Source organism: Ruditapes philippinarum, unplaced genomic scaffold, assembly GCF_026571515.1.
Source record: "Ruditapes philippinarum isolate M1 unplaced genomic scaffold, ASM2657151v2 ctg414_1_1_1_1, whole genome shotgun sequence".
Classification (NCBI taxonomy): Eukaryota; Metazoa; Mollusca; class Bivalvia; order Venerida; family Veneridae; genus Ruditapes; species Ruditapes philippinarum.
Genome location: NW_026853241.1, coordinates 26,075 through 157,500, shown reverse-complemented (window position 1 = coordinate 157,500; position 131,426 = coordinate 26,075). Strand labels below are relative to the sequence as shown.

The window sequence follows — 131,426 nt, the reverse complement described above, 5'->3', positions numbered from 1 at the left end:
AATAGGCCTATATTTACAAATCAGCCTATCTACTCTTCTACAAGTAATCATATTGCGTTGTTTTTATTTACCAGCGAATGTCCTTGTTTTTGGGAGAAAGTTAAGATATTGTCAATAAACTTCATGACCAGACTGGTGTACAGCTTCTAAAGGAAGTCATATACTGAGTCAGGTCGTTAAACAAGGGGCGAGTAACCCGACTCTTTGACATGCATGTGCCACGAAGTTTGCAAAATGCTGTCTGATTTTACACATATTGTCCGAAAATTATATAGCGGCTATGAATCGCCCTTTAATACAGAGTCTTTAGTTTATACTGTCAACAAAACTAGAATTTAACACAAAAAATTGACGAAAATGATACTATTCACTCAACTTCGATCACATAATAAAAGACTCGTCGCAAATTTAAACCAACAATGATAATGTAGTAAAATTCAAGTTCATTTTTATTGCCAATTTTCACAATCGTTTCTCTGATTTCACACAGAAATTCCGTCTACGCTTAAATACGGTTTCCTTTCAGAATTCCACCAAAATCGAACATAAAACACCAATAAAAATGTTTCTCTTGTCAGAGGAAAACATTAAAAGTTTTAGAGTACAGGCATATTTAATGGCCGCCAATTAGGGCGAAACTGGCGTATTAACAAGTTAATGAATACATGACAATGCCATAAGTGATATCTTAATACCCGGTTAAAACTCTGTCCCGGGCGTTTATGGGTAATAAATGTTACCCTCAAAGCACCGTATGTCTTGTAAGAAGACGCGCTCTTTTGTTAAGTTATTGTGTAGTAACAAGGTGGCAACCCTTCCAGGTTGGTGCAACATTTCTCTCCTATTGAGCAGAATGAGCGCCAGGGTATGATTTCTGAACAATAGGCAGACGTTCGGCTGCTCGGGTATGCACGCACTTTGAAAGCGAGACGCAAAGGTCTTGTGTTTCCGTGTTCTGTATTTAAAATACAAAATTTTAAAAATTGAACGGACTGTGTATATTTTTAAAACAAAATTGCGACTTAGTTTTGAAATGACTCTCAAGATTAAATGACCTCAGATATTCAAATATTCACCACTTCCAGTAAGCAATAACAGCGGGAAAAGGTCACGTAATTTTTCAGCTACTATAATAACTATTGTATAATACATGTTACAAGGCGACTTTTAGAACTCTGTTCTTGTAACTAGTTTAGCGTTGTTTTGTGTTCGAGCTCATCTATAACTACTTAAGACTAATCGTTTCTTCACACTAAATTTGTAATAAAATGGCGAAACATATAACCATATGGTAGAAGTATTAATATTTCAACCCATAACGCCCCAATAATATGCTGGTCATTACGCCATTTTGAATATCACGTGACACTGCTTTCTGGTCCCCAGCGTAAAATCAACGATTTCATTATACCCGCATAAATGGACGGAAAGTGGCAAAATATTGACATTCACAAGTTTGAAACAATATGGCTAATAAAAATTCATATTTTATACGAACCAAGATAATGCGTTTATCATTAAGTGACTTAAAATGTAGAAATGATTCCCCGTGGAAAGGGAAACTTTGGCTTTCTCTCACAACCTCCGGGGTAATAATCGAACACCTGTTCGTGCCATCCGACCAGAAGAATCACGTGACTAATTCGAAACTAACAAACAGTATATAAGATGCTCTAAGATCCTCAATTTTTATGTTCTATGTGAAAAAGAATCACCCTGAAAAACACATCTTTAGAGCAAAGCACCCGAGTATCTGATAATATACCACCTAACATTTACACGTTAAGCATGAAAACTGAAATTTCCTTCTATAGTGTTATACCCTTCTCAATGGAGGAGGATTTACGATTGATTAAATTTAGGTATCTTTTCCATCTCTGTTGATAATTTATAGGGAATTAACTCGCCATAAATACACCCATAAAACGACCGAGCGTAAGAATATAAAAATAAGACATATAGTAAAAATGCCAATTTAAAAAATACAATATACCGATGAAAAGAATTTACGAAAAATATCATTGATAAGTCCGCAGTTTCGTTACGAAATCCGACCTATAAACTTAAGGGAAATAGAAGTTTGCTTTTAAAAAACGAAGACATGGAAGCATACCGTGATAAAATGGGGGATGAGCGGGTACTGATGTCGGGTGTTTGTTTCCAGCCCGCGTGATAAGTATACATTTTGTAAAGGATTCCTCACACTACACCTGTTAGAATTAGCCTACAGGTGTCGCTTTATGCAATACAATCAGTCTGATGCTGGGAAACAGAGATGGAAAGCGAAGACTTAAATATACATATCTAATTGACCACCGTGCACGTAATTGTTGTTCTCTGTATATCTACACCTTTGCAATCAAGCAGTCCAAATGCAAATTTTAAGAATTTAATCGAGCAAAAGCACTTAACTCTTGATGGATGGCATCTTGACTGCAGTTTTTTTACGCAGACGACACTATTTTATGTGGGTGATGCACACGACTGCATTGTCATCATGTCGAATTACAGAATTTACTTGAGTTTGCAAAAAAAAATGTTTACAATGGTCTCAAGGTTAAAGTGAAATGGTTAAACGCGCGAAAATACCGTCCACCCAAATGTTTCTTGAAACTTCTTAACGCAAAGATATAATGAAGTTTTTAACTTCATTTCAATCACTTCTCTGCATTTGTAACAGTGGTATGAATAAAGACATTATGTAACAAGTTCCAATGATTGTCCTTGATAAATATGCTTTGTTAAATCGTTTCGTCTTCTATTTAAGCATCTAAAGCAATATTCATATCATATCATATCATATCATCATCTCATCATATCATCATATCATTTCATATATCATGTCGTATCGTGTCGTATCGTATCGTATCCTATCATAGTGACCAAGAATAAATCGGTTTTGCCTTGAAAAAAAGTATAATAAACTTATCAAATCTATATATAGTTTGATTGGTATAAAATTAGAAATAATTAAGCGGAAATATACCGGTTCTGTTTACTTTTTCTCCCCTTTTTTAATCATGCACGTTCCTTCTTCAACAAAACACTTAAACTTAATTCTTTTATTACAATACGAGCTTAATCCCAACATCACTCCCTCTTAAAATGTCAAACAAATTTAATAGTACCCCCTCACAGAATTACCATATCTTAAAATATTAATAATGCCAAATCCAAGTGCCTTTCATTTTTACCGAGATTAATCATATTCGTAATAAATTTGTTACAAAATATGATGAGATTGGAGTGAATTTCTAATGTCGTCTGCTCCATATGCTAGCTCACATGATTAATAACCGATTTGGACTCCCTTCTCTTTGAAATAACGCTGTATCTGTTTACAGGGGTAAATCTTAGGAAAACATTCATAAAATCCGTATCATTATTTGCTTTTTTGCCGCGAAGCCGGCTCAGACTTTAAGACACAAGTTTGTCATATGAAATAAAAGATCTCGGAACGAATTGATGAATTACTCCGTGTTATAAATGTATAACTCACGACGGACATGTTTTGATTTTTGTTGGTCAAAATATCGCACTTACTGATCAAATGTCGACAAATTTCACTCCTGGCGATTAAATATGAGATTTTGAAATACTTATATACGTATTTTACAGACGGGTTCGCAGATTTGTTGCGTTCGTGTTCATGCTGCAGAAGTCGTCGCAAAAAGTAATGAAATGTCTTTAATATATTTAAAGATATACTAAGCTCATCCTTGAGTAAAATATTTTAACCACATTCATTTATTGATATCTATGAAATTCTTAGTGAATATGTCTAATTTGAATATTAGAATCTGCATTTCCTATTACGGGACAAGTAAAGTTTCTTAAAAAAAAACTGCCAATTTTTGTATGACACTATACAATGTATATTCATAGTGTGACCACCAATAGTGTGTGGAAATTTAAACATAACATATGTACTTTATGTGAAGTCAAAATATGTCTATTTTACATTAACAAAGAGACTGTGTAGCAATTTCTAATATTTTCTAATACCAAATTTAAGCATAGTATATATTTAAAGGCCTCTAAACTGATTCTCTAAGTCAGAAATTCTTGAATCATTTCGAATGCCTTCATTATTATCAAACTGCTCCGAGTTATTTAAAAAAACAAACAAAAAACAGGCAGTTTTCATCAAAATAAAGAAATGGATCACTCTGTTCAACCTCCAATCTATTTTATTTTCCATTTTGTAACATAAATGTAAATAAGTGATGTTGATATTTTAATGACCTATAATTTACATTCTCCTCTACTAGTCTTCTATATCGTAAAAATATATATCCTTACTTTATCAATAAAGCTTACATCAAGTAAAATCAGAAAATATTGCTGTGTGTCAAAAATGAAGATGTTTTGTTTACGACATCGATTTTTCACTTATTTTACGACATACGATAATTCTTTCCAAGTATCACATGCATACTGAGTAATGGGAATTTTGGGTGAGAAAACAACCTAAACAGCCAAATATCTCTAGAAGAAAATATTTGCTATGGTTCCATAGGGATAAACAATTACTTAAGAACAAGCTTTTATCACTTTTGGTAGCATCTTTTAAATGAATAATATGGAATGGTTTAGTCATGAAAATGTCCGGAAGATTCTCTCAAGAAACGCTGGATGTTTTTTTTTCTTGCCAAAGAATCTAAGACGTCTAGTTGAAACAGTCGTTCTTTCGAGATTTATTTTATTTGCATTCATCTTACGCTGTGGTGTATTAACCTTAATTATTAGTGTGATATTTTAACTTTATTTTTGTATAAAGATATGTGCACTGGTCTCGTAATTTTACTTCATTTACCGCTACAAACAAAACAAAGTACATGTATATATTCTTTTACAGTAATTTTGAGCAATTTTATTTTTTTCAATATGAATATTTTTATTCATAGTTCATAGCATTTTCTTCACACTTTTCAAATGTACCTAGTTGTAAAGGTGCGCACTTCTACAAGACTTGTAGAATTAGTGCAGTGCCATGTTGCCAAACGCTTGCATTATGTAGGCTTTTTACTAACGAGGTCGTTTCCTTGATATCTCATTTTGTAGAATACTTGTTATAGTTTTAAACATATATCATTTATCCCAATCTCGTATTCCCTGCGTGCCCTGTCTAAATAATTACAGGAAGATTCCGTATCCTGGCACGGAGACGACGGAATTTAGCGAGATTATCATTCATACAACAATTGTTCCTCGGCGTCAAATCTGCACAAATTTGTAATTCATATATTTATCAATATAAATCAGGGTATTACAAACATGCCATTAAATGTTTCGCGTATCACCAGTGATTAATCGTGCGTCTTTTATCTTTGGGAAAAGGGAGTATGAAAGCATGTGCCCGGCATCAAGGAGATTTCAAAAAGTATCTTTATTTTGCCACTTGAAAATGATATATCAAAAGTGATTGGTAGCATTGGTAAAGTCGCCAGTGACATTAAGTGCCTTGTTTGATCACAACAATCGCATCAAATATAAGCCCAAAAGATAAAAGTTCGTGAAAGAAACATACTTTTTTATTTTGTTTACTTTACAACTATCCAAATGTGACCGGTTTGACCCGGAATTGTTGCAAAAAAATGAAATTTATTTTTGTTGGAGACTTTATTCTAAAATAGCATTATAGAGGTTTAGCCTTTGTTGCAATATTTCACAAGTTTTTCAAAAATATTCTAATCGGTTTTATTTTTTTTTTATTTTTTTTTTTAATATATAATTTATACTATTAGTTTAAAATTTTGTTTCTTATTATTTAATCGATTTTACTAATAAGAGAGGACTGACTCCGCTGCAACGGAAATATGTCTTGAAACAAATGAAATACATTGATTTTCAAATTTTTCTTGCCAAAGAACTTCTGCTTGGTCAGCACATTTGCTGCGACCATTTTCAATGCGGACTACTTTTAGTTTGTTTTCAGTTGCATAAAAGATGTCGTCTGTTTCGAAAATGTTATCTTTTTGTTACAAGAGCCGTGTTTGTGCTAAAGCCTTTTCGTCATTTTTTATATTCTTATCGTCAACTGACATATCAACAAGACCGTCTAAAAACTAAATTCTGCAAAAATAAACTGCAACAGTTCGATACTATGTCGCCATTTTGAAAGCGTATGGCTGGAATGGTGTGAAATTGACAAGGAATTCAGTCTTTCCGGCGGTGAACAAAATCCGAGGACTTAGTTGTTACCTTCCGACAAGAAAATAGTGCAGTGAATTTGCTATTTCTTAAAGCCTTCTTTGCGGAGAATAAATCCTCCCTTAAGAGCATAGGGTCGGAGGTCAAATAATTTGAGATTATATTTTACTAGAGAAATGTTTGATTTGATTTAAAGGCGCCAGTAAATGTTATCTAAGGATTTGCGGTCAATCAAGAGAAAATATAACAAAATCTCGTCTGATATACACGACAATCGTGTAAAACTGTGTTCATCAAAAAATGATAAATGAAGAAATTATGTTACCGATTTAATGAAGTTAAGCACAGTCATTAGCAAAGTTGGTTTAAAGCATCTACCATACTGTACAGAGAGTACCTGCTAATAGTCTGTCTCAGACAGATGCTTGAGACGTCTTGCAAGCGTCTTTTTGAAAATGATTATCAAACGCCTTTAAGATCCTTCTTTCATTTTCGATACGTATCTAGAAAAGAAAAATAAGTCTAAAGAGATGGAAATGAATACAAATTTCACAGTGGGGTTTTCTAATTTTTGCACGTTTTTTTTCTATGTAACGTCAATTTTAGATATGAATAGGAATGCTCAGAGTTACGCGGACGAATGGTTATCTAAACACGGTTCGAACTAATGCCATGGCTGACTTTTTATATTTTATGTCAATGCAGTGTACTAGTTTTTCGTATTTTAAATCAATACATCTTTTCGTATTTAAAGTAAATTGTTACATTTGCTTTTCGTGTTGTATGTCAACGCCTTGTATTAGATTTTCGTATTTTAAGACAATGCTCTAAATGAGCTTTTCCTTTTTTAGGTCAAAGCCGAGTATTGCATTTTTTCTGTTTACAGTCCATGCCTTATATGGGCTTTTTGTGTTTGAAGTCAATGCCTTGTATTGTATTTTCCCCATATTAATACACGTTTTTCCCTGTTTTAAACCAATGGTTTGTAATGGACGTTTCCAGTTCGAAATCAATACTTTTTATTGGCTTTTCATGTTTTGTTTAAAAACCGAATCCCTAAAGAAAGTTTCATCTGAAGATTACCTTTTATCATTTCCATTTTAACAAAAACACCATTTATCGACCAATTTCATTCATAGCATCAGGAAAAATTTGGTACAAATTAAACAAGTCTAAAATAGTTCAATAAATCAAATTAATACACACTGTACATTTTGAATGTATTTTATACTTTTACCTATTTCATCCAAATTAAAAATTCATTTAAAACACCAATGTCATTTTTTTGTCATTTCTTTTGTCGCTGTTGCAAAATTAAACATGATCATTGAGTTATTTCACAGAGACTTATTGTATCTTTATTTTAAAACATTTCAGCGATTTATTTTCGACCGTTACACATTAAAACAGTCATTTCGGGTCTACTTTTGAAACGATTTGTTTATTTAAGCAAAATAATCTTAATAAAATGGCGAATAAATTACTGCTTAACCATTTGAATTAGTTTCTTATCACAATTGTGTGTTTTACAGCAATTTAAATTGACAGTAAATGGGACTACTTGAACTGCTGACATCGCGGAGTAATATTTTCTACATCCGGTGCCAGACAAAATAAATCTTAATATTTGAACATGCGTTGATTTGTGTGAAGTTTGGGTACAATCTTACTTACACTAACTAATCTAACTGGCAGAGTTTCCGGGTACTTCATCTCAAATTTCAACATTTGAACAACTTTAAAGAAAATAAAAAGCATATTTGAACTTGTCCTAGACATTTGCAATTACTTTCGGAATTCAATTATATATACATACTTACTCTCAAGCACTTTGAAGTATCGATAAATTACTTTAAAATAAGACATAAGAAAACAATATTTTAATCACTTAGCCTCTACTCTTTAAGCATTCTTGAATTTGAATAGCGTCCTTATGTAAGAATAGCACACTTAAAATATAAAAAAAAAGAAAAAAGCTTCAAATTTCCCGAAACAACAACAACAATTACTTCTACAACAAAAACAGCTAGTAAAATTAAAACACTTTGGAAAGATATTATTTTTTGATAAAAATTCTAAAATAAAAAAGTAGAAAAAAAAACCCTCAGCAATGCTATGTGGCACTGATTTATTTCGCTGTTATAACACTTGAAAACATGTATAACCATAATCAGTTATAAAATATCTCATTGTGAATGTTATGTTTTATACACATATCTATACCCGTTGATACAATAAGAATAGCAACAGAAATAGCAACAACTGTTACAGCAACAACAACAATGACAATAACAACAACAAAACATTACATTTTATACAAACGTCTATTCCCGTTGCTACAATAAGAATAGCAACAACAAAAAATAGCAACAAGAACAAAAACAATAACAACAACAAAAACGATAACACCAATAACAACAAAAATAATAAGATTTAAAAACAACGCTAATTTTATAATAGATGAAGGCGGTATGCAGGAGATCACAAGTAGTGTCACACTTTAATAAGACATCAACATCGTGGTACATTATCATTATGTCGGGCACCGTAAGACAGAATTCTTTTGATAGTAACAACTAACACTCGAGTCATCTCGTCCATAGTGATAAATTAACAAAAAATACACCACCGTACCGAATATACCAACGAGAATTTACGAGATTTCGTCAATGAAAGACATCCGGCGCGTGAATGTCTGATTTAGTAAATTGGAAAGCGCATTTATTTATATTTGTTAAACTTTCACTGATTTGTCATTCAGTTTAGCCAATTCCTTTCAATTAAGCATTCATTAAGTCAATTCTACCTTGTAAATGTTCTTGCTTGAACTAAGTATTGCCTGACTTGTTCAGATAATAAGCAATTTGATAATTTTAGGGGCCAGTCCATGTTGACCCCTTGACCTTTTCCTGAGTTCACGGTAAAACAGAATTTGCTTTAAATATACAACTTTCTTATGGCTTTATTAAATTATTTCATAGTATAACTCAATAACAAGACGCATTTGCACATCAAGGTTACTAAAAAACACCTCAAAGAATATTGGTAAGCAAGAAAATTTTCATATTATCATTTTAATTTCGAATTTATCCTTATATTCATTTAACGTCTAATATGTTACGATTTTTTCCGCGGCGTCGTTAGGAGAAGATGTATGTATATTCTACATTGCCTGATAAGCCTTGCCAAATGTTTGTTAGTATATTTATATAAAGTTATTTCCAGTTGCTAGAAGTTCTTTGCCATATATGTCAGAAGTTCATTACAGATACATTAAAACTTTTCATTTTTTAATCTGATGCTTCAGAAACTTCACAGATGTATCAGAAATTTAATACATATACTTTGAAATTGTCAAAATCAGAATTTTATTTCATATTTTATATACACCAGAATTTTTTTTATTACAGATACGTTTAAAATTTTCATAGTCAAAATTTCACGCCAGATGCCACCGAATCTCATTCAGATATGTCAAAAATTATAAAGAAATACATCATCTTAATGCCATTCTTAGTAGTCAATTTTTGGATGTACTAAGAATGGTTCTAATAACAATGATTTCATATCAAGTTATTGATCATTCTAAGTAAACAATTGTCGGGTTTGGGCCTTCAGTCTTACACATAAAATATCATTTTCTCTTAGAATTCTTGTTTATCCTATTACAAAAAAAATACGAACGAACAACCATGCTTTTCAGAATTCTCATTTCCAATTTAAACATTAAAACAAAGTGGAATAATGTATCCGAACGTGACTGTACTTCATTTTTCCCCCAGTAAAATCACAGTTCTTTCCCTTTGATTTAAAAGAAGATACATTCTATCTTATAGCTTGTTTAGTAATCAAATTTGCATATATTTCAACTGGTGAACAATTTTTAATTGTAAGAATTGTATAAAAGAACGATTTAAATACAATATTTACGGTGATATATATATGGATTGGACAGCAGAATTGGTCGCTCACCTGAGAGCTATGCAGTTTTTCAGGTAAGTCGAACAATCATTTTTATTTATTATCACATGTGTTTGATCATAGAACATCTAAAGAAAATACATGTTTTGAGTATGTAACCTGCGATTTCTTCTTTTTTGAGTACATTTCAATTTCTATTTTATAAAGTACCCACCGACCTCTCAAATTAATAAATTTTCATCAAATCAATCTATTATCTATATATTTTATGTTTAATAATAACATACATTCTGTTGATATATTGTGTCTAAGATTTATTTCCTCTTTATTTATTTTTTATTTATTTATTTACTTATTCATTTCATAAATATATTCATTCATTCATTCATTCATTCATTCATTCATTCATTCATTCATTCATTCATTCTTTCATTCATTCACTCACTCATTCACTCACTCACTCATTCATTTATTCATTCATTCATTCATTCATTCATTCATTCATTCGTTCATTCATTTATTCATTCATTCATTCATTCATTTATTCTATTCATTTAATTATTTATTTACATTTTGGTTAGCAGTAAATAATGTTTTTAATTTTTTTATTATTATTATTATTATTATTATTATTATTATTATTATTATTATTAATTTCTGTGTTTTTGTTTTCATATATTATTTATGATTTAAGTTTTCCTATTATATTATCAAATTTGTATTTTTGTTTATCGTTATTTTAAACTACAACCTTTGAAAATAACATATTCTTAATTAATAAATGATATTTCAACTTAAAATGCAGCATTAAAAATTAGTAAAACTCAGTTTCATAAATAAGTCCAACACTTTATATATTTCTTAATAATTTTCTTTTTTTTGTCATTACAACATATGATAAAAATAATAAATAACTTGTCAATAAACTGTGTAAAAATGTAAATAATAAAGATACATAAATATTGAAATACAATTTCAAGACAATTGAATTTTAAAACACAATTTCAAAACAATTTCAATTTTTGATTATATAAAAGGAAAATAGGTTGTGAAAAAGTGGGAAATCAGCTTAAAAAATATATATAGAATTACCTCAGTACATTTTAGTCTAGTTAAATTTATTTTATATTAGGCCCATTATTCCTCACAAATGTTTTGTTTTTCTATTTCTCAAATATTTTTTATTTCTGGTGCCTGTTATAGTTTCCAAAAAGTAACTCGTTGGCCAATAACCTGAACCATATGTATGTAAATAAATGTATGTATGTATGTATGTAACGATGAACTGTAAATGTTCAAGTTCGACAAATAAATTTTCTGTTCTGTTCTGTTCTGTTCATATTTTGCATCCAATTAGTACAGTTACAGTAATTTGGTATTTTGTATGATAGTCAAAATATTATTTTGTTTACATTTTACTATTTTTAGGACAAATAAATTAACCTTCATCGCTGCTTTCTTCAGGTGATAAGTATTTAACATGCTCTAAAAAACCATTATATAAATATTACCAAACACATAATTGTCCTTTAATAAATAAGAAATTATATTCATAAATAATGTGCCTTTATTTTTTTTCCTGCATAGAATTACAAATTCAAATGTATTTCAATACACTGAATATAATTCAAAGTGCATTTGTCCCGTCTTAAGCATTCAGTAAAATATTTAGTTTAGTTAAAATAGTTTAGTTTTAACATCATAATATTTTATCTCCTATATATACATGTAACGATACATAGAAACAAAGGGATTACGATTAAGCAAATAATGTGTGCCTAAATACTTACACCATTAGCAAAAGTTGTAATTGAACAATTACATTTAGTCTAATTTAGTTTGGTTTTTCCCTTCCTTTACCCTCAATGAAGAAAGAAGTTTTTTACAATTTTTTTTAATTTTATATCAATCAATTTTTAAGCCCGCTGCCTGATTTTTTAACAAGTACTGTCACCCCCAAGTTACAGATACATATGTTAGGGGAGTCAACAGCTAAAACAATTAAAGATCTTCCTAACAATACAGAAAACAGACTTAAGTTTGTAATTGTTTCCCACATTTATTTGCAATAGCGCAGTAATAAACTTATAGTTCCGTTATAATTTTTCTTCTGCTTTTGATCCTGTTTACGGTTTGTAATTTGTTTGCCATGAAAAAGGAGTTGAAAGAATGAAAAGCTTTTTTTTTTATTTCTATGGTGATTTTATGATATTTTATCAACATGAAATGTGAATCAATACGCAGTGAATATTCCCAACTTTATGACATTCACTGTTTCATTTTCATGGAAATTCTATAATTTCAAACGCTATACAATTAGGAGTTACGGGCGGTAGTGGCTTATTTATCTCCCATTTGTTATTACTAATTGGTATATATAATGCCTTATTATTTATCGAATTTATCCAATAAATGTAAATAAGTACTCATAAATAATTGGTAATCACTATGTATGCGAGTATAACTTACAAATTAGTGAGCGGACTTTCCTGTAAAGATGCGAAACGTTAACAGCACGCATCTAGGTGAGGTTGATCAGTTAGACGCTATAATTCAACTTACAGTCTATATAATAATTGAACCATTTATTAAGATTTATTAATTTTTGTCTTTTCTTTCAGTCTTTTTTTTCCGCAAAATTTGAAACAAAATTCTTTCCCGATGAAATGTATCTAATGGTAAAAAAGTAGTAAACATTTGAAATGATTTTCATATAATAAGTTCAAATATGAATTAGAAAGGCATGTTCATTAAGCTGTATCAGCAATCCGTGCGGAGCAGCGATTGACCCGGTAACTGACTTCAAATCGACTTCCCCCTCACCGCCGTGAGTTGGAATCAAGCCAGGGACTTTTTGAATCTTTCCATATAGGTCAAGGACGGTAAATAGTTCTACTCAAATGACCACTCAAGCTTCAACAGTATCACATTACTGCAGCCCATTGAAACACCTTCAGATATTTGTTATTTTTACAATGCTAGTCCTTATATGCTGCAGGTTTTATTTCATAAAATTATGCTTCGCTCAGTTAATAAATAATAAGGATAAAATAATAATTAAATTTAGTTGTGAATGCTGAATGTTTAGTGTTGTAACTTTGTAAACGGATAATGTTAAAATTAATTGGCTAATGTTTGTTTGCTGTGAACCTAGAGTTTACGTCTTTATAAGTTCAGTTTTGAGTTGTACTGTTACAAGAATGACAAGAAATCATCGGTGAATTAGTTTTGTTGTTGTTGTTTGTTTATTTTTCTTCTAAAATAGGTCCTTATTGCTGAATATTCTTTATTATAATCGAGTATTGGCCATGTGCTTGTTTAAGTCTAAAACACTCAAAGTATAAAAACATACCATACACAATAATGTATCCATTACTATCTTTAACAAATGTCATAAAAAAACATGATGGCTTTTTGTGAGGGGACTGGACCAAATTTCGCTTAAAATTGGGACACAAAAAACCAAGATGTGCAATATTATTTGAGAGGAGCTTTTAAACGTCTGCCACGTAAAATATCTCTAGCCAGTCCCGGGGGTGTCAGAAAAATCCTGCAAACAGCTTTATATGTCCTCCCCACATCGTAAAGTTAAAAGAAAATTCCATCTTGTAATGTTTGTCTGGGTCGATCTTCTTTATTTTGTGCGAAAAGCTAACATTAAATGTTGAAAATAACTCCTTAATGTTTGGCCGGGCTATCCCCTATGGACAGTGTAGCGCCAAAAGCTATTTGCACCTAAACAGATGATGGCCGTAACGAGAGCTTGAATATTCTTGCTTTATGAATTGTAAGAAGCTTTCACTCCTGACAATGTGAAACTGCATGCGAGATAACAATTATGATTCGACAACATTAGAATTTTCCGAGAGTATATAGTCCCAGGGCGGCCTTGCGAGTTTTAGCAAATATAATAGCCGTGATTTTTAGCATATTGGCGTATTTTAACATGTCATGGAGCAAATACGAAACTAATAATGAATTCGACAGCGAATAAACCATCAAAAGGAAAAGTGAAATAAGATATTCACTGAGGATAGGGTTACAATTTGTCTTTGAATATCGCGTGTTTACTATAAACTCATGATTAACACTACAGTTGAGACGGGCCCGTATCTAGTATCATTTACAAAGTCCGTGACGTGTTCACTTAACGCTCGATATGTAAAATATTTTGTTAAAAAGTTTGTAATTAACACTTTCATATTTCTGATCGCCATAACTGATACCAGGGTATGGGGAAAGAGTAGCATTTCTGATAAAATAGAAATAAATCATAGCGACAATAGTGCACGCTTGTATTTTGTCGTGGAAGATTGAACTTTTTGAAATTGTTGCTGCTGCTGTTGTTGTTGTTGTTGTTGCAGTTATTGCGGTTTGTTCTTGTCGTAGCATTTCGGGAGGGGGTGGTGAATGTTGTTTTGGTGTTTTTGTTGTTGTTGTTGATGATTTGTAAATATTTTCAAAACATTAAGTATGTCATGCTAACTTTGTATATCCTTGTTGTTGATGATTATGAATTTCATTTTATATAACTCTGCAAATGCATTATTTATTAAACAGCGCCACTAAGTGATTATATTTGATCTTATCTTTATTAAATTATGATGTTAATAATTCTGTTAAATTCCTTTATCATTTGAAAGTCTGGCTGTGCAACCAGTTTTTGTGTGTAAAAAATGCCTCTTTAATGGATATGTAAATACTTATATTTTTTCTTTCTTCTCTATCGGAGAATGTATGTAACAATAATGCGATAAATTCATAATTAAAATGAAATGATGGATGGAAGATACCACCTGTACAAGTGAAAATTTAATTTTATAAATGGCAATTGCCTAGTACCCATTAAAATTCTAGTTAGAAGGTCTTTCGTTTTTTTTCTCCATGTCTGTAAGGCATATTTTAATTTTAAAGCATTAGAATTTCATAATTGTTGAGCTTTGATCATTTCAACCTGTGATTACAAAATAAAGAAGGTGACTATAAAAAAATAAGAATTTAACAAAATAAATTTTATTATCTTGCTTGAACAATTATCATGTTTAAAGCATTAATATAAATATGCAAGACTCAATTTGACCGGGTATGCTCATAAGAGATGAGGAAAAATGGTTTCGACATATCTAACACTCCCTAGCACCGCCTTAAACAGTATCCAGTGTCTTCAACACGAAAAGCGTAGACATCAATGATTCTGAAGGACCTGAGAAAAAGTCAGAATACATATTAGTTTTATGTCCTGACGTGTTTCGTAAAATAAAAAGATACGCCCCAATTCACGTATAATTCAACTTAAACATCTGTTTTTATATCAACAAATTCGGGTACTGAACTTTTCTTGATTGAAATAGAGGTTTTATCAGTAAAAAGCAATATTTAAATACTAGTATTTATAAACCTTATTCGAAAATTCTTGGACAGTCAATATATGTACAGAAGAATGATAGTAAATCAAACACCAAATATTAAAAAGTTTTCCGATTTGTTGTTGGTCCAATATTTTTTCCATAACACTGATTTTTCAAGTATTTAGTTCTTTAATTTGTAGCTCTGCGTTGCACAGAATTGCTAGAAAATTCTCCAATTCGTAGTATTAATCAGTGTAATGACTCTATAGAAAGTATTTAATATTAAAGTTCTAAATCTTTATAGTTCAGATATAGTTCAATATCCAGCAATTATACTGATTTACTAGAAAGATCTCTAATTAATGTTAATATCCTTTGCGGACGGACGTTTATATTAGCAACGTATGACGTCATGACATAATCAAAATACAAACTAGCGTTCATGGCGTTCTAAAATCGTTTTACTTATCTGACCAGACAAAATTTCATTTAGGTTCGAAATAGATATTCATTTAAAAAAAACTACATATAGATATAAAACATTAAAAATACACACTAACTTAACAGTAAATAGTGCGACACCATGCGTATATAGGGGCAAGGATACAAACATCAAATCATATATCATGTTTACAAGATTTACACAAATATGTTGCATAAAATCAGTTGATTTCCATGTAGAATATAATGTGATTTAAGGTTTGTTTTTGGAGAGGAAATGTTAATTGTCCGTCATTTACAGTAGAATGTGAATAATTCTCTACAGAAGACCAATTCAATTTTCACAACGAAATTATCCTAGGTGAAAACATGTGAACTTGTTAAATTATAGATGATGCTTTGTAAAACAATCTGATATAAATTGTTATCGTATAACTGCAACAATAAGTTACACCGTCGGTTTTATTACATTTTATTACATTTTAATACCTGGCCTGTGGTTAACGATATAAATCGACAACTGTCGTGCCATTCGGGTAATTTCGGTCCTTTTCGGTATCTGTGAAATGTGGCCACGTGACCATGCAAGGTGCGCGATAAGTATTTTTATGAGGAGCGGCTTTTGTGAAGTGCGTAAGTTTATTATAGTCGTAAAGTAGTTCCTACTTTAGGGTATAGTGACATGTACATGCCAAATATTGGGTAATTGGCTGATGATTTATGGCCATATGTTTGCAAATATTTATTTTTTATCTAAAACAAAAATGAAACAAAAGTTCAGCACCTTTCATTTAGAATTGCCTCTGATCTCCGGTCGGTAATTATTTCATTGTAACCGACTCGTTAAAAGTAACGCGGTATCTTAAATATAATACAACCACATTAAATATTCATAGGAACATATTTACGTGTTTGGGCTTATTCATTATACATAAATATTACTGGAAACTACTATAGCTTCTGTGTCAAAGATATAGTAAAAACAACAACAAAAACAAGAGCATAATATACTATCAAAATGCACTCTTATCTGTTGTACATGTGTATATGTTTGATTATAAAAAAGATCATTTATGTTTTGTTTAAATAAAACGACAAAAAATAATGTATAAATACAGGTTATTCCATACGTTATTGCTGACTGCATCCCTTTTACTTATAAGTATCCAAAAGTACCAAATTAACACCTTTTCAAATAATCATTCATACTATTTTTAACATTACATATATTGTATACAATTTGTATTACATAAAGATTAATTGCATGTATAATAGGGCAGTGAAAGACAATGATCTGAACTGTAAGAAAACACCACTCAAATATCTCGAATTTCTTTAAAATGCGAACATACCGTTGAAAATTTAAATTATGCGCATAAGAATTTTACACATTTCTAGAATTTATTCGTATTAAATAAGCATAATAATATAACTTATTGTTTTGTAACAATGCTGAATTTTTTACTATCAGTTGCTCTGTCACATTCATTCTTGTTTACAAGAGTACGAAGCGTGAAAGTGTTATACTCTGCCCTAAAATGCATGTTATAACAGGGACGACGATATGCAGAGTGGCGCCGTCTTGGAGATGTGGCCCATGTTCGTTTGTAATGAAACTGTCAAAAGACTAGGTGTATACTAGGTGTTTTTTGTAACTCTACAAGATTGTAGAAAACAACCATGGCGGTCGTCGAGTAAACTGTTCAAGTAACCATAGATATACGCAAAACTATTTTAGGCCAGTTCATAATCTATTTCAAGGTTTGAGTAAAGCGGTGCTCCTCTGTAGCATATTATACTGGAAAGAAAAGAAAACTTGTAAATTGCGGACACCAACCAGTTTACTCATCAAGTACAGTCCAATTATTGTCATGTAATTGAAGGTAAATGATGTTTGCTAACAACAGACGTAGTAAAAACCGAAAAATCTAATTACTTTTTTATTAAATAAACGGTTTTAAAAGAAACACCACCATGCCCTTGTTTGTCTTACAATGACAAAAACATGAACACGTATTTTTCTGTTTGTTGATATACTTTATTTGGTCACAAACATTCACAATTAACTCGCTGTTACAACTCCAGACGTATTTTTATTGACCCAAACTAAGTTACTGCATTGTGTTTATTTTGATTTGTCGGTGTAGCAAGTAACTCTTACGGACAACACAATAAAATATTATTATTACACATAAACTTACTGCTGGCTTACTATTGAAGATGTTACTCATCGGGCCTTTATTATAGTTGTTGTAAATATGTAAACAAAAGATATACATTACATACAAAGGGCAATAAAATATCATCAAATTAAGAAAGATTCTACTTTACAAGAAGTCAGTTTCTGAAATAAAACTATTTTATAGCACACCTGAAGTGAATAGAAGAATGTTTTTCAAAGATGGCGGTGAGGATTTGAAAATTCAAAATATATGCAATATTAGCTGGCCAAATCAAGCATATACTTTTAACCAAGTTGGGGAACGGCACGCTTATATTGCGGGCTCTGTTATTTATGTATTTAGTGTTTTGATACGGCTATTTTTCTTAATAATTGACCGTTGACACATTGCTGTCAACTTTGTCATAATAATCTAATCTACGCGTCTTCTTGATGATAAACGAGCACATTTCCTGTCAAAATCTGCAACCTACATGTTTTATTGGTAATTGACCAGCATTATGATAGTTTTTACTAATAATACTTCCCATACTAAACTAGATTTATCATCCTTCCATTTGAAACAGTTACGTCCCTTTATCATCCAACGTTTCCTTATTATAGCCAATTATGATTATTTAATCTTAGAGTCTCAGGACATGATGAAGCAAAAAACTTAAAGTTTTAATAGAAATAATGAATTGTTTGGCCATTGTCTAATTGTTATACTTCAATATTTATCATCAAAGATTTATTTTCATAAACATATTAATTTCTGTCGTGAAGTTTGCTTTTCAAAATACATTTTGTATATTATATTTGATAATTGTAAACACATTTAAAATCATTGACAATAATACAGCACTGTACATGTTTACGGCTTTTAACCTGGTAAAGTTTTTTGTGCCGTTCCACTACGCTTAAAGTTTGCCGAAACTTTTAATGTTCCGCTGAGACCCTGGCATTTTAATCGGACGAAACAGAAAAACGATTTCTAAGGATACCGTTAAAGCTAATACCTTTCATCGCTGTTCGTCTACCCAACATGTCTTTCGACGCATTGCAAAATCAGTTCTTTTAATTATATAATTATTTTCATATTTAATAAGCAGGAATTTGTATGAACTATTTATTTATCAAAGTCACAAAATGTATTTTAAATAATAGTATTGCAATATGAAAATGTAATAAAACGACATTTTGCAAGGTGTGAGATGGGAACAGTTTCTATGGCAATACACGTAATAATATATTACCTTATGAAATCTTAATAATGCATTCATTTTGTTTAACATAATAATTTATACCCTTAATATTTGTTGAAAACTTGAATGTATTGGAATTGAAGTCTTTTAAACTTAATATGCAACCCATTGGTTAATACCTTACAGAAATTACAAAGGATGATTCTAACAACTATGTGGTTAAAATTAGCTTTTAAAGATATTCAGGTGAAATTCCCGGACTGTAATTAGCTAGAATGTTATGTAGCTGGAGAGTGGATGTACCTTCATTTTAATATGAATAACATACAAACATATCTAGACTCAAATAATGCTCATATGTCATTTGGTTGTTGACCTTACCATTGCCTCTTTTATGAACTGATACATCTAAAATCTAGTAAGACCTTCCAATTATCAAACTTTGTCATAACACTGTCAACTTTCCAGTCCTTTTGAATGTCCACTATCATTTCTGTTGACCTTTTTACATAAGTATAAACGACAACAATGTTTGAAATGTGGTCATGTTTAGATATGTGACACGCGCTCGGTATATTGGTACGATACAGCGAAGTGCTTGTTGAAATTGACCATACAAAAGGCAAGGTTCTTATTTCGTACTCTGGCCTTTTGACACGGACATTGAGCTAGGGTATTCACACATTTCTGAGACACGAGAAACAACATTACATCGAATACTCACAACAATAATGTGCAGGAAGTTGATGACTGTCATCCACCCCGTCCAAACCCGTACCGTAATTCTGACACTGGCATTTCAACCAATCCCAAAACGTGTTGACACTGACGTTTAAATGAGACCTTTCTTACTTTACATACACTGTTAAGAAAACACAATTCATTATCAGTAATCGTGATTCTGAACTGGGGGTTTCAGATTCTTTCCCTAAAAAACAAACAGAATATTGCGCACAAGGTATCGCTTAATCATGGCTGGGCGTCCCTGTCAATGACAATGTCTGCAGGAAAGCTTTTAGGTTTTGGTTTTAGGACAATGCACAAAGTGTGTGATGAGTAGAATCAGGAACTACTTCTTTAATCAACATCGTCCAAGTGCTGTGATAAGTAAGCACCCGTGTGACACTGACGTTTAAATGGCCTCTTGCGTAATATAAGGACATTTTAGTGGAGCCAAGCTGCACTTTGAAGTGCAATTATCTAAACAAGAAGCACGTTATATTTATACATTTTAAGTGTATTTGCACACAAACCATGATAAAAACTTAATGAAATAGAGAAATTAGTAAGACATTTATCATTTAGAACAGACAATGTGACTGATACAAAAACATGGGCTTATAAATTACTACGACAACAGCATAAAGAACATACTGATTACTACGCTTACCAAGAAAATAGACCCACTAAACAGCGTTTAATATGCATTTATATAATCATTTAAGATACTTAAAGTGAAAATGATTATGATTATTAGAGTTTTAAGTAGAATATAACAAACTTGAACATCTTGGAAATTCTTTTCCAAAATTTCAAGATTTATATCTCAAAATTGTCTAATGGCTGCAAAAACATTTGATTGCAAAAAAATGGCATATAGAATAAACTATTACAATGATTTATTAAGACCGAAGTAGCGTAGCATAACGTTTTGAGTCCAAGTCTGTTATTAATTGTATTGAAATACATATATGTGAATTGATAACTGATATATATCAGTTGCTTTTTACTTTATTATATTTTTTTATATTTTATTTTATAATATTTTCACTTGTGTCCATTTAGTATTTACTTATGTATTTAATTACGATATTCGATTTTATAACATTGTTTTAAATTCTAATAGAATTTGATTGTAGCATGTAATCTGCATTTTTCATTATCTATATTTATCATTATCTATATGATTACAATTTTGTCATCCAAAAATGTCAAAGGCTTCTTTCGTGAAATGTTATAGAACTTATCGATACAATATGTATGTTATGATTTTCAAGGATAGAACTTTTATAATGTATAACATTTCTTGGCAAAGTTCATGATGACTATGTCGACAGCCATACATATATTTGCATTGCTTTTTTGTATCTAAAAACAAATTTTGACCTTTCATGTCCAATAATTTTGTTACTTTGCGCATTGTTCTTAACTTGCGGGAGGTGGACTCCTCATATACATGTACTTACAATATCAATTAATTTTGCTCGTGTTTTTGCGGTATAAAATACGTGTTATTGACGTCTTATCCGTGCGGTCGTAAATTTATTGAAATTGCCCGAAAGTACATTAATTGACAGTTTCATGGTCAAGTCATTTGCTTGACATGGGTTTGTTTTCTTTATATAAGTTTTTAATAATATCGCACTGTCATGCGTACATCAAAGTCTGGATGTTTTGACAAGGGGGCAAGTTAGAACCCCTTTTATTAGAGTTATCCCCCTTTGATAGCTATACAAGGACCAAATATAAACATTAAAGGATAATTTTGAAATCCCAATTATTGAAATTTATTACTGATTTGTTACCTATGAAAATAAGCTTTTATGTTGTTGACATAATAAGCGTTTCATCAAAATGTTACAACTGAAATAACTTGAGCAAACATTATATATAATTTATATTTATTTATGGCTATAAAGCTATATCTAATGAAATAATTTTATAAAATGTAAACGGTAAAATTGTATTGTTTCAATGATTTTATGGTTGATTCTCGCAAAACTTTGGCGGAGTTTTTTTTCAGAATTCGACAATGATTTATGTTAACTATAGGCAGAAAATATATAGCCTTATACACTTAAAAGTTGTCTTATGTAATGTACAAGATGAAATGATCAAACAAAAGTTTACAAAATGATTGCATATATTTTTTTGACAAAGAATAATTCTAAAAAACCTGCTTGAAAGAAATAGGTTTGAAAATTTCCACAAGAGTGAATGGCACATGCACGAAATCAAAGCTAAACGGTAAAAAAAACTTGATATAGCAGCAGAAAACGTGCATTTTGTACCGCAACATTTTATTCTGTTTGTGTATACATGTAATATTTATGTGAGTTAAATAACAGAGACATTCTATGCTACAGCTCTTTCGAGAATCTAACATAAGATTATGGAATCAACCTAATTTTTTAGTTTATGAATTTATATTTCATGAGATATATATTTATACCCTTTAAGATTAATACAATTGCAAGTGTGCTAATACACTTAAAACAATTATATTATTATTAATGTTCATATTGATGTTTCGATGCATTTTGATAATATATAAAAAAAAACATAGACGCTATTCATTATCAAACATTTACTGGTTTCTGGAAAACATCGCTGAAGTGTTTTATTTCCTTGAACTAATACGAGGATGCATTCACCCCCCAAAAAACATATTCCATATATTTTACAAAATTGATACTTGAGATGTTTAAGAAATAATTAACAAACCATTGGTTGTTGTCGGGAACATTACTTAACAGTGTTTATTTCCTTGAGCGAAATCAAGGAAATTCATCATTTTGTACGAAACACGATTATAATTAACTTTATCATTTTAACGCTTTAAAGTAAATTGTTCAATGGCGCCATAGAATGCATGTTACGTTTACCAACCCGTCAGATATATCAACCATTTGACAGCTTCTCCCATTCCGTAAAAAGGTTATTAGCGAATATATCAATTATCAAAACGGTCAATTATACGGGACGTGACAGGTTTTAACTGTGGTCCGGCAGTTGCTTTGATAAATTGGTCACCTAGATGGACCAGAAGGGCCAAAAAAGGGCGCCGGTGGTCGCCGGAAAGTGTCGGGAGAGATTTGTATTGTGTCAGAGCAAGACAGCATCCTTGTTTTTCTGTCTCTATTAATAAATATTTGTCTAGTTTACAGTAATTTAAATGGCCATTACAATGATCGTACTTACAAGGGATCTAATATTTTATAGGACCCGATATTTTATAGGACATATTTGATAGATCAGACGCCATTGAAACATTTATATGTTTAGAGTCGGTGCCTAATTATACAGTTTAATAAGTCTGAACCAATTTGCACTTCACGTTATGTTCATTTGTAAATTATGTTTTATAAGTGTTTCGTATCATTAATTAATAGCTTTTTCTGGTAGTTTTGTATAATTAATATCCGAAAAGGCAGTAAAAATGATAAAATCAAAATCACGTCGAGTATGATAGATATATAAAGGAAAACAATAAAGTCTAAATATCTAATAAGTAATTGTATAATTGAGCAATTAAACAAAAGATGACTAATACAGGTTCATGTTAAACTTCATGGTAGCAATATTTAACTGTACTAAATGATTAAATAAACACCATGGCAATTAAAATTACCTGGCTATCTTTATTTAAAAAAAACACAAATTTTACTAAACAGCTTTATAGAAAAAAATATACCTTAAGGCTTACTCAACACGGCAAAATCGACAATGTTATATGTTTGAGCCTGTAGATACTAGTTACATTCAACGCACCCTAGCACCGGCCTAAGTAGAACTTAACATTTAAATATTCAAGAAACATCCGCTGCTGTGAAGAAAGCGTAGTGCTTTCTTTGCTTTCAGTAAAATATAACATATACCCTTTTAAAAGAGGTTAAGAAACTATGCTGATATGTAAAAAAAAATATTTTTGTAATTGCATGCTGGATTATTTATATAACATGAAGTCGAGATTGATACTTTTCATGGACTTTGATGGTGTTTCTAAATTTAAAATTCACCAGGTTTATGTTTGAATTTTGAACTTTGTTTAAGTCGGTGCCACTGGCGTTGACGTTGCAATTACCACTGCCCTCCATGCACTGGCTCGATCAAACCGATCCTGGGACAATTTCAATTTTGCCGTTAGGCCGTTCTTTGGGGATTCTCTATTTTTCTATTTTTGTTATTTATTTATTTCTCTATTTTTGTTATTTATTTATTTCCCGATTTTTGTTATTAATATTATATGAGTGCTATCCTTCATGCAGTGTTAGTAAGTTGCATGGATATAATCTAGGGGATAAGATGTTTATCTTGTTACTTTAATGACAAGTCGTAAGTTATGACGGCATTTTTCCTTTTAATAAGCATGTAATTGTCTAAATATCATGCATATATTAACCAAAGTAAGTGAACAAGGATGTCATAACATATATAAGCAATTTAAAAATATCGTAAGAACCAAAATTAGGCATTTCATTTCTCCGTACCGTCTGAATATGTCAAGTATTTCAACTCTAAGTGAAGACTAAACAAGCTTGTTTTTTTTACATTTGTTGAATGTTATGAAATTTATAATCTTAAGGACAGCTCACAATTAAAACTTATGCATCGTATTTGCCCCAATGAACCTCGGTGACCTTATGAAGAAGGTCTAATTTAAATATCATATGACATATAATGCAGTTTTTAATACTCAACATAGATGTGAAGCATTATGCAAATGAATAAAAACACTTAAAAGGTACAGTTATTTGAGCGAATCTTGTGAAACTTAGGATAACTCTTTCTCCATATGTGTCATCTTCAATATGTGTATAAATTGATCACTCCTACTTGTGGATGAAAAGAAATAGACAATAATTTGTAGCAACTGGCAAATAGTCTTGCCTTCGTCGCCAAAGTTGACAACCTCGACATTGAAACAAGGAGAAACACTTGGACATATTGGAACAAACACCCTAAACAGAGGCGCCGAGAGTGAACCGCCTTGTCGTAGGCCATAGATCATCCTTAAGTGGATGTACGACAGATAGATATCAGTATTGGTGATGCAAAAAATTCATTTACCTGACATCTCTCCTTTCAAGTTGTGAAATAGCCAGGTTAGAAAATAAGATTTAAAACATATGCCATGCATTCTTTCTTTTTATAACTTCGAGCATGACGAACATTTTGGTCTTCTCCTAAGATAGATTGGCTTACCTACTATGTTTATCATATTAAAACATTTTCAATTTTGCGGTGTTGGGTTTTCTTTAGGGACTCCGTTCCTTTAATTATGTTGGACTGAATGAATATGTTCAATATATACTTTACTGATGTGTAAAAGATAAATACTTAAATCATTCTATTATCTGAATAATATTCATGTTTAAACATTTTTATCCTATCAAGAATTGAAATTTGAAATATTATATTACTGTGCAAAAATTCTTGAAGCATTGTCTTATTTACTTATTTAGCAAGACATAATAATTCAAAAAGCAGAGTTTGAACAATTGAAACAGAGTAAAATTGGAACCTTATAAGGCCGCTTTACACTTCAAAACTGGACAGTATCAGGCTCGACATAGATGGCGGCTGTAAATGTAAGAAATGCAAGCCACCGTTCAGGCCCCTCCTCAAGTACCGACCGACTTAAGCAGAATTTAACATTTAAATATGAAAACGGAAAAAAAAGAATTTGGTATTATCACTAGATGTTTTCATACGGCGGTGATTCTTTCTTACATTTCCAAAATGTAAGCTATCATACCATGTGGCGTGTTTTCACTTGCTATTCGCCCCTGTCGTCAATGAACAGGCTCAATTATCCGAGCTTGAAACATTTTCAATATTTTACCATTTTTGTGATAAAATTTTGAATTTTGCTTAACCGGTGCTAGGGGGGGGGCGGACTGTAGCCTACAAATACCACTACAATTTATTAACAGTTTCAATCAAACCGAGGCTGCAACATTTTCAATTTTGTCGTTTTCAGCGTTCTTAAGGGATTCTGTTTTTCTCTATTTGGTTGATAAATTCCTTTTGGCTTTTCTTTTAATACATTTCCTTAAGACGGGCGATTATTTTAGTGTATGTTTGATGAACATTATGATTTGTTACGTGACATGTTTGCAAATTTGACAAACGTCGAAAAGGCAGACATAATTTTCACGGATGATACTGGGTATAGACTTACATTACTGACAGGCGGAGACACGGATTCTACCCTGGTGTTAGGGGGTAGCGTATGGACAGCGTTGTGATGACAGCTACATTAAGTTAGAACAAATTAAGTCATGTAATAGGCGCCGACTAGAAATGGGTATGAAACACATCTCATAGCCGCCTCACATTGTTTTTCTATATGCATGTATTCATATTTTTGTTTTGTTTTAATCATAGATGATTTAAGGTTTAATGATATTAACTTCGTAAAATCGAAAGGATTTGAGTAGTATTTGTATGAAATCTTTGCAGTCAATCATCATTTAAAACAAAAGTGACTATGGAAAACTAATTTTAAAGCATATCTGAAACAGAAATAAGACCATGTGGCGCCATCTAGCTTCGTTATCATATCATTGCAACGTGCGAAGAAAGCCGTTTAGATTGTCAAATCTACATGTACTTTCCATGTGTAAATAGTTTGGAACGTCTGTTTCTAAGTTAATTACGTCATAAATTTGTAATATCACACAATTACAGATTTACTTTATAGTCCTAGAATGATAATGGCAATTTAAACAATGAATCAATAATCATGAAAGTCAAAAAAGGCTAAGAATCTTATGATGTGTCTTAATTACATGCAGTAATTACCTTTGTCAATCATATCTGTTTCCAAATAAATGCACATCAGCATGTGATTATGTCTAATTTCAAATGCAGTCGGCGAAATTAATTTGAACAAATCGAGTCTGATTAGAAAAAAAATAAGGAAAAACGCACTGAAATAGAGCCTATAGCTTAAACACACAATGGCGAATAGTTTGATAATATAAGAAAAGAAACAAAATGCACGTCAGACAAGGGTCTGTTTTTAATCCAATTTGATTTAATGTTAATTACTCCAGGTTTTAAAGTGTTACGACTTTTAATGCGACGCGAAGAGTATCTAATAAAAACATTTCCCTTAAAACGTCTATTTTTGATGAATATTGTTTGTTTAAAATGTGAAATATTACAAATTTGCCCTTACATTAAAACAAATATTGATAATTTATTTCTTTCCTCGAGACATTACGCTGTAAATAATAACACATTACATTTAAAGTTTCTCATATTAAAGCAAATAAAATTTGACACATTTGGCCTTATAACTTTTGATGAATGTTCCATATATGTAAAAATAAAAATGATATGTTGAGGAACAGAAGGTCGTTGCACGAGAAAGGGACAAATATTGCAAAGGCATCTTATTTCAAATACACAAACTTCTTTTTTCCTCATTACAAAGAGAAAACCGGGATACACTTTTTTATTTCTTAGTTTTAATAACATCTTACCAAATTTACTGAGTCTTTAGTTCAACTATTTTCTGTATTTTTTGTTACAACTTTTTTTAAATTAAACAACGCGTTGAAGTGTTTATGGACGACTTTATTTAATTAACAACAATAACTTTTTAACAGATCAGAACATGGATAAAAATCGATTAAAGGTCGTTGACTTCAAACCATTTGCTTATCACCGCTACAGGTTCGAGCCGCGCCAAGCGTCTTCGGATTCTGCATGTTCTACTCTAGTGGCTGAAATTATGTAGGGGAACTTGAGGTATTCAACCATAAAGCTTGATAGACGCCATATTACCTTTCCTCCCGTCGGTGCGACGTAAAACCCAAACAAAATATTTTAAAAGATACATATTAAACGGCGTGGCCATTGTTTTAAAATAACTATACATTTACACATGCATTTATTCCTCCTAATGTTCAATGATGACTGATTCTGGAATTAGCAAGATTATTTTTTATGGCCTCCTTCTCAAAAGATAAACAAATTTGTTTGAGGCATAAACTGTAGAACAGAAATTAGAAAGCGATGACAGAAAAGTTATAAAAAGTTCGGACAGAAATAAAGATTATTGGTTTAATGACCAATTAGACATCAGATAATTTTATATGAGACTTATCAACAATATCAATACATGTATACCATATTCCCTTGAAGCGTTTTTCACTGAATAAAAGTCTTTCAATCAATCAACAGGCGCTCGCGGTCATTAAAATAAATAAACATCAGCAAATATTATAAAAACAAAGTCATGTCATCTGTGAATAAAACCACTATCAATATCTTTGTTTTGATAATTTTGAAGCCTGGTTATATGTAAAATAATGACTTCGGGAGTGAACTATGATGGCAATTTTATGTTTTCATGTCAATAAGCAGTAAATATGTCTTCAAAGGTCAATGAATGTGTAAAATATGAAAAAACAATGTCATGCCAATATATGGCATTGATTTTTTTCTCTTACAGTAAAACAATAGAAAAAAACATGATAATTTGAACGTTTTATCTCTATTTTACATAGAAAAGTACATGTTTTCAATTAAAACACTTCGGAACAAAAACATATGTGAGTGTTCACTTCTGTGTCGTATAATATACTGTGTCGTATGGATAGACCTGAAAAACTTTCTGCAGGTCTCAAAAGCGCGGTATTGTGATACGACATTGCATTAATTTTGAAGTGTCGAGCAGTGTGTTCGCGTTGCCTTTTCACAATTTTGCATCGTTTTCATTTATTTACGCCCTTTTTTAGTGACCGGCCCAACACAAAAAATGATGACCGTAATGTTGCACCGTAATTTAAAGTTATCAATATTGTACACTCGCACTTATATGGCCTCTCATATATGAACCTGTATTAATTCTATTGCTCTTTGTACAAATCCGAAAAATAAAAGTTTTGTTATGTTCCTTTCTGTACAGAGGTAATGGCTACATTAATACATTTTATTGTTTTGCAGAAGAATTATTGTTTATAGATGACTGTAGGTTTTTTTTTTGGTTTTAATGCGCACGTTATATGGCGATGATTTTGGCTAACCTCGGGTGTTACAGACTTAAGGCAACACCAGGGGTCAAAACCATCCGACCCGCTGGAGCAGTGCTTACACATATTATGATTCTTTTTAGTTGGCAAGTGGTGCGCTGTGAACTAACCAATATTTTACCAATTGTCTCATTTAGTTTGTATGTTTTGTGTTTCCACTCTTAGTGTGTTATAATGTATAGAATACCAGTAAGCTGTTTGAATGTCGAACATGTGTTAAATGTAATCATTAAACTGTATCAGGCGTTTTGAATTTTCGCGTTTAAAGTAAATACGAACAACAGCCCTTCTTATACAAAAGCCCATATGTCCCAATATTTACAATGTCGATAATCCATTGCCATTCTGTTAAACGATACTTTATAATTATATTAAGCTTAACAAAAATATGGCGTGTATGTGTGTATATATAATTTAATGAATCTTACCTCCCATTTTTATATGAAGCTTTCCTATTACAATATATATATTTTTAAGTTCGTTTGCAGCACGTTACGTGTTGAAAATAGAGTACCGCTCAAACCGGTGCTAGGGGGTTTGAGGGATATTGCATTTTTAAACAGACTCAATCAAACTGAGTCTTCAAATTTCATGTAATCTTGTTGTTTTCAATGCTTCTGAGAGATCACCCTTTTTACCAGCAGAAAATCATTATCTCAACCCCTATGAGTTAAGTATGTTCACAATAGTGATAGTGGAATCATAATCTAAAATATATGACTTATCGAGTCATTATTATTATTTATTTATTTATTAATTAATTTATTATTATTATTATAATTATTATTATTATTATTATCATCATCATCATCATTATTATTGTTATTATTTTTATTATTCCATCTGTACTGAATATTGCTTCCTTAAATGTAAATAACATTTTAACCTATTAGTAAATAAACGATTTTGGCTGATACAAATATTACATGAAGCCAAGACTCCATCAGGAAATTATACTTGAATGGAGAGGTTATTCACCACAAATACCATATTCTTATAAGAATTATACAAGTAACTGGATATATTTTAATTATATATATATTCTAATATAATTTTAATGCCTTGGGCTAGTTAATTAGGTTGTTGTTGTTGATAATGTTGTTGTTTTTCTTGTAATATTAATTCGATGTAAACCTTACCGTTAATTAATGTGAAATAAAAACTGAAGACTTTGTAAATCTAATGGAGACAACTGACCAAACCCTAATTTAAAAAAAAAATTCTCATGTATTTTAAAATGTTTTAACAAATTTATTCAGACATGGAAAGTTTGATATTATATATTTAAAAAAATAATAAATGGAAATAGGCACACGACAAAGTATGAATCGAAATTCCAAATTGTATAACATAATTTGTGTTTGTCATAAAACAGCATGAGCATATACGAGAATATAACCAATATACATTTATTTACATATGAAAAGGGATAAACGTGTTATAATAAAGTACAGATTGTTTATATAATTTACCTTCTACAAAATAACATTTGATTAATTAACATTTTAAGATGCATCGTATTTTTGTACATGAAACAGGTGTAAACTACATGCATGCTAATGACCCGCGTTCCTACACTGTTGATGTCAGTATCAATTATTATTTCATTATAAATCTATTTCATTATTTCATTTATTACATGATAAACTATATAGATATATCAATAAATCTGCTAAATGACTTTGAAACAAAGATAGTAACAGACGAATTTATTACTACTATGACGTAATCAATTACTTAATTGATAATCACCATGTCGCGTCCATTAAGTCAGGTTACCTATTTTTATTTCAGTATACATTCCGTAATTGACAACAATAAAACAATTATTGTTTTAATGATAATTAGATGTCAGTCATTTATGTTCTAAGGACGAGTTAATATAGTGAAAATTTAACAGAAATGTCAAAATAGTTTTACGACATGGCTAAAATGGCAGACGACATTTGACGCAAATTTGGAAACATCATTATTATTGAGTAATTTTATTCTCGTTAATAGAATAATCATCATATGCACACAGAATTAAGTAATATCAAATAGTTCTAAGTTTTATAAGCATTGTGTACAAAATCATTATATCTATAAACAATGTTTTTTAATTACAGCCCTGATATAAATATACAAATAAACAAAATAAACAAAAACAGCACCTTTCTTCTTAAAAAAATGTTAAAACTAAACAAGGGATAATTTACTCAAGTACTAAAAATTCAGGACATAAGATGAGCAGAATAAAAATAAGAATGCCGTTACGGTAATATTTGGCGTAACCTAAAAATGAAATTGTCTTCTTTGTTGCGTCGACGTTACGTCCCCCTTTTTATCATCAATACAAGGGCTTTAATTTTTGAAAGCATATTTTTGCTATTTTCCAATACATATCTCTTGAAGAAAATGGCAAAATAACAAAATCTACATGTAAGTTAAAAGATTTTTCACATCGTCACTTTCGCATTACACTCCTGTAAAAGGCTTGAAATGGCTAATTTTGATAAAGGAGAAGTAAATTATGGAAGTGATGTTAAAATCATATCGTCACCTAATTTAGCACACATTGACACTTATCCTTTGATCAGAAATTGTGAAATTTTAAGTTTTGACACTTTCTCCTTCAATAGAAGCAGAAGATCACAGGATGGTTTAACACCCTGCAGCGGAAATAGGCGGCCCCATATTGTTTCCGGTGACGAAAATCGTGTACCAGTCATCTATTACATTTTAAATAGGTGGTCAAATATATAGAAGCGATAGAACGATCATGTTATTTACCCCAATATTGCTATTTACCCGTCTAATGATAATTTGTGTTGACAGCGTTCTTTCAAAATGGCCGCAAGGTTCTCGCGAGATCGCGAGACTGCAGACTAGACGAAAAATACAAATGGCGCCAAAGACTGAAAACAATTTTGATAAAAGTTGTGGTCAAATACGGCCAATGTGCGTGAAATGTCCAATAATCTGCGATATTGAAAGTTTTCAATTGGCTTTCATCGCTTACTGTGTGATAAGGCTTTAGCAAGATCTAGCAGACGATATTATAGATGGAGTCAAAACTCTAAATCTCGTCTGACAGAGATTTCAATGAAATCTGAATTAATGAAAGCTAAAACATGGACAATTTCAATCAGATAAAGTTTTGACAATAGAAAATAATCTGGCCTAATCAGCGTTATCAGTAAAAAGAATCTTGTGGAAACAATAGAGCTGGGATTATTGGTCAAAATGTTCCGACATTAAGCTTTAAATACTCTGTCCATACAACACGGTGTTTTCTGGTTGCTAATTATTTTAATTGTTTTATATTTTTATCAATTTCATTTGATCATCATCTGTAAAAAAATGAATGACAAGTGATCTAGTCCTTTTTTTAAAAACTTAACCAAACAGCATTAGTGTAACAGTTCATAATAATGCCAATAGCTTATGTAATATGTTTGCTCTTTTTTTGCATTGACGGGCTTAAAAAATGATAAATTAAGCAATTAATAACACCTTTTACTTTGCTTACTTTTCACTATGTTATGTGTTTGCAATGCGTGTTATATTTGAAATGTTTGAATAATTATATATTGTATGATGATGTATTTTGTACAAGTCTGAAATGAAGTTTCTGTTCTGTTCTGTTCTAAAATGAATAGGTTTGAAATGAAGAATTGTTAACCATTGTAGCAATAAAGATATTAGTAAACAACAAGAGTGATGTAGTAAAGGGGAAAGCGGAACAAAGCCAAAACTTTACAATGATTGCTTTCGTAATTTTTTATTGACCCAGCTAATTAACGAAGAAACAAAGTAAATGCTACTATTTTCATAAAGATTTCACCTTTTTTGAAGTTAACTAATCCGTACGAATGGAGAAAATGATGACGTTAAGAAAAAAATATATTTTAACTGACCAAAACAAGACATTGCATTGACTGTCTGAGATCGTAATCTGCAAGCCCTTGTAAAAATATAGAAACATCATTTTATATAAAAAATTAGGATACATTTTTAGGAAGATGTCATTTTCCCTACTTAATACTTGAGTTCTTTCCACTATGACATTTTCAAATATTTTTGAAGTGTTTCAGATACGTCGTAACGGGAAAGAAATGTCGCCAAATTATTAAAAGGACACCATCTTTTTTATAATAGAAAACGCCAAGATCAAAACGCGCCGCACCTTATTACTGTCAATCATTTTTTTCTTAAAAGGAAAACATGGACAAAACAGCAGTTTTTTGTAATAAAAACTTCAAGATTATTAAATAAAAAGCAAGAAATATTTTCAACCAAATTTTTAGATAAAATCAAAAAATAGCTCTGCGTGTAATAACAATTGTTGATATGTTATCAGTGAACATTTATTTGACATTTAATGAACTGAATCTTTCTAATTAAGCACGCGCTGGTTTCATCAAACAACGAATTTCTGTCAAAAAGGTGAAATTTTAATCGTGTTTTACAGCGAATGATAACGTTTGATTTTCCTCCGAAACTGCGGCTTGCGGCATTCTGGAAAATGGAGTTCGTCCTCGGGATAGTTTCTTTTACAGAGCTGACAAATTGATGAAAACATGTTGACAGGTTCTTTCAATTCTTTCATAGATAACAAATCTAAATGTTACACTAATTCTAAGATACCATATATTGTTACGTTCAGGATAATTTTAAGATGCATTTACTCGAACTTTAATTATCATGAATATCTAGCATTTTTTTAACAAAAAGAAAAATGCATCGAAAGTTAAAATGATAATGTGCGTTGTAATAATAATTCTATTCTCTGAGAGTTTTACTAAAACAGAAAAATTACTTTATCTTAGACTAGCAATAATAAATAGTTACTAAAACATTTTGAAATGAAATTACAAAGACGTCAGCATTTCTTGCCATCGAAAAAAGGAATGCATTTGAGGTCTAAAATATTACTTTATTATCTAGACAAAGTACTTAATGGTAGGGGTTAGTTAACGAAATTAAGCCTTTAACCATAACCTTTTTGTCCTTAAGTTAGTCTTAAACAATCTTGAAACGTAATAACATCTAAAACATGTATGTACAACTTTAAGGGTTTTGATCTAAAAAGGGTACTGATTTCATTTTCTACAATGGCAATGCTTTTTTTTTCAATAAAAAAATATAATAAAAAATAAAAAAGAACGGCAACCCATGCAAACTTGAGAAGATTTCACAAACTTCATCATCTAAATGATATCAGGGATAAGTTATATAAGCTCCGCCTTATCTGGCAATTTTTCTTTCTTACAAGCTATCTTCTTTTTTAATGTTTGACTGCGACCAAAGCCATATTTCATAGAATCTCCCAATTTTAAACACATAACTCCTATCTCCGGTGAATTGTGTAATAGTTTGTAACTTTAAATGAATTTAAATGGACACATAAAAGGGTAACGTCACTTCAATAACGTAATTTGACAGACGCTATCTAAATAAGCAGACGACACACTGTCGGCTGATAATAGAAACATCTTCACCGTCACTAGATTCTCTGCGACCCGAGCTTCAATAAAAGTTTCACTTAAAGTAAAAGTGTAAATTTAACAAACAAGTACATGCTGTATTTTATAATTTAACAAGCCGTCTTTCATGTTAGTTGACATGTTGAAGTGTCGCGTGCAATTTGAAAAATGCATGCTACTTAACATGGTATGGAGGAGTTGCACTTTGCAAAAAAATGAAAATCTTACAATGTAACAAGATTTGAATGTTTCTTACAAGTTTAATACAAGTTTTTAATATGCTGAAAACATTACAAAAACATGTTGTTTAAATGATAACTACGAGACGCTGAGAGAAGGGTCAAGGTCAAGGCTTATTATTTGAAATAAATTTGAAATACAAAATCAAAGTATAAAGTTATTTGGAATCTATAGAAAGTAATTTTACTGTAAAACAGATGCCATTTAATAACATATCTTTGTAAAAACTGCGGCTTGATGGTCATCTCGTTTCCATCATCGTAATATTTGTTTATGAAACTATTCAAACTGAAAAAGTTTACAAATTATGTTTTGGGATATGTTCATCACCTTGTGTTGTGCTTCTTAATGCTGTTGTTGTTGTTGTTGTTGTTTCCAGTGAGGAGAACAATACTTGAAAGAATCTTTATTTCTTATTTAAATATTACAGTTTACTTGTTACAGAACACATGAAAAATAAAGCTTCGCTGCCACTATCAATTTTATTTCTTAACGAAGAGACAAGATTGTATTAGATATTCTTTTCTTATGAGAGGCGATACGCATACTATATGCATAAATGTGATCTTTGTCGAATCGACGTAAAGTTCATTCAGGTACATTGATTTCATAGAATAATTACAAAACAAAACAGAAACTTTATTTCTGATTTAGATGTTTGAAATTAAGAGAAAATCTGAACATGTTGAATATGTAATGAATGCACTGCGTATATGTATGCACATGGCATGTTATAACTATTATAAATAAATCAAAATGGTTCTGAGCAGTGGTTTTAGTAACCCTATATTTTCTAATGTACATAACTTGGCAAACAGCAACAACTCTCCAAGTTGCATCAAGGAGTACCAAGACTGGTTTAAGAACGAGAATTGGTCATTTCGCGGATAAGACTTGATCTTTAAGTTTTATTAAAGCTATAACATAACAATTTCAAATATGTTTTACATAATTGTAACTGATATTTTCATTATATCATGTTTTTTTTTTCAATTTTATTTCAAATTTGAAGTATATTTATTGACGATGGAATTCAGATATTCTTCAGTTTTGTCTCCAAATATTTCAGAAGCATTCCGAGTTTGAATATGGAGACAATTGATAAAAGATGTGCTTGCATACGAAATTGCAAAAACGAAGAAGAAAAAAAGAAGTAAAGCAGATTATCAAATGATATGCGTAATAAAATTAAAGTATTTTGTGTTACTTAGTTGCATCCTGAGCAAATATCAATTTAGTAAAAACATACGTTTCTATTTTGATATTTTAGACTAATTAACTGTTAATAAGCAGTACCATTTTTTTTATCTTGACCACTTGATGCTATTAAGATAAAAACATATTAAGTATAATTTATAGAATATTTCCAGTCCTTTATGTCACGCTTTCAAGGTTATTCTTTTTTGTGGTTCAAGGACACACACATAACTTCAAATAATCACCACAAAGTATGATCGTGAGTGTTACCATTTCACCACAAATAATACCGTAAATGCCAAATTTCAGACCAGTTCCACTTGGCCTGTAATTAACGCTGGCTTCAACTTAACGTTAGAACGCTACTTAAACAATGTCAAGAGTATTGCCCGTAACGGTGTCTATTTTCCGGTCTCTGGAAGAAGCCGGGAGCCATGATTTCCGTACAGTAATTAGACCGGGAATTCCACCAAAAGGATGCAATAGAAACACTAGTTCTTATATTTGCTGCATTCAAACGTGAAAAACATCCTTATCCACTTGAAATCTGCCAAGTATCTTAGTTTGTGGGAGGAAAAAGCGTTGTGATTTTTGTTCACAAAATATTTCCGTAATACGAGATCGAGAGTTTATTGCTAGCTGACTTTAACGTTATATGTGCCAGTAGGGTCTCGCTGTGGCCATTGAAATATGAGCATGATAATAAAAAATGATTATGACTCATAAGTTGACTTCCGTTGAAAGCGCCAAATAAATATTGAGGGAAGGCATTAAACGACTAAATTATATTGCGTAAACAAACGTCAATACAACGTATAACTTGGACTTTATGCAAAGCATGTCTATGCCAAGTTCTTGTACATTATCTTGAAAACTTTTTTTCATTTTAAGCCATATATAGCTTTAGAAAATTAAAAAAAAGATAATGGTTTACAGAATAATATAGTTTTAATGAATTGAAAGATAATCATTTTATGATTTAAAAATGTATATATGTACCTGAAAATTTGAAAGGTCTTAACAGTAACAATTTAGCTGACTATCTTACACGAATGATTAACGTGAAAAAAAAGATATTTCACTTTGATACTGGGATAAGGATAAAATTCTTTCGAATCCTTTTCACCTTTTACTACTCGTATCGTTGTGATCTCTTCTGATTTGGTGAGTTATCAAAGGAGGGCGCTGAAAAAGTAAATCTCCGACGGCGCAACGCGGATTACATAATAAGCCCTGGTAGAACTATTGGGCGCCTATCTGTGCTCATTCAATATTGATATGAATAGATAAGATGATAACTTACTTCAATCACTACGCTATAAACATCTCCACTCGAAACTTAAATCTTTTTGGAATTTAATGGGACAATGTCTTGTTCACGTGAATAGATGGAAAGAGAAAAAATAACAAAAAGAGACAATGAAATATAGTCTAATATTTGTTTTCTCAAGAAATAAATTTTATTGTATTATGCTCTCAGTGAACTGTTTGAAAGTAGTTCCTCAGTGATTTTCAACAATGGCTGCTCAGTGACAACCTTAACACTTACCTTGCTGAAACCGGAAGTAATTAGGCCTTGGCGTCAGTATAGGGTCAAGCCAGCCTGCACATCCAGGCAGTCTGACCAGATTCGATACTGTTGGAACCTCAATTTTAATATTTTGAATATTTTGATAATGAAATCCCTTACACTTTGAAATGACTGTTATAAATGCAAAACAAGGAAAATCCACTACACAAATTTAGCAAGTTAAGGTTTAAAGTACATATGTATTTTGATATATGTGTAGTTAATCAGGGAGACATATGAATACGTGTACTTTTATTTTATATCCGTACTTTCTTTTTTAATTTATGATTTTGTTCAACAAAACTTTTTCATTGTGTCGTATAGTTATGTGCAAAAAGTGATTTTATTTGTCTTTGCGAAACGCGAATTATTTATACCAATAGCTTTTCTTGTAATGTTGAAAGTTGTGGTTATAGTGAGAATGTCTCTCTTCAATCTGTGCACTATACCATCAAGTTAGACCATTTGTTGTCTGTTTGGCTTACTAGTATTTTTGGATAATATCAGGAAAAGTTATTGAATAAGATTACAAAGTTTGACAAAGAAAAGCGTCGGCCGTATATAATTGAATCACTACATTGTTTCTTTTCATTTATCAATATTGACGTGGTCATAACTGCTCACCATACATTTTCAGTTTTCATACATTTCTAATTTCAATTGATTAAGATAAACGATTTTAAAACAAATTTTTAGTGTTTTGCAGGGAAGTATTTATCATTAAACACATGGAAACGTGAAAATAATTGTCATCAAAACGTTGTTGTTTTTTTTTGTTTCCGACGTAGTCCCATTTGGATTCCGTACATTTATATTCATTAGCGGCGTGGTCCTAACTTGTTATCATATATTGTATTATTGTTGGTATATCAAAAATGACAAGTATTTATTCAAAATTGAGTGAACCAATATGAAGTTCGTTTGATGTAGGAAACTTGCAATTTATATATAAGTGTAAACTTTAAAATAAAGATATAGCGTCACTTGGTATGGTAATAATTTAACACGTTCCCCCCACGACGTTCTTTAAATCATATTTATGAAAGCCCTTAAGAGTGTAAGTGTTACATTTATAAATCGTATGATAACTCTACAATTGTCTTTGTTAAGTTATAAATTTAACACCCATTTTATATTTTAGTTGATTTTAAATTTACCTGATAAAATAATAAATTGACAGAGTGAGAATTTTGAATTTCATTATCTATATAGAACAGTGAATATATACATATCTTGTTGTCATGTTAAATTTTAAAGATACTGTTAAAATATAATTTTATATTATTAAATTTCAAAGCCAAAAAAATGTTTATAATTTTCGTAATTTTGTATAAACCCACACAGTGTCCTTTTTCCGATTGGGTTTAGTGCAAACAACGCGCAAGAATTGTTTTGTCTGACATTTTAAATGAAAAAGTTTAACTTGTGAAACTGAAAACAGTTTAGAACAGTCCTTGCTTTTTAAGGACTTTGCCTAGATCTTCAACTCTTTCGCGGATGAGCCACTAGAAAACGACGCTATGCTCCACGCCCCCGTTCCGTTCCGTACTGAACAAACATAGCGTCTCTGCGCTCTGACATTGATGTATTTAAAATAAAAACTCTTTTAATTTTTAAGTCTTTTGAAGAACATGACTTTTCGGGAATTTATGACATTTCACTAATTAACACTGTAAAGATATATAAAGAATGAAGGCATATCACGGGCAAAATTGATACTCGGCTGCGTTTTTTGATATTTTTTGCGACATAAATTTACCTTTGTCATTAAAAACTATTTGAATTTAATTGCAATTGTTTGTCTTTTTAGAAGGAATTAACAAATAAAGATGAAGTTAAATAGTTGTCGCTTTTATCCTTATCTGTTAGATGAAGTCGTATGTCAAATAATAACAAGATGAACTGACAGGTTGGGCTAACTAAAGAAGGACATTTTTGCCATTTTAAGTGTATAACATGGAACTTGGTATGGTTGCGAATATCAATTATATGCTAATGTAGCCTAGTTTCTCCTTTGGTTAAAGAAAAAACAACAGAATATGCACTTAAGATGAAAGATAATTTCTACTGCGCATTACGAAAGTTCTGTGATTTATTGCTATAATTGGTATGTACTTGATTACGCAATACCATTCTTTCAAATATTTTTTTTCAATCTTCGTTTTTTTTTTCTTCATTTACGGGGAATTTGACATTCAGTTAGATTTATCTGAAAGTGTTACTTTCAATTCTCGTATCGTATCCCTGTTCGGTTATTCGGTATTTTAATATTTCAATATTGACGTACTCCATACGGGAAATCAGTGGGTTCTACTCACGTGCAAGCCCGTGCCCAAAATAATGCACTGAATGGTATGCAACTGATGTCTCCCTTCACCGGGGTAATGCTTGGTTCTTATGGCGGTGTTGTCTGTGTTGGCTTTGCTGGCTGTGTTGGCAGTTTTTACGGTGTTGTATGTGTTTGCTGTGTTGGCTTTGTTGCCTGTGTTGGCTGTTTTGGCTGTGTGGTTTGTGTTTGCTGTGTTGTGTTGGCCATTTTGCCTATGTTGGCTATGTGACCTGTGTTGCCTGTGTTGGCTTAGTGTCCTGCGTTGCCTGTGTTGGCTTAGTGGCCTGTATTGGCTGTGTTGCCATTGATTGGCTGTGTTGCCTTGTACAATTAGCACATATTTCCCTAGAAACGTTTCGCGTGTATTATTTTTAGAAATGTATTCATGATTGTGATTGTGCAAGAATGTTTCAAAGACTCCATATGTATACTTTGGGGGAGAAATTTGTTGATTCTCAATATCTGTTCAACATCATTCTTTAAACTTTACTTTGAACGATGTCTTCCAACATTTTACTAAAGATTTAAATTTTCAAAAACACTTTTAAATGCTTTTTATTTTAAAACAATGACTTATTCCAATAAAGATACACTAGTATGTGTATATTGCATTGTATTAATGTATTGTCTGTATCAAGTATAACCTCACATGTTAAACTGTTTTTCTTTTACTTACTTGCAATGAGCAGTGTCGCTTTTATTATTTGAATTAAAGAAATAGTATTTTTACACAAAGTTTAAGCCTTGCTTTACTTTCGTTTTAAAACTGGGACAATAAAATGTATATTTTGGCCCCACTTTAAAACTATTTCGTGTAGCATGAGGATTGACAACACAATGTTTTTTTTTATCTGCAGCGGTGAAATATACCCATTGGTCCCGGATGCAGTGTCTCATTTTATTATTATTATATTTGCAGTTTGTCCTTTCTTCTTTAAAAATATCTTTCTTTCTTCATAGTCTATATATAATCATTTTTAAATCAACTGTCATAAAATCTTGCATAGTTTAATATATTTTGGATTAAAATAATTCGAAAAATGATGAACTGAAAAAAATGAATATAAATTTAAAAAAAGTTTAAGAACTGTATTTAAACCGTATTTTTTTTAAGTTTAAAATTCAGATGATGTTATGTGATAGGCAGTTTCATATATTAATGTCATATTTAACAGTCATGATATAATACTTAAAACCAATTAACGAGCAGATACCGCCTTTGATCTATCTATAACAGTTACGTAACAGTTGAAAGGCAATAGACACATAAAAGTTTTAGTGTGAAAAAGACTTCTTGAGCACACTGGTCCGAGCCCTGCGGTCAGCCCGACATATACACGGACCTCGCACCTCGACTGGCGACCAATATGGTCATAACATTCTATCAATTAATCAGTAAATATTGCCCACCGGTTATTTTCGTGTTCATTAGCAAAATAATAATGTACTTTCACAATGTTAACATAAAGAAAATGACTTTTAATTAGTTCGTTTTGAACCTCTGATTTATGGCGTTCTTTCTTCTCTCGAGTTATGGTGAAGATATATATGTAGTCTGTCAGCACTGGGGTAGTAAATAAGTTTTTGTTTCTATAGCGTTACACGGACTTTACTCAATTATATAATTATGTACTTAATGCCCTTTGTTTGCTTTTTTTCCACTTGTAAAAAAGAATGTCGTAGCTATAGCTTCCGGATCCAGCAAGAAAGAAAAAACAAAAAAATTTGGACCTATTTGTAAATAAACATTATTTGAATACATTTATTTTTTCTTATTACTTAGTACAAAAAGAAAGTCCTGATCATGTACTTGTTTTGATTTTCTTTAATCAATCGCCTGTGGTTGTAAGTCTTTAATATTTTTTTTTTGTAAACTCAGGGACTCATCTATTTTTCTACAATGACTGGTATATTTTATATATACACTAAATGCCCGTGTCAAATATTCATATATTATGATGTCCTCTGCTGCAAATGAAAAAGTCAACAAGGAAAAAATTACACCTTTGTTTATTTAAAAAGAACACAGAACATATTTATGACTTTAATTACCGAATACAATATCAAACGTTGAATTGAATTTAACCATTCCTGGAATGTAAATGCAAAATAGATTTTTAAGTGTTACTTAGCAGTAACAGATATTTTGCCTTTGTTCAAATTACTCACTTCTTGAAGCCATCTGCCCAGATTAAAGTAAGAAAAATAATCTTCCACAGATTATATATTTTGATATCTAGTCGGGTGATCATAAGTTAAGTTTTTTAACATGTTTTAATAAGATTAACTCACAACACGGGTTATATTTTGACCCCTGATATGTAACAGTCGCGACAAGATAGCCTGGGTGGCGTCCAGTTATCGACATGTCCGCAAAATCGCCGCTGACATCAAACAGGTTGGTCTGAAATCTTACATTAAAACTGTAATAAATACGCCATTTTTATTTCAAAATGTTAAACGACAATCGCTTGTAAAAATACAGGTTCTTATGTTGTTTTAAGATAATTTCAAAGAGATTATTTTGTGATATTTTACCGCGATAACCCGTGATAAGATCTGTAATTTTACAAGTTTTGGCTGAAGGTGGCTACCTAAGGCGATTTCTTCAACAGTATAGTCCGGGATGACCTGTTAAACTGTGCTGTACGGGTAACTTTGGTGGCCAGACTTTATCCTCTCTGACGCCTAACAGATTTTAGCCACAACTTGCGAAAATACAGATTTAAATTCAAATTTGTCATGCGACTTAAATATGGATTGAAAATAAATAAATAAATTTTGATCCAATATGATATTCGTTATTTGAAATTTAAATGGAGGAATTCATTTCAAAGTAGCAAATTAACGCCTATATATAAAATCTTACTAATCTTCTATATAATAAGACAATTGTCTAAGGCTCTCATATTTCCTGTTCGAATAAGACAACCAAAACTTTATAACTAGGATATTATTAATTTTGTAGACTTACAAAAGTTTTATTTTCCATGCAGCACCATTTACACTGGGGCCTCGGTTGTTATGGTGTCCTCAGAAAGACTGTGCGCTCACGGAGGATCTTACTTACGACCTCAATTCATATGACATTACCATTGGACCTTTGCGCCCGCTCTAAACCCCTCACCTGTAATTTCATCTATCTAAATTCATTTATATGGGTTAGTTTTACATTCGGATATACTCGAATCTTATTTTCAACACCAAGAGAGTATATTTGAGCCGCGTCAGAACAAAACCAACATAATGGGTTTGCGACCAGCATGGATCCATACCAGCTAGCGCATCCGCGCAGTCTGATCAGGATCCATGCTGTTCGCTTACAAACCCTATTACAAGTAGAGAAACTGACAGCGAACAGCATGGATCCTGATCAGATTGCGCGGATACGCAGGCTGGTCTGGATCCATGCTGGTCGCAAACCCATTATGTTGGTTTTGTCGTGACGCGGCTTAATTTTTTTACGTTTGTTTATCAGGTATGTTAAAAGAGACAGTGCGACCAGACAATACGGCAGCCAGTGTATACATCCAATTACTTGTTCATTTAAGTCTGTATCATTAAATATCCAAAAATATCTGCAAGCTATATTTGCTTATTCAACATTTGTTATCTATCTAAGACAAACTTAGTATATGCAAACTGTTAAAGTATGTCTAATATTGTTATTTTATGATTCAGTAGATGTTAATATATTTTCTCTAGTCTAATTTTTATTAAAATATTTTGGCCTTTTTTTCACTGTTGTTGCTTAAAATTACGGAGGTCATGTCGCGGATGCTGTTGGTGATGTTGTTGCTCATATTGTTGCTCTTTTACTGGTGTTGTTGCTGTTGTTGTTGCTGTTGTTGTTGTTGCTGCTTCTGCTGTTGAATTAGTTGTTGTTGTTGTAGTAGTTGTTGTTTATGATGATGTTAGCGGATGATGATGAGAATGATGTTGAAGACGACGACTACGCCGATGATGTGGATGATTACAACAACGAAGATGATCATAATGATGATGATGATGATGATGATGATGATGATGATGATGATGATGATGATGATGAAGTCGATAGAGATGATGACGACAACAACGATTTTGATGAGATTATGATAATTATAATGACAGTTTTCTTACGAAGGCCATGGCGATTATCATAACGCCGACGACGACAAACAGAAATCATCAAACGTACACATTGTGATGTTTATTTTAAAGACAATGAGTAAATTTAGAACTAAGTTTATCAACTGAAAGTTCCAAAAGATTGCAGTGGATTTCAGCAACCTCATCCATCCGCAGGAACACAACTGTCTGCAGCAAAACTCAGGTTTCGATTGAAACAAAAGTATGTGAAATACGAGAAGAAAATTATTATTTTTTCACTGAAACGGATAATATTTACGCCCTTTCAATATGCAGATCTAATTGCGTCGGTTTCCGCTGCTTTCTATTTTCCGTCATTTTTTCCCCGGTTCAAGCATTTTTTTTAGACTTTTGTGATTTCAATTCTTATAATCTTTAGTACTTTTCTTTTTTTCTAATTTAGGATTTCTGTTATACTGTAACAATATTAATTGCTTCATTAGACAACCGGTTTATCATTAATTGAATCATTGTATAATTTTCGAGATCTTTCTGTCTAATGCAGACGACATTTTCCCAAAAGGTTTCACATTTGATAAACAAATATACCGCATAAGTTCTACACGTTATTTTTTTTATTAATCTAGTAGTTATTATCTAAGACTCATTTGTTTTATTTTTCGTAATTATCTTTTATTTCATTATTCTATCAATATTAGAAATGTTTCAGTATCCTGGTGACAATCTCGCGCACGCGTTACTAAGGAAACACAAAATGTCGTTTTCTGTAGCATTCGCTGCGAGACTTTTCTTCATTTTGGTCACATGACCCTGGGAATTTTCACTCAACTCCTGAGAAGGTAGAAAGTTTAAGTGGCATTTTAACAATTAAGATGTCTGTTACTGGCATTGTTGATGTTTACAAAAGAGCCTAGCAACCACAGCGGCGCGTGTAACTAATCACGGTCATTCTAACGCAAGGAACGCTGAATTTGTCTTACAGTTGTAATTTATGCAAATGTCTAATGTCTAAAAACTAATTTATACGCGCTGCATCATTTGAAGTGACCCTTTAAATTTTATTTCTTTTTTCACTTCATAGAAGGAATTACATTCAGAAATGAGCTTTCCGAAGATGGTCAAAATGGTGGAAGATAATTCGTGTGTGTCTGCAATGTGTTTATTTTGGTATAAATACTGAAAGATACTATAAAGGATTCGATTTTATTGCAGACGAAAAGATGATGATATAGCTGCTCGTTATAACCTGTGTGTCCGCCGTCGGTCATCCCTGATAATTACAACAGTAATGACAGCTTCTTTTGTAATTTTATTTCATAAATCATACCGGAACAAAATCGTAAATCATTTAACAATATGGCTGACTAAACGCAAGAACATTGTTGCAAAAATATCGTCTGCTTATAATTATTAAGATTTATTGTCAAAAAACACACTTCCTGTGTTTTTACGACTTGTTCTCGGTTCGATGTCGTTATCACGCGCAAGTTCGAGACATTACGAGACTTTCGCCATGTTTGTTCTCTTGTTTCTAAAAGGTCGTTTAGTACATTGTCAAAATAATGGTACGTTGTCACAAATCAAAAATTTTAAACATCATTTTTTCTTCAATTTTGTCTCTGAAATGAATATTTTCACCGTCTTTCAATAACAGTTCGTGAATTTATGTGTCTGTACTCGACAGAACTTTGTTCGTCTGCTGCAAAATACGCGGAACAAGGGTGTCGTCAAGTCCCACACGCAGAATCAACGTGACGAAATCTAAATTTAAATTTTGTTTACTTCATTATCACATATAACTAATTACTTCATGAATTTAATGCAGTTAAGTTCAGCTACCTTTAAAGTCAAATAAGTGAAAAGCTATAAACTTTCACCTGAGAAAAACTACTTGTTTAGCAGTCTACAATCATAAATTCACGGCGGACCTGATATGTATCCTTGCTTCAAGTTTGACTTCTGATGAAAAATAGTATTTGGAATTCATTTGACAAAACACAGAAAACTTTGTCCCTCCTGAAAGCTCAAAGAGAAATTGTTAATAAAATATTTCAATTATCTTAAAACGTTCTTGCATAGTCCGCCTGAATTTTCACCATACTTTAATTTATAGATCCATTTTTAGATGCATCTTTGACACAATGCTGCTTTGTTGGCCTTCTATGAGAAACTATGATAAGGGTCATAACAAAAGCTTGCAAAACTAAAAAAGTAAGATGTTTATAAAACAATATTGCATGTTTTCTCATTTTCTTAAATGCTGGACAATACAAATGAAAAAGAAAAACTAACACTTATTTGCTTACAAAATACGTCAAAAATGAACCGACTTTGGGAAAACTGGCCAATGGTCCAGTGTTTTTCAAATGCCTTGTTTTGACAAGAAGTATCTTTTGATATTGGAACAGGGTCGTTATTTCATTACTTTCTCCGATGTCATTGAAATTTGTAATGAGGACACTAGTGTGCAAGGGTTTTACTCAAAACAAGAATAGGTTAAAATAAATAAAATTTACATTGATTCTATTTCAACAACGTCATGGGACTCGTCGATAATATCATTGCAACTCATAACGCTTGCCCAAACAATGCTAGTTTGCCTCAATACATATTTTTTATTCAGTTAGAAATGCGTCATAAATTTCATGATTACCCCACCCACACGTTACACTCCCTTTGGATACATCCTATGTTAGATATGTTTGGCACCAACAGGGGGACACAAATATTCAACGTGTTCAAAATGTGTAAAATATCTAGCGATTAACGCCTGATTATATTCTTTATAACAATCATGATCAAGTCAACAAGTTCTTTGCAATTTATCATGTTTCCGAAAATTGTATACAAAAGTGTTAACCAATAATTGACCAATCAGTGGTTTTCAATTGGTGCAATAATGACTATAATAAACTTTCACAGTTCATTTTCGCGGTTTTTTACACCATCAGTCCGCAGACGTGACGGGCTGTATTGTAGGGGATAAATTGTCCTACACTTAAACGCAGCGTTCTGCAGCGAAACGCTTGCGATGTTTTTATTCCTTGTGATATTTCTAAAATAGGTTTCTCAAATCAATTTAATAACAATCGACGAATATTACAATCTTTATATTTATTAAACGCACATTGAGCATCAGAAGTGAATAAAATTTTCATATTGTTGAAAGGGCAAAAATTCGTTAATCTACAGGCTAAAATAAAACTGAGCCTGCAGCATGCCCGTTTCAGGCGTTTTTTATATAAATTAAATTCTACTCTATTTTTCCTCCAGAAAGATCTATTTGAATTCTTTAAATTCTTATTTTAGCAAAGTGGCTGATGTAGATTAGTTAAAGATACATAAAACAATGGAATTAAATTTACAATTCGTCATAATTTCGGAATTAGTATTGAACTTTACTAGGCGGGTCAATTCAACAAAAATTCTTCAGTATAATTATTATATATATTCAAACCACGTGATCAGAGTGGCCATATTTCTTCTAAAATTCAACAATTAACATATCAAAATTGTATAAAAATCGTGTCATAAGTGTTGTTTAGTATAATTTATTACACGATGTCAGCTGAAAAAGCAGTGCAATACTATATGGCATGCGTCGTGCCGACAAGAAACCGTCACAATCAGCTGGCATGGTATATACTAACTTGCTAAATATTCCATTTTGTGAAACAAATCGGGCATTATTGTATTTATAGTTTCAAATGATTTCGTAATGTTAACAACACAAGCAATATAATTTTAATTTTATTTTTCTCGTAACACACTATTGACAGGTATGATAGCTGTTAGTGCCAAATACAAGTGTGAACCTCAATCGCTTTACATGTATATATTAGTAGCAGACGACAATAGAGTTAACAATAATAAATATGCCAAACAGAAAATGTTCATAGATATATGAAACAGTCGTCATTTCTATAAGAAACTTGTCTTATTACTATAAGAGTATAAAAGTCTTCAAGGGTGTTTTGTTTTATTCTATCTTATTTTAATATGGCTTTTCCATCTTTGTACATATTGGCCGAAATAAGTATCGCTTCTTATGTGCAATATATTGTCAAAGAGTTCAAACATTGCCGTGTTTTACACAAATTTAAATGCACTAAGCGCACATTTAGTAACTTGCAAAAAAGACATCCTAATGTTATAAATAACAATAAATAACAATATAATCTTTGGAATTGTAAGCAAAAATAGTAAAGTACTTCAAACGTTTTTATAGTGTCACTGCCTCTAACTTTATAAGATTTTTTTTATTTTCATGTACATTTTATGTACCCGATTCTCAAATTATTAGCTATTTCTGTATTTGATCTGAGCGGACTTTGGACATTACGTGTAAATTAACGCGATCTGTAACAGAAAAAACACTTTCTGAATTAATATGTGAAATATATATAGGCAAAATAAAAAAAAACAATTGATATATTATATTTCATCATACAAACTGACATAATAAAACAAGATTTTATTTTTTTCTATTTTATTTAGATAGATAGATATATTTGTTCTGGTTGTATCCTAGCAACGGGTTGGAGTCTATATTAGCAGAAGCCATTTCTCGTTTGTTTTTTATGTTATATAAGACGGTATTTCATCCCTGTAATGTAATATTATTTAATTGCGTATTGCAAAAGACACGAAACTTCTAATGTTTCCGAAACCTCGCCGTAAGTTATTGAAAATTTACGCTATTAATTGATTTTAGACGTCTTCAGAACGATTTAAGATCTCCTTACGCGGAGTAATTCCGCGTTTTCTGTCATAAATTCCAGCAGTAAAGTGATATGTTAACAAATAATTTACAAAACAAGAAAGGCAAAGAATTAATCACATTTCATTTAAATGAATTTGTTGCATTTTTGTACATTGTTTAAATCGGAGATGCTCTTTGAGGACGGATTTATTTGCGGAATATAATGAGAGGTTGATGCGCAAACGTTGTTAGAATCAAATTAATTTTATCAAATTAATCATGTCATCAAAGTTATAAATTATAAGTAGAAATATTTTGAGAGAAACAACTTTTTTCTCTCATTACCTATATATTATATATACAATATTTAGAGTCCAATTTTGTGACAAAATTATAACGATTTATTGACTCTGTTCAAAATTAAAATAAAAAAGACTTCCGGAAAATGAAACTTTTGAGCTAACTTATTCTTGTGTGCAGTAATACACCCGGGTCTTTCAAATCTTTCTATTTGAAAGACGCTGAATACAAAATATCGTTAATTTACAAAAAAAGTGCTTATTTTCACTCTGTCTTAGAATGTTCGTGCTTGTGGGCCATTTTCATAGAAAGACATTTTTACGCTACACCGATAATCTCAGTTTTTAGTGCACAATGAGCGTAAATTGGTTACTTTTTAAATAAGTCGAGGTCTTTTTATTTCAAATAACCAGCACTATGTTATCAAGAGCCGAGAGAAATTCGCTAGTTTTCTGCTACTTTTAACTATAATTTCACCGTAAAAACGGCTATTTTATCTCTGCTTTGTAATAGAATAAGGCAGATTATAGGTGCGCATGTCCGTTTTCATCACCGAACGCACGCAATATACATTTTGAGTTGGCGATCAGGATAAAAGCCGTGCCAAGCGGAAAATGCCCCAGACGTCATGTGGTTATTTTCAAACAAAATTGCATCTGAAAAAGAGTTCTTATATCTGCTAGTTAATATAGCAATAAATGCGCTAAATTAACGTACTCATCTGAAGCCAGGAGATTACTCTCTGTTATTTTATAGAAGATGGTTTGTGCCGGAGACAGACTGATTGTTATCACATTTTCTATCTATTTCTATAGTTTTAGTCTTCATTTTTTTGTGAACTTTTTCGGCTTTAATCTGAGAGAGATCTCAAGTTATATAAACGAGGACATTTGTAAGGCGATTTAAAAGTGATATAATTTATGGTTTATGTTCGATTCTGGCGGCTAAATGGAATCAAGTGTTTTTTTTAAAGCTTAGTGTTATAATACTACTGTTTTATTATGTAATGACTCATCTATAAAAAAATAACAGTAACGACGTATGTAAACGACGTAAGCCTACCCTTATTTGAGAGAAAAACAAGGGTAATAGTATGCATGGTGTAAAAATATTATAAATGATTTAGGTTGTATTTTGTCGGGTATTTTTTTACAGCAAACATAGCGCAAACCTTTTCACAAGACATTTGTAACTATAATTATGATCAGCAAAGTTCTTTCTGGGAAACTGCGTTCTAATGGAGTGAATCTACGTTTAACAATTATCACAATAGCTTCTGACGTTTAGTTGATATCGTCAAATGGGGGTCATTTTCACCAGTTTTGATGGACTTTGACAAATGAAAGCGTAAATTGCTCTGAAAATTAGCATATGAATGACGCGTTTAAGAACATTTACACGTCTGCTGGTTCAGAGAGCTCTAGAAATGTGACGTGTACGCGATAAGTCGCTTTTATGTTACGCCATCGTGTAAATTGCCCATCACCCCATTACAATCATAAAGTGTGGAACGTTTTGGGTCTGCCACGTCTTTCTATTCACCGGAAATAGTTTCAGACTTTAACAACTTGGTCATGTTCTATTAAAACACTTTGTCATTTCTTTAAACCACTTTGTGATTTCTTACAGTTACACGTGAAAATCGGTTATATTTTAAAGACTCTTCCACTTTTCTTAAGACTCGTGTCTCTAAGTAATATTTGAATAATTGAAACCGTTCCTAATCAGATTATAATGTGCCGGTATAAACCATAGTGCGCGAAATATCCCGAGTACAAGTTCAACTTCCGGTATTTACGGCGTCAACCTCGTTTTATGATAAAGTCTAAGACCGCTACTCAAGATTGCGTAATCACGCCGCCATCTTAATTGTACACGCCTTACTTTCGCATAAACTTTGTCGGAAACTTTATCAGATAATTTTCATTTAATATAATAAACCTTGAAGACTTAATTGCAATTACAAAAGAAGTGAAGGAATAATATTTATTTAGTATGCTCAGACCCACTTCACCAAACGTCTATGGGAAAGTGATTAGATCGTAAATACGCTGCAAAGTTTCGGCATAAACAGTGCATACATGCAAATTAGATGGAGACATAAGTATATGAGTATAATGCAATGTTTTCTTTTCATAATACCGTTGTGCAACTTTTTAACGTTCTACAAACCCTTGCGTCTTTCTTAACTAATTTACAGATATCTACCAAATCAAATTGTGTTTTAATTCTACATTTTTTTTAAACGGGAGACAAAAATTTTAGAACATCAAAGGTGTTTATTGTATACGTAATTCTGTGTACCATCATGACTGTACCAAACTTCCCAGTCTCCAAACGACTTAAATAAGAGATTAGACTAGTTTACATGCGTAAAATTCCAAAGCAAAAGTGGGCTTTTAAATTCTTGGCAGATTCATTTTGTTGAATAATTATCTTAACGGAGACAGGCTTCCCACAGCCAAAAAAGACACGAGAATTTCTAATTATTTCACATTTTAAAAGAAAACTTTTCCGTATACAATATTCATAACTTTGATAAGGTAAATTAAGAACTTCAAAGGAAATTTCATGATGTCAATAAAAGATGGGAATTGTTTCTATTTCCATGCCATTCGGAGCAAAACTATTATCATCATATTTGTTTATTTTATTCCTGGATAAAACAGTAGGTCGCTTCAGCTCACGTTTTCCTTTGAGCGCAAAGTTAGCGCCGTTTAAAACAGCAAAAACCATGACATTATGGTTTTACAGCGTAAATAATCAAAAGTTAAGCCTTTTATTATGGGGATCTTTAATATTTCTTTTTATCATCTCTCGTTTGTGACCTAGTCCATAAATTTTATTCGCAATCTGTTGTTTCTGAAGCAGACGACATTGCTGAGGCTATAAGTAAACAAAATGTTGCGTCTGAAGGCAGAAATCAAAGAGAAAGCGTAAATTTTTATAACGAGCAAGTGTATAAAATGTTATGTATCGTGCACACCTTGTATTAGTAAACACGAGAAGAAACGATTTTTGTGTAAACAATAGGAACATTAATTTTATAGACCACGTTGGAAGGCGAGTATAAAACGGGTTTTATCTGGGTGAGATTTCAGTTTTATAGATCTAAAATCGCTGGTATCCGATGAAAACGTCGATTATCTATAGCTCAATATAATGTGGAGATGTGCTGAAAACCTTTATCATTTACTGTTTCGTACTTTAATGAAAGCTGCATGCCTCCAGATGAGACAAAAAAAAATAAAAAATGAAACTAAAGAAAAATATAGACTCTATTCAGATTTTCAGAAAAGTAAGAAGATTCAAGTTATAATTCACATGTGATGTGCTAATAAAGGCTGATTTTTTTCTCATTTTTTATCATCATATTTCTACTGCGTGACTAACGCAGTAAGGGCGTTTTTTAAACCTCTTTTTAGTAATTATTACGTTTATAATTTGTATTTTACTTTCTTTGTTCACTTCACTATTTATTTATTTTTTAAATACATTTTCAAAATTTTCATGCGCATTAGCATATTTTTGGAGGCATGCTGCTTTAAAAGAAAATTCATCTTAAAAATTAATGATTTTCATTCATTTCCTTATACCTTATAATACTTTGACGTCATCAACAAAGCACCATTCTGATTCTTGTGACGTCATATATTTCTTCAAAAAAGAAACCGGCAATCATCATCATCATCATTATCATTTATCATCATTCATCATCATTAAAAAAAATGTTTGTTAAATGATTGAATTACATAGACAGATAGTCTGGGTATAGGTATCAATGTTTAAATAAATCTGATAATAGTTTGTATATACTATCGACATATGCCATAGAGGGTTTGATTGTTATATCACCAAGTTTGATCGGGATCGTTGACACATCAATAATACAGTTTATTAAACCTTGATGAAGATCGGTTAAAGAAATGACTGGAGTGTTTTCACCAGTTTTACATTGTGGTTTTAATTTCTTTATGAATGCGATTACATCAGACGACACCTTGTTTTAATATCAGTCTTTAAAATCTCAATGCCTTAAAAGCGGCACAATTAATTTTTCACGAAATTTGACACTTTAATAAGACATGTTTTTGACAGGCGCAGTAGGTAAAAATCTATCTACATTCTGCAAATCAATAAATGTTTGACATTGTAGCCTTATAATTTAGTTATAATTATTTTTCTTAAATTGTGATTTAAATTTAACGATTTGTGGTTTAAAATCAGATCAAATGCACGTATCAATTTTGCGTTTGAATTAAACTTTAAAAACCCAGGCCATTTTTTGATAAACTATTCTTAGTAAATTAACCTATTGAAGAAATATCAGAACTAGAAGTAGGGGAAAATTTATAGTCAAATTTATGAGTTGATTGCTTAAGGCCCAGTAAAAGAGGAAAGAACGATGGTCTTTTCTTCTTCTTTTTTTCTCGTTGTGTGTGTTGTTAAAGAAACCCCAAAATATAATCAGTAGGGAGCGTGTCTCTATTAATAAACCCGACACATTCCAGCAGCCCATTTAAGTCCCAAGTCGCGACTTTATAATCCCTCTAACCGGCCGACCTAATCCGCTATTGTGTTTTGCACCTTTGGCGCCGCAGAAATCAGAGGGGAATCCGTATTGTGAACTTCTTATGTAACAATCTTTACTATCTTCAAAATAACAAGTTATAATTGATGTTTTATCCACTTTCTTTCTTACTTGATCTGCGATAATTTCTACCTATGAGGGATGTTTTCATTTCTGATCAGGATCGATCACAGATCGATCATTGTTTTTCCGATAATAAAGATCAATCATGACAATAGTGGGTGGGGTATGGAAACGTGTGGTTTACTTTTAAACATGGCCCCTGGGGTCCTTCTGCATCTCAACACCATAAACATCATTTATCAAATCACGTTAGTGTTGATTTGTTCCAGACGTTAAACCTGTTAGAATTGTTGTTTTACTCCGCGGACTATTTACTTTACAAATTTGCAATGCGTGGCGTAATATGACAAAACAAATATAAGCGTACAAAAGAAATGACAAAATATTGTACCTGAGGTCTTACACTGTTTTGACAATGTTTATAATCTTTGATGGAAAAATAAACACGAAAACAAAATTTCTCGGAAAAATCATTGAACATATATCAATTATAAAAGTTTTATTGATATACATAAATGCATTTATTCTGTCTCAATTTGTATGAAATATTAAATATTTCGGACTCTTTTACAGATTGTTCGTCGTTGTTTCATGACACCAATATCTAAGAGAGAAAAAATATTTCAACACTATGATAATTTCACAATACTGCATTGTTGTTGATAATGATAACGTCAGAGTAAGGAAGATAAGATTTTTGTCTAAGACGTTGTTTACTAATAATGGGCTGGTGACAACATTTTTTTTACAATATTTACGTGTCATCAAGTTAATTTCATATCTCATCACTAAAATAATCACTGATTTTAATCATCTACCGTGTAATTTCTTGTTTCTAAATCAAACGGAAGTTGTATAAGTGTCATGAAATCTAAATAAAGCACTGTCCACTGATATTGTGTTGTGTGCGCATGCGCTACTGAAACAGCGTGATCGATATGGCACCGCGTTCTGCAATTCCACCAATATCGCACGGAAGTAACAAACCGTTAGAGATATCATGTGTGACATTTAACGTCAATATTTCTTATAATAAACATGATGTCAAGTTTTATATAATGTGTAACAGCTAAAAAAATTATTTTTAGTCTCAGTTTAATAAATTTGTATTTATTCTGGGACATTATATACATTATTATCCAGATATATTAAAAATATGAAGAATTTCATGTAATATACATAACGCACGCAGTATAAATATACTTTTCTTTGAAGGAATATTGCAAATTAAATGTAACCTTGGATATTCTTTTTGTTAAAATATCATAATTAAATTTCTTAAATATATATCCACATTTCAGTTCATTTCGTTATTCTTTATGCAAGACCCATATCATATCATACTTTTAAAAGATAATATAAATGTTTGCACTGTGCTTTTCGTGCCGGTTCGAACCGTGATACCCACAACGCTACTGTGGCGCCATTTCTAGCCGCTTGTTTCAATCAACCGAACGTTGTGAACACCAAACGTGACACCTACCGCCACACTGTCTAAGAACATGTTCGCTCAAGCCCCGCCCCCTAATCAAGTACGTCCCTACTTTAATACATATAGCTTTCATTAGTATGATTATTTTCTTGTGTGCTAATTTCATGTCAAATTAACCGATGTTGCAACCACTTGCTAAATAATTTTGTAATTGATACCTATTTGTGATTCAAATTATACGGAGTATTTTTTTATTCAGCAAGTTTGCTTGATTAGTCTCTATCAATAATGGGATACATGGAAGTGCAACTGTAAGAGTGAGACAACAAAATTTATGATATTCAGTGTTATTAATTAAATCAAAGTTTATCTTACATATCACAAAGGACTTATATTCTTGGAAATTATAAATATATTCATACAGAAATTTAATAATGGATTGGTAAGTGGAATTATAACTATATAAATATATAAAACATTCACTATTTAAACATATATGCATATCTTCATGATATATAGAATTCATTTTTAATTTCATTTGTTGTTTTCTTCTCTCTTGCAAAATGTTCCGACATGAAATATTTTAAGCTGTTTTCAGACATGTCGTAAAACTATAAATTTTAATATTTCTGGGGTATAAGATATAAGATATACTTGATTGGCAAAATGGAATATATTGTATATTTCTGAAGGGAAAACTATACTCTTTTTTACTAATTTTCATCATATAAACGATATGTATTAAGAATATGCTATAGAGAATTTACGTATATGTGTATGTTTTGTTTATTTTTCTAATTCATATTTCCAAATCAACGAAATTCTGCACAATACAGATTTTTTCTTAACTCCGCCCTACATTCCCGCCTACTTTTATCATCATTGGTTATGATTTGATGTTCGCTGACAGTTTGACAACATTTTACGACTATCTGACAAGACCGCGCACTCGACAGTATGATTGATAGCGCGAGACTATTTGCATATTTAAATTACGTCCCGCCTTTTCTCTACACTGATTGGCCAATAACTGTACATCGACCAACCGCATGAAAGCCAATTAGTGTCGAATTACAAGAAAACAAATATGCTAATCGCATACGTGTTAGAGTAGCGCTTTGGAAAATAACGCAAATTCTATCTGGTCGTTATAGAAAGCATACATGTTTTGTGAATTCTGTGTTTTGTATATTCACTGTAGGTGTGGTTTGAAAAGGACACTTAGAAAGGATTTAAACTAAATGGACTAAACTTGTTGAAATAATTTTAAGTTTTATTCCGCGCGGCTTAATATATATTGTGCACTGATAATAATAACAATTAAACATAACATTAGAAAACAATAGATGCATTTGAATAAGACATATTGTGATTTGTGACAGATAACTTAAGAGTTATTTAAATAATTTTAGGACATCATCATATATGAAATCTTTAAAATTTACCAATGATCTTCCCAGGAAGTAATTCAGAATCAAGCCAAATGGCTTATAATCCATTTCTACTCCACAGGCCTTCTGACTATAGCGGCATGAACTCGCTGCTGGCCGCACAAGCCAACTATTTACCAGGCCTAGCTGGATTTCAACACCCGGGACTTGCAAGTTCATTTTCCAAGCTGCAACAGAGCATGGGCAGGTCTCCACTTACCCCTGCGGATTTATTAGGACCTTACCAACACTTGAGGCCGATAAGGAGTCTCGAACCTCCAGAGTCTGAGGTGCAAGATGATCCTAAAGTAGAACTGGAAGGCAAAGATCTGTGGGAACAATTCAATAATTTGGGAACTGAAATGGTCATCACAAAATCTGGACGGTAAGTAAACAAAACTAACAAACTTTAATTATGTTAATAGTTATGTTACACCAACCAAAGTCCTGTAATCAATGGCATTTTTTGTAAGGATATATCTACATTAGTAAAGTATTATTTTCTTAAAAAGTTTATGAACCTGTATTTCTGCTAAAAGAACCATACATACATTTTAAATAGATGATATGATATGATATAAATAACAAGTGAGTCAAGTTAAAGGGTGTTTCCTTTATAAATAATTATAGAACTTACAAGTATAACTATGAAAATATGTGAAGAACTTCATATGAAATATTTATTTTTAGTATATTTATTTTTTACAAATGTATCTGAAGAGCAATTGGAAGAAAATTATATGCTAGCTGATAATATATTTAAAAAATATGATAAATACTAAAACAAAAGTATATTCCATATTTGTACTTCAAAAATTATTAGTGGAATTAATTAAATTATGTATAATCATTCTATATTAATATTAAAAATATTTCTTTAGTGCAAAACTCGTTTTTAATAAAATAACACATATTTTAACAATGTGTTTTAATATTTAGATAGGGTTGTAGCTTTGAAAGTCTATTTTGTTAAGAACAGGACAGAACAGAAACTTTATTTCAGACTTGTACAAAGAACATCATCATACAAAATATAATTTATTCAAATATATCTTAATTTCATTAAGAATGAGAGACAAAATACATATTTCAAAGAAAATTATTACATAAAAATGTAAGTGCAGTTACTTGATAAGAAATAATGACAAAATACTAAATGATGGGGAATAATGAACTCAAAGTTGTTCTGAAAATTACAAGGTGCAATTATTAAATTAAGTTATAACTATTTTTCATTTATTTTAATTCAAATTATAGGAATGATTGTCATAATAAAAATATATATATTTCTATAAAAAATATCAGCAATATTAAAACACAGACATATAATATCCCTGCACATATAATAATTTATACTCCTCCAAAATTTACCTCAGTGATTTGATTTCATTTGAAGAATATTAAGATTTATTTTTGGACAGTAAGCGGAATGATATATTTTTTAAAAAAAGCAACAGAAAAAAGCAATTTATTCACTTGTATTAAAAATAATGATTTATTTTTAAGAAGGTTATTCTCTTAACATAGCAATGGGAAAAGAAAACGTTACTTTTCAACCTAAAATATTAAAAAGTACTAAGAAAAACTGACTTCAATGAGACATAAAAAAAAACACGGATGCAAGCTTTGAAAGAGTTGAGATTGTTAAACTACAAACACATCATGTGTATCAAAGATTTTTATCAAATAATTTTAACGTCAAACCATTAGTATTTTCACACATTTTATTTTGTCATAGCTTCAGATTAAGCGTCTAAAACGACCACCAAGGCAGTATTTTATTTCTCACTCGGAGGGTTTCCATTTTTTTCAGATAGCTTCTGATAAGCCTTTTCGGCAGACCCCTGTCTGACGCCCTAGAATTCTCTCTATTCCAATCGTGGCGTAGACGCCGGATAAACATTAAATAATGATCTAGCGCCATTTCTCAACGCGTTCACACCTCTGCGAAGATATTTCTCTTTAAATGTTTTATATGATTTAATCGTAAGCCATCAAAATATACATATCTAAATTAAAAACATATTTACGGTATCGCTAGAATGTTTAGAAGCTCGCCAAAGTGTCGGTTTTCGACGCTGGAGAAAGCCTGTTAGCGCCGCTCTATCACGGGGGGATCTTGTAGAATCATTCTAACGCATTAAAGGCAATTTAAAAACACTAAACTGGAGGCTGATTTTGTCTAATCCCAACAAGACTTCGCGAGACAGTTTTTCTGTTATTTTTGATATTGCGTATTTTCAGAGTTGTTTGATGAAACTATGAACAAATGTTTGGCGCTGATATGCTTAAGAAAATTGCCTCGACATCAGCTTTTCATGTGAATATCTTTAAAAATGGGTAGCTTTAATCAGATTTAAGCTAATTGGTAATTCCAAACTATTTGAATCATTTCAAAAGCTTTTCTCAGAAATGTTAAATATTTTCTACAGATTTTATATAAAGAGAAATAATAAAGCATTGTTGGTTTTTAATGATTCTTTTTCTTTACAAAATATTGACAAATATGTGCACAAACTGTTTACAAATTTAAAAATAATAATATATTATCAATACATTAAGAACATTACAGGAATTGATATTAATTTCTTGTAGATTTAATTTTGTTCTGTTTCTCTGGATTTTAATATTGCATATTTTAATGTAACAATTAGGAATATAGTTTGAACAAAATTGTTGAAACATTCACAACGTAAAGGAAAGGGAGAAAATAATAATCGTGAACCAAAACTATTATTATTCTCAGCATCCCAACAATCTGATAATATAGACGGCCCTTTTTTCTTATTTTCTCCCTCAAACCCCGTCAGCTAAAATTGATGAGGAGGGTGATAAGATTAGGTTTCTCAACTTCAAAGAAACGTTTCGCGTAATTCCTAAACCGACGAATGATACTATCGAAATTGTGCTCGATTTCACACCTTTTTAAAATGTATGCACTGTTCCTGTTAAACGAACATGTGGTTCTTTTTTGCAACATGCTGTGCTTATAGAATTGTGGGGGTGAAAAATGTAATCATACTCATCTTAGGACCACAAAAAATCATTTAATTTCCGACATTCATGGATTTCTAAAGAAGAAGAAAGTCCCGTCTCTGTTAATTCCTGTAATAACAATCAGACAACTTTTTATATGCATTGAAATATTAAAAACAGTGTTGTTTTTTTATTGTTTTCTTCAAGGAATATTGATGAATTAAAGATATATCATACTAATATAATAATAAGAACCTCGTACATCATACATGAATATTGCAAATTCTTTTTATCATAAGTAATTTATTTTCATTGATAGGAATATACTCTTTAGGATCACAGAATTGTTGGTTTATAGTACGATTTACGCTTAATATCTTATTATTAACGATCGAGTAACACTGTCTACTGTATAAGACTATTTATCTTACAAAATAATACCTATTAGCTAACTGGAGATAGGTATTTCAATGCTTATAAATATACGATTAATTACGCTAATTTGCGTTTAACCAAAATTAACGCCAAGTTTTACACTACGTTACACACAAGGCGACAAATGGATGGAATTTTGTAAATTTTACGCAAGAAATAAAAACGAGAGTGGCATTGTTTTTGTTAGCAATTATAGAATAGCATTAAAGCCGATTTACCGACTTTAATTTTACAGGGTGCCCGTCGCGACGAGATTTTTCAGCGCGTTCACAAAATACCATGATTTAACAACACTGATTATATACTTAAAGATAGTAGAAAAACACGTGTTTAAACACGATTAGTAAAACCCCAGTCCCAATCTTCTATTTTAATTACATTTTTAGCAGAAGCTGTAGTTAATTAAACATCTTTTTGTGTTAATTTTTGTCTTTATTTTCAAATTTTGAATCAGCTTATGTACGTTATAGAATACAAGTAATCTATAAAATACAAATAACTTTCAAATACTAGTATATCATACAATTGAAATAGATGTTTTGTAGATATTAATTCGATCATATTTCTTGGCGACTTGTAAACTAAAACAGTGGGAATTTTCTCAGAAAGGGGTGCCACATTTATGGCCTACTATCACATGAAGGGTTCTATTGTGCAGCCACTTTAATAACCATATCTACTATTTATCCACTTATTTAGTATACCAGAAATTGTACTTGTCTGTAATAAATTAATTATTTCGTCTGAGGTATCAGCAAGAACTAGACGCTTTTTATTTATTCATTAATTATCATTAATTATGTATGCAAATAAATTGCGCCGACTTGCAGTTTAATAGTGGTAGTAAATTCATATAGTTAAAGCCCCCCTTAAGACTTCTGGCACCTAAGACTATAATATCTAATATATAACATTATACTTTCATAACATAAATGTCAGAAACTAAAGATAAACATTTTAGGATATGAAAAACGCTGATTTGAATAATGTACATGGGCACATTTTGAAATCATATTCTCTTCTACAATAAAAATATTTGTTTAAATATTATTAATCAATTTCATTTATGATAATAGATTTATTTTATAAGCATAATTCCCCAATCATTTCAAATATTATAGATAAATGTAGTGCAATAGATTTCTTCTTTTTTTCCTCCCTATACATTCCTGTAAAGTCTAGATAGCTCTTGAAAAGAGACCCCTTATCTATTTTCACTGTCACTAATATCGGTATCATTTCGGATTAAGCTCTGATCCCATGATACAAAACAGATAAATTCGTTACAGAAATCCCTTAATTTTAATTCGGAGTTGCTCGGCTGTTATCACTGACACGAATTAGACCAGCCCGAATTGACACGAATTCTGCTAATTCACTGTACACAATCAGAAAATTTTATAGACTCGAACGAGTAAATAAAATCGGTCTTATCAGATGTCCGGATTCTGTTCGAATCATTAGAGATTTACTCAAATTAAATCAAATTAAAATGATGTAACTGCACAGAATCTTTAAACTTTCTATAATGCGAGTAATTCTTACTAGTTTGTAAATATTATGACACCGTCTAGTTTTAAACTGAAATTTAAATTCAATGATTAAATAAAGATAAAGTATGGAAATAGCTAATAAATATTTATCATTTAACATTTAAAAGCGTTGGTGTAACATGAAAAGTTTGAAATTTTATTTTTGATATGTATAATTGATTTATTTAGTATCCCATAGGTAAAGACTTCATTCGCTAATGATGATGATAAATAGAGTAAACCGGAAATATTTTAAGAAAAAAAAATCTGATATAAATTTATATTCACGCCAGTTCATTCTCGTCTCCGCCGTTATCTACTTTTACCAAACGACAAATTTTCTGGTCGGCGTCTGTAGACAGTGAAATAAATACCGTATCTCGGTTTCTGTCATTCACAGAGAAGTTCAAAGACTAAAATACACACCTTATATATACATTGGGATTATTTATCTAGTCTTAGAGGACTACTTTTCCCCGTAGTGTAAGAATCTGCACGCTAAAACAAAGAATAATCAAACAAGAAACACTTTCATGACGTTTCATAGTGTCACATATTAATTATTTCAAGTGGGCTTAAAGACGCCTATGTTTATTTAGAAAACGCATACGAGTCCCGAGTTTTAATAGATCTAAATAAGCAGACGATATGTCAACAACTTAAATCATGACGCAGGGCGGAGAGAGAGAAAACTACTTAACAAAAACATTAGCAGACGACAAAATTATCATGGCGAAAAATAATGTTGTAACTGCTAAGTAATTAATAAATCATTCACCTGTGTTTTAAGAATTTTTAATTGCATTGTCCACTTAATTTGGTATAAGCTACAAAATGAAACATTAAAAATTTAACAATTTTAACCGAAACATACGAAATACATCAAAATTGCATTACCATAACACAATTACGCGTCAGAAACACTGTCGACAAAACATGTAACGTAAGTGTGTTACAAAGTTTACTCCTACTATATCTTAAAGCATAGCAAGAAATTACAACCTTCTCTTTACGATTTATTTAAAAAAAATATTCATTCATTCATTGCAGACGAATGTTCCCGCCATACAAAGTGCGCGTGACTGGTTTGGACAAACGCGCTAAATATATACTTCTTATGGATACTGTAGCTGTTGACGACTGCAGATACAAATTTCACAACTCAAGATGGATGGTCGCCGGGAAAGCTGATCCGGAAATGCCAAAACGCATGTACATTCATCCGGACTCTCCCAGCACCGGAGAGCAATGGATGCAAAAGGTCGTGTCCTTCCATAAGCTGAAGCTAACCAACAACATCTCGGACAAGCATGGCTTCGTAAGTGTCAGTATCAAACATTTTAAGTATAACACGGAGGCTCTAACTTATTTTCTCATGGAACTGGAAAGACAATTTTTTTAGACTGCAATATTTCACATTTTCCCAGCCATTTTTTAGAATCTGTAAGACCTTAGGACTTAAAATTTTAAGTCCGAGATAAGGCAAACACATAGTAAAGAATTTTTTCCCAATAGAATACAAAGTTTGTGTGAAGACTTGATATTAAATTCTCAAATATTATTTTACAGCGGTATTAAAAGTTGAATTACAATGTAGAAAAACCTCATTTCCGTACAAAATCTTTAGAGCCTCTTAGAATTGTATATAGTTTAGATTGAGCTGTTTATTGTATAAAAATGTATTATCTTTCTTTTGTTTGAGGTACGATATTCAATGTTGTAATTGAGGAATAATTCTACATTTATGGCAGTTTCTATTTCGACATATACTTGATAATTTCTTTAATCGTGGCAAATACGGAGAAAATTCAAGTGTTCCAAAGTAATAAATTTCTAGCCCGACTAGCGGCGCCATATTGTACTGACATAATGTCGTTTGGTGAAGAAGAGAGATTGTAAATTATTCAACTAACGGTAGCTGTGTATCTATGTAGTGTATGCGTTCTTGCTTAATACTAATGGGTAGCACTTGAAATCTAATTTCATGTAATTGCTACGAAAGACATATTGTCTGTAACTCGGAGGAAGTAGGGAGCAATCCTACAGTTGAAGGGCTTAGAGATTATTGTACTTCACAGTTGACACTCTTGAGAAAAAAGCACGAATCAAGAATCAGTATTTGTATCGTCTGCTAAGATTCCCTTCTCTCTTAAACTGTTATTTCTTTTTATGTTAATTGTATGTAAGACCTTGTCTGACATATAATTCGCCTACCTAATCAATTGATAATTACGCTACATACTTTGATGGTAGAAAAAAAATTCTGAAGATTTCTAAGGGGAGAAAAAAAATCTTGTTACAGAAAAGCATGAAAATATTTTTCCCTATGCAATGCACTTGTGGATGGGGTATTAGAGAATACTGATATAAATTAAATGCCAGTTGTAAAACTGTTGTTATTACATCGCCAGAAGACCGAGCTGCATCTGGAATCAAAATTACAAGGTAAAACACTTGTAATCGCCTGGTCGCGTTTCAACCTCGTGACTCTTCATTCAGAAGGTATAAAAGAAACACGTTACAAGCAGCTGGTGGACCATGATTTGTGATTATCACTAAAATAATAACGACTACTCCTGAAAAATAATTATTGTCGTCGTTGTCATCATATTGAATAGAAAACATTTATAGGAATCATCAGATTACTGCAAAAGCCAGCTGCATATTGTATAAACTCGTGTTCTCTATTAGTGTAATATAAAAATATAACAAGCATAATTTATACTTTCTTGAAAAAAGGAAAAAGTTACATCGCCTGAAGAGTGATAATTTGTTAAATCACCAACAAAGCTTTTAAAATAAGTAGCGCACGTTCTGATAGGTGTAAAGTATCAAGCCTTGTTTTTTGCCTATAACCTGAAGGTGGGTTCGGTGCTTTTGAAGTCAGTGAATGGCTATTTGTCATGTTATATAAACTGTTATGAAAAAAACTAAGGTACACCATGTCCACTCAGTGCATGCTGATTGCTTTTTGATGGCCTATAAAACACTTATTATTTAAGGAACAGCAAAGTTGTAATAGTTGTATATAAAGTATATAAGTACTTTAATTTATTTATAAATATATTTATATAGATATATCAAAATCACAGGCCTTGTAAACATATATAGCAGGATTGTTTAGGTTGTTACAACTTGCAGTTGAGATTAAAAAAAGAACACCATTTGTTAGTTAATAACTTATTTTAGTAATATTTTTTTTTGGTTTTTATTGTTTTTCTTTTTTAGTTAATTCGACTGTAATGCTTTAAATGTTGTTGTTTATTTTCAAATGTTTTCAAGTGTGCTAGAGGAAAATATCTTTTGCTATTTAAGTGTAAATTTCCATTGACTGGTGATTCGAACTTTTAACGTTACCCTTACACCGTTAGACAATGCATAATTACTTTAAAATCCATTTTCAGTAATATCATTTTTTCGGTGTTGTGCGTAGTTTGAAATATCTTTTACAAGGTAACATATTGTGTTACGTTAATTCACCCAATACGTGGGATCATGAATGGAAAACAACGGTCTTAAGGAAAAAAGATTTAAAAGCATTTTTGGAAACTGAACCGAAAAAAACAAGATAAGATCGGCAAAGGTGAATTTGATAATAGTTTGAATGTGTGAAAGTACAAAGCATATGTCAAATTATTTCAATAGAAATTATAAATTTAAACTGTACAGCTATGCTAAAGTTTCATAAAGTTTAAAAGATTTATTTGGTACGACATGCAAGCTTATTTGGCAAAATAGGAAGTCAACATGCACGTATTAATTATCACAATAATATCATGTTTAATAGAAAAGATTTTTAGTGAAGATCAAAAGTGTTAAAATATTCTAATTTTGAATTTTAGAAAATAATTTTCTTAACTAAAACAAATTAATAACAAAACAGCTTTATGTGAATTGAAGTTATAAAATACAAAATATATCTAAAGCATTTGATATTATAGCACCATAACATGAAGAAAATTCTTTATTTGTTTGCAAGGTTAATAAATATTTATTCAAGAAAATTTCGTGAACACTTTAAGACTTTATTTTTGAATTCTGGTGATTTACAAAAAGGTGAATATTCTATTATAGCACTAAACATATTTTATAGGTGTATCAATTGACAATTTAGGAAGAAATTGTATGTTTTATTCGTGTATGGAATGTTGCCGTGAGATAAGATAAAATATCAAGGCGTTAGGGAAGTCATTCGGTACAGTTAACATTCAGTTATAATATAAACTGCAAGGCTATGTCCTTTTTCGCTTCACTTAGTTCTTTTTACATGACTTCGTGGAGAAAATCTCTCACCACATTTTTAACTATTTGTGTAAAATTTATCAACGTCAGAGGCAGAATTTTTTTTTATATATTTTGTTTGTTTTAATATCATTTAAATTTTTCTTAATCACGAATTTTTTATTTAAATTCTAATGATATCTTTAAGATTTAAATTTCTTTAGTTGTAAAAAATACAAACGATTATAGATACTATGCAGTGGTACTCTAGACCAAACTCTGTTGTTTGATGCATTAGGGGAAAACGATTATTATTGGTGAAAAGTATTTTCTCATCAAAAAAGAGTAATTAAATGATAAAATCTGTTAGTTCTGTGATTTTCAACCTTCTAGTGAAGATCTCACATGCACAGCGTTCAGAAATAAAAAAAATAATTTCTTTTCTCGTTACAAATTCTTTTGATTTTTACTCTTTAAGTAAATCTCAAATCGACAAAAGACAACCGCGCAAATTAATTATGGCAAAATATAACGGTCTTTCCGTTGAAAAAAAAGAACGACTTTAAACGAAAAGGGTGTAAACAGGAACATATCGTTAAAGCTGAGCTATTGAAATATTTATAATCGTAAAAGAAAAAAATGAAACATTTAAACTAAGTGGGGGATAATACGAGATAGCTTTTGAGTGTTATGTAATGCGTTTTTAATTACAACGGCGACACGATTAATCCACTAAAGTGATAATTCTTACATATTAAAGATAATAAAGTTCTTTATATCTCAAGTCAGACTGTGGAAAAAAAAGAACACATGTGTGTTTGTTAATGGTAGTAAAGCTAGGTTTATACTACAGAAAATATACTTCGCTTCAAAGACATTATAATGATAGTATTTAAAAAAAATAAGTTGTTATTATAATTATTCTGCATGAAATAAAAAGTCAAATTCTGTGCTCTTCAATATTGGAGGAATAAAAATATTATTAGTCCAAAGGCAAATCAGAAAACAAATCTGCATTACAGTTCATTGTACAAAATATTAATCTTTAACCCCACAATTTGTTTCTCTAATTCAAAAATATCACATTCTAGTATTAATAAAAAATATCAATTACACTCAAACATTTATTTCACCGTTTATAATTAACGAAATAATTAAATGTTGATCGTTTAATAGTCTTGAAATTACAAAATTACTTTGTTTTTCATTTATTTTTTTAGATAGAGCTATGATACCGAAAAACACTACAAAATAATAAAATAATATGATATTTAAATCCTTTCAAAGTTGAAACATATGATAAAGGGTTGTAAACGTGTTAACGAAACGCAGCTTCACTTTTCCTTTTAATTGTATTAAAATATATTTTTGTTATTTGTATAAAATGCACTGTTGTTAATATAAACATTGCACTGTTATAAATATAAAAATGCACTGTTATTAATTTAAAAATGAAGTTATAATATGAAGCTATAATATAAAAATTCACTGTTATGAATATAAAAATGCAATTTCTACATATAGAAATGATATTTTTGTATCACAATTGTTATACAAATATATGTACTGGTCCCCGTCTAAACTTCAACTTGTTTCTAAACATACTAAAGACCGTACCATAAACGTCATGTTATTTTACATATTAAACTGACATATTACATATCTGTACAAAGTAGATGGCTACTTCTTGACCACTTGTGTGTATTTCGGCCAATGACCAAAATGATATAGTGTTTAGCAAGGACTTTTGAACATCTCCTGTCGAAAAGGACGCCATCGTGACGATTTCACGAGGTAACTTGCCGCGCGCGAGGCAAAAAAATCGCACATTCACTGTTAACATAATGACTCGACGAGACAAGAATTTCTTATATTTTGGCAAGTTTACGAAGGGTTAGTGCATATTCTATAACCGCGGACCTATCTTGATGGAAATAGTCACAGTTTTTCACATTTTATTCATCAAAAGTTACTAATTACGAAATTTGGTGTCAAAAAATTAATTACAAACAATCTTTCTAAATCATTTTAATGACACATTCAGGTGACAAATTACCTAGGTGTTCATGAAGAAAAAAATACGTTCAAAATAATTACAACTTACAAAAACGTTCTTTCCCCCTTATTTTAAGTAAACATTTATTTTAAGTAGAATAATTTGACCTTTAAAAGATGAAACAAAAATACAAGAAAATATAAATAAAAGAAGAATAAGAAGAATCTGCGGCCTGCTTTCAACACGTAAAAGTAACCGAGTCTTTGATGGCTATTGAAACAATCCCCCCTAAAGAAATCAGAATGGAACCAGCATTCCATTATTTATCTCTTACACTGAGAATTATTTCTCTCTCGCACCAATCTATTTGAATTAAGGATTTCCCTCTTGTACGTTCCCAATGAGAAATTTTAATATGCGGACATTTTATAATTATGTATTTATCTTCATGAACTTAATTCCAGGTAGAGATTCATGTGCGTGTTTTATAGCGGCCTTAAAGCGTAGCAGAATTGTTCAAAAATCTGATCAAACTTTGTTACAATATTCATAAACTGGTGTATAAAACCCGTGTCTCTGTTCACACAGTCATATATTAATCGTGCTCTGAGTGAAATATTTCACATTAAATGCATAGCTCCGGGACATTCTGATATTAGAAATTTGCTGATACGTGGCAATTCCCACTTAGTAGCACACATACGTTATATCCCTACAGATTCATATTAATTAGATTTTCCCACTATTTCAAATTCACGTACGTTTATATAATATGGCCGCAGATCGACCATAAGCCGCAAAGTAGCGTAAAAATGAAAGCGCCGTATAAAGATAGTCATAAGCCGTAGTAAAACTCCAAAATCGAAAGTGACTTGATATAGAAGTAATTCGGGCTTGAAATAGGATTGGATAAGAACTGGCGCCAACCGGACAAGTGATATTCACAAGAATACCGTTATCATGATTAAAATCAGAATGGAAAACCCTATAGGCGAATAGTGAGCTTAATTCTCCCCGCTCTTTTGTCTTTTTCGTGTTTTTCAGCGGTACTGGAATCAAGTCGTCAATGTGAATTAAACGCTTGGTAAATAATACAACTTAAAATCGCCGGGATACCAAGAAAACAAGCTTTGACAAGATACAGACGAATTAAATTGCGATATATTTCCAATGCATTTAAAATTGTTTGATGAAAAAAATCTCGTAGAAACAACGGATGAAATAACCCGGAAATAATGTCATCTTCTGCTAAAACTGACAGCTGCGCGATCGTTTGGTTTCGTATCATTTTCGGCATCAGAAGTAATTTCTCGCATAACTTCAGGCTGTCAAAATTATTACATCAAGTTTTAAGCAGACGACATAAATGGATCAAGCTGCAAAGTATATCTAAGTCATCAAATTTCGATGCCATTCGAAAATAAATAATGCATTTGTAACAGAAAATGTTTGATAAATTGTTGAGGTTTCTCTCCAGAGACCGTTTGTCCTACACCTTCTTGCAGCAGATCCCAATATAGATTGCTATCTAGAAGCTTTCTGCAAGACTTGTTCTAATAGCATCTTAGATTCTGATTAAAAAACCTTTTTTGCTGATTTGTCATGATTGTAATTTATATAATGAGACAAAAAAGGGAGCAATGACGTCACAAATTTGACGCTCACACGAAGAAATTGCAGAAGAGAAAACAAGACATCAAAGAAACTGTACGGGCATACTGCAGCATTATGTGTTTTAAATATGAAATAAGAGACTATATCTTGATGAATTTCCGAGTCGTTTTGACTAAATTTCTGACAAAAAGTTCTCCCAAAAAAACCTTTGTGAAGGAAATTTATACCAGATATTTGATAACCCGTTGCTAATAGCACGCAATATCTGATCCAGAGCGCGCAGTTTCGTATTTTATGGCGCCAAAGTGAGGCTTATTTGATTCCGTTCCACTGGGCTTGCATTAATTGGGTTTAAATCAAATAAGTTGAAGGATTCGATCATATGCGCACAAAATGCCTGATAATTTTGAAACAATATAAATCACGCTCTGAATCATGCGTTCAACTTGTCAAAATCTCAAAATACACCAATTTAACTATGTAATATCATTTTGTTTAACATTTCAGAGGGGAAATGAAATCTATATCAATTTTAGCTGGCTGTTAGACATAAGCTTGCCTAGTTGTTATGTAATGATAATATATGTGTTTTCTTTTTCTCAATTGCAGACGATACTAAACTCCATGCACAAATATCAGCCTCGTTTTCATCTAGTCCGAGCAAACGACATTCTGAAGTTGCCATACAGTGCTTTCCGCACATACGTGTTCAAAGAAACCCAGTTCATTGCTGTTACAGCTTATCAAAATGAAAAGGTAAACTACAAATATATTTTTTTCTCATGTTCATACTTAAAGTTCCTCTGCTTACTAAATAGGCTATCAGCGAGACTTTCATTTACATATAATGATGTATAAAGTTAAGTTTATGCGAGTTAAAACTTTTCACAAAATATCTGTTTTCATTCTTGAACAAAGCTGTAATTTTCTTACCATGAATGTGTATAAAGGGAAATGTATCTGGGTATTGCGTGGTCAACATAAAATAGTTTGAAGCTTTTTGGACCCTCTAATTATCCGAGCCATATCAGTCTGCGTTACTTCAAGGTTTAATTGATGACATTTTAACATCATAAAAGTCTGAAATGTGTCTCCTAAGTATTTAACAAAATCAAGAGACCCGTCTGATATCGTCCGGTAGAGGATACATTCTGATTTCACCAACATTAGAGACCATTAACACACACCATGAATTAAACTTCAAAGAACTATTTACATTACAAAGTAAACTGTAGTCGCGGAGTGATTTGTTACTCCCTGAATGTCGTGTGGCGCCCGTCAACGCTGCGAGAAAGTAGCGCTTTAGAAAGCGCCCCCTAGCAACACTGCCATTGGTCGATGAGGACGGAATATTAATACAGCTAGCTGGAAAATTGGAAGAAGGCTTCCTTAGAAACCGATATGATACAGCATTGAGTACAATAATCTTGAAGTAGCTTCAAACAATCGATTCCAAGCCTACGAGTTATTATTGGCTGAGAATATCTCAATATTGTCAGGCTTCTTGAGATGTTTTTAATCAGACACGAGAAATCTCTCCATAAATGCACAAAAGACGTGTCTTCAAGATCTGAAATTAGCTGATCAGTTTACACTCCTTAAGCAGACGACATGAAAAAGAGCGGTAATACAAAGGGCCTAATCAAGCATAATGGTAGTTGTGTGCATGCAATGACTTGTGATCGAAAGCATATGATTTTCATGTGGTCAGTTAATGAATCTAGCGATTATTGGCCATTACTGTCCATTAGTTTCAAGACGGATCAATGGTTCTCAGCCGTATGCGAAACAAATGAGTTTTGTATTGACCAAAGGCCAGCGTAGTATAGTACGGAGTCATAAATATGAACATGTTCATAAAATGTCAAAACTAATTTAATAACCAAGCATATTTTGTCTGTTTCAGATCACCCAATTGAAAATAGACCATAATCCATTTGCAAAAGGTTTTCGTGATACTGGCAGTGGCAGAAGAGAGAAAAAGTAAGGCGCTTTACTTGATCAAATTGACATCATATCCGAAATGGCTTTATTTGATTTACTTATTCATTCCTCTGCTCCGGGTCGCGACATTTCCAAACGAGATTTGACAAGACACGCGCAATTTGATTCACATTTTCTGTTTGAAGTGTGCTGTTCTGTTTCATTAATCGAGTTTGGTATCATTTTTTCCCTGGTCATAAGTCTTGATTTTCAATTCACTCCCATTCAAATCGATCCCTAACTTAATTTCAGGTCTCTAGGACCCTTCTTGCGTGTTTTGCGAGTCACGCTTCAGTTTTCGACAAAAGAACATAAACGCTGATTAGGTAGTGACGAGCAAATGATTGCAATTTAAAGCGCAATTTATCCCGAATTGGCGATGAAATTCCGTTTCATGGTAATCATTTCTCCCCAGAATTTGTGTAAATCAGCATCTGATTGAAGTGTTTTATTCACTTTGGCCGTAATCAGAGAAATATTTGAAAGCGCCTATTATGATGCTCAAAAGTTAATGGACGCTTTGTAAACGCTTAACCAGATATTTAGACGCTTCCTAAGACACGAAATTTAGAACTTAGAGTGAAGTTAAGGCACTTACTTAATTTCGGTTTAGATAATGGAATAATTTAGAAAACGCAAAGCTTCCACAGAAACTGATCGTTGCAATTTCCGGTTTGTGGAAAATTACGACAACCGACTTCCAGCACAAAAATAGAAATTGTTAAGCGTTGAAGTAATGCTGTTTAAACTGTTGCAATAAGTCGTCTTATACTTAATACTTAAAAACCGTGAATATTAAACTAGATATGATGTCATAATATATATACATTATACTTCAAAACTGAAATATTTATACTTCGCAACAACAGCAAAATTGCACTTAGATTAGATATACAACCAGAGGTATAAAAATGTAAAAGTTTTTGACCATAAATTAAAAGATTATCTGTATGAAAGTGATCAAGTGTATGTTAATGTCGTACTTAGTAGCGGGCTTCAAACAGTCTCAAGTCGCCCTCCTTTTGAAATCCAAATCACCTTAGCAGACAGTCTATGTTTACATAGAAGCGACAAATTTCCAATGTTTTATACCCATGTCCGTCGCACAGGAGTAAAATATTCATGTTTAAAGGGGTGAAAATGATGTTCATATTTACTTTGATATGACTGTTATCAAACAGTTTTGTCGTCTGTAGTTATTCGTCTCGCGCTCATGAATTTTTGTCTAACGCTGAATCTCTGCTGTTTTAATAATTGAGTGGCATCGCAGACGACTTCCGCGCGCGGAAATTCTTCCTCCAACATAAAAAGTAAACATCTTTAGACTTAAGCAAAACAGGAAAAATAATGTTTGGCAATGAAATCACCACATTTTATAAACATTATTTTTAGAGGATCTAAATGTGCCGAAATTTAAAATAAAGTTTGACACAATTTACATTTATCTTTTATAGACTTACATGTATATATTTTTAAATGTTACAGTGATGAAACCTCCATTTATCATAAGAACTATTTTTTACGTTTTATTATATAAAAAACCCAATATTTTTATAGCTGTGTATCTGGTCATTCTAATTTAATATGTTGTTTTTATGTTAGCATCCAATTAAAAAAAATAAACAAAACTTTAATTTTGTGTTGCAGACGACTTATGCTGCAGTCACATCACCAACAGCAACAAAGCTGTCACAGTACAGACGAGCAGACGATAAGCGAGCGTGCCAGTGACACTGCTCACAGTGACGACGAGGATAATGAAATTTGTGTCGTAGAAACAGACGACAAACCATGTAGCTCAGACGATTCATATACCCACCTTACTTCCGGTAAGTTTCTTACTTCCGCTTCTGCTGTTTAATTCTAAAAAAAAATTTCACGTGAAACTTCATCAATGATTCATTCATTTTTATGCAAATCTAAATATTTACTTAAGAAATCATACAAAAAAGATATAATGGAGGGAAAATAAATGATAAACCGGATTAATTCCGGTCATGAAATATGGAAAATATACATAAAAACCCAAACTGAATACAGAGTATGTTATCTTTGTTTATAAATAAACCACACACTTCTAAGTGTTATAAAAGTATAATTTTGTAACTTGTTAGGAAGGCAAGCGAAGACGTTCGTCTCTATTAGCATTAACGCGAGTGCTTTGAAAAGATCGACTTTAAGGGAAAAGTAAACACATCTATTTCATGCTAGACTTTTTACCCACTAAGGGAAAACATTTGAAAAAGCGTGTTTACACACAACTTCGATTTCATCACTTAAGAGAATAAATTCTTTACAAATTTACTAAATATGTAAATCACTAATACAAAAGAAAATGTACTTTTTTCTCAAATACTCTTGAAAATACATGTATATTATTCAAAATATAATTAAAATTAATATATATATATAAATATCTAAATTAATATTAAATTGACCTTAAAAGTGCATTCATTAAAACTATGACTTTAAGAACACACTAAACTATAATTGATTGTATTTTCTTCCCCTTTTTAGTTTGTAAAAAAACATTCCCCCTTTTGGAGTGTTTTTCTCTCTCGTCATTTTGTCTCCTTTAACATTTTAGTGTCACCAAGTATCTCATCATTACATGATCAAGATCACATTTGTGATTCATTATCATTCATTCATTCATTTCATCATTCATCCACAAGCCCATGTTTTTATGTCCGCATCGTCTGAGGTGAAAATATACCGACGCATTTAATATCTTTATAATGTGTATTGTTTTTTAAAGTGACACCATTGGCCTTTTTATTGTTTTACGTGAACTCCGTGCTGTTTTCAGTGAATATTTTGACTTCACCCTTTACTTTTAAAAATCATATATAAGTAGTTCATATAAATCTAAATAAAGATGCAGTAAGAATGATAAAAAAGTATCGATATTTCCTTTTTAAATGATAGAAAAACTGCTTGAAAACGTCACAGGAATCAAGTTTGCACATTTCCTGGCCTAATAGAGAGAATCGCGCCCTCAAATCTAAGATAATATGTATCGTTCTCACTCAGTTTATGAGACCACCAACGTTGAAAACAGTGAGACAGTTCACAGTTGAACAAATCGCCAGGCCCGTTAGACATCTAGATAAGTGAAAATTAACATTGCAAATTTTCTACTCTAACGCCTTTTATACCTACCACGATAAATCAATGTTAATCATTCGTCACTCTTTTCCCCCCTCTCCTTTCTCTCTCCTACGAAATTTATTACTTCACTTTAATCATTTCACGTCAGTTCTGTTTTAAAAATAAGAAGTTGTATATATATGTTACTTAAAAACAACGACAAAGCACTGAAAACGATCGTAGATGCCAAAATTTCAATATAAAAATGTCCATCTAATTACAACAACAATTTTAATCTTAATGTCCCAATTAGAAATCGAATTTCGTGTAGTATAAACTGAGATATGGTTTTATCTAAGTTTCACATCGAAATAAACCGTCGCCCGTGTTTATACACCATTAATTGAAACGTATTGTACAGACATGGAGACGTTATGTTAGCCTCCATTCAGTTTAATTCATATTGCGGGAGTTTTTTCATAAATTTCGAGCCAATTTACAATATCGTTATTATTCTCAAATATACCCAGTAGCTAAATCTTCACTTAGAGGTGGCAAGGAGGTGTTTTTATTTGATAACAATTTTCATAAAACGGTGGGTGGTATGCAGCCCTCAGCCAAAAACTTTCACAATTTCAGATTTCTGATAGCTACCGATATTTGGCTGGGTGATGAATTAACGAAAACTTACAAATTATACAGGATAGACGCGTTTCTATAAGCCTCAAGCATTATTTAATGATATTTTGTTTAAAAACGTTTAAATCATTACACTAAGCTAGGCAAGAAATACAGCTATTATTTCACATGCTTCGAGTCTGTTTAGTCTGTTAGTTGTAAACATTTTATTACTAATGTTTTTCTTTGTTTATTTACGTGTCCTTAGATAACATTATATCCAGCTCGTATTAAAATTTTCTCCCATCCCATTTGCCAGAATCATCCGTATGCATTTCCTGTCGCAAGACGACATTGATATTACTTTACAAGCTTTCGGTACGACCATTAGACTATACCCATCTCATCTATGCCAACTTCCGTTAAGTCACGTGGTAATGATGGCGACTGATATTTCGTGATATTATCAGCCCGACAATGTAACCGTCAGTAAGAATTATAGTAGATCTGATTGACTTAAACCTCCATCGTTTTATCCGTATCTCTAGGGAGAACAAGTAAATAATTTTGCAAGCCAATAGAAATAGTTTTCAGCACTCATAGTGCCAGCCTGGAATCTCTTTGAATTTTTAGACTTTGTTGTATAGTAACTAGTCTGTGATGGAGGGTTGGGCCTCTTAGGAATTATGATTTGTGACTTTTTGATAAACAAGTCATATATTTGCCAATATCAAACGTTTACTGCCACAGCACACGACTCTGGTATGTCTAATACCCATGTATGCACACATTTACAACATGCTTTGCACATTATGAATTCCTAGATCAAAAGTCAGCCGACAAATAGATGTATAGCGAGTACTTTAAGTACACGTTAATTGTTTCTTCTGTGCATAAATCAAAAGTGCAAAAAGTCTTGCAAATCTTGTGAGGGATTATCAAGTACATAACCATAAGACTGGTCAAAAGTTTTACTGTCGTTTGGTCACACTAAATTAGCAATTCTGCGGTTAATTTTTTGTCACCATTTAGACTGGACCACAAACCACAAAGAATGCAATGCCCACTTAGTAAATATGTAAATTTTCTGACCACCAACCTACTTCTCGTATCATTTCACATGAAATGTAGACTTGATAGGATTTTACTAAACATGGGGATTATTTTGTATGTATCCTGTTAAAGTGGCACCTCTCTTGTCACTTGATTGTAGTAAACTTTCTTTCTTTATCTTCGCTATCATTAACAAACTCATGCGAACTACGAAAGTTTTCAATCAAAGTCAGATAAAACGACTTAAGAATGGATAAAATTGATAAAATTTACACCAGTGTTCCTTAGTATAGTCTATATTAACATTAGCTTTTATCTTATGTAGCATTCAAAAATCCCTGTCACATTTGAATTTATCGTCGTGGGTTGAATAACGCACTAATACCAATGGCTTAAGCTGGAGTCGTTTGATATAATTGGAACGATCTTTTAATGCAAACTTGATTCTTACGTTAAGAACTGTAGCAAACACTTGGATAATAGAAACGAAAGTTTCAGAAATTCGTTTTGAATTCACACCTCCGCCAGGCGTCAAAAGTCTGTTAGCATGTATGCCAAATTTCAGTAACGTTTCAAGATTAAACAGAACGTTTAATCTTCTATATTCACCATTATGAGATTTCGTTTTCGTTCTGGGTGAAATGAATGCACCGACGTTAATTTATTTCAATGAAAGTCTGATAAACTTGGACTTATTAATAATTTGAAATTGTAAAAATGAGGGCACACAATAACAGAATTAGGTGTATCGTGACAGAAGATTAAACGAGGACAAAACTTTGTAATATGCAATTTAGCAATTAGTGACACCGTGCTAAAACTTTGTGTGTGAAATTACACAGATTATTTATACAAAATTTCATAAAGATTTATCGACGTAATCGCCGCTTTACGTATCTGTTTATATATCAATAATTTTTATGATTCTCTAAAAGATTTGTCAACGGGGACGCCATTAAACTGCCATAAAAACTATCTACGTGTCGATGCTACTACACAAACCACACATTTTATTGGATGAACTGTTAAACACAATTGCTTTATTCGATTTTTCCTACCATAAAGCCAGTATTTAATCTTTATTTCTATTTTAAAAGTTGAAAAGATAATTAGCTTAAAATTGCCAGAACAATTTTTACGGTGTTAGATTGATAACTTAACAATTTTATTCTCACAAATTTTAGAAATTCGCATCCACGTGATCTGTCAGTGCATTTAATTTTCGGATCTTTTCGCTTCACTCCAATTAATTTTAATGATCATCCGGGAACCCGTCACCCATAATCCCTCGTTTTTGTTGCCATATTGAACGGGAGACTTTTATTTTGATGGGCGGTTTGTTGAGATCAACTCTGACAACATCATTCTATTGGCCATTTATTTGTTTCATTCAAGTTGAAGTTTGCAATGGGCACCCTTCACTTAAACTCTTCAGTCAGTAATGGACCATGCAATTATCGATTTTGTTCGGTTTATAATGCGGACGTTGCAGTGAATTGCGGGACCATTGTGATGACATTATAATTGTGATCTTTATGGGGTTTAAACCTCATTAATGTGACGGAGATAAGACGTTGAGTATCAAAGTTATTGCCTCGCACTTGCCATGTTAACCCAGGGCAAATTCTTTAAATTTAAACACAATATATTTCAAATCTGCCACACTATTATTGTACCAAGCTTTCATTTTGATAGATTGGTAAAGATGATATTCTTGGGGGCGACGTTATTTTCTTAAGCATTTTTTACACAGGACAATGTTTCGTTTTTTTACTGTTAAAAACCCATGTTATTCTTATTATTCAGATTAATGAATGAATAATATAAAGTTTAAAATAAGCATAGATATAGTATTGAAATATAAATTTTAGAACAAATAATTATAAAATGTTTTTATAACAAAAGTATTCTTAAATGTTTACAAATATAAATGAATAAGAATGCTTTAAAATATATGTAATGCAATATGTTTTATTTAAAATGAATACAAAATACTTTGAAAAACATTGATGATGATATGAAATTATTTTGTACATGGTAATAAAAATATCAAAACAGCAATTTCATAGATATAATAATAACGCTTATAATAATGCTACAAATAATTATAATGATTAAAATGGTGATAAAAATAATAATAAAGATATATATAACAGCAATTAATAACAACAATGTTGATAATAAAAATATTAGTAAAAATACTCATATCAATGCTAAAATTAATGCAAATAATAATGCTCATAATAATACTTATTATTTTGATGTCATAATAATGACAAACATGCTTATAATAATAATAATAATAATAAAAATAATAATAAAAATAATAATGATAATAATAATAAAATGATGATGATAATAATAATATATAATAATAATAATTATTATAATAATAATAATGAAAATGTAATTTAATAATCATGATGACCATGTCAATAATAATATATTTAATTGGTTATTATTTATATATTTCAGGCCCATCACCCGCAGACCTTACTAGTGCAAGAATTGACCATAGACTGGACACCACAAAGTCAAACACAAGTCACGATGACTCAGAATCCGAATCAGACGATAAACACGAGAATTCTATGGAACACAGTCACGAACCGGTGTTTACGTCACCAATCAAATCCACGTTTCCAAGAAAAATTAGTGAAAGTGACTTTGTGAGCAGTTTTGATCGTAATAAATCACCGGAAATTCACAGCCATACTAGTAACCCGGCACTTCAACCTTCCACCTCTAGTCCTATTGACTTAAATAAAAATAGCGAGGATGGTGATCGGCACAGCCCTTATCACCGTGAGCCAAAGGACAGGAGTCCATTTTGTTCTGATAGTGAAGAAAATGTACAGCATAGAAGTTATTCAGATAGAAATGATAGTGACAATGAAAAGTCCCCGGAAAGATTAGATCACGGTTGTGAAACTGCTACAAGTAGACTGTTAATGAAAGAACATACAAGTCCACCAAATGTAACGGTTGTTCAGCCATCAGTAACACATCCAATGTTTCCGTATTTCTATCCCCATGGTTACCCGAGTACTACATCATCACTTCCATATCACATGTTGTTAAATCAAGGCAGTTCGTCATTGGCTGCTCATGGACTTTATCTCCCTACGTCACATGGAGAGCTCAATCATTTATCGCCGACTCATGGTTTGTCGGCATTCGGTCAAATACCAATGCCAGGACATCCACTTTATCCAAATCTATCACCTACATTTAGTAGCAGTGCGTCTAATTCACTATCTGGTTCACATCTAGGAACATTGTTTGCTTCTAGATCAAACAACCGATTTTCACCATATTCGTTCCCAATGACAAAAACTACAATGGCAACAAGTACGTCACCACTGACGTCATCAGGATATAACCATGGTCCAAGGTCACCAACATCACCTACAGCCACACAATCTAGTCTAGGAAGTCTTAGCCGACCTTCACCTGTTAGAAGCAGAAGTCCTATACACACAGCTCCCTCATCAAACCCTAACAGTGAACTTAAAAGTATAGAGCGCATGCTCAGTGGGTTAGAACGAAAGCGAGAGGTTGGCCCTGATTCAACCGGTGCAATAGTTGAAAAATGACCAGTTGGACATAGTTTAAATACTTACCTATCCGCGAAATGGAAATTATCATTGCGCCAAGATTTGGTGACAAGCAATAGAAATGGTGCAAATGCTGCCGGTAGTGCTTCGGTTAAAAAATAACATTACGTCATAAGTGACGTCAAAATGGGAGTGTACCAGAAGTGTCTCAGTTTACCAAAGTACAATTTCATCAGCATTATATAGATGTTGTAACATATATCATCTTTCAATGAGAAACACTTTCAAATATGTGTTCTAATGCCATTGTTCATATTTATATAAGATGATGTGTATGTGACGTCATCATGATCAAAACGTCATGGCTACACGTGAGAAGGAACTGCTTTAATTAGCCAGATATTTCTTGTTATTTATTATGAAGATGTTGTGTTATTGTATGGTAGCATTTTATGAAATATTTTGTACAGATATATTTAAAGATTTTATATATAATGAGGGCTACGTGCAAAGGTTAAGATGTTACTATAAATAGACATTCAAAGAGACATTTGAAATGTGAACGAAAAAAATGGACGTGCATGGCTATTTATAGAAACACATAACATTTTTAATGGCAGGGAGTTTTCATTCACTGTAAAAAAAAACAAGAAAAGAATTTAAAAAGAAATTAATTATTTTTCTCTCAAGAAGAAATTAGAAACTCAAAATGTGCTTTGGTCAGAAGGTTTGAACCTTTCTGACAAGAACTAAAACGGAAGTAGCATGTGTGTTCTTATATTAATGAAAACATTTTTTTTTATTATTTTTTTAATTATTTAATTTTACCAGAATTTTTCTCCATTTTATCCAAATAAATATTTCGAAAGGTGCTTAAGAATAGAGTTGGATACAGGGTCACTACTATAGAAACCGTTTTCTGTAGCTTTTACTTTTTACCCCCTAGTCACATAGAGTTGTTTTAGCAATGATAAAAGTTTGTTGAAAGTAGTAGCAGTTGAATGAAATTTATATTATTAAAAGTTTTCTTTTCAAAATTGAATTTTAATCACTTGGGTCTATATTTTGGATGTTTTTTTATTATTATTTTTATTTTAGAAAGTAGAACAATAAAATAAGTGAATTCATTTCATATATTTTCACGTAATAGAATTAATAAATATGGCAACTGCATTTTTGTGTATGTAATATTCATGTTATTTTAATTTTTTTTAAAGAATGTAATTCACTAAGCTACAATAAAAGAATCAAAACAAAGGATACCATTTAATCTAAGCTACCCAATTAAAAATTTAAAAAATCTGCCTAAAGTTTTGATGAATCATTATCTACTTTTTTATGTAAATGAACTTTTTTATTTTAATTGAGATAATTTACAAATGATGTTCAGTTATGATGGGGCTGATATAAGCTTCATAAAATTGTAAGGATAATTGATCGATGATTTTTAAAAAAAAAGAAATATTGTTTTAAATTGTGTGAATAATTGTTACATGTATATTAATTGTTTAAACTCGTTGTGCTATTTGTCTATTTTGAAGATTTGTCGAATGTACATACGCACTATGTGAACAGACTGAAATAAAACACATAAAACTTACATTTTATTCTTTTTTAATTATTTATTTTATATTTATTTATTTTTACTATCTGGTTGTAATGATTACTGGCTTAGAGCAACGTTTTCTTGTCCTGGACAGAAATATCCCGTAATATTTCTCTCAGAGTAATTACCTCCTCTTAGATACTTAAGCCCTTAAAATACGCATTATTACCCTTGAATTCATACATATTTACTTCCTCTTAAAAGAAGAATTACCACGCCTTCGATGAACATTTTATTCGTCCCAGTTTCGTACCGCTTTTCGTTTATGAAGCAAGTCTTTTGAAATATCTAGAGGTCTGAGGCATCAATGTCTTGTAATCATAAATATTAAAAACTGTTGTACTTCGATAAAAACAACAACAACAACAACAACAAAACAACAACAACAGAGAAACATTCCGTCGTCTGCTTTATATTCTTTGACATGTACACATTTGTGAAATGTGACAAACCACTACAATGTGAAGTTTAACACACAAATTATTCATTTTTCAAAAACCTTTTATTTTATTCATTAAATAAAGCAGTTACATATAAACTGTTCTAAGCTATTTATTTTTAGGCTTCTGAAACAAAGAGAAAAATAAAACAATAACGAAAAAAAAAACTACAAATAGTTAATAAGTATATTTGTTAAACTGTTTCCGTGTTTTGGACTTCTGAATTATGTAAAAGAAAGAAGACACTTTTCAAATGATAACTTTTATTAACTTCTGCCAACAAATTTATTTCCATTTATAAAGGTGCACTTAATAATTAAACCTTATGTCCGAAAACGCCACTCAAAAGAGAGTTTTATAGAGTGTAAAAAAGTGAAATATATATAGTTTTTGTTAATTCATGGCAAAAATATCATTGCAACAAACAACAGAAATGACACTTTCATCCCTTAGATGTATTGAAAACAAGAAATGGTGATGTATGAATCATGAACGACATCAATCTACGGTTAAAACAAAAAAATCACAGACAAGAATCTCTGTCTTGTATTTTTTTGATTAATGCATCAACATTTAGTTTTGAAATCACAGGTCAGGTGCGAAATGTCTTATCACCAACCGGAAACGCAGATGCGCATGTCCACTGCAATGCACATATTTTGCATAGTTATAAAGTCAAAACATTTAAAACAAAAAAATAAAATGTCAAAATGGAGAAGAAAAAAGAACGCGGAGGCGTTATATTCAGCGAACAATGCACTAACTTATATACAAAATACAAGGACAGCATATCTTATAGAACAGTACTGAAATCAACTGAAACATAATTTCTGACTTTTGCGAGATCGAGTCCTGTTGGCTCAAACCAACTTTACAAAACGTCTTACAGATGAATCTCTAGACCACTCTAGCAATATCCTAGCAATATCCTAAATGAATATAAATCCTAGGGATTCTCAGTGTAGGGGGAGTGGCAATGAGATCCAGGCCACATCAATAAGTGTATTCTACGGCTGTAGATCAGTAATAAGACAAGGTTGTATAGTATGATACAATCAAAGGTTACTAAGACACGCCACATTACTAGAATATCATACCAATTCAAAGGAAATGCGAAAGTGTTCAAGGATTTCAGTTTCTTTCTATAAAAGTATTGCTACTTTTTTGTATTAGAACTTTTGTTATTATCCCAGAAACAACATTATTTTAGAGGAAGAATGTTTTTGAAACATGGAATGATGTGCCTATGTTATGTAAATTCCAATATCATTGAATTACCACGCGCGAGACGGGCTAATATTAAAAGCGTCTACGCAGAAAAAATAAAATAGCCGAACAATAAGTTTTAGAATACGTCATGTGCTGTGACTGCGTTTCTCAGCGAGTTAATAAAATTGATTAGAACCGGCGAAGATAAAAGGTAATTCAAATGCATTTTAAAGCAGTCGGTTAAGAATATTTGCTTAACTAATAGTGAAGATAATATCAGTAATGCGTTCTTCACGAAATAAATAATATATGAAATTAAAATAAAAAGCACGGAACAGCAAATGGGTTGTACCAACGTATTATAAACAACATTCCCTACTGCGTGTACCTATCTATCTATTACTGTGAATGACAACACTTATGAAAGAAAGAAAAAAAAGCAACAGAAAGGAGGGAGCTAGAAAACATAAAATATTAGTTTAGAATTTGTCATTCGTGGAAGAACTGAATTCTACAACAATTTTAAAATTCAATCGTTGTAAAAGACAAAACATCAATTAATTAATGGCGACAAGTTTGATATGATCGATACTGTATGTCTAACTATAAATGGTTTATGACCGAACAACATAAAAGAGATAAAATAAGTCTTTGGTACGGAGGTAAATGAATCGCATTCACTAGCCTTTATTCAACCTTGAACTTCAGGTAATTGCAACCACAGAACGGATCGTGTAGAAAACCAAGAAGGTGCGTTTCACAGGAGTACATATCTAAAATGTAGGAAATGAACGACCTTAAAGGCCCATTATGCCTCAGCAATGCTATTATGTTTTCTTCTGACAAACTTTTGTATTTTTGGTCTCCTGATAAAGTTTCCGAGCAGTAACTCATCGGCCAATTACCTGAACCATCATTTGCCACTGTTAACTTTTGCAATTAGCATAGTCTTATTGATTTAGTATTTTGTATGGAAGTAAAATACTTTGTTTTGGTACTTTTATGACAAATAATTTCACTTTCAGTGGTATTTTGCACAGGTGATAAACATTTAACAAGCTTTAAGACCATGTTTTACATGCTAAAAATCTAATTCTTGCCCTTTCTAATGAAAAAGAAATCGTTTCTAAAGCATAATTTGCCTTTAATATAAGACATAATAGTTATTGAAATCTTCATTCACAATACGTAAACGTCTTCAATTCGGCCGTCGTTGTTTCCGTTAACATAAAATAACATATACACTACAAGAAAAGTAACAACTTCTCCACAAGGACCCGTATCGAACAAAGGACATAATGAGATCAATCATTTTAAATTGTGTTCGGGAATATTAAGTCAAGGATTCGAACCCTGCACACCTTTCTCTATGAATTTGATTGGGTGGACAGAAACGCATTATGTACGTTTCATGATTATTTCCCGTTCCCTGTCTGCTGTTGGTAAAACCTGAACTCGTTCACTTTCTGAAAATAATTTATTTATCTCATTAACATCGTAACTTCCTTTTGTAAATTTCATTTACAACCCCTGTCTGGCCCCTACCATTGTATGTAAAGATTTGATCCCCTGTACTTCACATAAGGCGCCATGGTAAAATATGACCCCTTTGAACGTTAGGCTTCTAAATTTGTTTCACTAAGACAATCTCTTATATAATATGTGTTTAATGTATTTTATGTTTGTTATAATGTGTTTTAAATAACATTTTGATAAAACGGTGCCGTAAATAACCGTAAGCAGTGAAAACTTTGAAATTGAAATGTTGAAATGTCGAGGGCCTCCGCATATAAAGAGCTCTTCAGAAGCATAACGTTTACTATTTGAGCCGCGTCACGACAAAACCAACATAGTGGGTTTGCGACCAGCATGGATCCAGACCAGCCTGCGCATCCGCGCAGTCTGATCAGGATCCATGCTGTTCGCTTACTAACTCTATTACAAGTAGAGAAACTAATAGCGAACAGCATGGATCCTGATCAGACTGCGCGGATGCGCACTATGTTGGTTTTGTCATGACGCGGCTCATTTGACGTCTTTTTTTTTTGCGGCCATGATGGCTATGTACTTCCAGATCCCAAGTTTACAAACACGAAAACTCCGTGCATAAATCTCTCACGAGTCATTAGACGCATTCAAGTGTTCTCGACATGTTATACCATTTTGAAATCCTCCATTTTAGTACAACAGCGACTAAGAGTCTTTGAGTGGTCCTTTTTAAAGTAAATACATAATATATCATTTTAAGTTGTTTTTCTTTCATAATAACTTTTCTATTTGTGGAAAGACCGCGATGAAAATGTAATATCTGTCATAATATGAGTTTTTAGTAACATGTCATTATATATAAAACCGCCTCAAACAATGTAACATGTAGCATCTATTTCAGTATCTTAAAAATCGAAGTTCTCTTTAAATAGCTCTCAGAGCTTATATTATTCCTAGATTCAAATGTCAAATAAACGGTCATACCCGTAAATAAAATAACCTTTTAGAATGTAATTACACTTTTGATGATAAGCATTTAAAAGCACACTTATGTGAAGAGTATATCAAACATTTTTACATGCATAAAAAAAAGAACGGCCAGCGTTTGATCACGTGATTTTTACGCACGAGCTAAAAATAAGCATTCTATTTTACCAGGATTTTTCTAAAAATGTATTTTATTTTTATACATACACGAACCTTTCCGTTGTTTCTTGTCACTTTTCGTTAAACAATGGCGTTACAGGCACGACAAAAAGCGCCATTATTACGGGTGGGTATCTCAGCTCTATCAAAATTTTAGCGCATGATACGCTATCACCGGCATCGCATTCATTAACATTTTGATGTTAACAGAACGGAAAAATGTATTTATGTGAAATTCGTCTATAATTAACATTCATAGTGTGACAATAAGCGTTTTGGCGTAGATATTTTCCCTTATAATCTAGAGACTTTTTACTTACAGTGTCGCATACCTCGCATATCCCTTGGCGCGCGCAAGTGTTGCAAAAATATGAAGTTTTTGGAATAAAATATTTGCGGTTAGCTTTCTACAAGTTCCGATTACTAACAAAAAAAAACCTGAAGAAAACAAATAAGAAGTTAATGTTTATTGGCAATATTGTTAATGGAACTTATATTTTTACATGCATTGTCTTCATAGAATTGCACTTTACACCGCTTTTTTTGGCAAATTTTGAACGCATACATTCTCCATGTGTGGCCAATGTGCCAGACCTGTGTAAAATCTGAAGAAAAATATATGATAAATAACATATCAATAATTATTAAAAGCATGTTAACAATATGGGTATCTTTGAAATCATCTAGTATACATCTCATAAGAAAGGTCACTTACAGGAATTTAACTTTTGTTAGCATTGAAAATTTTTATTGTTAACTTTAATGATTCATTTCTTAAATATAAGTTTTTGAAAAAGAAATTTTTTTCCGCCACCGATGAAGCAATCTTATAAAAATCAATAGCAGCCGCTTTCTATTTCCTCTATTAAGTGACAAATAGCACGGAGGTTTCGTGTGTAACCGGAAGTAGTGTATTTGTTTATTGCACGAAGTTTACATGTTTTATAAACAAGTTTACCTGAAATAAAAAAAATGAAACCAGAGATTCTGTAAAAACTAGCATACACTATTTTCTTAGACCAAATGAGCCGCGTCACGACAAAACCAACATATTGGGTTTGCGACCAGCATGGATCCAGACCAGCCTGCGCATCCGCGCAGTCTGATCAGGATCCATGCAGTTCGCTTACCACTATAGCAAGTAGAGAAACTGATAGCGAACAGCATGGATCCTGATCAGACTGCGCGGATGGTCTGGATCCATGCTGGTCGCAAACCCATTATATTGGATTTGTCGTGACGCGGCTCAAATACCTCTCAGGATTAGGAAATAGTCGCATCTGAATCATTGGTGGTCTTGTACTTTTACAACGATAACTTCGGTGCCAACTTTCTGAAGTTTAGACAATAGAAGAGGCAAAAGCGGCCGCCGGTTGGCGAATGAATGCACCTTATTTGAAGTGGAGGAATGTAATTCGCTGGCACGTGCTCTAAACGTTCTGAAATTTAGATTATTTCAATGCTGATGATTCAATATCAACTGTCTTATTTTATATATTATACGAAAATCTACTTGATAGCTCGTTTGCTGGTTTGTTCACGGGACGATCTCTAAGTGGCTGGCTTAAATTTAAAGTTTATTAAAACATGTAAATTTCTTTATAGCGTCATTTAACTCATCTGATTTAACTAAAGGATGAGATATAACATAATTAATACTTATACAGGCTTAGATGTATAAAGAATATTTAGTGGTATCTTGGGAGAGCTTAAACAAGTGCAATTATTTTGAGTGTGGCGGCGCCATTCTCGGTTTATACAATTTTAATTACCAAAAACAGTTGGTGCTTTCTTATAAATTTTGAGATTTCTGTCAATTGAAACAGACAAATATACAATTTTATGGTACAATCAGTGAAGAGTTTTTTTTCTTCAATAGTTTCCCATTATTGAAGTGCTTTTTACTGAATAAGCACTGTTAGCAGTCAACATTTTCGTTTTATTTTCATTGATATTTTTTATTGATAAATGACACCAGGGGACGATTTAAGAACAGTGTATAATAGATATTGAAGATATAGAAAACCAGAAAAAATGCCAGATCAAGTGCAGATTTTTTTTATATTTTATTTGTTTTTAAGCATTTATTTGATACTTTATTATTGTTTTTTATTACAGAAACTGCTATATCGGCATGAAGATATATTTAAGGACTATGCGATACTTAAGGCTTATGTTATCTTGTTTGAAATTTGTGTTTAACGTTTCTGTCTGTAGAGTAAGCTTAATTTGCTTTAACAATGAAGAGTGAAATAATTTCAGGACGATAAGACAGAAGAAATGTTAGTTTTATCTATTTCTATTTTTTTCTTACCTACAAAATTAAACCTTCTACTTATAATATAATGAAACCTGTACTTCATGCCACCTCCGTACCAAGATTTCATACAGAAAGCCCGGCACGAAAAGTCATTTTCTAATTTCTTTACTTAGTCAGACATTAAAAGTTTTGTTTGATTTATTAGTCATTTAAGACCATATGTCAACAAAGACCATCTACTAAGAAGGACCACATGTTTTCACTTTCCTACGACTGCCTTTGACGGACATATTTTGACTGTATATTTATATAATCTTGTCATTTTTTTTAGTGATATTTTAACCAACTGGCATTTTCATTTAATTTCTTTTATTTATTTTATTATTTTTGATTTTATTTTTTGTACGATTATTTTTATTGGGAAGTTTCGACTATTCTCCTTATTTTTTTTAAAACTGCATTTAACCCCATTTAGTCCACAATGTTAAACTAATTAGAGGAATTGATTTAAATAATGATCCTTATCTATGGTCCCAATGTTTGTAAATTTAAATCCTTGGTTTGGAAGAACATATTCTCTTCAAGAATTGGTTGGAGATACATGTATTGGTTATTTTTGCAAGGAAAAGTTAGAACTGGTTTAATGATCGTCAATACTGGTAATGTTAGGGTAAAATAACATAAATGGCAACGAGAAAGACATCAAATAAAGAACATTCAGTATCATTTTTGCAGTTGTTTTGATCAAAGACATTGTAAAAATGCCCTAGCACTGCTTATTATAATGTTGGTGTATTTGAAAATTTTGTTTCAGAAACAAACAATGAAAAGGTTGACCGTCATATTTAATTTCCCCAAAACTAAGGTCATATATTTGTGTACACACGTTTTTCTTGTATCATGTTCCCATCGTGTCCACCACTCGGTCAATTTGGAATTTAAAATTGAGCTAAACATTATATAAGAGGTAAAGACTGGGACTAATCCAACCCGATCCTGTGTTTTCATGTATCACGGCAGTTATCTTTACAACACTGTACGTGTCTTCAAGGGCTTTCAAGAATATTTGGGTACATTATGATTACAGCCACAAAAGTGTTAACTTACAGTACGATATAGTACGTATAGGAGGGTTACGTAGAATCTTGGCGTCAGTCGCACAATAAACCGGTGTAATGACAGGCTCCTAGACTTGTTCACGGAATTATATCTCTAATCCACAATTTTCAATTATCTTATTAAATTTAGGAGACTTTCAGTGAAGTAGCTTAATTGAGCTTCATAAATTCTGATAAAGAATTACATACTAGTTTTCAAACATTTAACGATACTGTACCAGCAATGTAAATATACACCGTGCAAACCGGCTACCGTCAGAATTGCACTCGGTGATAACTGAAAATAAAAAAGAAAGACTCAAAGAGAAAAAGGAAATGAAAGAATTTAACAATATTTAACCTTTCTACTCCTTTATAACTTTGTTGAATATATAAAGAAACAATTGTGACCTTGAACATCAATTTCCAAATAAAGAAATTATAGAATTTTAAAAGAAAGATGCTGCCCGCTTCCAGGCATGCGTTGATAACGGGATATATAGGTACAAGAGATTGAAATAAAACTTTGTGTTTTGTCACGGCAAATATTTAACCCCATCACAGATTTGAGGAACTTCATTCATTTTAAAATGTACGATTTTCCAGATGTATATTATAGATATATTATATATAATGTTTTTGATGTTGGGTTTTACGTCGCACCAACACAGTATAGGTCAAATGGAGACTTTTCAGCTTTACTGGTGGAGGGAAACCTCAGGTGCCCCTCCGTGAATTATTTCAGGCACAAACAGGCACCTGAGTAGAACCAACGACGTTCCATAAGCTGGCTGGCTTGATAATTTTCTCAATAGACGATAAAGTTATCCTACAGTTATAGTTATTGATAGCACTGTTTCTGGTTAACTTATTAATTCATTTGCAAGGAAGGAGAATTTTCTTCGCCCTGGGCTACATTTAAGAACGATTTTTACTGAACGCTCTTAAATAGTTTTGTTCCCCTAAGCCCGATGAAATAAAAAAGATATCTTGACGCTTTTATTTTTGTTATTTTATTTATTTTCCTTTTTTACATTTTGACATAAGGAGAAACACTAAAATGCACTTGACATGAGCTACTTGCATGTCTTTTTGCATTTTTTTCATCTCAAAATTTAATTTCTATTTAAACAAATTACAAGATACATACTTTAACATATACAAGTTTTGACAAATATTATAAAGAAGAAATTTGAAAAATAAATAAATGATATTTTGTGTACATACTTAAATACTTAAATATCCAGAAGGGGCAATTTAAGCAATTACGTTAAGTTATATTATAGTGTTTTCTAAATATGTTTTTGGTAATTTACTGTTTTATTTTAATGATACTTACTAACTGAATGTTTTGTGGTCGCATAGCAACTTGCCATACTGCAAAAAAACCGGATTGTTTCAAATGTCAAAGTATAAATAAGCAGATGATTTTTGGTCTTCAAATATATTTCTGGCCTGTAAATGATTTACTGTGGGTAGTAATTAGTACTAATTATAGGAAAGGGTAAACAAAACATTTTTCCTAACCTAGTGGACTATATACTGGTAAATTAGATTCGCGTGCATAATCTTTGTAACAATACATGACACTAACATACGGGCGTTTTTTAACCGGTCTTTTTTGTATTTAAATATGTTTCTGGATAAGCATTGCTGGTAATCTGGCTAGATCCAACCGAGCATAAAAATGAGCTTTCTAAATGCATTTAATTATTGAAACACTTATTTAGAAACTGGCAGCTCATATGTTTAACTAGCTACTCACAGATGACGTCCCTCGTGCCTTTTGAATCTTGAAATAGCACGGAACGGGTTATATCCGGCGGGAAAAAGATTTCAGACCAAAAGTATAGATTTCAAACTCTTCTTAACATCTGCAGGTTTAGAAACAGTTCTAGATTCCACTCAGATATTTTCGTCTGCCTGTTGATGTGATGCAGACGCAGTATCGCTCGCGCTTGGCTCGCGCTATTCTTCACGTGATAAGTAACAAAAACGAAAATAAACGGGTGTCAATCGGTGATGGTTGTAGAACACTAAATGTTTTGATGTGTTGATGAGGGTAATGAGGTAACTACTTCATTACAATCATTTGTTTTGATATAGCACATCTGACCTGCTGATCTTACATTTGTCTCCTGTCAAAACAATTAATCCGTGCGTCTGTTATTTGGAACTAATCAAATTGTTTTCATCGATCTTGTACAAATGCTTCCGAATGCAGCGCGTGTCCGAAGAACGCTAATGTGAAACGAGGCTCGTGATTGATACTATCGGCCTCGAGCTTATTCAATAAATTTGTACAGAAAAGTATAAACAAGGTTATAACAGTCGAAAGAAATACTCGACAGTCTTTTATCGTGAAACAGTTTTCAAATTAGCCTCTTATTTGACGCTTGATCTTTGCGCGTTTTATCGATTCATATTTGCATAATCCTCGGCCATGTTGAAATAGAATATTTATGAGAGAAAAATATAATTAACACACTTAAATGCCGATTCCGGGAACGGAAATTAGTTTCGACACGCAAACCCAACAAAGTGAATAATGCTTGAATAATACCTCGTATTTTCCTCCAATTTTCGTCGAGAAAGACCTTAAACCCGCCTCATGAATGTTTAAATTAGCTCTGCCTCAGTCACATATGGTGGCGGCAATTTGGATAATTTTCTTCGGAGGAGACAATCTAGATAAATATCATAAGAGGAACTAATGAAGTGAACAATAGCTTGATTATGTTTGTTTATGAATGTGCAGATCGTTCTATTGTGGAGACAGGGCGTTTAATTGAGTTCTATCCATATTTAACACCAATAACCATTACAAACGATAACTCGCGGCAAACGTCCCATAATAGCCGATAATTGCTCGACAGCATCAATATATTTTGGAAACCGTTGGATACATTAATGAGATAATATGCGGCAATTTACGAGTCAAGTTTCGGAGGAAATTAGGCACAGTGATCGTCTGAATTCATCCTCAAATCTGGTGTCGATATAAATAGCCCAGAAATTAGCAGATTTGAGCATATTATATGAATAATATTCGGCGTATTAAATTTTCAATGATCAGATGCATTTTTTTGTTTGTTATGTTATGCATGCTGCATTTAGAGAATAAGTGTCTAAAGTTAAGGAATATAGATACGTCTGCTTCCATACTTATCTTTTATATTTTAACTATGGATCGTTTGATAACGGGTGTTTTTTATTAACTATATTTGTTAAATGGATATGTTCTGCAGTCCAATGGAAGTGTAAAAAAGTTCAATAGTAAATAAAAACAATTAAGTTGTAAACAGATGTCCAGAGTGATATTGCTGTAAATTGATGGCTTATGGCAGTTTTTGTTACTGTTAGTTTTTTTTAAGGGTTCGTACTTTTCAGCCGCATCGTTTCTTTTACGAGTATCAGGCTAGATATTCTAAACGAACTTATCCAGGTTTCAATTTGGACAAATAATTCATCATTTTGTGGGACATTTTCAAAAAAGTTCTACTGGATGTCATTAACAGTGCAGACGGTACTCAAATGACGGCTGATCTTAGTCTGCATTGGACGTATGGGTATCATTATTTGCCGCCAGCACATTAAACTGATGCGAGGATCGTATTTTAAAAGCTTTTTCTATTACATATTTCCATATATAAAATGTACACGTGTACATGTACATGTAAACAAACAAATCATCCCAGTAGGTCCAGTCCTAGTTAGTTGGTATACCTCTGACAACATGTTGTCCAAAGTCTTAGATACGCCAAGTAATGGCAATTAGGCAAAAATGGACACATGAATATGATTTATTGACCCAGCAGAACGAGTAGAGAACCGACTTCAAACAATTCTGTCACTACCACGGACCACCCTCACAAACAAAATACAAACATTATATCGTGAAACATGTTCATAATTTTAACATCACGTAGTATTCTCGGTGCATTACATGAATATCTGTGTTGTTACAAGCTGAAAGCTGAGGACAACAAGAAAACGAAACACTGTCGGCCATAAACCAAAATTTTTTGCTCACTTTTCGCGTGTTCTGTACTTGGTACACTCAGACGCTTGTCTCCAGTACCTTTGTGACCAAGAAGCATGATTGTCACGTTTGGCGCGTTTGGCTCACCATGAGTATAAATCACGTGACTGCGTTGACACAATAGGTCATATGTCTCGGAGAGAATGTCAAATAGTGTGTAAGTGTACACATATTAGCAATAAAAGCCGACCCTTACATCTGATTTAAGTGTTGAAGATCAAAGACGAGTTGGAAAATGTCACTGGACTGACGGTATATTATATTTCATGTAGAAAAAAAATCTTGTAAAAGATTGTTGTTTTGTGGTCGAAAGTATAATGTCATATAAAAACAACAACAAATACACAGACATCTAAGATACAACACACAAAAGTTCGTGGTAAAAAGTTAATCAAATTGTCTTTTCTTTAACCAATCAAATTGACTCGGATCATCAACACGTATTAACGACTTTCTGTACATACTCAACATTATAAAAGCTTGTCCTAGAGTTTGTGTTAATATTCTAACATTATACAATAAAATGTAATACTTCTTATGAATCATTCTTTTGAAATAACACCTTTTTGTGAAACGGAAACAATCAAGGAAATTGGAGGAACAATATCTTAATGTGCGACGACGATTGTCAAAGAAAATTGAAACAACAGAACTCGAGGAAACAAAAATGTAAAAGACGTACACAAGGTTGCGGTTGATGGAGAAAACAGTTTAAAGAACATAGAATTAAATGTTGGTGACAACAAAAGCATAGTTCCCCTTATCAATTGAGTTGAGACTTTAAAACGATGGTACATGGTGGCATCATTCCTGCGGCAATGTAGAAAAAAGTTTCTAAATTTCATTTCAACTTGAGAGTTTCACACGCGCTGTTCTAAGTCGAGCATGTCGCTGCCCTGGCTTAAGGGGTTCACAGAGCTTTCAAGGTAGTCCTTAAGCTGACGAGTTACTATAATGTGTGCTTTCATTGTAACTTTCAAGTCTTAGCGTTGCCTTGCCTTTACTTTATTTCAATCATGAACATATGTATATTTCTAAATGGAACCCAATCATTGTGTGTTTTCTCAGATCAGATAAAGAATTTTTTTAGAGTTTTAAAAAATCAAAGAATATTTTGATGTGTAAAATTGGGTACATTTAAACCGTTTAGAAATTAAGATAAAATGAACAGAAATCAAACGTTTTCCATAATATATTAGTGTTTATCTATTGCTAAACTTTTTGTTCTGCAAAGTGTAAACACGTGCACATATGTTAAGCACGTGTGCACCCTTGATGTTTGTCACATGAGTCACGTGTGCCTCATATTTCAAAAGTTCACGTGCATTGCAATAATTGATAATACATCAAATAACCTTTTAACACAATTGTCGTACATTCGTGACCCCTTTGGTTGGAAACATGTGTGAAATTATCATCGTTTTGTAAACAAATAAAACAAGTCATCAGTTTTTATTTCAAATATGTGTTTTGGGTTGGAATTTACGTCGCATCAACACAGCAGAGGTCATACGGCGAATGTTCAGCTTTACTGGTGGAGGAAGACCTCGGGTGCATTTCATGCATTATTTCAGGCACAAACTGGCACCTGAGTAGAACCACCGACGGAAGTAAGCTAGCTGGAAAGCGTCCTCACATTAACTTATCCAATGTCTCTGGCGAATTCGAACCTACAGCGATGAGGGGCAAGTGATTTGAAGTCAACGACCTTAACCACTCGGACACAGAAAACCCCTAAAAATGTGGTATGCGTTGGAATTTTACATTGTTTTAAACTAATATACAATAAAAGCTACTTTTTTAACCAGTAATTTCTCTTGACAACCAATAATTTCGCCTGGCAGTATTTTAGACCAATGGCAAAAATAATAAAAAATATACTTTAATCAGTTTTGGCGGTTTTAAGCTCTACCATATTTTGTACGTGATAACGCAGAATTCATATGGTGTATTACATGAATGTGTAGTTAAGGCGGGAAGTTATACCAGCTAATGAAAATGAAGTTTACTTTCTAACTCAGTTACAACATAAATAACCATGTAAAAACTTAGTAATTTATGAGAAACCCGTTCGCCCCGCCTCTTCAATAATAAAGTTGTTACAAAGCAAGTTCTTACTTTTACATGACGTCATTTTTGTTTCTATTATTACTTTTACATTTTTAAGAGAACTAAAAAGATGTACATGGCGTTCAAAAAAAGATAAAAAGTGAATTTAGTAAATCCACATTCTACGAGGCTTTATCATTGGACCAGCAGCAAAAGCAAATAATAATAGAAATTTCTTGCAATGCGCCATTGATAATTTCAAGTTTTTCGTTCGTTTTATTAGGCAAGCAAGTCTTTTTTATTGGTTAAATAGTATGATTCAAGAGGTGAATGAGAAAGAAATTCAAATTAATATCATAAAGGTAGCAAAACGTAAAAAATTGATAATCACAATGACATAACTAATAGCAAAAAAAAAAAAAAAAAAAACAACAACACACGCAGAATGGTTCAGCTTTACATATGTTTTCTTTACATATGTTCTGATCTGTATGTGGCCAACTGGCCAATATGAAATATTTCGGAAACTGTAACAGAAAACCGGAAAAAAAACTACTTTTAAGAAATGAAAATAAAGATAATTTGGTGTCTTAATATAAAGTATTGATATTTTGATGTTTACTGGAAATAACGATATTGGTGCCATTTTCTGGTGAATCTCTTGTATATATCGTCACAAACTATAATGGCGTCACGTGGAATTTCTGACCTTTTCACTTTCTATATGATGTTTGACCATTGTTAAAATGTAACTGACCATATGTTTTACTTGCCACAGAAAATATCTTTTAATAAAATACTAAAACTATGTAAAATGTATTAAAAGAAAAATTTATCAATTACATACATGAAGTTATACATGTCATTGAGTAATTCTTATTTATAAATATGCTTGATTAAATCAACCAGATAGTATTCTGAGACATAATGCACATTTTTTCATATAAAAGTTAGATCTACATGAATGTGTTTGCAAGTAGTCTATTGCTCATTTATTACAGAGACATAAATACATTTTCTGAAAGCTAATGCATTTGTCTATGGCTGCATGTAAAACCATTTACAGTTTTTATTTAGATAACTGATATATCATTTTGTTTTAAAGAGAGCTACTGAATATTTTTTGTTACAAAACTATTCATATGACGAAAAAACTGGCTCAGTGGATATGTTCTGCTATGTTTTTCTAAGTAAAAGGCATGGAAAGTTACCAATATTTTAACATGCAGCAATAGATAAAACTTTCAAACGGTGTATAATATAAAAGGATCAAATGTACATCCATTAAGTTTTACTTGCTACAAAATGCCTATTTTTTCACTTTTTGATAGGCATGAGTGATATTTCAATGGAGTATATAGAAGCTGCTTATCTCTGTTATCTACATCTCTGTTTATAAGTCAATGTTTTTCAATTGGCCTCGTAGAATTTTTCTGTTGAAGTGTTAGCATCTAGTCATTTGCAGAACCATGCTATTTCTCAGGCCTAGGACATATATCATTTTTATCTTTCAATTTACACATGTACATTGTATATGGTCCAGTGATATTGCAATTTTCCCAGTGGCTTAAAGTTCTGGACATTCATTCTTCCTGCCAAAACTCATTCTCGAAGACCGTAATGTCTTGTCACTTTGTAAATCTTAGATAATATTACCCCGGAATCTGCGTGATCAATGTATGTACATTACATGTACAACATGTTTGATAATCCTGCGATGATAATATTGCGATAACACTGCGATAACATTGTCATAGTATCGCGATTAAATCGTGATTAACATCTACAGTTTTACCTCTGCTTTCGGTCAGTATACATTATGTACATTTTGTATTGGACACGACATTGAGGACGAAACCCACTAGATAGAGTACTGTTATAGCGAACTAAAGCTGTAATTTGATAAATTGCTTAGCATTTATACCCATATGCTTTGATATTTTTATTTGATGATGGGAAACAGTGAAGAGATTAATGTTTAGATAAGGTTTCATATCAATCAGTATTTTTTTCGCCGCCAGTTATTGTCTTTTTTTCCTACATAAAGGTACTTTGAATGTTGTCTGTGATAAAGTATGGAGGAAAGTATAATATCTACAATCTATGTTGAATATCACTACGCCATGATGACACATTTCTCATGAGAGAAGCCACATTTAATACCCATCTTCGCATGTTGCGTATCTGACCAACTAGAATTCTAAAAGGCAATCATTTAATTGATCATTCTTGCGAAGGAATTCATACACAAAGGGCACAAAGCTAAATGAGCAATTAAAGGGGGTTATCTCTAAACAACGGTCTCATTTAGTATTACACCATAGTATCATGGATTATGTGTCTTCAAAAACAGTTTGTAAAGATATTATCAGCATCGAATGCTTGTCAATTAAAATATACCTTAGAGTTCTTAAATTATGATTGTTTAATTTTAATAACATTCACGCTGTATCTGATAACGTTTAATGAACCGTGTTTACATCATAACCTCATAACCGTTAATTGTGAACAATTTTATTCATTAAGTACTCCGCCGAGTTTTAAGAATTTCAAGAAATTCATCATTTAATCAATTAAAAGCCGCTTAAAAAATGAACTTAGAGATAAGTAGGGCAAGATAAATGGATGTAAACGTCCATCAGAGGGCGCTTTATACATAAATGAATTTTCATAATATGCGTGGCGGATGAGGACAATATTAATAATATACTCATAAAAATAGTTCTCATGGTATTATTATGTTGTTACGGTCACAAAAGATTCATTAATCTAATGTCGGATTTTTTTTATTTGTTTCATTTAAATAAATTTGAAATACATGCTCTCTTTATCCACAAAACACTTTCATCCGTTAAATTATCAGAAATATTTCTACAAAAAGAAAAAAAAAGAAATATTATAAACTTTATTGAAGAAAAACGCTCTGATATAAATGTAACATTTCAAATATACGGCCTGAATCAGAGTTTGCAAAGTAACAGTTTTCTGCGAGGCCGAACTACTTTCTGCTAATTATATTTCTGCGCAATGACAACTTCCAGAGACTGTTTTTGATGCCAAAACTACGGGTGTTTTCGCTACATTGGCGCCTCTTTGGGTTCCTTTCAATGCACTAGTTGTTTCTCTAACAAGTTTTATGTCCAGTGAAATTATGGCTTTGCGTGGAGCCAATTCTGATACATTAGATTATACATGTTCAGCTTTCTTTTTCCATACATTTAAGAAATGATTTACGCTCATAATGGCGTGTAAGTATGGCACTGATAATATTAAGTTCTAGAAAACAAAGTCATGGCATGCGTATACTTTTAGTCATTTTCACGAAGTCTTATTAGAAAATCGTAAAAAAGTAGTTTACAGTTTCCAGAAGAATAAAAAATGTCGTAAAAGTTTGTATATGACGCGTGGCTTATAATAAAGAAAGCATTTTTATATTTACATCAACAACATATGTACTCAAATGAGATTTAAAATATATACTATTTCATTGGCCTATGATTTCAACGTAAAATTTTTTTCGGTCAGTTTTAAATCTATGTTGGGATATCAAATACGTATGTAATATCAAATGTTATGTCATTGTCCGAATGAAACACTAACAAAATATATTTATCGTCATTTTCCAAAACATTAACCCTTGATAATACATTATAATCCGACTTTTGGTCGACAAGTTTACACAGTCAAGTATGGGAATAATTTGTGCAAGTAGTTATATCCTAAAACAAACAGATTTTCCCTTGTAATACGCCGGCGATAAGTATAAATAATTATATTTCATACATTAGTAAGTAAATAGAATGTCTAAGGTGCCAAACTTTGAAACAGTCGGACGCCTTTGGTATTAAATTTGCACGGGTAAGTGAACAAAATCGTAGTTTACAGTGATTTAGCAGCACCGGGCGCCTCTAGTTCAGTTGACCGTATGGTTTTGTGGACATAAGGAATTTGCGACATGGATATACAGTGCTGTATTAATGCATTAATAATTTCAACTAATTACATGTTGTAGTCAATGTTATGTTTATTCTTTAAAGGAAAGAACGGCGATTTAAAACAAAGTTGCTTGTTTTTGTTTTGTTTTTTTTCATTAGGTATAAGTGCACACACTTTCGAGATGCATATAATTATAAAACATCATATTACGACTGTATATAGATCAATTTTGATTATTACCCGACGACCACTTTAAAATAATTACACAATAATTTCTTTGCTTTAACAAGATTGTTAACAGAAAATAATTAATATACAACAAGTTCGTTTCAAATCAAGTTGCGTTCTTGTTCGTTTTTTTCCGCCAAAAGCCGCCTCGCACTCGTGTTCAAAATCTCATTTTGATTTTACGAGATGTGGAAATGAAAGCTTCGAAAGCGCTAAATAGGCTTAAACGGCCTTGTAAGAGTCGTCTGAAGTGTTAATATCGTATAATACATGATATAAATTCCTGAGAAATTAACTCGAAATAAAATTAATTGTTTCAAATTTGTGTAGGCTCTTCATTTTCTAGGCATGAGACATGCTGTCTAAGGGTGTTTACTTTAAGAACACGTTCCAATTAACAAAGAATACTTGAAGGAAAAGTAGGAGAAGAATTATTACAGATACTGTCAGAATGAGAAGCTTGTTACTGTTTGCTAAACATGCGTGTAAATTGTTATGAAACAGTAAATGAAATTGAAAACATAGACGAGCGTTTTTTTTAAACTGCACTCTGTATAACGCGTAAAATACGAAAATGCGGTTTGTTCGTGTTACAGTGTTACGAACAGAATATACATTGTAAGTGTTCATGTTTTTTTTTCAGGATTTTTTTTTTCAATATGTAAAGGTTCTTTGATTTATATCCGCTTTTTTCCTGTAAATTACGAAATAATTATGCAACGTTATACAGTATATTTTTTTATTTTCATGTTTTCACAATGGTGGTCTTAATGTAATAAATTAATTACATGTATATACAATGTACAACGTGGAAGAGGTCTACAGATGTATAAAATAGATAGAAACCACAATCCCTTCAGACTCTGAAAAAAAATGTAAATGTTAAAAGCGTTTAAAAGCTTGCGAGTCTTCGTATGAAAAAAAACAACGTTACCATTAATTGGACAATTTAATGCAATTACATATTTATTAAATGCATTTATTTCTAAGTACCAACGCCATTAACTATCACCAAAATGTTGTAATTTATTATTTTTTCAACATAAATACATAAATAGACCACTTCAAATCAAAGTCATGGTTCTTAGAAATTATTTTATTCCGTCATATTTGCATCATAAAATCTGCTCAAGCAATTTGAAGAAAGTGGAAAGAAAAAATATATATTATTATTTAATTACCAATCATTTGTGGTTTGAAATTAATTGAGAAAGACCCGTTCATTTCAGTGCATTTCCTTTTTCACCAGTCCTCATTTTTATAGGACTTTACATCGCACCAAAACTGTATATGTCATATGGAGACTTTCCAGCTTTACTGGTGGAGGACGACCTCAGCTGCACATCTGTGCGTTACTTCAAGCACAAATGAACATCTCCGTAGAACCATTGACGTTCCGTAAGCTAACTGGATAGGAAATTAGATAAAATGATATTAAAATATTAAAAAATATACAACCAGAAATGGAAGCAAAGAAGCTCTGAAAGAAAAATCCGTAAAAAAAGCATCACATGTTGGTAACTTCAAGTAATACATTAAATATCAGGAAATAAATATCGTTGAATAACCTGTCTACCAAGCTCCGATGTGACAATATGACGAAAAAATAAAACAAAAAATATTATACCATTATATGCAAATTACCTTGAGAAAAAAAAAAGAAAATGAGGAAAATAATGGATTTATATGACATAATTGCCCTCCGTCCAGTTTTAAAAACAAGAATACATGTGTGTCGTACTGTATTATTGATACCCCCGCCCCCCCCCTCCCTCCCCTTCACCACCCACGTATCCTTGTTATCAAGGGGCTGCGTTCCGTGAATAGTTCTCTCCCTCGTTGAATTTTGTATTCATATCCAACTTAAAAGACATTATTCCATAGACAAACCTGTAATGTATTTATCATGCTAGAGTTCATGAATTTAATTTAAAAAAAAAATCCATTGAAAATTAAAATAATCGATTGTTTCATTTTGTTTAACGCAAAAGTTCAAGAGGAGAAAAAGATATCCAAAGATATCTTGCTGAAAGTCATGAACTGTTACCACCGGTGCCATCTTGCTTCCAGCAACTTTTCTAAACACATAGTCTATGTGCGCGCGAAACACGTGCACAATGCCTGATTGCAGAAGAAATCGTTACATATGACATTACGCTGCGCTAATTCGTTTTCTCTTATCAAATATCAAATAGTAACACGAGACGTCGCTCTTACGTGACAAGTTTAATGCAATTGAAATTCTTTGGATAGAAATAGTTATAGATTAAGATAAATTATTTCTCGAAGCGTTTCCTTGCAGTAGTCATATTACCTTAGGGGTAATAAAAACAGGCCCTTTTGCAACAATGTCGAGCATAGCAACGATTCAGAGAAATAAAACACAGAAAGAACACATTTTGAGAGAAAAAAATTCAACCTGAAAATATTTTCTGCATCGTTTTTCTAGTGGGGGATTAATGTTCAATAAAAGGCAGGGGAATAACGTTAGGACATAAATCCCAATGATAACAATTATACCACATTTAGATATATAACTCTTTAAAAAGTTTATATTCCAATAAATCTTAAATTTGCGTAGAGAAAAAGAGAAAAAAATAAGTTTTCTAGTTTTTTTTCATTTCATCTTGAAACAATACTTTTCTCAATGCCTTATTTCTATTTGGAATTTTAATTCATTTCTCCCGCTTAATTCCTTAATGTTTTGTCATTTTATAACGTAATCTTTTCATTTAATGAAGAGCTATTATTATATGAAAAATGTTTTTAAACAATTCATAGAAAATATGCGTCTTTTTTGTTTTGCATAAATGCAATTTAATGCAAGAAATATATTATGTCATAAGTTATAATTATATAAATCTTCACTGGTGCCAACGGTCCATCCTTTATAAGCGGCATTAATTCCATGGCAACATTTCATAAATATCCGTGTAATTGAACCATTTAAGATGTTTCTCCCCAACTTCCAATGTATCATCAGCTTTTAGTGTGCGTTAATTGCACGGCTAACAATCAAGACCCGCCTGGCGTCTCCACACACTCGAAATGTTTGTATTTGTAGCTTGTCGTCTGCTCCGGTTGTTAGCGGTAACTGTTAGAGTGTCGTATGCAAGACCTTGTCTGTGTTTTAAAAACACAGCTGTGTTGTTTCATAAACATAATCACCTGATATTTACTCGAATGTCAAGAGTTTGAGGCCAAAGATTTACGTTTCTTGGTACATTTTTTTCCGGAAAGTTATAACATTATCTGGAAAATCATTCCTTTTCGAACCACTTCCAAGCTCTATAATTGATCTTGACTAAAGAAGATCTTTGGGTCTTTTAATGTGTAAAAAATAATCAATTAAGTTTCATAAAAAGGATAGTTCAAAATGACTTAGATATATATCCTTTGGTGTGGTTGACTCAACGTTCTAAATTTGCATTGAAGTTTATCATTTTATATGGGAACGCTTGATCGACATCTGCATCTGAAAAGACATCGGAATAAAATCAAAACATTGTTAAAGGCCAACTATGCCTCAGAAATGCTATGATTTTATTTCTCAAAAACATTTTTATTTTTTGGCAATTTCCAAAAAAACTTATTTGCCACATAGATGAAATATCTTTTGCTTCATTTTTGCTCTGTTGATTATAGTAAATTAGTATTTTGTATGGAAGGTCAAAATACTACATTGTTTTGCTACATTTTTTGCAAATAACTGCACGTTCAGCGCTACATTTCTTAATTGTGAAACATCTAACATGCTCTAAATCCTTTATTAAAACATTATTTAACACATGTTTGACATTTCTAAAGAATTAAAAAAAAATAAGTTAGTTTCTGAGAAATAATGTGCCTTTAAATATCACAAAATGTATGAAATACCACTAGTTCCTCTAGAACAGAAACCCTTTGGTCACTATAATTATATAATGTTGACTGACTATCTTCAAAGTCTCATACTGATATCTCAAAAATTGATAATGGTCAGTTAAAAAAATGGAAGCTGGACAAGTCCATTTCATATTTTCAAGAAGTTAAAGGAACTTCACTTATGTCCAAAAGGCTAGAAATTTGAAATTTGACTTCTCAAATTAATCAGCTGGGGCACATTAAACAGAAAGTTTTGCAACGGATAATCATGAAATATATACAGAAATAAATTGAAAAACTGTGTGTTATTATTAGCCATATTTGAGTGAAAAGCGTTTGCAACGTGTTTCAATTTTGGCTCATTTTTGACAATTGGAAAAATCATTCTGATCTAAAATTTTGCACACATGTTAATGGAACATTAATCTCGAAAAATTATTGCCTGTCCCGTTATGTCATAAAAGCTCAGGGAAGTCCCTTTAAGTGTTTTTATATGTACTAAGATTTTAAGTCTTTCTGTGCAAAATAATTATGTAACAATAATACTTAAAATCATATATCAAAAGCTCTCTCAAAGAAAAAAAATGCACAGTCAAAAGAGCGACGAAAAACCCTTTGATTTTGTGAGATGATAAGAATAAATGAGAAAATCCTATCTTTTAATTATCAATGCATCTTCTTAATTGAAATTCTGCCGACTAACTCATTTTGAATAAAATCATAACTAGTTAAATAAAAGGGGGACTGTAAAATCATTTTAAAAACATTAATTTGTCAGTTCCTTGCGAAAGTGAAGGCAGCTGGTAGAAGTAAACTGCTTGACAGCATGCCCAGGAACGATGCGGTGGGGAACTGTGCTCTGGTAAATTCAGTGTGGCTTACTGTCGTAATCCGGAGGGTAAACTACCAACAACAACAACACCATAGATAAAGTACTTTTCCGCTGGTCTCCCTTGTTGTACTTTACATGCATATTCTATGTACTTTACATGCATATTCTATGTACTTTACATGCATATTCTATGTACTTTACATGCATATTCTATGTACTTTACATGCATATTCTATGGAAAAAAGAAAGATTGGTTATATGCTCAAAGTTATGACAATGTAAGAACATATTCGTTATATTGTATTCAACAACTGATAGCAAAACACGGCCAAAGAAACAATCCAAAATATCGGAATGACACCCATGGGGCACCGCAAAGGAATAAAGAAGAGGAGACTGGTGGATGGAGTGGACAAATGGAGTTCAGCTGAATAAAGGGGCCACGTGTCTTATAGTTTTGCAAAATAAAATAAGAAAAAGGCTATCATGGTACATGTGGCATGTCTTTACCACCTAAAGTCTCAAAGAAAGCAGCGAAACCACTTGCATGATAAAGTTAAACTTCGTTCGCCCAGTCCCGGAAAAATTCCTGTATAATATATATTGATCTACCTATTTAGAAGAAATGTCGCAATTGACGGACTGATATACTAACAAATAATAATGCTGACGTATTTATCATTCGACCGATGTTAGCTGGAAAACCTTCAACTTCGTCTTCAAGCCTATGATATGTACTACATAAAATATGATATAACACATGATAATAGTTCAACCTCGGTTGGCTCGAACTACCGATCTCTCGAACAAATTTGCACAGGACCTCCGAGTTCGAGCGAACAAAGTTTGACTGTATATAAATATTATATCACCAGAAAGACATTTCCACCAATGGTTCATCTGTACTTTCTTCATTACCAAAGCTTCTCCTTGTGGCTTATTTATCTTGATATTTCTCTTTTCTAGTATAAAATGTTTTATTGTCATAACATGTTGTGAATAAATGTTATCACTTATTAGAATTAGTCATTTAGTCATTTTCTTCAGCCTTTTTTTTCAAGAACTAATCATTTGACTATATCCTGAATAAAAAGCGTTATTTGAATCTGAACAAATTTTGCACGCGCCCAATTAGCGCCGGTGGTCACGTGATGCTGCAATTACGAGCATTTACCTGAATTTTATTTGAAAAAAAATTGTATGTATTGAATTCTTTTTCTTTTAGCATGTGGCTTTGGCAGAAAAATGCAATTCCTCGGGGAAACAAAATTAAAATGCACATGCGTGGAAGATCCTTTAAACTTATTCATTTACCAGACCATATGCTACTTTCTAAATCTATTTTGTAGTGACATGCAATTACAAAAGTCGTTCTTTGTCATTCGTATATGCAACGTAAGTCAGTCCCATAGCTGCAGTTAAATTGCTGCATATGATTTGCATATCCTTTCCTCGGTTTATTTGTACCTAACTTATTTGTAGAAATTATGTTTAAGGCATGATGTACAAATATGTATTTATACAACCTTCCTTGAGATTATAATAGCATATTTTCTAATACAAAAACCATTGGTCAATCACCATTTTAAAGGTCAATCTTTTGAAATCTATAGTCAATTCAGCTCAACTTGACAAGGAAATAAATGAGCAAAATGTGACTCCAATCAAACAACAAAGAAAGCGATTTCATGATTAGTAAGTAACCATATTTCTTTGTAGACACTTACTAGAAGATGTTTTCATGCTTAATATCTAAACTCTAGCTATTCGGGTTTTTTCGAAGAAGATTTTTAAGTTTTTACTATACACATTTAAGGAAAATTATTGTCCCCCAGGGCGGGGCCAATTTTCACCCCAGGGCTCTTATTTGAACAAACTTTGTAGACATCTATTAGAACATGTTTCATGCTAAATATCTTAGCTCTAGCTCTTTTGGTTCTTTAAAAGAAGATTTTTAAGTTTTGTTTGCGGTTCGAATCGGAATATCCGTCCCTCGGTAACCCGCCCATGGGCGGGTCATCTCGGGACGGATATTCCGGTCCGAACCGCAACATATGACAGATATTATTATTCCCATTAATTGTCATCTTAGATTTAAACAATATTACTTACATTTTTTGAATTTAATCAAAATGGAATTTAATTTGGATAGGAATTTATAATAAAACATTCAGTACATACTGTAGACTAATTCCACGGAGAATAATATAAATGACCAATGAAAATTCTGCCTATATTCGTTTCTTTACTGTTAATTTTAGCGGAAGTCAAGGTGAAATTATACAGCCTTCGGTCGAAAAATTAAAAATATAGCAATATACAATGCATAAGGTAATATCGTATGTCTGCCAATGTCCACCATAAAGACGAGGACTTGAAGACACGTGCAGATGTTACTAAATATAGACCGGTCCAGTTGCGCATAATCAGCTGTTCTTTTCGAGATTTACAGTCGTACGATGAGTGCAGAATAACAGAAAAAGTTAAACAGCAATGTAAATTATCAGCGAAGACTAGCACGTGATTAGCGCCTAGTCGACACTAGGGCTAGCAGGCGAGGGCTTAAAGTGTTTTAGAGAAAAATAAATGGATTTTCCATTGAATATTTATCATTTTCTGTTTACTAATGTCAATGTGTTGACCATCGTATAACGATCAATTCACAAAGTAAAGTCGAGATGTGGATCTTTCGTCGCCGCGATGTTTACCCCTTGTAATCAAAGGTGACATGTGATACGGATGGAAAGGGAATATATCAGCGATTATATTTATCAAATAATTAATAATCCGACTGCTAATTGTTGTAAAGGTTTGATAACTGTTTTTAAGTGTTGACACAAATCTTGTGAAAGTTGATAAACTCTCACGTATGGCGTCGGGATTATCTTTATGAGGCAAATTCTCGCCGTTTCTCGAATAAATTAAACTGCTGCGAGATGTTTGAACAATTATTTGCTCATATTTAAAAAGAGAAAAACACCTTAAAGGTTCGCGCTTACAATGTTCTTAACATTTACATTATGTATATTTGATAACATTAAAGTCGCCTGTAGTAAAACTGTCTTTATCGTAATACCATATCGAAATAAACCATGTCATGGAGATAATGACATATTAGGATGTCGATTATGCATACCAGTTTTAGATTATAATGATTCGAATACAATATATTTGAATAACTTATGAAGCAAGTCTTCAATAGTGTTTTGCTAGGCGTATCAATTAATAAAACACGTTAAGTTAATCATGTATGTAAGGAATTGTTGCGACTAAGATATTTTGTAGAAACCGAAAATGAACCATTGAGTGTTTCATGGATAATGATTTTTTTTGTACGAATATCATAATTATTTTAGTCTTTTACAGGTATGTACCGTTAATCTTGGACCGTCTCCGCCGTAAACACGAAGTGTCAGAAGCAAATACGATGAAAAGAGTAGATGAAGTCCCAGCATGGGTCACCGGCCTTCAAACGTATCTGAAATCCCTTGTTTAAAATTCTGTAAATCCATTTTCCACTTGACTTCTTAGTTAGCGTTTCTACGGTCTTACCTTGCCCACCACCCCACTGTTATAATAAAGCTCGTCTCATTTGATGATAATCCTTATAAATGAATGGTATATCGCCTTTTTCTAATAAATTGACACCTTAGTCGTATACAAGTGTATTAGGGTTAAAGTTAAGACTCCAAGGGATTAAAATGATACTCTAATGGACGTCCGTATCTCTTTCCCTAAATCTAATGCGGATTACTGTTGTAATAAATGAAGATGTGGGGAGAAACTCTGAACACCGGACAACAACGATTGATGAAAGGTACACAAAATGTGAAATATTTAATCGTTCTGGAGAAACAGGTTTTTTTCTCTCTCTCCATTAAACATTGTTCAACAAGTGTGCTCATTCATCTTTCGTACTTGACTCGTGATTATTTAATCATCAGATAATACTTCAAGGATTACTTTTTTCTATTAGCTCAAGGATATGCTATTGCAAGCACTATGAATAATCCTCAATAATAGATTTACCTATAATTTAATTATTTACAGTATTTTTATATCTGAATAAAAAAACCTTACATTTTACAATTCACTTGAATGAAAGTGACAAAAATGAAAAAAAGTATTGATCGTTTATTACACGACCATTTATCATTAAAACAATGCAAATTATCTTAGAGTAGAACAATGACACTCTCTTTGCATTGAAGAGTAACCAGAGAGAAAGCAAAGGTTATGGAATGCAGAGCTATACAAGACCATTGGAATGACATTCATTCGGGAACCAAACAGGAAGTTGATATAAACGTTACATAAACATTAAATGAAAGCAAAGATCAAAAAGGCAAGGTGACGTAAATAGAATGCACCCCCTACCCCGCCCCAACACACACCAACAAGGCACCCAGAATGCACAGAACCCAAAACGGGAGACAAGGGCGGCGAAAGGAAGGGAGGGACATGCAATAAGTTAATGCATAAGTCAAGGTATTCTTGCAGCATTCAGCGAAATTATTACCTGTACAAAAAAGTACTATACATGTACAAAATACATGTATAGAAGAAAGAAATGTGCATTTGTACAGCAACGCACCTTCAATGTAACATCTTTTACAGATCAACAAGAAAGTACATAAATTATACGAAATCCATTTGTATACATCTACATTATTTTTATCTTATCAAGGGCAAAGAGATGTCTGAATATCTATATAGCCACGTTTATATATCAAAGGTTTGGTGCGAAACAGTTGTAACTCTATATTTATATTTGTTATAGTTACACATATTTCACACAAAGTCATCGTTCTGCAGTCTTTTCTAATTATTTGGGGGTACAGATGTGACAAAATTAAAGCATTCACAACTTGATGTTATAAGTTTTAAAGTGTTTTCCAACCAATTGCAGCATATAGAGGTGGCCTAGCTGTAAATGTATCTTCATCTCAACACAGAGATGGTGATTTCATACCTTCATGAGGTCAAAACTTTGTTTTCACAACTAAAATATGAAAGGAAAGATCAACAAGGAAGAGCAACGTTTACCAAATAAAATCCCAAATAACACCAAAAATGAGAATAAAGATCAACAAGGCAAGGCGACGTTCACAGAACGTAGTCCCCGACACAATCCAGTCACACCAGCAAGGCAACTAGAAGGCATCGAAGTCACAAAGTACCATCGGCAAGGCACTCAGAAGGGTAACAAACAAAAGGTAGGGTACAGGATCTGTGAAAGGAAGGGGCTTATAAAAAATAAAGACCTAAAGGATAGAGGCAACGTTCACAGGACGCAGCCCCACGACACATCCAAGAAGGGCACCCAGAAGGCACCAAACAAAAACCTGGATAGTGTATATATAATTATAATTGCACACCTGTGCATTTTTACTGGTTAGGTCTTGGCAGTAATATGATTACAATTTGCTCAAAACTTAATCTCAGTTAAGTTCTGAGATACGGCATCAATATTATGTTTATATCAAATCGAGAAAGTAAGTTTTATTCTTGATTTATTTTTTAATTGATGAAATTTTACAAAAGCAATAATTGAATCAAATCTCCAGAGCAACACCACTCAGCACCATCCAAAAAACCGTTGTCAAAGGGTGTTGCCCTACAGATGTTGTACTCGTTTTTTAAAGTCATGGTTGGTCGTTTGTCATAATATTTTTATGACCTATCTAAATTTAACATATGTTTAAAGTTCTGTCTTAGTTATAATAATTATGTTTGCAATACATTATTCTAAAAATATCTTGTTATGGGAACATCAACGAAAGCAATGAAGAAATTGTGAAGAACATAAGCTCTGACTGTACTTACCTATGGCTGTTTCTAAATTCTTTATTAAACGACATGGTAATGTTTAAATGTTACTTTCTGCATAAGCCGGTGCTAGGGGACGTGGACGGTAGTGAAAAGACGTATCCTACCGTCTAAAAACAGGTTTAGGAATTAGTAAGTAGAATTTCTTTTGTATACGAGCATATTTTATTTACTTTATTTTCTTTGTAGAACTTAGAGATGAGAATTATTTTGCGAAAAAGATGTATGTGCATTTATACTGTCTTCGTGTTAGACCATAGTAAGCAAAATGCAAGTTTGGCGCGCATCAACGTCTTCGTGTATTATTGCGGTACTATTCGAAGAACTTTTCATTGTTTTTTCTCTCTCTGGTTAAAGTTTTCCCACTTTTATTTAATTTACTTTACACTGATGGTCTGAGACGTTTTAGTTCTTTTCTTGCAAGCTAGGCTGTTCTCTATTATTATTTGATAGACCTCCAACAGAGAACCGTGCGATATTTGACAGTGTCTATTTTATTACTTTAGATTTTAGGGCAAATGTTACTTAACATTTTCTATTAAATTGCAATACATGCATTATGTTCTTGAATCAAGGTCGCCTAATCCACTACACTTCAGATGACTTTCTCTTGTGCATCTGTGCAAGTAATTCTGAAATAAGTTGCTCGTATATCCGGGAACGACAGCACGCTAAACTCTGCAAAACAAAATACAAAAAAAAATTATTTTTAAATAATCAACTGCACTAATTGAACCTTTAAATGACTTCATAACCTCAGATCCCCTTTCAAAATTCCGTTTTTATAGTTCCGCCCATTGTTTTCTCGTTTAGGACACACGCATTCTTTTACTTGGGGACCTTACGTCGCTTTTCATGGAATGACACTACTGTGTCACATTGAAGGTTCCATGAAAACCGCCGTATGAACACATCTGCGGATGTTTTTAAATTCAAAATTTCACCATTTTGGTGTTTAAATGTTGAATTCTGCTTAAGCCGGTGCTAGGGGGCGTGGACCGTAACTTGCACTTTCCAGTACCGTCCATGAACAGGCTCAACCAAACCGAGCCTGCAACATTTTCAATTTTGTCGTGTTGGGCTTTCTTTAGGGATTCTGTATTTCTCTATTTTTTGATTTGCGCAACTGAGAAAAAAAACTTTTAATAGTTTGCTCGTATATCTGAAAATACAATAGGTTTAATTTTGCATAGCAATGCCTCCTTTTACAACAAAATCTTTTCTTGGGTTTTGTTTGAAATATTTAAGATTATTATTTGAAATTATTCCATGCATGTATGGAAACGCTACATTGACGCTTTAGGAAACCGTTCAAGAATTTAACAGTGTTTCCTTAAATGTCTACTTTTTACAAGTTTTGGAAAAGTCTTACACTTTTAAACAAAAGGAAACAACTTTAACATCGATTTTTGTTGTACATATTTTTTCTTATTTTTATGATGCATTGTCTTTGTCATAATGGTACATGTATTTTATAAATGGCCAAAAGAATTGTTTAGCTTAATGCTGATAAACTTTAGACCCAGTTTTCATTTATTTTCCTTTAATTTTTCATGATTAATATGTCATTTTTCAGAATTGTTAAAGTCTTTCAATCCTCTTGGCATAAATATTAGTATTATTCAGACTCTATATATATATAAAACAACACGAAGAGTTTCTACTCAAACTTAATTTTCGGTGTCTGTATTAATGACATCACAAAAGTGTTTAGTAAGACATAAATTGTTTTCGTTTGTCTAAATACTGATTCTTTTGTAATAATTGACAACATGCATACATAGGGAAAGGTTATATTTCTAATTAAAGTTCGAAAGCAATTTATGACGACTATACCATTTTATAGGCAAATATGCAAGTTCATGCTTTTGAAAAAAAAGGAGAAATATATAATATTATATTAAACATACTTTTATTAATTGTTTTTTCTTAGAAATGATCTGTTATGGTTTTGCTTTAATGCAAGAAGTTTTGTTTGAGTTTTGCTTGTTATTTTCTTTAAGGAATTAAACTGTAAAAGAATAACAATTTTAGAAGATGGCAGATCGCTTGATGGCATAGACTCGAATAGACTATTATATTTTTTTTTTATTTCGAGACAAAGACCATCGAATTCTGACAAAAAGATGTGCAAGACATTGCAAAACAGTTTGTGTGACACAAGAAATAAGCATAAATGATATTAACATATAAGCAAGTTGATAACAAAAAGTTGTAAAAATTAAAATAGAAAATAATATCTTTTGTGCGTTATAAAAGTAAGAATCTATATTTTGAGTAATAAATTATTTCTGCCGATTTAATATATAACTATATTTTTATTTCAAAATAGTACAAGAAAAATACGTTTCTTTTGAATGTAAATAGTTTCTAAGTCTTGCAAGACCGGACATTTAAACATCAAATGTACTTTATTTTTGAATTCAAACCTTTTTCATAATTAAAACTCAGTTTGATTATAACTGTTTATCGGAGATAATGAAAATCACAACTTTTCGGACGCCCCTCCTTAGCACCGCCTGAAGCAGAATCTAATCTTATAGGCTAAAAATACTGGTTATCAAGGCCTCTGAAGGATCAGAGGCTAATGATCATGCTACTGTATTTCAACACAACCTAAAAGTATAAACATGAATTAGTAATGTTTTATTGATGCACTGATTGTTTCTTTCCAGAATCAGAATGTTATGTTCTAATAAAATCACCGATTTCCTATCACCTTATAAAATCTTTCAAATCACGACATTTTTGGCAAAATTTAAAATCCAACTGACTAATTATCTAATTTGCTGCACTTTTTGGGGAATGAGTAAACAGTTTTATTTTTCATGAATGAAGAAAGTACTATTCAAAATTATTAAAAAAGTTGTAAAGCATAATTGAAACATTGACACTATCAAGTTTCCAATCAGCCACTGCGTGAGAGAGGAATAAGAACGGCAGAAAAATGAAACTTACTTTCATTCATAACTTTCTTTTATATATTTGTGAAACTTATCTTAGATATTAAAACATGATAAAGTTGTGAATTAAAGAGTTAACCGAGCTGCGTGTCTGCCGTACCTATTTAGCCTTGATACTGTTCGGGTGAGGTATTCAATTAGAAATTGACAGTGTCAAATAACGAGTGTAAATCTATCAATAAACCTAGTATCAGGGGTACAAATAAATCATAACAAATTGAAGCGAAATCAGATATGTACGGATAACACGGGATCTTTTTATTTTTGCTAATTTGGCGTAAAATTCGCACAATTTATTTGTTAATTGGAAACATTTAACGCCGTAGATTCGTATTTAAGATGGCGTCATAAGGTGTCAGACGTGGCTATGTGTCAATTTAGACCAAAGCATTGATATTAATCATTGGACGAAATAATAATATCTGCACATTGCATCGCTGATAATTACATAAATCTTTTAATGTTAAATGTGTACATAAATAGTAATATATTTTGAAATAAATAAAAAAATCAGCCAGATAATTACAGGCAATTAGTAATGTATACGTGCTCTATAAATTTCTCACAGGAACTTTGGTCTACGGTAAGAGAATTATTCAGCAAAATTGTTAAATGTGTCGGTATCCTTTTAATTAACACTGAAAAAAGTTGTAATAGGTTCATATTCCTTTATATTTCAATAAATGGACCTTATTTTTTATTTGGTTCTTGCTGATTGATTTATCCTTCAATACTTTGTCACATTTTTTGCTTTATATTAGAGATGAATATGAAAAAAATGGACTTACTGCCCATGTAACCATAATATATCTAATGTAATTTGTATTTTGACAATTAAATTAGTACAAGTAGTTAATTACCATTAATTTTTGCTATGTCAAAGATTTGAGAAGCATTACCATTTTTGTAATGGAAAGCAAAGTTTAGGATTTTAAACATTAAAATGTAAAAATACTTTTCAGCATGATAATGTATAATAATTTATTTTACCTTTCAAAATTAACACGCATTTCACATAAAATAATTCTATATGTTAGTATTTAATGGTGTTTTCATCTTTTTTTGTTTTATAAATCTAAATATAAGCAACGTTGCATTTTGAGTCAATTGGTCATGAGGTTTTGTATTCTAAAGAATTCAAAACGTTTAAGTGGTGCTAGGGGGCATGGGGCTGTGGTAGTTTTGTATAAAAGCCCATAAAAAGTTACAAGTAGATTTTCGAGTTACAAGTAGATAAAATCTGCATATATCATTTACAAGGACTAGTCTCCCCTTTTTCGGATTTTTTTCTCAATAAAATATCTATCTCGATGGCTTTAAAACAAAATATCAAATATATAAAAGGTCCGTATAAGTTAGCATTGAAATAGAGGAAAACGGAATCCTGTAAGAACGCCAAAGTTTCAAGCCCTAAACGGCAAACTTGAACATGATGCAGGCTCGGTTTAATCCGGTTTATTAAATGACTACGATATTGGTGATTCTCGAGAATAAAGTGCACTATGGGTGATTTATAAAATTTAGAATGAAATTTAGTATAACATTTCGGCGTTCGTATTAATGTATTTTAGATTTGTTGAGTAATAATTAAATAATTCACTTATCATGATATAGAGTTTACAAATGTTCTTGACCATATTTGTTTTTTCTCATGAACAGGTATCACTTAATATTGTTGATTTATTTTGAAATTTGATCAGAAACGAAAAGTCAAAACATATACTTCTTTATTATTATTATTATAATTATTATTATTATTATTATTGTTGTTGTTGTTGTTGTTGTTGTTGTTGTTATTGTTCTTGTTGTTGTTATTGCAACTGGGTGCATATTATCTGCTTGGATTCTGATACCACAGTATTGATCCGCTTAGTTTATTTCATCGTCGGATACCCACGGCCGAATCATTAACATTGATTGCATGTTATGTGACATGTTTATCAATCGTGGGTATCCGACGATGAGTTTATTTACTTTACAATTCCCTATGTTTCTCTTTTTAGCATTTATCTATGTAGCTTAAACATATCAAGTAACAATCATGGGTTTGTGAGATTATATCTGAATTAAAAACTTGTTATAAGTTTTAATGTCGAATTATGCTTAAACCGGTGCTACAGGGTGTATGGACGGCGTCTTGCATTTACCGTTTTAAAAGATTACCATTTTATTTATTGCATCCATAGATGCTCTTTGCAGAAAGAAGACGACTCTGTATAATCGACGACAACCCAAAGCAAAATTCAATGGCGACAATGATGCTTTTGTGTCAGAACAAATGAATGATCAATCATTGCAATTAATCCATTTTCACAACAAAGATGTAACTTGTGTGATCCATCTGCAATATACAAGATTTATTATAATTATTATGGCACCGTCCGTAGAGACATGGTGTCAAGCACAAAGCTTTTTGTGGAATTTGTTTAAACGTAATCCCATCACTGTACAGGCCAGTCTCTGTAAATTATTTTGGTTACTGTACTTTTATCTCTTTCACGTCATTATTAACATAACAATCGATTTTGTCAAATAGAAATATATTTTGATATATGCAGTTGTTATATATAGCTAAATTTCGTAAAAGAAATATATTATCTGTTCAATAAAAACAAATGCTTTTCTTAGCTTTCGGTATTCCGCCTTCTTCCGGGAAAAAATGACGTTTATAAAGTAACCACTGGCGCAACATCCGTTCAACTATCCGTTTTGAGTTTTGTTTTGTGTCTATTTTATTATTATTATTATCATCATCATCATCATCATCATCATCATCATCATCAGCAGCAGCAGCAGCAGCAGCAGCAGCAGCAGCAGCAGCAGCAGCAACAGCAGCAGCATAATCATCATCATCATCATCATCATTAGCATTATGTAAAGTCAATATCAAACAGTAAATGAAGTATTGGTACAACTTTAATCATCTTTTGGACAGTGAATTAGGTATTCAAAGAAATCGTCAACGCCAGGAATTTAAGTATTACGCAATTCCAAGGAATATGACCAGACAATAAAATAAACTTGCATAACACTACTTAGATCAATACAATTTTGTCTCTATGCATGTTCAAATAATTCACTTAAATACTGAGAGTTTTTTTCTAATACTTATATACATAATTTGTAAATTACTCTGAAAATGAACCTCTTTTACAATACCATTTGACTTTTGGACAGTTTCTTGAATTTGCTTGGTTATCATTATTTTCCCACCCCATTATCAGGAAAAAAACAACATTAAACTTTATTTTCTTATTTTCGCTTTTCAATGAAGAAACAATGCTAATATGTATTTTATATTAACATGAAAACTGTTCTATACCAATTGCCTATAACAGTTATTGATTGTCCGTCAGGGATCAGCCATCGGACCCTGTCTGTCTCTGGCATACATATATGACTTGCAAGAACTAGTCAAAAGTAAAGCATTCTTTTTTTGGATGACACTATAGTCTACCTGGCTATAATGGATAAACAGACGCAAACAGATGAAAGCATTCCTTTTACAATCTAAAAGTTTAGGAACATGACTTGACTATTGAGTTCAACACTGACCTTGCTGTGATGTGAAAATAATCACCCGGATTCTTTGGAGTACCCATTTATCGTAAAGACCTTAAGGAGACCAATCATTAGACAACATCCCCTCCAAGGCAAAACATTCCCTAAATTTCACGGTAGGGAATCACGTGACTTTTACGGTTACGCGTACAGACAATATGGCGGCCTAAAAACCTCGCTTCACATGTGTTTTTCAGGTAATTCTTTATTATATCCCTTTTACTTACATATGAGACCTGTTGCAGCCTACGCGGAATAATGAATTGTTGCTGCCTATACCTTATTTTCCACCCCTGTGCTCATAGCTTTTACAAACACTCAAAACTTCAACAGAAATTTTCAATGTGGACAATTATTTTTCGGGTAACATTCACGCAAAATTTGTATTATTTATGATTTTGATAAAACTACGTCGAGTTAGCAAAGATAAAATGTTCATAGAATTTCTTTATTTGAAAATGTAAATATTAGGCATGTTAAATGTTGACTGGTCATTTTCTATTCCATTACACGAGAGAAAAATGATTTGGGTAACTCCCAGCGTACTTTTATTGTTGATAACTCCCACGCAATATTTTATGTGCAAGCGATATCTATGCAGGTTAAAGCCTAGATTTTGATTGAACAAAATCATGGTTGATGCATTTAGCCTTAAACCTTCATAGAATTTTGAATAATATTAAAAATACCGCCAATAGGTCCTTGATAGAATTAACCAAGCAGGCACATCAACGTTGAACAACGTTGAATTATGGTCTGATTTCAACATTGAAAAAACGTTGGATTTATGTTCGAATTTGAAAGTTTAAAAACGTTGAAATTGACAGTATTAAATACTTCAGCTATTTTATTTCAAAAATACAGTTCAAGTACAGCTTAAATTCAAACGATTTAAGAAGTCCTTTTAGTTTAACAATTAAGCTACAATATGTTCCAATCTACTACTAGTACTTCTTCTAGAGCTCTCTGTGTATGTCTTAAGTGTTTCATGATGGTGTTTGAATACTTCCACTGCTTCTGCAAATAAAATAAGAAGTTACTAGTTAAAATTGACTTGGTCAATCTCAAATTATATATATAATTAATCAACTTAGTACTCTTCATCTTCTAATCAGAACCTCCTCATACCTACTAGACATTTGGACATCCTATATCCAAGTCCGTACCCAACATCACATTGGCTCATACTTCCTTAGAACACTAAGGTCTTCTTTATCAGGCTAAATCCAATCTCAACCTAAATATATGCATTGAAAAGGTTATCGAAAGAATTTTCTTACTCTCCTTGAATAAATCATTTTTAAACTTAATCTTTTTTCTTTTCTTTTTTAACTTATCACATAACTATTTATTGCACTGCTTTCCTGACAAAGCGCCTCCGGGCTTTGGTTCGGGAGTAATATGTAAATGTGGATGAGGCTTTGCAACATTTACATTTCCCTTTTTAATAGTTATATAACAAACGTTTTGTTGATTAAAATCTGAAAATATTTTATAAAATAAATTTTGAAGTGTATATCTGCCAAAGAAAATTACAAAAGCTTAGAATTTAGTTTTAGGTATTGAGTACATTACAGTTTACACAAGTTACCTCTTGCACCTTGTCACAGACACTTGTGTACAGCATCCGAGTTTTCTGTTTAGGCTTTAAAACAAATTTTCATAAAGATTTCGTCATTGGTATTTTCAACGTAGAGTCTGTTCTTAGATTTTCTATCAAAGTTTCCGCTATCAATTTTTTTTACAATAGGGAAATATAATCCTTTGTCTTCTTTATAAGAACTGTTGGTGTCGACAGACTATTTGTTTTCTTGCTCATTTAACTTATTATAAATGACTTTGTTTTCATTCATGACAATACAATACAAAGTTACAGCTTCCCATCAGAATACGCTGAGAACAAAGAACAACAAGGCAAGGCGACGCTTACAGAACACAACCCCCGACACTACCCAGCCACACCAGGAGGACATCCAGGAGGCAACACTATATAGAGAATTATAGAAGAGTAAATGTATTTGATTTAAAAGTATATTGTCTGCATATGTGTCACAGTCACACAATCACAATGGTACGATTCCCCTGAAAAATGAAATGAAAATACTTCATCATTGTCTAGAAAACAGTTTTGAAACACATTCTTAATTCTCGTCTGATATTCCAATTGTTGAACCTCATGTGACGTTCGAGTCTGACCATCATAATAACTTATTATGAAATATTTAAATAGCCAGACCTAATCTCTTATTCCGTTTGAAATCGAATGCAACAAATTATCTCATAATAATAGCGACAAAAGTTAACAATGGTGTCAAATTCCAGGAATTTACTGATAAGGCTTTTCAGCACTGTTCATGCGGAAAAGCGAAACTTTACTTTAACCATACGAACAAATCTTGATACCTCCTGTGACAAAAATAAACACGCGTTTTAACTGTAAAATCAATCGAAAACGAGACTACTTTATTTACGACACTTTTTATAATTGAGATGTATTTAAAGTTATCGCGGCAGGAGCGACAGGCCATTGTGGTTGTGTGAAAAACTGGGATCAATGGTGGTAAATTATTGAACGAAATAATTTCTGTTGTCGATAAGCATTAACAATATTCAAACGGTTATTTCCTTATCTGCACGATAATCACGACATTTGATACGCAATCGATGCGCCCTCTATAGATACGAATTGTTTAGAGTTGGTACAGCAAAAAATATAATTGCGATGGTTTTACAGCTGTATCAAGTAAGGCGTAAACTCAATCATTTAAAGGTTTATTACTCACCTGTATCTGTATTCATTTTGTTAAAACATTGACTACAGGTCTCACATGCTTCTAATAAAAGAACAACAAATTAGTTGGGTGGTTTATGAGCTGTTCTGTGTTCTATCAATACAGTATTTAAACACGAATGTGTTTATATAAATGCAAAAGTTTTAGATTATGTTGGACGTATATTATCCATATAACATAATAAAAAGTGTGATGTGAGTTGTAATAGTATTTCATACATTACATCACATTATTTGAAGTTATTACATTCTTCACTTTACGTGCAAAATTTCGAGTGTTTGTTTACATGTTTATTGAGAATGCTAATTGATATGAAAAAACGCCCAGATTTATAATCATTTTCTATGAATTGTTGTTATTTTGGAATGATACAACCACAGATTATTTCGAGTAAAGGTAGATCTTTCGGGGGGAGAAGAAAATTCCTGAATAACTGATATAAAGTGACATTGTGCAAACCAAGCCATTTTCAATTACTTGAAGCAATTTCAACGAATCAAAGAACACGGAAATATTCAAAACAGTTACAATAGCAATTTAAAATGAAAGTGATGGTTTCTCTTCATAGCCACAAATAATACACAAATAAAGAGTCAAAGTGTATCTGTGAAGTCTCCTTGGTGCTGTTTTACACCTTGTAGCTGAAGGGTTTCCTGAAATGGTTGAGGCATCAGAATTGCAGCAACATATTGTGCAGGCATTACCGTAAGAGACTGCTAATTGGGGTCAAATAACTGGAGCTTATGCATCTCTTAGCTCCAGCAGGTGAGGTGGTTTTGACCCATCGTGTTGCTTTAAGTTTGTAACACCGAGGTTAGCAAAAATCATATTTTCTGATTCTACGTTATATGACCTAAATTGCTTTGGTACGCCATAAACAAAACAAGCAAAATTGGTGATGTCTTGTCGTATTGACAATCATAAGGGAAGAAATTTACTGTAACAAAATTTCTTAGCCTACAGATTTTTTAAAATGGACTAATCCTGTTCAGTTAATTCAGTTAATTCGAAGTTATAGGGATTTTAATTTCAAAAAAGAAAAAAATATGAGCTACCGACAGTAAAGTTTAGATGTTTGGATGTTTTGAAATGTATCCATTGAATAATATTTCACTGAAGAAATTATGCCCTCCAAATATATATATGAGATGTATTGCCTAAATTTATTTAAAGACTAGACAAGTATAAAAAGAATTTCTGTCAAATACATTTGTATTTGCAAATAATTATTTCCTGTTTTGTTTGTTGGCTTTCTGTTTGTTTGTTTTTCCTCTCTTTTTGTAATTGTGTGTAGTAGTTGCTGTTTTATATTATATATCATGATATGTTATTGCTTATGTTAGGGTTTTAAACATTTATACGTTTTATATATTTCATAATGCATACGGGAAATACTTGCTATTAATGTTGCCAGAACTTGTTGTTAAGCCCCTTTACCCTTTCATAAATGTCTTGTTATCTTGAAAAATAATTGTATACATACATAAAAGAGTGAAATATTATTATTAATCTAAACGAACTTTTATCCTGTTACCTATCCAGAAAATATAAAGAAGTTGCTTTATTCAAGTTAATTGAGATGTTGATCGAATAGTGAAATTATCTTGTCTTGTTTAACTGACGACTTTATGGCAAATCGCACAAGTTCGTTACGTATGTTCGGATTGATCACTATATTTACTATGTTATACTAAGAAACAAGTATCATGCTAAACTCGGTTAATGATAGTAAATAAATAGCATGCACATCCTCCAGTTTTTTTTAGCATATAATAACTGCAAAAAAATCCAAACAACTGAAAAATATATATAGCAGGAAATCAAATTAACCGGAAAGCATACCATGTGAATGATTTACCACCTCATTGTCGTATAAATAAACAATGATTTACTGACATAAGCGTCAATAAACAGTTTAACAGTCTATTTTAAATAGCTTACGTGTGAACTTTGTTCTGGGATTCAGTAATAATGAGTATTTGCATCAGTGGTTACATGGAAAGAATAATTAGTAATGTCATATATATGACAACATAATTTGTTGTATAATACTATCAAATAGGAGATGCAAAGAGTTGTATAATATCAGTAAAATGTTGTATGTAAAACTGAATGCCGCAAAACTCTGTAAGTTGGTAGTTATTGAAATAGGTTTGGGCTCTCGGCGTACCCCTTGAAATGCATTACTTATCATTTTTTTTAATTTTTAATTAATAGTGACACTTTAAAGGTCATGCTTTACTGGCGAAGGAAGACCTCAGGTGAACTTCGTGCATTATGTAAAAGTACTTCATCGCCGCTTTTTATGTCACATGACAAACCAAAATATAGTCTGGGATAAAGACAAAGTAAATAACCCGAAAGAAATATCTAATTGAAATATCTATTGAAAAACGAAAATAAGAAAATAAAGTTTAATGGTTTTTTTTCTGATAATGGGGTGGGAAAATAATGATAACCAAGCAAAATTCAAGAAACTGCCCAATAGTCAAATGGTATTTTAAAAAGAATTTTGATTTTCTGAGTAATTGACAAATTATGTATATCAGTATTAGAAAAAAAAAACTCTCATTATTTCAGTGAATTATTTGAATATGCATAGAGACAAAATTGTATTGATCTTCGTAGTGTTATGCAAGTTTATTTTATTGTCTGGTTATATTCCTGGGAATGGCGTAATACTTAAATTCCTAGTGTTGATAATATCTTTGAATACCTTATTCACTGTCCAAAAGATGATTAAAGGTGTACCAATACTTCATTTATCACACACGCGTCAATGAAAAATGACTCTTAATTCATTTTAAACGGTCTGTGATAAATAAAATATAAAATTCGTGTAAGTTCATTACTGAATTTATTTAAATCTGTTTCTCTGCACTGCACATGGACTTTGATTTTTCAGTGATTTTCAGTGACCTAGATAAACATGTTTTAAGTGTATTTTCTGCGAAGGTTGTAAAAATAGCTGTACGATCTTAAACAGTACATAATTATATCCTTATTTTATTTCGATTGTGTTAGTACCCTAATGGTAAGCTGAGCCACACTCGGGTCTAACCAGTGTTGTTATCACATCTGGTAACATGGCCGTGCCCTAATTGAGGATCGAACTAACGGTACCTGGATTAAGAGATAAACACCTACACCACTTAGATAAACTTTCATTGATTGGAATTGATATAGAATTCGCATCGATAACATTCAAAAGTACAACTACATAAACTGGTAGGGTTTTATTGTCGGTCGAATTTGATATCTCCAAACATGTTTTTTGTCAAAAGTTAACCAAATAAACTATTGAGATAATCCGCAATTAGGCAATAGACGCATTTATAGTAAATAAACAGAAGTTGCTATTATATTTGTGCAGGTATTTGTTGAACTGGTATTTTTTAACAAGTCTAATAACGTGCAAGAAACAGATAAGATGTTATATGATTTACTATTGTTAGCACATAGTATGTAACTTAAGCGCTCAAAAACATGTGGATATTGATTGGCAGATTAAGTCTTATAACTGGGTCATTTTATGACATGTATTTGCAAGACAAAAGCTGTCGCAAAATACGATGATATTACGGTTAAACATACACATGCGTAATTAGTAAATCTTTGTTGTTTTTTTTTTTTCGTGTGACTACTTCGTACCTCTGTGAAACAGTTTATGTGTGTTGACCTAGAAACAGGCCTGTCTGACAACTGTGTGTTGTTATTTTACGTGTACATGTTTAATTTTTTTCACGCTTATTCGTGTTGGAAGTAAACAACTGATGTTTTAAATGATATCGTTATAAAACGAATTGAATCTTTAATTGTGCTGGTATTAGAACAATGATGGAGTTACGTGTATATTCGTGGATTATTGTGTTTTTACTGTCAACGTACGTGGCAACGTCTAAAGAATTAACCTGTGAAGACTTTCACTGTCGGAATAATGAATGTTCGGAGAGTGGGGAATGTTTACAAGGATGTATGGACGGATTTATAGTTGATGATGAAGGACATTGTGTCGAGGGTTGCACCGGAAATTGCTCAATATGCGACAACGGGATATGTCGGGACTGTCGAAGTGGGTATTTTGGTTTACTTTGCTCACAGTTATGCTCAGGATGTCAAAACGGTTCATGTGAGAAATACGATGGAAAGTGTGTCAATGGTAGGGGAAATTTAATGTTTAAGACTTCAAATATCTGTATTAATTATTATATTATAATATTGTCTGCCAAATATCGGCGTGCGCTACGTACATAATTATAATAAGGTTTATTGTGTAGAATATCAATACAATGTACATGTACATGTTTACACGTATATCAAGCAAAATACGCGTGACGTGGTAATGTTATTTAATATTATACATTTAGTTTGATTAACGACATTCACGTATTCTCCTTTATAAAACTGATTTAATTATTATTGGACTGAAATATAGGAATAAATTTAGTGGAAAATGCGCTCGATGTACTCTTATTTATGCTTTCTTTTTTTTTCTTTTCTAAGTTTAAGTTCTTCTTTATCTGTCAGGTTGTCGAGAAGGTTTTAAAAACCCTCCCTTTTGTGATGTTACGGACGCAGCATACAACAAGAAACAAATGGATGATGAGGAGGAAAGAGTGCGTGGGTTTTTCATTTGGATAGCAGGGACTATTATTCTTTCAATAATATTTGCTATTATCATCATGATTGTTGCGGTAGTTCTACAACGATCTAGAACTCCAGATGAGCCATCCGCTGAACGGTTATATAGAGAGGGGAATGATGTAACTGAGATTGTATAAAGTTCAATCAGCATTACACGTATAATATGTAAATAATATAACGTGATTGTAAAGAAAAATATCAAAATAATACTACCCTTCAGTATTAAATTATGCAATGTACATCAGGGAGTTCTGATTCAGAAAGGAACAGCAAAGTTTTCGTATACATAGAGATAAATATATACTATTTTGACACTGGACAGCATTAGTTTAATCTTACAACATTGAGTTCATCATAATAGTATATGACTTTCATGATAAAAGGAGTGAAATACCTGCCGCCGTAATATAAAAATCTGTATGTTTTTATGATGTAGTTTTTATATGCATTGTATAACTTACGTTTGCAAATCAATTTACTGTTTGTTTATGTACATTGTACTTCACATTAACTGTGTGTGTCTCTTTCCGCCACCCATCCCCCCCATTTAAATGTATTAAATACGTAGATTTAAGGTTCCACATTGTCACATTTTTAAGGTTCCATGACACGTTTAATGGATGTTTCTAAATTAAAAATTTCACTATTTTTCATGTATTAATGTATTATGAACAGGCTCATGACAATCCACACGAGCCTGCAACATTTTGTCGTTCTATGCAAAAAGATATCCCTTGCAGATTTGCCAATTTGCATTAGGTATTGCTTGCAATATCCACACAATCTTGTTTAGTTCAGTAATATATTTGCTAACGTCCTTGAAATCAAATAGACATTACATAATTGGCTGGACTTAACAACACCAAAATGGTGTTTTATTACAACGATTTTTTCAACGATTACAAGTTTTGTCTTCCGAAGCCTTGATTTTTCATGGAACACGTCGTGTTTTTTTTTTACATTTTAACAACAAATTGTCGAGCAATGTGTGATACGTTTGATAATGAGTTTGACTGTTTCTACATTTGTACATTTGGAATGTAAAAGAGTGTCTTATTTGTAATTATAACGAAGAGAGTTTGAGTTTACCACTTTTGTTAATGTATACACTTTCCAGTATTATTATCATATCAATATGCTGAATAAAAGTAAACAAATATATGTATGTGAAGTCTTTTTTTGACCAGATGATCTTTTATTTACCACTATACATGTTTAGTCATGCATTTCCCGATATTTTTAATGAATGATTCGAATTTAGTTCTTGTAATTTATTGAGGAAGCAACCTAAAAAGATGGTCATACCATCATAATACTTGCCTTCCAAAATATTTAAACTGTTTGAGTCTGCATATTTAGTGTTATGGTTAATTTTAAGGGAAGATGGCCAAAGTAGAAATTTATTGCAAAATTGCTATGATGACCATTTTTTCACCATTCAATGTTAACGTTTTCTAAAACAGGTGCTTTGGGGACGTAGCTTGCACTTTCCAGCACCGTCGATGAACAATGTTCCCTTTCCGATCTAAACTTACAGACTTAACAGACTTAAAAGTTCTATAACATTTTATCTGTGTAAAACATCACGCAAGTAGTATTCTTTTGAAGGCTTTCCTTTTACGATAAATATGTTATTAAACTAATACAAATAGAATTGACAATATTGTCAAATATGTGTACTGTTTGCAAATGATGGGAACTACTTGCTTTTGATAGCTGTATATTATAAAACGTGCTGGCAAAAACTTATTACAATATATTGGGACTATTGTTTGCAAATATTGGGACTCGATTAAAAGTTACCGAAATAAAATATTTGTAAGTGGTCGTCATCTAAATTCTTGTACATTTGTATCTACATAAATACACTTTCGATTGCATGCACACCTACTGTCTTAGCTAAATATGCAGCCTCTGAAATCTGTATCAGAGCATCGATTCTTTGGCTCAGTGGTCTAGTGTCTTTTTTTAAATGCTTGCGCGCTCGTGATCGCGTGTCCGAATTCCATACACGGCGAAATTCTTTTCTGATGTATTTTAGAAATAAAAAGATTTATGGTTACAGCTTAGTAAGTCAAATTATTCAGTCATCTAAGGAGTTAGATGTTTGATTTATTTTGACAAATAAAATCACTAATGTAACGTTTATACAAGGCTGAAAGATTATCAGACATTTTAATATATCGACCTTGGTCATTTCGTTTTATGTTTGTCATATGTATCGCCGTTGCTTTTCTAACTTTTGTTTAGTTTTAAACTGGCGAACATTAGTAGAAAGAATAGTTCACCCATTCCTTCTCCCAACTATAAAAAAAATGATTTTAAGACAAAACAAGATGATTGTCTTTCACGTCAGTGTTGTAATATTTTTCTGGTCTTTCAGGATGATACCAGCACGTTGGTGTTTAAAATTGCATACTGCTTAAGCCGTTGCTAGGATCAGTCCTGTTGTGCCCATTTCCGATGGCCTTGTGATGGGAAATGCGTTCTTTGACTGCCGCCTTTTCTTGTTTATCTTGTTTTTTATATTTCATGAGAGATGTTGAACTTATGAATGATCTCTAATGAACAGACTCAAACAAACCAGTCTGAAATTTTAATGTAATATTATTTTGGGGTTTTGTTTGTTTGTTTTTTGGGGTTTTTTTGGGTTTTTTTTTCAATGCTTCCAATGGATCTTCCTTTTTTCCAGATTTTTGTTCTTCTTCGTATAAAATACAAAATGTACACGTATATTAGTCTTATGGTTTAGTTGCTAAAACATACAAAAATACACGTGTAACGTAATATGATCTAATCATCTTGAAATGTATTTTGATACGACAAATGTAAGAACAATTTGATTTATGCAAAAACCATGTTAATATAAGTTAACTGTCACTAAAGTCTAATTAAGGAGTGTCGCGTGTAAATGAAAAGGTGTTTGTGTTTTGAATACATGACAATTCAATAAACGAGACCATTAGAAGGAAGTAGGAGAAGTTCATGACTAAAATGAATAATATAAACTTCGTTTTACTTTGATGTACTTCTTAAAAGTTTCACACTGTTTCTTTTCTAGTTATGTTGAATCTTTTTTCAGTTTGAAAGTGTTTCAGTGTATATTTAATTGTTACTACATATAGATATTTATATGAATTATTGTTTAACCTTCTTTGAAGGGCGGGGATCACTCGAAGCAATAATATATGAAAAATTCAAAAAACAATTTGATTCGTGTGCCGTGTTAAGCAGTATTCAATTAAGCTATCTTTTGATTGAATGATTTGTCGAGGTAGTGGCATAGAGGCAAAAAGGTTTCCCCATACATCATCTTAGAGACCTTATTACTCCTTGTCTTTAAATATCATCGACTTCGGTTCATTTAATGTGTTGGAAATAAAATACATAACCCGGCGCTAGGTAGGCATGGACAGAAGTTTGAATTCATCAAAGGCGTCAGACTTAATCAAACCGAGCAGGCAACAAATAAAATAAAATACTTAAGCCGGTGCTATGGGGCATTAACTCGTCAATGACGTCCACGATCCGATTTAATTTAACCGGGTCTGCAACATTTCAAATTTTGTCTTTTTGAGAGTTCTTCTGGAATTCTGGTTGTCTATATTCTCTATTTTAATCAAACTGATCTTAATGGCTTTATTGTCTCCCCTTTTCAGAATATTTACACCTAGGGAAGATGGCTTTCTATTAAATACAGCATTCCAAACATACGGATTTTAAAGGTTTTTTTAAAACTGAAATCACATAAATACATAATAACGTATCTTAAAATAAGACAGCTCGTTTCTAAATCTGTCAACATATATACTTAATCACATCATATCTTTATAACGAGACAGATACTTGGCTCCGATTGTATGTTTTAAATTAATGTCATTGTCGTCTTCTTTAGTCATCAAAAGTCAATATAAATAAATACTAATTAAGTGCGTTAATTGATTTCAATTTGTTACTTATATGGATATTACACTTAAATTTTGTGTTATCATTTATCGAACCGTCCAGACAGATGTCCTTGTATCGAAAACCATCATCCGTTGTATAATTGAAGCCAAGATGTAAAAATGTTCTTTCGGTAATCATAAGTCAGTGTTTTCATATCCATTCGTGCTTATCACTCAACGAAGAAATGATTTAATTGGGCAAAAAATGAAATAATGGTGGTAACAAAATTAATTGTCGCTATCAAATTGTGAGCCGTTTTGGCAATTACACTAGTAAAACTGTTGAAGACATGAATCATGTGTCATCAGTCCTGTTTGAGTTGCGCTCATATCAAATATAAATGTCGCCAAAATATCACCCTGTGTCATCCCTTTTGTTGCCATAGCTACAAAAAACTTAACAATAACCTTTTAAAGCAAGCAAGTCTGAGGGAAGTATTTTCATATCAATCTGACAGTGACTGAATATATTTATTTGAAATCTTCGAAGCAGATTTTTGTACAAAAACTCAGAAGTGTTTGTTGAACGATGTAAAATACGCAACGACGTTAAATTATTCAAAATGTCCTGACTTCTGTAGTCTGAACTTTCTAGTGCAAATGAGCCGTGTCACGACAAAACCAACGTAATGGGTTTGCGACCAGCATGGATCCAGACCAGCCTGTGCATCTGCGCAGTCTGATCAGGATCCATGCTGTTCGCTTACCAACCCTATTCACGTAGAGAAACTGATAGCGAACAGCATGGATCCTGATCAGACTGCGCGGATGCGCAGGCTGGTCTGGATCCATGCTGGTCGCAAACCCATTATGTTGGTTTTGTCGTGACACGGTACAAATGTTTTGTATTTAACATTATCTGTTTGACAATGCCCTATCAAAGGTAAAATATTGCAATGACAATTGATGCAATTGAAAGATATAGGAGGTTCATTTAGAGTAGGGACATTAGGATAAACGCAAATGCAATAGGCCAACTTTGCAATGAATCAATCAAAAAGATATTCGGCACGCGCTTTTTAAATGTGTTCTTTGACGGAAATAAGTCACACTTTACCTGTAATATTAAATAAACCATGTACCATATAGAGAACACATTCATAATGCACCGAAATAGATGTGACCGGTGAACAATGCAAAACTGCAACATGTGTTCAAAGACTATTTTTTATTGAATACAGTAGTAAAATTACTTATTCGGTGCCCTGCAGAATGTCTTTTTGGTATTGTTCTCGTAATTTTTCTAGTTCCAAAAATAGTAGAATCTCATCAAGAAAATACATAATACATTCCATTTATGAAAGAAGGTAAAAAGATGTACGTTATACTTAATATGACAACTACAATCTAAAAACGAAGAGTTTTTTTTTTTTAATTTTTGGTTGGATTTTAACTTGCACCAACACAGTATCGGTCATATGCCGACTTTTCAGTTTACTTGTGGAGGAAGACCTCAGGCGCCCTTCCGTGCTTAATTTCAGGCACGAAAAGGCACCTGGGTAGAACCACCTGCGTTCCGTAAGCTAGATGGATAGCTTCCTCAGAAAAAAAATCTTAAAGTCCCTGTCAGGATTCGTACCCACAGCGATGTGGGACAAGTGGTTTGACGTCAACGACCTTAACCACTAGGCCACGGACGCCCCTTAAAACGAAAACAAACTTGGTAAAATATGTGTACAGCCGTTCTATTAAGCTAGTAATTTATTTCAGCCTATATTTTCTAGCACTGAAAACATACTCCTACAACATTCTGTTGTTCGGTTTACACAGTAAATAACCAGAAAATAAATACTTTTTTTGCATTAAAAAACAAAGCAAAGGCCATATTTTATGGTGATAGAATAGAAAAGAGTGCCCAGTTGATGTAGTAATTGTGTGCCAGTAACAACAAATCAGCATTTAACATCAAACATTATTATCATAAATACAGCACTGGTCAATGCATAACACGCAGTCGACAAAAATTCGTGCCAAAAATAATAAAACAAGTTGGATCGGTGAAAATGTTCATATAAACGACAAAGTGTCAAGCATTATATGCCTATCAAAATTGTGTTTGAACCTTTAAAAACAATTTCTATGATGTTCATTGAGCTGCTAGACTACGATTAAATGTCCAAATTTTACATGTTAATGGAAGAATATCTGGACTGAAGTGATAAAAAGAAATTTAATCTCCACACTACATGACGTTTGTGTCGAGCTGTTAAAGAAATCCGGATCTTTTATGTAATTTGTTGTTTTATTGCTTTCGAAGGGTCTCCATTATCCAGATTTTTGATATTATATGCAATATTTTGGAAAGGGTCCTAAAGCAAAATAAGTGAAAACAAGAAAATGTATCCATTTTTACAAAAACTTAAAATTTAGTGAAATGAACTCAAAGGAGTTTTAATTTGAGGAAAGTAGGTGTGGATGTTTTTTTTGCATTCTTCTGTACTGATCTACACTTGGACAAAACATAGGCGAGACGAAACAGGTGTTTCTCTTTCCTTGGTACACCGGACATTTATAGACTTCTGTTGAATGTGTAACGTGCCCAAATCAACGATCGCAGACATTAGTTAATACCTATTAGGCACTATGTACCATTAAATTGTGTGATTGCTTGTACTTTACGAACCCAGGGAGGCACCTGCAACTTCTGCTAATTGCAGACCTGGACAGATTGATAAATGCCAGTCTGGTCCTTGGTGACCATAACGTAGTTGATACCTGTAGGCAGTTGATCACCTTTAAAGATGATTGTCGTATTTCCCATGATAGAAATATCTGTCAACCAATGAAAAATGACCGTAATAATGATATGACCGTTGACGTGTTTGCGTCAAGTACAAATTGTGCAGTCCATTGGCAGCGTTTGGAAGCAGGACTTTTAGTATCCCTTTCAGTATTGCATGTGACACTTTAATTCATAATTTTTATTGCTGTAAACGGATTTCCGCCTTCTTATCATTTTCTTTATTTACTATTTGGGTACCCACGCACACATTGGCTGCAATTCAAAAAGGAGAAACATGATCGTGCACGGCACGGACAAGTCGTTGTGCCGGTCCTGAGCATTAGGGAACGAGAAATGCAACATGATCGATATCAATATTACAAATATGTTTTACACGGGCATTTGGGAGTATTTATTGTGTGGTGCATGTGCATTTGGAAATCTTGCTTGAATATGTCAATGTCTTGAAAATCAACAAGCTTAGTGCAAAAAAAGGAAAAGAAGAAAATCACATGAGTAATCAATATCCTTAATTGTCACACGGTATCTATGTCTCGTGCTTGATCACGTGACTGACCTGTGTGACACAAAAGTGGCAGGCGATAGATTGTCGCGGGTTCTTCGTGTATTCTCTCTCGTAAAACCGCGAAGAAAGACTGATCCCTGTGGAATTACTGTCACGAGACGGCCTAAAACTAGCTTCAATGCGATATATAAAATACTCCACCCACCTAAAGTATCAATAAATTACGTCGGAAATAAAAGTCAACACGGTCTAGCCACTAAAATCTGATCGGCAAATGAAAATTACATTTTCTATACATGTTAGGTCGTGTCAGCGAGTATTATGAACATTTCACCGCAGATTTCATTCAAGCATCGGCAATCTCCGTCATCTAATATCATCAGGGTTAATTTATTATCATGATAAGCCTCTCATAATGCCATACGGTTAGTTTCTCCTCATAAAAATTTTCTATGCAAAAATGAGACAAAAAAGCAAATAAAAATATAGTGAGCCAGTACAATTTATCCGCTCTCGTGTGATTTATAACGCTGTAATTTTCCCTATTCGTGATTTTAGTTGTACTTTTAATTAATTAAACCCATCTTTCATATGCGTTTTTTGTCTGCTTTTTTAAATAGATGAATATGTGATTTAACATGGATACGAGTCCTAAGGTTATTGCTGGAAGCAATCACTGCTTTTTATTATAACAAATAACGGTGTGCTATTCCATGCTGTTACTTCTGTTGCTATTTTGTTGTTTTTTTTTAATTGTGTA

General features: G+C 32.0%; 2 protein-coding genes across 5 annotated transcripts; both read left to right on the top strand.

Moving 5' to 3' along the window:
- The first annotated feature begins 9,995 nt into the window (after positions 1-9,995).
- On the top strand, positions 9,996-80,507 carry LOC132736223 (T-box transcription factor TBX2-like). 4 transcript variants are annotated; one of them, XM_060723325.1, is made up of 7 exons: positions 9,996-10,148; positions 56,493-56,795; positions 62,404-62,677; positions 69,794-69,940; positions 71,091-71,167; positions 72,815-72,996; positions 78,404-80,507. In XM_060723325.1, exons 1-7 carry the CDS (start codon positions 10,096-10,098, stop codon positions 79,522-79,524), a joined length of 2,157 nt encoding a protein of 718 aa, XP_060579308.1. In that variant the 5' UTR covers positions 9,996-10,095; the 3' UTR covers positions 79,525-80,507. The 4 variants fall into 4 exon arrangements, with proteins under 4 accessions (XP_060579308.1, XP_060579309.1, XP_060579307.1 ...); XM_060723326.1 differs by lacking the exon at positions 9,996-10,148 and adding an exon at positions 55,136-55,422; XM_060723324.1 differs by lacking the exon at positions 9,996-10,148 and having other exon boundaries at positions 56,089-56,795; positions 62,404-62,671.
- A 41,930-nt stretch (positions 80,508-122,437) lies between these two features.
- Positions 122,438-123,854, top strand: LOC132736219 (uncharacterized). The gene is made up of 2 exons (XM_060723320.1): positions 122,438-122,986; positions 123,355-123,854. Exons 1-2 carry the CDS (start codon positions 122,662-122,664, stop codon positions 123,606-123,608), a joined length of 579 nt encoding a protein of 192 aa, XP_060579303.1. The 5' UTR covers positions 122,438-122,661; the 3' UTR covers positions 123,609-123,854.
- The last annotated feature ends 7,572 nt before the right edge of the window (positions 123,855-131,426 follow it).

Coding starts and splice junctions, on each gene's coding strand:
- LOC132736223 (XM_060723323.1), top strand. CDS start 56,428: ATGATCTTCCCAGGAAGTAATTCAGAATCAAGCCAAATGGCTTATAAT. Junction 62,678..69,793: donor ACAAGCATGGCTTCGTAAGT/GTCAGTATCAAA, acceptor TCTCAATTGCAG/ACGATACTAAACTCCATGCA. Junction 72,997..78,403: donor ATATACCCACCTTACTTCCG/GTAAGTTTCTTA, acceptor TATATATTTCAG/GCCCATCACCCGCAGACCTT.
- LOC132736219 (XM_060723320.1), top strand. CDS start 122,662: ATGATGGAGTTACGTGTATATTCGTGGATTATTGTGTTTTTACTGTCA. Junction 122,987..123,354: donor CGATGGAAAGTGTGTCAATG/GTAGGGGAAATT, acceptor TTTATCTGTCAG/GTTGTCGAGAAGGTTTTAAA.